General features: G+C 37.8%; 4 protein-coding genes, 2 long non-coding RNA genes and 1 pseudogene across 11 annotated transcripts in view; 4 read left to right on the plus strand and 3 right to left on the minus strand.

Annotated features, from left to right (window-relative positions):
• LOC132122100 (polycomb group RING finger protein 5-B-like) overlaps positions 1 to 14,619 on the minus strand; it is a 17,406-nt gene extending 2,787 nt beyond the window's left edge. Inside the window, exons 1-9 of one of the 3 annotated variants that reach the window (XM_059531991.1) lie at positions 14,478 to 14,619; positions 10,505 to 10,658; positions 10,382 to 10,426; positions 5,775 to 5,871; positions 5,203 to 5,258; positions 5,052 to 5,111; positions 2,442 to 2,587; positions 1,814 to 1,912; positions 1,206 to 1,473 (exon numbers count right to left, since the gene is read on the minus strand). In XM_059531991.1, the coding sequence (XP_059387974.1) occupies positions 1,267 to 1,473; positions 1,814 to 1,912; positions 2,442 to 2,587; positions 5,052 to 5,111; positions 5,203 to 5,258; positions 5,775 to 5,871; positions 10,382 to 10,426; positions 10,505 to 10,583 (789 nt within the window). In that variant the 5' untranslated portion in view covers positions 10,584 to 10,658; positions 14,478 to 14,619 and the 3' untranslated portion in view covers positions 1,206 to 1,266. Of the gene's footprint in view, positions 1 to 1,205; positions 1,474 to 1,813; positions 1,913 to 2,441; positions 2,588 to 5,051; positions 5,112 to 5,202; positions 5,259 to 5,774; positions 5,872 to 10,381; positions 10,659 to 14,477 lie in introns of those variants that run through there. The other 2 variants (XM_059531990.1, XM_059531989.1) reach the window with 2 other exon arrangements.
• A 24,053-nt stretch (positions 14,620 to 38,672) lies between these two features.
• Positions 38,673 to 43,811, plus strand: LOC132122621 (uncharacterized). 2 transcript variants are annotated; one of them, XR_009426413.1, is made up of 4 exons: positions 38,673 to 38,758; positions 43,126 to 43,219; positions 43,403 to 43,495; positions 43,583 to 43,811. It is a non-coding gene; the product is annotated as an uncharacterized LOC132122621 (long non-coding RNA). The 2 variants fall into 2 exon arrangements; XR_009426412.1 differs by lacking the exon at positions 38,673 to 38,758 and having other exon boundaries at positions 43,007 to 43,219; positions 43,583 to 43,810.
• Positions 43,812 to 48,888: 5,077 nt separating this feature from the next.
• Positions 48,889 to 52,126, plus strand: ankrd1b (ankyrin repeat domain 1b (cardiac muscle)). The gene is made up of 9 exons (XM_059531995.1): positions 48,889 to 48,966; positions 49,569 to 49,712; positions 49,809 to 49,907; positions 49,977 to 50,084; positions 50,474 to 50,572; positions 51,229 to 51,327; positions 51,421 to 51,519; positions 51,597 to 51,695; positions 51,986 to 52,126. The coding sequence occupies exons 1-9, from the start codon at positions 48,940 to 48,942 to the stop codon at positions 52,070 to 52,072; spliced, it is 861 nt and encodes a 286-aa protein (XP_059387978.1). The 5' UTR covers positions 48,889 to 48,939; the 3' UTR covers positions 52,073 to 52,126.
• A 517-nt stretch (positions 52,127 to 52,643) lies between these two features.
• On the minus strand, positions 52,644 to 55,716 carry LOC132121869 (ribonuclease P protein subunit p30-like). The gene is made up of 7 exons (XM_059531609.1): positions 55,701 to 55,716; positions 55,466 to 55,542; positions 54,963 to 55,079; positions 54,854 to 54,883; positions 54,729 to 54,766; positions 52,960 to 53,039; positions 52,644 to 52,753 (listed from the first exon to the last, which is right to left on the minus strand). Exons 1-7 carry the CDS (start codon positions 55,714 to 55,716, stop codon positions 52,644 to 52,646), a joined length of 468 nt encoding a protein of 155 aa, XP_059387592.1.
• A 6,758-nt stretch (positions 55,717 to 62,474) lies between these two features.
• On the plus strand, positions 62,475 to 89,592 carry kif20bb (kinesin family member 20Bb). Of its 3 annotated transcripts, none has more exons than XM_059531992.1 (30): positions 62,475 to 62,626; positions 62,875 to 62,981; positions 63,073 to 63,162; positions 63,400 to 63,519; positions 63,631 to 63,769; positions 63,958 to 64,142; positions 64,283 to 64,340; positions 69,539 to 69,736; positions 69,864 to 69,975; positions 70,061 to 70,132; positions 70,206 to 70,355; positions 70,473 to 70,635; positions 70,729 to 70,989; positions 71,089 to 71,225; positions 71,412 to 71,541; positions 72,564 to 72,768; positions 72,845 to 72,906; positions 73,022 to 73,141; positions 79,872 to 80,908; positions 83,771 to 83,909; positions 83,997 to 84,119; positions 84,208 to 84,268; positions 84,373 to 84,495; positions 85,301 to 85,404; positions 87,483 to 87,653; positions 87,783 to 87,977; positions 88,319 to 88,393; positions 88,502 to 88,640; positions 88,748 to 88,884; positions 89,461 to 89,592. In XM_059531992.1, exons 2-30 carry the CDS (start codon positions 62,880 to 62,882, stop codon positions 89,563 to 89,565), a joined length of 4,713 nt encoding a protein of 1,570 aa, XP_059387975.1. In that variant the 5' UTR covers positions 62,475 to 62,626; positions 62,875 to 62,879; the 3' UTR covers positions 89,566 to 89,592. The 3 variants fall into 3 exon arrangements, with proteins under 3 accessions (XP_059387975.1, XP_059387977.1, XP_059387976.1); XM_059531994.1 differs by having other exon boundaries at positions 87,786 to 87,977; positions 89,461 to 89,586; XM_059531993.1 differs by having other exon boundaries at positions 62,540 to 62,626; positions 62,859 to 62,981; positions 89,461 to 89,586.
• A 13,170-nt stretch (positions 89,593 to 102,762) lies between these two features.
• Positions 102,763 to 104,922, minus strand: LOC132122622 (5-hydroxytryptamine receptor 7-like; annotated as a pseudogene).
• A 14,597-nt stretch (positions 104,923 to 119,519) lies between these two features.
• Positions 119,520 to 121,088, plus strand: LOC132122624 (uncharacterized). Its single transcript, XR_009426414.1, has 3 exons — positions 119,520 to 119,726; positions 119,832 to 119,941; positions 120,866 to 121,088. It is a non-coding gene; the product is annotated as an uncharacterized LOC132122624 (long non-coding RNA).
• Positions 121,089 to 121,896: the final 808 nt, after the last annotated feature.

Consider the following 121,896-nt stretch of genomic DNA (forward strand, 5'->3'; position numbering starts at 1 on the left):
AATAATAATTATTAATATTATTATGTAATACATTAATAGGAGAATGAGCATAATATCATCTTGACTATCGACAGAGACATCTGCTTACGTCGATATCTCTGACTATCGCCGATACACGATACTATCGTCTATCGGCACAACCCTAGTATGTACGTGGGTACGTTGTTTACATTCAGATAAAAGCATGACAACGTAAGCATATCCACATATGGTGCTGCTGACACAGAACAGCATATGTTGTTTATGTATGTGATACTCTCTTATTTTTGTTTCTTTGAGCACAAAAAGTATTCTCGTAGTATCGTAAAATTATGGTTGAACCACTGATGACATATGGACTATTTTTCGATCTCCTTGCTACATTATTTTGAGCCTTGATCATGTAAGGATCCTTGCTTTCTACTGGAGGGTCAGAGAGATCTCAGAATGCTTCAAAAATATCTGAATATCTGATTATGGAAATCTATTGCAGCACTCTATTGTAATGGTTGTAATCTAATCATATTTTGAGTTATTCTTTTTAAGAAAGCCACAACTTTTGTGTTCCAAACAAATATAAAGACATTTTCTATTTGCACTCAGAATGCAAGAACACCTTCACAGCAGTACTCATGGGTTACATGAAAAACTCTAACACACACATCCTATTTCTCAAGTACACTCAAACAACACTCTCAGAAACCTGTTTATAGAAAGCAAGGGAAGGAGTTTTCTGTATTATTCCAGAGAAATAGGAGATGAGGTGCCAGCTCTTTGTGACCCACTTCAAATTACAAGGATTTCATTTTTTACCTCATGCAGCTTTTATATCCTTGGGCGCTTGTCAGAAAAAAAAAAATGTTGTGACTTTTTTTATGGCAGAATCCCAAAACTGATTATGTGTATCCTTTCTGAAATGTGATTTTATCAACAGGGTATACAGGACCCTTATTAAGATGGGCATTACCCTATGAAGTCCCCTGGTGAGTTGCTAGAGGATATGCTTGGGTATGAAAACAGTTTTCCCCTTCATCACAACAGCGATTCGTGACCTGACCCTGGACCTCATACTGTAGCTACATACTCCATGACAGGCTTGTGTAAAAGTGACAATCATAATGCTAGTATTAACTCTGATGTGCATGCCCAACTGAGGAGGGGCATGTGGGACTGACTCGACTTGTTTTGAAATTAATCTTTTTAATCTTTTAATCTTTTTAAAAGTTTTATGGTTGTCTTAAGTTTATTACTTTAAATTGTAAATACCATGCAAAGTCACACAACTTGCTATGAACCTGCTTTGAGTCTGCCACACTGCTCATCCCAGTGGAAAAGATGAGAGGATTTAGATTTCACCCATGAGAAGAGAGGAGAGAATGAGACACTGGTATTCTCATAGCTTACATTTTCTCCCCGAAGCCTCCAGCGGGTCATGTAGATAAACTCCATGGTGTGGTCTTTACCCATGATCTCACCATTGCATAGAACATCTAGCTGCAGAAAAAGTTAGTGACCATCAGAGAAATTTCATTGTATGGTATACCAAAACAGCCAAGCAAACATGAAACAAGAAAAACATAAACTGCAGAAATATGATAAACATGAGATTGTGGTTAATTGCTGAAACAGATGCAATGAAGTAAAAGATATAAAATATATAGGTTTTATCACACTATATACTTTAAGCTTAGTATAAATGTGTCTTCAAAATGCATAAAAACATAGATGTGAAATATAAACAAAATGGAAAGGCAATATGTAATATCCACCAAATCGTTGTCTTTTTTTTTTTTTTTTGCTTACAGAAAAAATGGTAAAGATATTCAGGTGTTACCTCATAAGAACTGGGAAGCTTTAACTTCAGACTTAAAAACTTCTTGATTGTTCCAACAGTCACTCTTGTTGAGCAGCGAATACATTTTTTCATTAAGCCCTGGAAAAAAAGGCAAAAAGACAACTTTGAACAGATTTCCAAAATGTGACAAAATATTAGACTGATTTCTGAAAGATTGTGTGACACTGAAGACTGCAATAGTGGGTGCTTAAAATTCAGCTTTGCCATCAAAGGAATAAATGACACTTTAAAATACATTTAAACCGACATTTTTTAATTGTAAGAACGTTTCATTATATTACGGAAAAGAATGAAAGTAAAAGATAATTATTTGCAAAAAGGGAGATACAGGCAATGTGGGAGCTGATAGAAAGGATTGAGCTTTGGACATGATTGACACTGATTGATACTAGGCTTTAGAAAAGAATAAGGATCAGCCTCGACTTTAATTTTAAAATGTCAAACACACTGATGTTGAGGGAAAACATCTGATCCTGGATCACCTTTCATTTAGAAGGAATAAGGGGGCAAGGCCAACACAGAAAGAAGACCAAAGAAGAAGAAGAAGAAGACATGGAATGGCACGCATAAAGTATAGGAGAAGGAAACATAATTCAAGATGGGTAACCTTAACAATGTTCTCTCCCATCTGTCCATTGTTACGCAAGCAGTCTAGACAGATGGCTATCTGCGGATCACTCCTGTGGTAGTCTCTATCACATTTAACATCATCATCTTCATCCAATCTGGCCTTCTTACATATAGGCCCATCCTCTGGAAAAAGACAAAACATAGCCCAAAATCATGCTCACGTTAAAGGATTGTCATATAAATTGAGCTCATCATTTTCTATAAAGCTTCTTTACAGCTGAAATACAATTTATAACATAACTGATAAATTATTCAGCATTAAGTGTTAATGTGTTATTTAATGTGTTAATTTCTTGTTTATTGCTGTGAAAACTGCTTTGACACAATTTGTATCATATAAAGCACTATATAAATAAATATTACTTGCCTTTTATTTATTTTTTATTATTATTATTATTATTTTTTTTTTTACATTTTTCTGACTCCCTAAAATGTTTAAAATGTGTATCAATCTACATGTGAAAATAATATTATTTGGATTTTATGTGAAAATTGCATACACTTCACTAAAAATAAAATAAAATAAATAAATATGTGCCACATTATGTGTTCCCCTGACAATGCAGGGGGACAAAAAGATAAGCATTTCAGACTCATAGATATGCTAATGCAAAACAGCATCTGCATCTTTTCTCAGGCTTTCTTTCATATGAAACAGATAACATTCAAAACGATGCTCTTGGGAAAATCATAAATGTGGTAATTATCTCATCGTAAAGAACTGCTTACAGCTGCAAACACTTACAAGTTGCCTTGGAAACTCCAAGTATTATGAAACTCATTCATTTTGGTTCATAAATTGAGCATAAGAGTCACATATTAAGAAGATTTATGTAGAGTACACAAACAAAAAAACTCATACATTCCAACAAATCACACAAAACATCATTTAACTAAATGGGGCATCCCAAACAAATAGGGCCATGTAATATTACTACTGATATGATGTAGAAAAACAAATGAACAGCATGTTCTTGTGTGTCTTCACCATAATTCAATATAATCTTAAGGCAGAAATTAAGTCATCCTGTAACATACATTTGGGGAAGTCGTGGCCTAGTGGTTAGAGAATCGGACTCACAACCAAAGGGTTGTGAGTTCGAGTCTTGGGCCGGCAGGAATCGTAGGTGGGGGGTGTGCATGTACAGTGCTCTCTCCACCCTCAGTACCATGACTTAGGTGCCCTTGAGCAAGGCATCAAACCCCCAACTGCTCACCGGGCGCTGCAGCATAAATGGCTGCCCACTGCTCCGGGTGTGTGTTCACAGTGTGTGTGTGTGTTCACTGCTCTGTGTGTGTGCACTTCGGCACTTCAGATGGGATAAATGCAGAGCACGAATTCTGAGTATGGGTCACCATACTTGGCTGAATGTCATGTCACTTTTTTTTTTTTTTTTACATCCTCATGACAGAAAATTATAACTAGCTGGCCAGTGCTACTTAATAAAATTAGTTTGATGTTACTCTGAAGAAAATGCAGTAATGCTTAGAATAGGTGTTTAAGGTGGACTGATGGTAAAAAAAAAAGGAAAAAGAAATACATTTATTCTACCATGGCAGATTTTAAATCTTTATAATAAAATAAAATAAAATACATATTTTAACTAGATAGTTGCCTTTATCTTACAATTATTTATATAGCACAATTGTTTACATTTTATTTACATTGTTTTATTGTAAATAAAAAGGTGTTTGTCTAAAACGTCACATGATGTCTAAATTTGGTCATACGAGTCAAGCTTTCTACAAAGCCATATAACCAGTCTATCAGTTTTAAAATTTCAGTGTTTATCTTTACAGTTGTAACTGTATAAAACAGTTGTACAGAGTGACTCTGCAATAGATCTCTTTGGAGTCAAGGGAGCAAAGTGACAGATACATCTGTACTGATGATTCACAACTTATACCCACCACCTCTGAGTCAAGGTCAGTGGAACAGAGTGTGGTAGATTCATTTAAGTTGTGAAGACATTATTTGATAAGGAACAAAAGTGATACCAAAAGATGATAAAAGAAGTTCAAATGCTGATAGAGCAGAGTAACCTGGCCCATAGGAGTCATAGCCAGGAGAGCCTAATGTGTGGGATTCAGCCAAAACCGAAACATCTCTCATTATTTACTGAGTCTTCTGCTATTCCAAACCCATATTTCTTTCTTCTGTAAACCGCAAAAGAAGATGTTAGACCAAATTTTCTTGCTGTTCTTTTTCTATACAAAGAATATTAATTTTGAACAGCTTTTAAGCAGCAAAAAGGACAGCATAAATGTACCATAACAATAGTTAATATAACCTGTGTGTTCTATCCCTAGCCTATTTGGAATATTTTTACCATGCTTTTTGTCATTTTCAGAACTTGTCATTTTCACAGTTCATGGTCTCTATTCACTTTCATATGGAAAACAGCAGAGTCAACATTCTTCTTCATTCTTCTCTCACTTTTCTTTCAGGTGTGAAGTGAACACAGTACATGATGACACAATTTCCATTTTCAGGTGAACTATTCCTTTAAAATGGTGAAGCTTTGAGTAAACATGTTTGCTGCTGGTGAGTGCAATTGTAGATCGTTTCACTGTTTGAGTCATTTACCATCAGGACTTTCTTTTGATTTGTTTCTTCTCCAGAATTCAATCTCTTGCAGCTGTTCCTCTGGAAGAAAATTTAAAAGTTAACTAAATGTCAGTTGATATATGATATCTATAAATGACACAAGAGTAACTTCAAATGGCAAAATGCATACTTTCTCTAAGACCAGGCACAAGTTTGAAAATGACTTCTTCTAGAGTGTTTTCCAGCCTTTGGAGAAAAGAAATACACAGAAATGTGAGCTACCAGAACACCAGCCATACTAATGTCGCTGTCACGTCTGTTAACAGGTTCAGGTTAATGCTGCCCTGTGCTCTTGTTATCATTTTATCATTCTGTCTGGTGTTGGGGTGGACATGTATCACTGGTGTGGAGAGGCAATACTGTGCAGGGTTAGTCTCACAGCTGACACTCTGGCTCCAGAACATAGTCTGGCTGTTGCTTGGAATGCCTCCCAACCAATATCAAATTCACTGCCACTTTATGACCCCACATCCAAAACCAGGCATCTATGGGTAACAAATATTTCAGACCTATTACAGGAAAGCTAGATTTTGTTCCAGATTTCTTCAAAATCAAATAGATTAATCTCATTAATCCTCATCATGGCTTGTATTGTTGTGTGCTCTACAATGCAACACTGAGTCTGATCCCAGACCACTTGAAGTGGATTTGCTTAAGGGGTTTTGAATTAGTAGTAGGATATTATGGACCAGTGTGGTTTACCTTAACATCTCCAAGGGATTTGTTTCATGAACCTGGATACCACATTTTGGGCAATCATTGCTGTCCTCAAAATGCTGGACTATACAGCTTTTACAAACTATATAAAAGCAGAAAAAAAGGAAATTATACTTAAATAACAGTAAAAATCTGTTAAATTTGCAGTAAAAAAAAAAAACCCAACTGTGGCAACTTCACTGTAAAAATACAGTAACAACATTTGTGTAAGATGACTTTGATTTCATCATCCTATAAGTCAGTTGTTTCCAACCCTGGTCCTGGAGGCACCCCAATACTGCACATTTTGCATGTCTCCTTTCTCTGGTTGTGTTGTGTATTAATATGCAATCACCATGATCTAATTAAGCAAATCGATCCATCAGTCAATCAGAACATGGCAAGTTTACACTTGGCAGCAACAGCTGACATCTCTATCTGGATATCCATTCAGATCTGTATTTCCCGCACAATATTTAAATAAGTATGCAGAGAATAGCCCAGTGCAAAGTCAACCAGAAGTGTTGGGCTTTCTGTTGAAAAGCATTTTCAGTCATACAACATTTTACAGATGGTCCTCACTGCAGAACACAAATCCAGGAGGCATGGTTGGATGCAGATCCAACTCCTCCCACTTGACATATACCTAAACCTACCTGTCTCCACCCCCTAATCTCTAAACCCACCCATCTCCACCCCTAAACCTACCAGTCTCCACCTGTAGATGTGGATCCAACCATGCCCCCTGGATCTTGTGTTCCGCAGTGAGGGGTTACTGACCGTTTGGGAGAGAGGGGGCGGGGTTTTGCATGATGTCGACCTGCGAATGCAGACACGATGGCTGGATTGCGTTTACATTATACTGAGACCCAATCACAATGCGTCCTCACCTCTGGACCAGGACACGCTGATCGGATAACATTCCAATCAGAAGCATGTGTACACTTGTCTTTTCAATGTGTATGTAAAAAACATCTGTGGATACAGGTCGCATGTTAATGCCAAGTGTAAACGCAGACTCTGACACACCAATTTCAGGTCTTGGAGTCTCTAATATTGAGCTGATGGCCTGAATCAGGTGTTCTGATTAAGGAGACAAGCAAAACATGCAGTGTTGGGGTGCCTCCAGGACCAGGGTTGGAACCTGCTATAAGTAATAAAATGTTCTTTTTTTACTTCTAAAAACTATATATTTTACATTGCTTTACCATATTTAATGTCCTATTATATCTATTACAGATTTTCACCATACAGTATATAGCCAAATAACTTCCCATTTACCAATTACATTTTACTTTAATTTTTTTACAGTTTCTTATTGTTAAAATTACAATATTTTTTTAATGTTACATTTCACAGTTGAAATTCCCTGCAAGAATGACCACAGACTACAATTAAAACCAAGTCTTACAAACTGGCATTTAGATAAAGCTTGCTTGGCCAGTAAAACACATATCATTTCCCACCAGTAAAATTGTAGCAACACTCATTACCTTATTGCTCTGTTATAACACACATACAAAGCTATCAACACACAAACTATATCAAACTGCTTTACCTCATGAGTGAGTGGGGGAAAAAATAGCCACTGCCCACGCATATTACACACTGACATTGATACACGAGTCACAATCAGGTCATCACTGTGTCTAATAATAGTGTAAGTTGGGCAGGTGGCTAAAATACAGTTTATTCTAAAACAAATGCCTAGTACATTCAAGATATGAAATTACTTTTATGGCATTAATTAACATTAAATATAAGCAAATAAATTATTAAAGTAAATACCAAATAATATAAACAATAATACATTTTACTCTCTAACTTTCTCATTGTTTACTTTACAATCAAACAATAAAGCACAAATTACAAACTAATTCCATCAAGAAAATATTTTGTGTGAAAATAGCTTATGCTTGTGGAGAATATATGCTGTCATTGTGACTGCTCTGCAGATGTTAAGGGTGTGACGAGATCTCGTGTTACGAGATATCGCGAGACTAAAACGCGACGAGATTTCTCGTTGAGGTGAAAAGTTGTCTCGTGAGTGTTGTTGCGATGTCAGCGTGATGGAGCATGAAATTAGTATTGAAGATGCCCCTGCCACTTTTAAATCGTTTGTGTGGCAACATTTTGGTTTTCCTGGGAAAATTATAAATGGCGAAAGAGTGACAGACAAGACGAACACAATATGTAAACATTGTAAGAAAACAATGCCGTACACCGCGGCTAACACGAGCACTATGCAAAAACATATACAGAACCACCACAGCTCTCTACTAAAGCTAGCTGCACCTGTGACGAAAACATTAAAAGGGCAAACAACTCTAAATGCCTTTGCATCTCTTCCACCGTCAAGTGCAAGAGCAACAGCAATAACGAGAGACATCGGCGTTTTCATTGCAGCAGATATGAGGCCATTTTCTGTGGTGGAAAATCTGGGATTTCGGCGATTTCAGCGAAGTGGAATAGCACTTTAGATATGCTGGTTCGTTACCTGGAGCAGCAAGCTGCCATATCAGCAGCTCTCACCAGCCCTGAGATGAGACAAAATGCCCGTAACATTGATACGCTGGACAGCAGCGATATCTTGAATGCCGAAGACCTTGTGAAGCTGCTGAATCCTCTGAAAACAGCCACCACAGTCTTATGTGAGGAGAAGAGCCCCACAGTGTCTCTCATTGTGCCACTGAAGAGCATGATTGAACAGAGCATGGTGCCAAATGAAGGCGATTCCCCCACCGTGGCAGACACAAAGAGAGCAATCCTCAGTAATATTTCAGGGAGATACAGCGGAGATGCATACAATGTTCTGTTAGAGAGCACTGCGCTGGACCCAAGATTCCTGACTCTACCGCAGCTAGACCATAACCAACGCGAGTCTGTCTTCCTGAGGATGCAGGAAAAGGCAGAACAATTGCAGCAAAATCAGGTATACATCAGTTTGAATTACTTTACTCCTTTTGTAAGTGTGAAAGTGTGTGTGCATTTTTTCCTTCTAGATTTATGTTCCCAGTACTACCAACTGAAAATGTTTAATGGATTAATGCAAAGTGTGTGTGTGTGTTAGAAATTAGAAAAATGTATTAGAAACATGACAGCATCAGAGTGGGTGTGTTTGTGTTTAGAGGGAGAGGGGGGACTGCTTTGCTGCTAAAGGTTAAAGCCAGTGTTTCTGCTGTTTAAAGACCACAGGTGAGAAGAGTACAGAGAGGAGAGAAGGGGCAGCAGCTCACTGTTCCACACATGGAGGAGAGGGGGCTCTGGGAGTCGAGTCAGAAGAGGGAGAACCTGCTTCCAAGAAGACAGCGCTTGAGGATCTACTAGGGGACTCTTTCTCTAAGACAGAAAAGTCCAGCAGAGGGACTGAGAAGGAAATTGATCTCTACAGAAGAGAGGCCTCTATCCCACTCAGTTGCTGCCCTCTGAAGTGGTGGAGAGAAAACAGGTTTAAATATCCTTTGCTGTCTCCACTTGCCAAAGCATACCTTTCCATCCCTGCTACCTCTGTTCCAAGTGAGCGTGTCTTTTCAACTGCAGGAGACATAGTTACTGCCCAAAGGTCTCAACTGCTGCCAGAAATGGTTGACATGCTTATATTCTTGAAAAAGAACATGACCATATCTTAGGCTGTTCTGTGTAGTTAATTTATCTCTTTTTCATGTTTGAAGAAAAATTTGTTTCTGTTTGCACTTGTAGTTTTGAGAGAGCAGTACTTTGATTTAAGTTGATGATACACTTACTGTTTGCATTTAAAGTGTTATTTCTGTTATATATTTATTTTATTTATACTGTTTTATATTTTTGTATGTCCTTTACTGCATGGAATTCATTAAAATAGAAGTAAAATAACATTCATTATTACAAGTTGATTTCAAAATGCACCTAAATTGTTTTGCATTTTGTGATTTTCAGTTGAATAAAAGTCTATTTTCCATTCATATTTCATCATTGAGGATTTCTTAAAAATTATGCAAAAATCTCGTCTTGTCTCGTTCTCGTGAACCCAATCTCGTGCATCGTCTCGTCTCGTGGAATAAGCGTCTCGTCACACCCCTAGCAGATGTCAAAGACTTTTTGTCAAAGAAAAATTAGGGAGATTTCACATCTGGTTTGCCGTACCAATATAATGCAAAAAGGAAGTCACTTACACGTGACGGTGAAATTAATTACATTAAAGCGCACAGAAAATTAATTAACATTAAATCCTGATGTTCACATACTCTCTGTGGAAAAACATAGGTGCCTAATCAAGCATTATAAAATTAATTGTCCCTAAAATCATTAACAACAGCAGGAAAGGGATTTATCAGCTTAAATACATGCAACAAACACTGGTCTAAATACTGTATTCAGTGAAACAGGTGGGTCTGCACTAAAGTACAATAGTTTGGTTGGACACATTGATTCATATATTAAACTTATAACAATTACAGATATGAAAAGTTATTTCCTTATTCTATCCTAACTTTGTATGGAAATGGTTTTCCTTGTGCTGTCCATGAAACTATTATAACAGATAATTTTTGTGTCAGAGCCCACCGGCTGAAAACCACTGCTAAATCATCATTTACATTTTTCATTAAATTCTCATAGAGACTGTAGATACTTACAGGTGTGCAGGCACTCTGTCACGGTGGTGGGCTTAATCAAGTACCCTTTACAGATATAACAGGTGATGAAAAGGTTGAAGTCCCTCACAAGGTGTTTCCTATGTGATGTCATTGTCCAGTTACCAAAGGATGGATGAAGGAAAACAGATGGTGTAAGGATGAAGTGGAATGCAGCTTCAGTCACTCTGTGGCTCAACTGCATTATTCTGCTGAAGGGCCCCAGGCCTTCTCTTCCTTTATGACATCATGGAAAATTAAACATGCCCTTAAGACAGACCTGTGGATGTGGATAAAACAATTATGCTTTTTAACAAAATTATAAAATCAATGAAAGTTGTTGGGGAAAAAAATGTTTTACTTTTATTGCTTTGTGAATATTATATCTTTCTGTGTAACATTAGCCTATAATCTTTGTTTGTTAAAGGTGCATTCAGTAAGACTGCATTTGAAATAGTACTATTTCAGTAGGAATTTTTTTATTTAGTCACCATAAAAAATCAGTGGTTCTCAATTCCAGTCCTAGCTGACACAAGGCGAATTCCAAATGCTATTGCATGCTTGAAGAACACTTTTGGAAGGAGATGCCATTTGTTAAAAAAGTGAACTCCTCTAACACTTTAATTTATGGTAATTTGACCAAGAGGTGGTATCTTCATGATTTTTAAGCTAGATATGGCGGGAGAGTTTGGGTTAACGTATGAACAGAATAATTCTAGGTGTTTTGTTATGATATATGACACAAAATTCATATTAAGTTTAAATAAGTTTCATAAGTAAGAAATATGTTTATTAGTAGTTAATAGTAGATGTGTTGGGTAAATGTGACCTGCAGGGTTCAAAGAAAAGATGGCAAATTTTATAGCAGAGAGGGAACACACATACACATAAAGCACATTTTAAAAACTTCATTATAAAATGTATATTTATTTGTAACATATTAACAGCAATATTAGTAATGCTGTAACATTCCAAGTGAAGATAATAAGCAAATTACATTGTCTTTCATTGCACCCTTCGCCAAGGGCATTCCAAATGGCTTTATTATGACATGGATGTTCCCTGCTCTCTCCAAAGTCCCCACTTCAATGGCTCTTCCCTTTGTAGTGAGAAAGGCAAATGGATGCTCACTTCCTATTTGGAACACTCATAGAAATGTCTAACAAGCTGATGATCTGTAGCAGGTGTGTTTTAGACAGTCATAAAAAAAGTGTTGGGTCACCAGACCGTAATGGGGAGTGTCCTATATGAATATTCACCATGTTGTCATTATCACAGTCATGTGACCTTCAGCAATAGTCAAGGGTTGTGGCTAGAAGGGATGCAGCAAAAACCAGAAGCTAACAAGAAGTTAAATTTTCTACCTATTAGATTGTTTTATTAACGTCTACACCTACACCTACAGCCAACTCTAAACCTACCCCTTACAAAAATGCAAAAACTGTAGTTACTGTATTGTTGTAGAGTGTGAAAAAATATATCACTGTATTGATGTGTGCAGGCCCAGTAGCTTTTGCTGTATCCGTTTTAGCCTTAACCATAGTCAAGGGTACTCTGGAGTAAGAAAAAGTCACATGTAACACGTAAATCGGATTGAATTGGACAGATCTGACAAAAATTTTGATCGGATTGAAAAGCGTGGTTTATTCCTTTTTGTAAAGTGAGAGGACATGTAAACACTTGATCGGATTGAAAACCGAAATTGGAAAGTACTTTGCATGCGCAGTGACGTAGAAATAGTGTAATGATGTATGAATTAAGAATGAATTAATTCCGATGGAAGCAAAAAGTGTCCATGTAAACGCACCTAGTGATTTTGGATTTTATACCGACATCTACAGGCCTAATGAATTTTTTTTTTTGTTTTTTTTTTTTGTTTTTTTTATAAAAGCACAGTGAAGCTGTTCATTTTCCTTTCAGGTATATTTTTCTACTACTACTACTACTACAACTACTTATATGACACATATAATGGTCATTACAGGATTTGGTGGTTTGTGCTAGTACACGGTAGGTGACTACTGTACATGTTATTCTTAAACTGTGGCATAACCTGTTTGTCAAATCAGATATGTATTTTGATTTTATTATAGAATTTATAGAATTTAGACATTATAGAAAATGCCGATCTATGTGTGAAATGATAATATAATATAATATAATATAATATAATATAATATAATATAATATAATATAATATAATATAATATAATATAATATAATATAATATAATATAATATAATATAATATAATATAATATAATATAAAACAAAAAGCAGGTTATGTGACATACCCGGGTATGTTTGAGGTTAAGCTAGCAGATAACCTCAACTTTTGGTTCCAAATTCAGAGATTACTTTCAGGGTATGCAAGTAACCATAGTACAGTCAAGTCAAGTCACCTTTATTTATATAGCACTTTAGACAAAATGCATTGCGTCAAAGCAACTAAACAACATTCATTAGGAAAACAGTGTGTCAATAATGCAGAATGATAGTTAAAGGCAGTTCATCATTGAATTCAGTGATGTCATCTCTGTTCAGTTAAATAGTGTGTGTGCATTTATTTGCAATCAAGTCAACGATGTTGACCAGTAACTTGCTCTCTGAAGATAACCTGCTCCAGAGCAGGTTATGTTCCACGGTTAATTCACTTCAGCGCTATCAGCACACATGTGATCTACTGAGGAGCCTTCAGTGGGTGTGACATATAGCGCACAACATTATATAATATTACAATATGTAATATACCTTATTATATCTTAATGATGAAGTGCTAATAAGGTAATATATTGTTCTAATATGGTTATTATATATATTTTATTGGAATATATAACAGTCATATAATCTGTATAAATTATAAAACACTACGACAAGGTTTATGTAAGTAAGCAAGGTTTGGGGTAAAACCAAAAGTTCAGGGTTTAGCTGATGGTAAGTTAACTGTGCTTACTAAAATACACCCCAGAAAGTTGATCTTGAGGGCCAGATTTGAGGATCCCTGTTGTACATATACTGATCCATGCTCTGGACAAAAGGTTCTCAAACTTGTCCTGGAGTACCCCCTGACCTGCATATTTTGTATGTCTCCCCCAATTATCACATCTGATTCAACTCATCAGCTCATGAAGCGGGTGTGTCAGATATAGGGAGACGAAATTTACATATTTTGTTGTATACTTATGGTTTTATGGTCCGGGGTCACATATCGTCTTGGCTGCTTTAGATGCTTTTATGCTTAATGTGAAAGTTAATATTTTACCATTAAATATATTTACTGAGTGTACCTTTAATGTTTCAGAAACTTGAATTTATCTACAGGTGCACCATGACACATAAGCGTTAAGCCCCGCCCACGATCTGTAAAACGAAACCATTGGGTTAAAGTACCGCGGCTTCGAAAATGACATATATAACTCATTCAATAAATGTGTAACTACTTTTATCCTTACAAAAAAAAAAAAAAGTAATGTATTTGTGTGGTGGGGGGAGACTTGTATTATTTGGTTTAATAAGTAGCTATCAACCGACATAAAATTTGGGCCTGTGAGCAGCATTTTGTCTTATTCTGTATTAGTTTTATAACGTCCCTTATCTTATGTTGCGATCAGACTTAAGTGAAAGGTGCTGTCAAACAGATCCAACGTGGCTTTGTTATATATGATCTATACTCAAATGTAGTTGGTCCTCATCAGCTACGTCACTTATCGTGAAATCCTCCATATAATATTTTTTTAAGTCAAAATTATTCGGTTTATCCCTACTTGGCCATCGTCTGTGTCATTCTGTGCGTAATCTTCCTGTAAAACCATGCGCTGTGTATACGAATAACGTGCGATCAGTGCCGCACTCGTTTTAACTTGCTGCCATTTGTACAAGTGTCACTTTCCGTAAACGAGAGGCGAGTGTTTTATCGCTCACCAGTGCACACTAAATAACCAGCTGTAACCTGACAACTACAGTAGTATCCTACAGAGACACAGACATGCTGACGAACTTGATATATGACACGAGACTGCATCCCACCCGAAACTTTACGATGAGGGGAGAGCGTGAAAACGACACACAGCTGCAGTCAGACAGTAGCGACCATCTCTTACCTTCTACACATCATGGGTCCATGTTGATGGTGCGCATTGATTTTTACAAACAGGCTTGAACGAATTTGGGCTATTGAAAGTGATGGTTGTAGTAGCGCCACAGAATAAGGAACTGCTTTCATTTGATATTAGCCTATATGGGGAAGGGGGCGGAGGACATTCCAGTTCTTGTTTACGCATTGCTGTTTTATTCATTCCAGACGAGAGTATTCAGATAGCGCAGATTATAGATAAATAGATTAATACATAGATATAGATAGATAGACAGACTACATATATAGATAGATAGACAGACAGACAGATAGATAGATATCGACCAACAGCGACCCAAACGCACTCACTTCCCCTACAGCACAAGCTTATCAGCGCAGTTTCACTGCGGTCAAGCCAGCCGCCAAGTAGAAAAGCACGGTCAATCTAGCCGCCACGTTATTTCTAGAGTCCCGTATAAACTGCGTATTACGTCAGAGAACTGATCTGAATGCAGTGCTCTTCCAGCGAACGCTACTTTTTTTCCCAACACACAGTCCGTTACTGTCTGATGCTGAATACCAAAATAAAAAACCTCTAATACTCATATTACAAAATAAGAACAATAATATATGCTTGCTGTATCTCTCCATTCGAAAAGCTATAAAAATAAAAGTTCTACAATGCACAGACTGGTTCCACCTCAGACAGAAAGTACAGTGTCAGCTGCATGCTGCTGCATCTCTACTTTCAAAAATCTATAAAAATAAAAGTTATAGATTGCACAGACCACCTCAGATTGCGAGTACACCTTACCACAATCTCAGCTGCATCGTTTCAGGACAGTCTGATGTGTAATTACAAAATAAGAGCCTCCCAAATCTCATAAATAAGCTGCTGCATCTCTACTTTCAAAAATCTATAAAAATAAAAGTTATAGATTGCACAGACCACTTTCACCTCAGATTGAGAGTACACCTTGCCACAATGTCAGCTGCATCGTTTCAGGACAGTCTGATGTGTAATTACAAAATAAGAGCCTCCCAAATCTCATAAACAAGCTGCTGCATCTCTACATTCAAAAATCTATAAAAATAAAAGTTATAGATTGCACAGACCACTTTCACCTCAGATTGAGAGTACACCTTACCACAATGTCAGCTGCATCGTTTCAGGACTGTCTGATGTGTAATTACAGAATAAGAGCCCCCCCAAATATCATAAATGAGATGCTGCATCTCTCCTTTTAAAAATCTATAAAAAATAAAAGTTATAGATTGCACAGACCACTTTCACCTCAGATTAAGAGTACACCTTACCACAATGTCAGCTGCATCGTTTCAGAACAGTCTAAAGCGGAATTACAAAATAGGAGCCTCCCAAATCTCAAAAATAAGATGCTGCATTTCTGCTTTCAAAAATCTATAAAAATAAAAGTTATTGATTGCACAGGCCACTTTCACCTCAGATTGAGAGTACACCTTGCCAAAATGTCAGCTGCATCGTTTCAGGAAAGTCTGATGCGGAATTACAAAATAGGAGCCTCCCAAATCTCAAAAATAAGATGCTGCATCTGCTTTCAAAAATGTATATTAAAAAAAGTTATAGATTGCACAGGCCACTTTCACTGCAGATTGAGAGTACACCTTGCCACAATGTCAGCTGCATCGTTTCAGGACAGTCTGATTTGGAATTACAAAATAAGAGCCTCCCCAATATCATAAATAAGCTGCTGCATCTCTACATTCAAAAATCTATAAAAATAAAAGTTATAGATTGCACAGACCACTTTCACCTCATATTGAGAGTACACCTTGCCACAATGTCAGCTGCATCGTTTCAGGACAGTCTGATATGGAATTACAAAATAAGAGCCTCCCAAATCTCATAAACAAGCTGCTGCATCTCTACTTTCAAAAATCTATAAAAATAAAAGTTATAGATTGCACAGACCACTTTCACCTCAGATTGAGAGTACACCTTACCACAATGTCAGCTGCATAGTTTCAGGACTGTCTGATGTGTAATTACAGAATAAGAGCCCCCCCAAATATCATAAATGAGATGCTGCATCTCTCCTTTTAAAAATCTATAAAAATAAAAGTTATTGATTGCACAGAGGACTTTCACCTCAGATTGAGAGTACACCTTGCCACAATGTCAGCTGCATCGTCTCAGAACAGTCTAAAGCGGAATTACAAAATAGGAACCTCCCAAATCTCAAAAATAAGATGCTGCATTTCTGCTTTCAAAAATGTATATTAAAAAAAGTTATAGATTGCACAGGCCACTTTCACCTCAGATTGACAGTACACCTTGCCACAATGTCAGCTGCATCGTTTCAGGACAGTCTGATGCGGAATTACAAAATAGGAGCCTCCCAAATCTCACAAATAAGATGCTGCATCTGCTTTCAAAAATGTATTTTAAAAAAACTTATAGATTGCACAGGCCACTTTCACTGCAGATTGAGAGTACACCTTGCCACAATGTCAGCTGCATCGTTTCAGGACAGTCTGATTTGGAATTACAAAATAAGAGCCTCCCCAATATCATAAATAAGCTGCTGCATCTCTACATTCAAAAATCTATAAAAATAAAAGTTATAGATTGCACAGACCACTTTCACCTCAGATTGAGAGTACACCTTGCCACAATGTCAGCTGCATAGTTTCAGGACTGTCTGATGTGTAATTACAAAATAAGAGCCCCCCCCCAAATATCATAAATGAGATGCTGCATCTCTCCTTTTAAAAATCTATAAAAATAAAAGTTATTGATTGCACAGAGGACTTTCACCTCAGATTGAGAGTACACCTTGCCACAATGTCAGCTGCATCGTTTCAGAACAGTCTAAAGTGGAATTGCAAAATAAGAGCCTCCCAAATCTCATAAACAAGCTGCTGCATCTCTACTTTCAAAAATCTATAAAAATAAAAGTTATAGATTGCACAGACCACTTTCACCTCAGATTGAGAGTACACCTTACCACAATGTCAGCTGCGTCGTTTCAGGACTATCTGATGTGTAATTACAGAATAAGAGCCCCCCAAATATCATAAATGAGATGCTGCATCTCTACATTCAAAAATCTATAAAAAAATAAAAGTTATAGATTGCACAGACCACTTTCACCTCAGATTAAGAGTACACCTTACCACAATGTCAGCTGCATCGTTTCAGAACTGTCTGATGTGTAATTACAAAATAAGAGCCTCCCAAATCTCATAAACAAGCTGCTGCATCTCTACTTTCAAAAATCTATAAAAATAAAAGTTATTGATTGCACAGACGACTTTCACCTCAGATTGAGAGTACACCTTGCCAAAATGTCAGCTGCATCGTTTCAGGACAGTCTGATGCGGAATTACAAAATAGGAGCCTCCCAAATCTCAAAAATAAGATGCTGCATCTGCTTTCAAAAATGTATATTAAAAAAAGTTATAGATTGCACAGGCCACTTTCACTGCAGATTGAGAGTACACCTTTCCACAATGTCAGCTGCATCGTTTCAGGACAGTCTGATTTGGAATTACAAAATAAGAGCCTCCCCAATATCATAAATAAGCTGCTGCATCTCTACATTCAAAAATCTATAAAAATAAAAGTTATAGATTGCACAGACCACTTTCACCTCAGATTGAGAGTACACCTTGCCACAATGTCAGCTGCATCGTTTCAGGACAGTCTGATTTGGAATTACAAAATAAGAGCCTCCCAAATTTCATAAACAAGCTGCTGCATCTCTACTTTCAAAAATCTATAAAAATAAAAGTTATAGATTGCACAGACCACTTTCACCTCAGATTGAGAGTACACCTTACCACAATGTCAGCTGCGTCCTTTCAGGACTATCTGATGTGTACTTACAGAATAAGAGCCCCCCAAATATCATAAATGAGATGCTGCATCTCTACATTCAAAAATCTATAAAAATAAAAGTTATAGATTGCACAGACCACTTTCACCTCAGATTAAGAGTACACCTTTCCACAATGTCAGCTACATCGTTTCAGAACTGTCTGATGTGTAATTACAAAATAAGAACCTCCCAAATCTCATAAACAAGCTGCTGCATCTCTACTTTCAAAAATCTATAAAAATAAAAGTTATTGATTGCACAGATGACTTCCACCTCAGATTGAGAGTACACCTTGTCACAATGTCAGCTGCATCGTTTCAGAACAGTCTGATGCGGAATTACAAAATAGGAGCCTCCCAAATCTCAAAAATAAGATGCTGCATCTGCATTCAAAAATGTATATTAAAAAAAGTTATAGATTGCACAGGCCACTTTCACCTCAGATTGACAGTACACCTTTCCACAATCGTTTCAGGACAGTCTGATGTGGAATTGCAAAATAAGAGCCTCCCAAATCTCATAAACAACTGCTGCATCTCTACTTTCAAAAATCTATAAAAATAAAAGTTATAGATTGCACAGACCACTTTTACCTCAGATTGAGAGTACACATTACCATAATGTCAGCTGCGTCGTTTCAGGACTATCTGATGTGTAATTACAGAATAAGAGCCCCCCCAAATATCATAAATGAGATGCTGCATCTCTACATTCAAAAATCTATAAAATAAAAGTTATAGGTTGCACAGACGACTTTCACCTCAGATTGAGAGTACACCTTGCCACAATGTCAGCTGCATCGTTTCATAACAGTCTGATGTGGAATTACAAAATAGGAGCCTCCCAAATCTCAAAAATAAGATGCTGTATCTGCTTTCAAAAATGTATACTAAAAAAAGTTATATATTGCACAGGCCACTTTCACCTCAGATTGAGAGTACACCTTGCCACAATCTCAATTGCATCGTTTCAGGACAGTCTGATGTGTAATTACAAAATAAGAGCCTCCCAAATCTCATAAATAAGCTGCTGAATCTACATTCAAAAATGTATATTTAAAAAAGTTATAGATTGCACAGGCCACTTTCACTGCAGATTGAGAGTACACCTTGCCACAATGTCAGCTGCATCGTTTCAGGACAGTCTGATTTGGAATTACAAAATAAGAGCCTCCCCAATATCATAAATAAGCTGCTGCATCTCTACATTCAAAAATCTATAAAAATAAAAGTTATAGATTGCACAGACCACTTTCACCTCAGATTGAGAGTACACCTTACCACAATGTCAGCTGCATCGTTTCAGGACTGTCTGATGTGCAATTACAAAATAAGAGCCTCCCAAATCTCATAAACAAGCTGCTGCATCTCTACTTTCAAAAATCTATAAAAATAAAAGTTATAGATTGCACAGACCACTTTCACCTCAAATTGAGAGTACACCTTGCCACAATGTCAGCTGCATCTTTTCAGGACAGTCTGATGTGGAATTGCAAAATAAGAGCCTCCCAAATCTCATAAACAAGCTGCTGCATCTCTACTTTCAAAAATCTATGAAAATAAAAGTTATAGATTGCACAGACCACTTTTACCTCAGATTGAGAGTACACCTTGCCACAATGTCAGCTGCATCGTTTCAGGACTGTCTGATGTGTACATAGAGAATAAGAGCCCCCCAAATATCATAAATGAGATGCTGCATCTCTACATTCAAAAAACTATAAAAATAAAAGTTATAGATTGCACAGACGACTTCCACCTCAGATTGAGAGTACACCTAGCCACAATGTCAGCTGCATCGTTTCAGGACAGTCTGATGTGTAATTACAAAATAAGAGCCTCCCAAATCTCATAAACAAGCTGCTGCATCTCGACTTTCAAAAATCTATAAAAATAAGTTATAGATTGCACAGAACGTTTTCACCACAGATTGAGAGTACACCTAGCCACAATGTCAGCTGCATCGTTTCAGGACAGTCTGATGTGGAATTACAAAATAAGAACCTCCGAAATCTCATGAACAAGCTGCTGCATCTCTACATTCAAAAATCTATAAAAATAAAAGTTATAGATTGCACAGACCACTTTCACCTCAGATTGAGAGTACACCTTGCCACAATGTCACCTGCATCGTTTCAGGACAGTCTGATTTGGAATTACAAAATAAGAGCCTTCCAAATCTCATAAACAAGCTGCTGCATCTTTACTTTCAAAAATTTATAAAATTAAAAGTTACAGATTGCACAGACCACTTTCACCTCAGATTGAGAGTACACCTTACCACAATGTCAGCTGCATCGTTTCAGGACAGTCTGATGTGTAATTACAGAATAAGAGCCCCCCAAATATCATAAATGAGATGCTGCATCCCTACATTCAAAAATCGATAAAAATAAAAGTTATAGATTGCACAGACCACTTTCACCTCAGATTGAGAGTACACCTTGCCACAATGTCAGCTGCATTGTTTCAGGACTATCTGATGTGGAATTACGAAATAAGAGCCTCCTAAATCTCATAAATATGCTGCTGCATCTCTACTTTCAAAAATCAATAAAAATAAACGTTCTAGATTGCACAGACTAGCTCAACCTCAGATTGAGAGTATACCTTCCCACATTGTCAGATGTGTCACATCAGGACTGTCTGATGTGGTATTACAAAATAAAAGCCAACCCCCCCCCCCCCCTAACTTTCATATAAAGGTGAATCTCAGTAAATTAGAATGTCATGGAAAAGTTCATTTATTTCAGTAATTCAACTCTAATTGTTAAACTTGTGTATTGTAATTAAATTCAATGCACACAGACTGAAGTAGTTTAAGTCTTTGGTCCTTTTAATTGTGATGAATCTCAACAAGTTATTATACTTAAGAACAATAAAAAGAAAAATTGTGAATGGTTGGTCTTCTTAATTTTCCTTTACTGTACATGTACTCAATAAATGGTAGGGGCTCCTTTTGCTTTAATTACTGCCTTAATTCGGCGTGGCATCGAGGTGATCAGTTTGTGGCACTGCTGAGGTGGAATGGAAGCCCAGGTTTCTTTGACAGTGGCCCTCAGCTTAGCAGCATTTTTTTTTGGGTTTCTCATTTTCCTCTTGGCAATATCCTATTGATTCTCTATGGGGTTCAGGTCTTGTGAGTTTGCTGGGAAGTCAAGCACACTGTGTTGACATTTCCCAACATGACAGCAGTAATGACTTTATGAACTACTTTACTTCTAAGATCGATTCTATTAGAGATAAAATTGTAACAATGCAGCCTTCAGCTACAGTATCACATCAGACAGTGCACTATAGATCCCCTGAGGAACAGTTCCAGTCATTCTCTACTATAGGATAGGAAGAATTGTATAAACTTGTTAAATCATCTAAACCAACAACATATATGTTAGACCCTATTCAATCTTAGCTACTAAAAGAGGTGCTTCCAGAAGTCATAGATCCTCTTGTGACTATTATTAATTCCTCATTGCCATAAGGGTATGTCTCCAAAACCTTTAGACTGGCTGTTATTAAGCCTCTCATCAAAAAACCACAACTTGATCCCAAAGTTGAGAACTACTTAATTATAGACCGATCTCTGTGGTTGTATCTCTCTATTTGTGCTATTGGATTTTAGTGCAAGACACTATTGACCACAACATTCTTTTGCATTGACTAGAAAACATTTTTGGCATTAATGGAAGTGCATTAGCATGGTTTAAATCGTACTTATATGACCGCCATCAATTCGTAGCATTGAATGAAGAGGTATCATATGAATAACAAGTGCAGTATGGAGTACATCAAGGCTCAGTACTAGGGCCATGACTCTAAACGCTTTACATGTTACCCTTAGAAGATATCATCAGAAAACACAGTGTTAGCTTTAACTGTTATGCTGATGATACTCAGCTCTATATTTCTTCACTGCCCGGCGAAACATACCAATTAAAAAAAAAAACGGAATGCATAGACGATTTAAAAAAGGTGGTGTTAATTATAGGACCTAAAAACTCTGCATGTAATAGCCTATAACGCTTAATAAGACTTGATTGCTGCTCTGTTAATTCTTCGTCATCCGTTAGGAACGTAGGTTTGCTATTTGATAGCAATTCTTTCTTTAAAAAAACCCATTTCTATCATTTGTAAATCTGCATTTTTCCATCTCAAAAATATATCTAAATTACAGCCTATCCTCTCAATATCAAATGCAGAAATGTTATTCCATGCGTTTATGACCTCAAGGTTAGATTATTGTAATGCTTTATAGGGTGGTTGTGCTGCATGCCTAATAAACAAACTTCAGCTAGTCCTAGATGCTAAATGCAGCAGCTAGAGTTCTTAATAGAACCAGGAACTATGACCATATTAGCACGGTTCTGTCAACACTGCACTGGCTCCCTATCAAACATTGTATACATTTTAAAATCTTGCTTATTACTTATAAAGCTCTGAATGGTTTAGCACCTAAGTATTTGAATGGCATCTACGCTAATATTAGTCTGTTTCTCCCTTATTCTGAGGTCACCGTAGCCACCAGATCCAGTCTTTATCCAGATCAGAGGGTCACCCGCATTCAGTCAGTATCCAGACAAATGGAGGATTAGCACCTAGAAAGGACCTCTACAGCCCTGCGAGACAGCGGAGACCAGATCAACTAGATGAGCCACAGAGACAGATCCCCTGTAAAGACCTTGTCTTCAACGACCACTGGGACAAGACCACAGGAAACCGATGATTCTTCTGCACAATCTGACTTGCTGCAGCCTGTAATTGAACTGCTGGCTTCCTCGGGTCAGAGGAGAACTGGCCCCCCCCGACTGAGCCTGGGTTCTCCCAAGGTTTCTTCTCCATTCGGTCACTGATGAAGTTTTGGTTCCTTGCCGGTGTCACCTCTGGTTTGCTTAGTTGGGGACACTTCATTTACTAAATTAACTGAACTGAGCTGAATGATGACATCACTGAATTCAATGATGAACTGCCTTTAACTGTCATTTTTACATTATTGACACACTGTTTTCCTAAGTAATGTTGTTCAGTTGCTTTGACAATCTTTTTTTGTTTAAAGCACTATATAAATAAAAGTGACTTGACCAACACTATTTAACCAACATTTGGTGCTTTTGGCAGTGTGGCCAGGTGCCAAATCCTGCTGGAAAATGAAATCAGCATCTTCAAAAAGCTGGTCAGCACAAGGAAGCATGAAATGCTCCAAAATTTCTTGGTAAATGGGTGCAGTGTCTTTGGTTTTAAAAAAACACAATGACTCAACACCAGCAGTTTTCAATCACCTTGGGGTATAAGCTTCTCCACCCTTACTTTAAACTCTAGGATCTTGGTTTCCAAATGAAATACAAAACTTGCTCTCATCTGAAAAGAGGACTTTTTAACCACTGGGCAACAGTCCACTTCATCTTCTCCTTAGCCCGGCTAAGACTTTGTCCGTGTTTCAGCAAATTCCTTGACACGTCTGTGTGTGGTGGCACTTGATGCCTTGACCCCAGCCTCAGTCCATTCCCTGTGAAGTTCACTCAAATTCTTGAATTCTTGTCATAGTCTGTCACTCGATGGTGCCGCACACGGCTGCTTCAGTGCTTGGCTCTCCAGTATTTATACTGTTTTTGTTCGTTTTTCCTGTTTTTTGTTTAACAAACACAATCAGTTTCATCAGGGATGAACTGATGAACATTCGGCAGAACACACCACAAGATCTGTTACCGGATTTAAATTATTCAGACTTTTTACTGAACATTGTTATCGGAGGAGCAGCGGTGCTGATCAAAGCGAGCAGGAGTGCTTGTCAAACTCAGGAAACGTGGATTTTGAACGCCGTTGCCTAGCATAAATCTGGCAAATCTCTGCTCTCTACCCAACAAAACGGACGAACTCCTTCTGCTCTCTCGGACAAATAAGGATTCCTCACACTCTGCTGTTCTGTGTTTCACGGAAACCTGGCTGAATGACGCCATACCGGACAGCGTGCTCCATCTGCCGGACTTTCAGCTGTTTAGAGCGGATCGCGACGCAGAATCAACGGGAAAATCGCGCGGCGGCGGGACATGCTTTTACATCAATGAACGCTGGTGTACAGATGTAACTGTATTAAAGAAGATGTGCTGTCCAGATCTAGAAATGCAGTTTTTCAACTGCAAGCCATTCTATTCGCCGCGGGAGTTTCACTCGTTCATTCTGGTGAATGTTTACATCCCTCCACAAGCGCACGTAGGTCTGGCTTTACAGAAACTCGCTGATAAGATCACAGAGACAGAACAACAACACCCAGACTCTGTTTTAATCATTCTTGGGGACTTTAATAAAGCCAATCTCTCCCATGAACTGCCAAAATACAGACAGCATGTTACATGTCCCACCAGAGACAGTAATATATTGGATCACTGGTGCCCCTCAGGGATGTGTTCTCTCCCCTCTGCTCTTCTCCCTGTTCACCAACTATTGCAACTCTAAAGACCCCTCTGTCAAGCTCCTGAAGTTTGCAGACGACACTACAGTCATCGGCCTCATCCAGGACGGTGACGAGTCTGCTTACAGAAAAGAGGTTGAGCAGCTGGCTGTCTGGTGCAGTCTTAACAACCAGGAGCTGAACACGTTTTAAACAGTGGAGATGATCGTGGACTTTTGGAGAAACCCCCCTGCACTTCCCCCAATCACCATCATGAACAGCACTGTGTCTGCAGTGGAGTCATTCAGATTCCTGGGAACCACCATCTCCCAGGACCTGAAGTGGGACAATCACATTGTGAAAAAGCCCCAACAAAGGTTGTACTTTCTTCGCCAGCTGAGGAAGTTTAACCTGCCACAGGAGCTGCTGAAACAGTTCTACTCAGACGTCATTGAGTCTGTCCTGTGTACTTCAATAACTGTCTGGTTTGGTTCAGCAACAAAATCAGACATCAGAAGACTAGAGAGAACAGTTCGGACTGCTGAAAGGATTATTGGTGCTCCCCTGCCCACCCTTCAAGAACTGTATACATCCAGAGTGAGGAAAAGGGCTCAGAAAATCACTCTGGATCCCTCACATCCAAGTTACCCCATCTTTAAACTTTTGCCATCTGGCCGGCGCCTCAGAGCCGCAAATACCAGAACAGTCAGGCACAAGAACAGTTTCTTCCCCCACGCAATCTACCTCATGAACAGTTAAATGTTCCCCACTTATGCTTATGCAATAGAAATGTGCAATATCCTTATATTTATTTGTTACCCCTCCACCCTAGTACATCCCTGCATCTTATTCTATCCTATTCCATTATCATTTATAGCACAATTGTTTATACACTTATTTATTTCCCGAATTTTATTTTTTATTTTTTTGTCTCTGTGTACTGGAAGCTTATGTCACTAAAACAAATTCCTTGTATGCGCAAGCAAGCTGATTCTGATTCTGAATCTATTTTGCTTAACAACGTCATAAGGCTGCGGTTCTCTCGGTTGGTTGTGCATTTTTTTCTTCCACACTTTTTTCCTTCCCCTCAGCTTTCTGTTTACATGCTTGGATACAGCACTATGTGAACAGCCATCTTCTTTGGCAATGTGTGTAATAATTTGTTGACAGAGTGAATTGATGGGTGTAAGAACATTCGTAAGTCGGGAAGGAGGAGGCGGAAACCGGTGAACATTCAAATAAAACTGAAATAATTAAATAAACAAAACAGAGCAACAGTAGTCCACAAGTGTACTCACGAGACTGATGTCCCCTAAACACCCCCCCCCCCACTGATTGGGAAGAACAGACAGATGAGGCGAGAGAAAAGGAGACGGAAGGATGAGGAGAGACAGAAATGAGAGAGGGGAGAGAGGAAAAAATAAATAAATTGTTCTGTTTCCCAAACACACCGCAGCTCGGCCCTTCACAAGCTGGGTGAACTCTTTCACCGTGCCTTGTGGCGGCACTGGATAGCCCAGTGGACGATGACGGCTCCTGGTAGCTGGCAGGACTCCCCCGTTCCCTGCTCCTCCCCAGTCATGGCGGATGGCAGCAGGCTCCTGCTACCAGGCCAATGATGGCGACTCCTCCGCTCCCTCAAGGACAGCAGCCTTCACTCCACATCCCAGGCGGCCAGCAGCAAGCTCGTCCATCCGCCCGGCAACTCACTCCAGCCCACCGCCCTCACGAACGACTGTCTCGCACAAACAAAACAAAAAATAAAACCCAGGCCTGGTCCTCTCTCGTCCTTCAATGTTGTACTCCTCCAATTATCCGTCCGGAGCTCTTCCGTGGGACTCGAGACCGGTACGTGGTGCAGGTGTTCTCATTCTCATTAACTTCACCGGCTTCGATCTCATGGCTTTGGCCCTGCCCCACTCGTCACAGTGTGTTTTTGTTCATCACAATTAAAATCATCACAATTAAAAGAAGACAAGATGTAAACTACATCATTCTGTGTGCATTTAATTCATTTAATACCTGAGTTTCACAATTTGAGTTGAATTACTAAAAAAGATAAACTTTCACACATCATTCTAATTGATTGAGATGCACCTGTATATAAATGTTAGGGGGCTCTTTTTTGTAATTCCACATTAAACAGTCCTGAAACGACACAGCTGACACTGTGGCAAGGTGTACTTTCAATCCGAAGTGAAAGTGGCCTGCGCAATCTATAACGCAGTTTATTTTTGAGATTTGGGAGGCTCTTATTTTGTAATTACATATCAGACAGTACTGAAACAATGCAGCTAAAAGTGTGTAAGGTGTACTGTCAATCTGAGGTGAAAGTGGTCTGTGCAATCTATAACTTTTATTTTTATATATTTTTGAAAGTAGAGATGCAGCAGCATATTAATGAGATTTGGGGGGCTCTTATTTTGTAATTACACATCAGACAGTCCTGAAACGATGCAGCTGACACTGTGGTAAGGTGTACTCTCAATCTGAGGAGAAAGTGGTCTGTGCAATCTATAACTTTTTTTTATATACATTTTTTGAATATAGAGATGCAGCAGCTTATTTTTGAGATTTGGGAGGCATTTATTTTGTAATTACACATCAGACTGTCCTGAAACAAAGCAGCTGACATTGTGGCAAGGTGTACTCTGAATCTGAAGTGAAAGTGGCCTGTGTAATCTATAACTTTTATTAATATACATTTTTTAAAGTAGAGATGCAGCAGCATGTTTATGGGATTTGGGAGGCTCTTATTTTGTAATTCCACATCAGACTGTCCTGAAACGATGCAGCTGACATTGTGGCAAGGTGTACTGTCAATATGAGGTGAAAGTGGCCTGTGCAATCAATAACTTTTTTTAATATACATTTTTGAAAGTAGAGATGCAGCAGCTTATTTTTTAGATTTGGATGGCTCCTATTTTGTAATTCCGCATCAGACTGTTCTGAAACGATGAAGCTGACATTGTGGCATGGTGTACTCTCAATCTGAGGTGAAAGTCGTCTGTGCAATCTATAACTTTTATTTTTATAGATTTTTGAATGTAGAGATGCAGCATCTCATTTATGATATTTGAGGGTCTCTTATTCTGTAATTACACATCAGACAGTCCTGAAACGATGCAGCTGACATTGTGGTAAAGTGTACTCTCAATCTGAGGTGAAAGTGGTCTGTGCAATCTATAACTTTTATTTTTATAGATTTTTGAATGTAGAGATGCAGCAGCTTGTTTATGAGATTTGGGAGGCTCTTATTTTGTAATTCCAAATCAGACTGTACTGAAACGATGCAGCTGACATTGTGGCAAGATGTACTGTCAATCTGAGGTGAAAGTGGCCTGTGCAATCTATAACTTTTTTTAATATACATTTTTGAAAGTAAGAGATGCAGCAGATTTTTCTTTAGATTTGGGAGGCTTTTATTTTGTAATTACACATCAGACTGTCCTAAAACGATGCAGTTGACATTGTGGCAAGGTGTACTCTCAATCTGAGGTGAAAGTGGTCTGTGCAATCTATAACTTTTATTTTTATACATTTTTGAAAGTAGTGATGCAGCAGATTATTTTTGAGATTTGGGAGGCTCTTATTTTGTAATTACACATCAGACTGTCCTGAAACGATGCAGTTGACATTGTGGCAAGGTGTACTGTCAATCTGAGGTGAAAGTGGTCTGTGCAATCTATAACTTTTATTTTTATACATTTTTGAAAGTAGAGATGCAGCATCTTGTTTATGAGATTTGGGAGGCTCTTATTTTGCAATTCCACATCAGACTGTCCTGAAACGATGCAGCTAACATTGTGACAAGGTGTACTCTAAATCTAAGGTGAAAGTGATCTGTGCAATCTTTAACTTTTATTTTTATAGATTTTTGAATGTAGAGATGCAGCATCTTGTTTATGAGATTTGGGAGGCTCTTATTTTGCAATTCCACATCAGACTGTCCTGAAACGATGCAGCTGACATTGTGGCAGGTGTACTGTCAATATGAGGTGAAAGTGGCCTGTGCAATCAATAACTTTTTTTAATATACATTTTTGAAAGTAGAGATGCAGCAGCTTATTTTTGAGATTTGGGTGGCTCCTATTTTGTAATTCCGCATCAGACTGTTCTGAAACGATGCAGCTGACATTGTGGCAAGGTGTACTCTCAATCTGAGTTGAAAGTCGTCTGTGCAATCTATAACTTTTATTTTTATAGATTTTTGAATGAAGAGATGCAGCATCTCATTTATGATATTTGGGGGGCTCTTATTCTGTAATTACACATCAGACAGTCCTGAAACGATGCAGCTGACATTGTGGTAAAGTGTACTCTCAATCTGAGGTGAAAGTGGCCTGTGCAATCTATAACGTTTTTAACCCTTTCACGCATAGTGGTCACTACAGTGGACAGCTATTAAAAAAGCATTTTCTTGAATTTGCACGGGTTTTTATGGAAAAGTTGCACATCAATCTCTTCATTGGACCGTGGTGCATCATCCTATAAATTGCAACCAAGTGGCAAGCTTTTGTGTTTTGATTTTTCCCCCTCCAAACCAAGATGGCCAAGGGTCAGTCAGACATGCCAAGTTGCTCCAGAATATCCACCCATTCCTTCTATCCTAGGAGACTCTTGTAGGTAAAAAAAATATTGCAGCATAAAGCAATATCTAATGAGTCATATCACAGTAAAATTTTCCAAGTTTTGATTTTAGATTGAGAGAAAACTCTGATTAATCACATGTCCACTGTAGTGGACGTCATGCATGCAATGGCTATATTTCAGCTACAATTCATAATTATAATGTGAATATTGTTTTTGAAATTTAAAACTTAAAAACTTTATATGCATTGACTTTTTCTACTGTAAATAAATGTATTTGTATTATTAGAATGTAATTTTCATTGACATCGAAAAAAGTCATGTGATTACATAATGTATGACACTTGTAATGCATTACTTTACTTGTTAGATCAAAAAGTAATCTGATTTTATAATGCATGTTATTGTAATGCGTTTTTTACTAATAACATCAAAAAGTAATCTGATTACATAATGCATGTTACTTTTAATGCGTTTCTTTACTCATAACATCAAAAAGTAATCTGATTACATAATGCATGTTACTTGTAATGCGTTTCCTTTCTCATAACATCAAAAAGTAATCTGATTATGTAATGTGCGTTATTGTAATGCGTTTTTTTACTCATAACATCAAAAAGTAATCTGATTACGTAATGCATGTTACTTGTAATGCGTTTCTTTACTCGTTACATCTAAAAGTAATCTGATAAGGCAATGCATGTTACTTGTAACACATTACTTTACTTGTAACATCAAAAAAGTAATCTGAATGGGTTATGCATGTTACTTGTTAGGCGTTACCCCCAACACTGATAATTTCAGATGAGATTGAAAAAACGTATCGCTAGGTTTTCTCAGAGGAGGGCTATGATATAAATGTGCATGTCCATCTTGAACATAGTCATAATTATCAGCTAATAAGGGTAAATCTCCATACTCTGGTGCACTGGAGGGAGCATCTGAGTGGTTTCCACAGTTGTACCTTGACAGGCTGTAGAAAATTCTGATGGAATCACGTCCTCATGTTCTGATATCATAGATACGCGAAGTGCAACTTGAATGAAGTTGTATGAAGCCATTGAAATATTTTGCATTTATATTTTTTGCATATATTTTATAGTTTTCACATTATTTGATATAATTGCATTGATTAGTTTGTTAAATTCACATACTTTATCTGTTTGATTATTGTCTTATATTTAATACAGTATATCTTCAGTTTAAACCATCCGCATGCTGTCCACTCAAGAGGACATCTGAAGATCTCTTTGAAAAATTTGTAAAAAAATAAAATAAAAATCAATTCTTGTTTTTCATGCCCTAAGAGCAATAAAAACACATAGGGAAAAAATCCTGACTGAGGTTATCATAATTCATGCATGAAAGGGTTAAATATACATTTTTAAAAGGAGAGATGCAGCAGCTTATTTATGAGATTGGGAGGCTCGTATTTTTATAATTCAACATCAGACTGTCCTGAAACGATGCAGCTGACGTTGTGGCAAGATGTACTGTCAATCTGAGGTGAAAGTGGCCTGTGCAATCTATAACTTTTTTTAATATACATTTTTGAAAGTAACAGATGCAGCAGATTTTTTTTTAGATTTGGGAGGCTTTTATTTTGTAATTACACATCAGACTGTCCTAAAACGATGCAGTTGACATTGTGGCAATGTGTACTCTCAATCTGAGGTGAAAGTGGTCTGTGCAATCTATAACTTTTATTTTTATACATTTTTGAAAGTAGTGATGCAGCAGATTATTTTTGAGATTTGGGAGGCTCTTATTTTGTAATTACACATCAGACTGTCCTGAAATGATGCAGTTGACATTGTGGCAAGGTGTACTGTCAATCTGAGGTGAAAGTGGTCTGTGCAATCTATAACTTTTATTTTTATAGATTTTTGAAAGTAGAGATGCAGCAGCTTGTTTATGAGATTTGGGAGGCTCTTATTTTGCAATTCCACATCAGACTGTCCTGAAACGATGCAGCTGACATTGTGGCAAGGTGTACTCTCAATCTGAGGTGATAGTGGCCTGTGCAATCTATAACTTTTATTTTTATAGATTTTTGAAAGTAGATGCAGCAGCATGCAGTTGACACTGTACTTCCTGTCTGATGTGGAACCAGTCTGTGCATTCTAGAACTTTTATTTTTATAGCTTTTCGAATGTACGCATAAATTATTGTTCTTATTTTGTAATATGAGTATTAGAGGGTTTTTATTTTGGTATTCAGCATCAGACAGTAACGGACTGTGTGTTGAGGGAAAAAAAGTAGCGTTCGCTGGAAGAGCACTGCATTCAGATCGGTATTACCGTAATACGCAGTTTATACGCAACCCTAGAAATAACGTGGCGGCTAGATTGACCGTGCTTTTCTACTTGGCGGCTGGCTTGACCGCAGTGCAGTTTCCATGGGACAGCACCCACACAAGCACCTGCCAAACACAGCGACACACACGCGGCTACGTTTGCAACAACATTTTCACCGAAGGAAGAGATAAACGCTTAGAAACGTCCATATAGCTAGCATGTTGCCTTCTATTTCTAGATGACAAAGACAACGTTTACCAGTTCTACGACACTATACAAAGGTTACCGGTACTTATCTGAACTAACGTCATGATCACTGCCACTAGATATAAAGAAAACGTTGATTTTTCACTCGGTGCTACTCAATGACAGTAAAAAAAATAAATAAAAAATAATAATAATATATATATATGTGTGTGTGTGTGTGTCGTTATTGTGCACTGCTGCTCGTAGACTTGCTCCAGTGCTCATTGCTGCGATGCTAAACGATAGCAACTCACCAGGGCACTTCACCAACTCTCTACTCATTCTCTTCGGACCATGCATTTAATAAGCTTTGACGGACATCAGTTCTTGGCAATTCCTCATTTGCCCTCTCACGTCTGGCAGGTTCGAAATTATACAGCTGCAGGTCATCATACATGTTGGCTCTTGCCACCTCTTCCTCATCCCAGTCAGTCGCTACAGTTCTGATGCTGCGTTCCAGGCAGGTTTTTGAGCTCGTAATCACTATTTCATACCACTACTAACGACTTTGTACCATTCCAGGCAAGTAATGCCAAACTTTCTGAGTGCAAGGAATTGTAACTAGATTATTTTTTTTTTATTGCAACAGTACATTGACCTAAAATCGTTTTTTCAATGTGTGCCACTTGCATAAACACTGCATCCGTAGGCAGTATTATTCGTAGGGGCTGTCATTGTTTTTTCGCGTGCTGTGTGACCTCGGAACTCGGAGTACATCGATCTCGTACGAGACACGAGTTCACGGGTGGGAAGTCACGAGTTTGATTGCCGTTCCTGTGCACTTTCACGGGTTTAAGGTTGGAAAAACACGGGTTACGGGTTGCCTGGAACGCGGCATCATACTAGACTGAGGCTACCTTTCCTCGACTTCTCCCCAACGTGACGTCATCGCCGAGTTGCATAAAAAAACCGTTAATACCAAAAACTAAAAAAATAGGTCTTTAAGACTATTTTTGAGACATTTTAAAAATGATATACATATCTTGAGTGATTTATGTACCCATTAATCGAAAGTGGTGGTTAACCTGCAACATGGCCTTTAAGAACCAGTTTACCAATGAAGATACAAATGTGGCAGTCAGCCCTGTTCGTTATTATGAATTTATTCAAGAAAGGTACCTGCCGTTAACATGTGACTTGCAGTTTATTTCAGACAAGGAGCGGCATGAATGATAATGTTATACTCTAAAATAATGTTATAATGATAATGTTATACTCTATATAAATAATAAAAAAAACTTATGCACAAACATCTTCCCTCAAATGACCAATCAGTAGCCTATGTTATAGGCTATGTTATGTAGAAAACCCAAGAAAAATAAGAATATGTTTAGAATAATGAGATTGATGTTTTACATTTATTTTAAAGTTTTTAAATAAACAATATTAATGCTAGTTAAATTTTAATATAAAAGAAATTCTAAAAAAAAAAAAAAAAAAAAAAAAATCATAGTTTTCTCTTTTCTTTCATAGTTTTACTTTCTCTTAATCATAGTTTGCACAAAATCCCATGTCAGCATTTTTGATGAATCGCTATGCTATTTTTAATTTTGTCATTTCATCTGAATATCAACATTTGTGAGATTTGGTCAAACCATCTAATTTAGTGTCTCTGGAAAATGGTGGCTTATAACATTTTATTATGTTCAATACCAAACATTTTGGTGTCTGGCACATCAGTGTTTTTAGACATGTGAAGTAAAAATTTGTGAAAAAAAAAGTTTTTATTTTGAAACAAAAATATAAAATTAGACCCTTGCGGTAAGATTAGCTCAATTGGCACAGAATGACCCAAGTGGCATGTTGTGACTAGAAACATTATTATAAAATGTAATACTAATTATAATACATGGGGTTAATATTTAATATTTTATCAAAATAAAATGTCACATAGAATAGTATACAAATATATACAGTGAAGATCAAATTTAGAGAACAACCTACAATTTTCCTAAATTTCGAGGTCACTGCTTATTACTATTTGAAGCTCTCATCACAGGAGTATAAAGTGCCATTTTTAAATATATTTTATGAGTTAAGTATATTCCGAAGCACAGGACAAAAAAATTTAGAGAGATTTGAAAAAAAAATCACTTATCAAAATTAGAGAGTACTTTCAGATACCTCCAGTTTTTGGTGATAATCTGGCACCCAGTGGTCATTTCCTTTATTATCTTACAAACCCTATTTAACAGGCAGTCTAACTTTCCAGTTTTCACCTATTTTGCAAGATGGTGATCCATTCTAAAGTGACAGAAACCCTCCAACAGCAGCCATAGCGAGAGAAGTTGGTCATTCCAAATCTGTGATTTCTAGAATATTGCATCTTTACAATGTCACTCATTCAAAAACTCATTCAAGTACCTCCAAATAGCAGGTTGTCCACGAAAGACAAATGCACGAGAGGAAATGATAATGCAGATAATAATCTCAATGGCCAATCGGTTCAACACTGCAGCTGGAATTGCTCTCAGTTCAGCATTGAACAAGGTAAGTTTAGTCTTGGCATGCAGTGTCTCAACGTTTAAGAGATTTTGGACTGAAAGCCCACTCTGATGTGATCAAACCTCTCATCAGCATAAAGAATCAAAAGGCTAGACTAACTTTTGCTGAGGAGTAGTGTGGACAGAGGAGAACTGGTCCAAAGTTCACTTCAGTGATGAAAGCAAGTTTAATTTATTTGAGTCCGATGGCAAACATGTTTGTTGTCAAACTAAAGAAAGACTGAACCTAGACTGTGTAATGTTCAGGGTTCAGACACACTCTCTCTGTTTAAATCTAGATTAAAAACGCATCTCTTTCGCCAAGCATTCAAATAATGTATCTTTTAAATTGTGACTGCAGTTGTATCTGATCAAATGCATGTTCTTATTCTTTAGCTTGAGTTAAACTAATACATTTTACTTTGTTGGAACAGCAGCTATGCTAATGATGTCTCTATTTGTTTCTATGTTTTGCCACGGGATTTACATCCCGCGGTAACTAGGATATACACAAGCTCAAGTCTGGATCCAGAACACCTGAGAAGAGATGAGCATGACCCTCAGAGGACCCCAGATGATGCTAACCCTGAATCAACAAACAGAACTAAAAATATTGCTACAAGTGTGACTGCATCATATAATAATTGCTGTTAATGATTTTCACCGTCTGGCTGACTACGTCTTGTATTCATTTTTCTGAAAAATCCTGCCATACGCGCAGAAACTGACAGTCACCACTTATAAGCTACTACTAAATATTGTAAAAATGTAATTTTCTGTGAAGTTGCTTTGTAACGATTTGTATTGTAAAAAGCGCTATACAAATAAACTTGAATTAAATTGAATTGAATTGAATTGAATAAATAATTCAGTGAAAGGTGAAGGAGGACATGTCGTGATTTGGGAGATGTTTTCTGCAGCAGGAGTTGGGCCTCTTATACAGCTTCATGGCAGTCTGAATGCAAATGTTTATGAGAACTTCCTGCAATTCCATCCCTGTGTTCATCGCCTAATCAGCCTGCAATTTTCATGCAGGACACTGCTTCCCCCCCCCCCTTCACACTGCAAAATGGGTAAAGCAGTCCCCTGAAGCTAAAAACATTGAAATATTAAAATGGCCAGCCAAAAGTCCTAATCTAAAGCCAAATGAAAATCCTTGGTGACAAAGTTATGACTGACAAACCCACTAAAGTCACCGAACTGTGGAAGAGACTGGAAGAAGAGTGGACCAAGATCACACCAGCACAGTGTGAGAGACTAGTGATGTCCTGTGGTCACAGATGTGCTGAAGTTATTCAAAGCAAGCGCCTGTACACTTCCTACAAATTTTTGACTGCTGTAACTTTCAGAAATTTTATTTGTAATCTTTCTTCATGCTATTGGTGTTCTCTAATTATGATCAATGTGTTTTCAATAAAATAAAGGGTTTTTGTTTAAAATTGTTCTCCAATGTGTGTGTGTGTGTGTGTGTGTGCTGTTGTTTTTGTGACATATCAGGACACAACTTTGTATAATGACATGGGTATGACACAGGTATTACAAGGAAAGGGTGACTTATGAAGACATAACCCATGTCCCCATTTTTCAAAACGCTTATAAATCATACAGAAGTTTTTTTGAGAAAGTTAAAATGCACAAAGTTTCCTGTGGGGGTTAGGGTTAGGTGTAGGGCCACAGAATATACAGTTGGTACAGTATAAAAACCATTATGCCTCCCCAATTTTCACAAAAACAAACGTGTGTGTGTGTGTGTGTGTGTGTGTGTGTGTGAATATATATAGTTGTGTTTATAAATTTACATAACCCTTACAGAATGTGCAAAATGTTAATAATTAAAAGAAAATAAGAGGGATCATGAAAATTGCATGTTATTTTTTATTTAGTACTGTCCTGAATAAGCTATTTCACATAACAGATGTTTACATACAGTATACTCCACAAGACAAAATAATAAGTGAATTTATAAAAATGACTCCATTAAAATGTTTACATACCCTTGAATCTTAATACTATGTGTCATTTCCTGGATGGTCCACGACTGGTTTTATATTTTGTGATAGTTGTTCATGAGTCCTTTGTTTGTCCTGAGCAGTTCAACTGCCTGCTGTTCTTCAGGAAATTCCTTAATCTCCTAAACATTTGGTTTTCCAGCATCTTCTGCATATTTGAACCCTTTCCAAAATCCATATTTTGACACTGAGGACAACTGAGGAACCCATGCATAACTATTACAAATAGTGAAAACATGTATACTGATGCTCAAGAAGGCCACACAATGTGACGGGGGTGTAAACCTGTCCCTCTTTTAATATTTAAATTTAAAAGTAAATCTGCATTGTTCTTAAGGGGGCTTCTACACCCATCTTACCATATAAATTTATGTTCATTGTGCTCATCATATTCTCAGATGTTACATTTGTAACAACATGTTGCATAGATACATAAATAGTTTATAAAAACTACAGTCAGTGCTTGAACTTAATGACTTGCCAGTTTTGTCCCCCTTCTAATGGACAACAGAAATGAATTCACAAGAATTAGACAAGAAGCAGCTTAATCTATATGAATGCATAAAACAAATACACTGTGCCCATAATGGAGATACAAATGTGAGAATGAATTCCTTCAAATAAATTAACACAGTTTTACAATTACATGTAAAATACACTGATAATTACTATTTACAACTATGATGAGCAATGTACAGTACTTAATAAAATAGCTGTTGTGATGAATTATCAATTTCATGCAAATGAATGTTAAATATTAACTATAATCAAAGCTCAGGATCTGAACAGATAGAAATGATGAACATTTTCAGGTAGATTAAAGAAAAATGAGCATATGTTCTACTCTTCTACCTAAATAACTACTTGTTGGCAATCTGTGGAGAAGGTTCAGATGTATTGGGTTCTCAGTGGCTCAGCTCATTAGGAGGCATTCCACAGATTCCAGTCCCACTGCTGTCTGCTCACTCAGCACCTCAAATCAGTCACACTAATCACACTGTGAAAACACAATTACATCCATTGGATAGCATGAATATATACATATGTGTTACATAAAAAATAAAAAAGCTGGTTTACATGAAAAATTTGAGACACATTATACAATATGGAAGCGTATGAGTAGCATTATTCAATTTGGGATGTAATATGCAAAATGACAATGCAATATGTAAAATGCCAATGCATTTCTGTATTTACATTTACATTTTCCAATACATTTGTGCACGAATTATGTGCCCAGCTACATCTGATTCAAATATTATGCTAATTAACAGTGAGTGTAGTTTCAGACATTACAGTGCTTCATTCGCACTGACTCTTATTCTGCCTGAAAGAATGAAAAGACCGAGCTGAAGGTGGAGCGATTCGACCAATCAGATGAAAGCAGCGTTTCAGCTCTGCCCACAAGTGCGAATGAAATATTGAAGCCAATAAATCGAAATGATCAAAACGTACATGGACCAACTGTCTTGTCCATGTTCTCTCACTTGAATCCTCTTCTTGAGATTTGAGTCTCCTGACCTTCTGCAAGCCCCGCCTTGTTCACGCAGTGATTGACGTGGCGCGAGGGGGCGGAGACGTGATCGGCTCTGAATGCATTTTCAATGTGCACATTGAATTTTGCTACATTCATTGCTGGACAATGAATGAAAATGCAATCGTAAGTGTCTTGACTGTGAGTGTTAATGCATTTAAGAAAAATAGCATTTAAATGATGATTTTGCCACAGTTTTTGCTTGAACATGTTAGACATATCTAATCATTTCTGTAATACATTTTCATTTTAATTTTGCAAATTATAAAGCATTAAAATTAGTATTCATTTTACATATTAAAACTGGTGTATGAAATGGCAAATGAAAATTATGTAATTTCATTTTCATTTTCATTTTGCACCAAACGTTGCACAAATGTATTGGAAAATGTAAATGTAAATACAGAAATGCATTGTCATTTTACATATTGCATTGTCATTTTGCATATTACATCCCAAATTGAATATTGCTACCCATATGCTTCCATAATACAATGCATACGGTGTACATTTTAGGACATCCTCAGACCTCAGTCATCAAATGAAAAGGCGTCATGCCTCAGACTAAAAGGCTTCAGTCATCGGACAAAACGGCATCGCGTCTCTGACTGAAAAGCTTCAGGTCACAGGAAAAACGACGTAAGGTGTCAGGTCTCATACAATTAACGTTAGGCATCAGACGAAACGGACTAGGACAAAAAGGTCATCAGACGAAACGGACTCAGACAAAAAGTCATCAGATGAAACGGACTCGGACAAAAAGTCATCAGACGAAACTAACTCAGACAAAAAGTCATCAGACGAAACGGACTCAGGTGGAGTATCGCGTTGCCCCGCCCCATGTAACATCACATGCACACCGTTCACAGGAAGTGGTATATAATGGTTGATTGATGGCAAAAGGAGGTAAGCAGCATCTGATATTTTATATTTTTACAGTTTTATTCAAATGTTACACTAAGTCATATAGGGAAGAGAACATGCTTTTCGAGAGTCTTGTGTGCACGTTTAAAAAGTTAGTTAGCTTGCAACTAGCTAGCAACTAGCTTTTATTTTGGCTAAGTAGTAAAATTACCCTTACGAAAAATAACTTCTCCGGTTACTCACATAACCTTAAAGGGTTAGTTCACCCAGATAGAAAAATTATGTAATTAATAACTTACCCTCATGTTGTTTCAAACCCGTAAGACCTCCGTTTATCTTTGGAACACAGTTTAAGATATTTTTGATTTAGTCCGAGAGCTCTCAGTCCCTCCATTGAAGCTGTGTGTACGGTATACTGTCCATGTCCAGAAAGGTAAGAAAAACATCATCAAAGTAGTCCATGTGACATCAGAGGGTCAGTTAGAATTTTTTGAAGCATCGAAAATACATTTTGGTCCAAAAATAGCAAAAACGACGACTTTATTCAGCATTGTCTTCTCTTCCGTGTCTGCTGTGTGAGAGAGTTCAAAACAAAGCAGTCTGGATATCCGGTTCGCAAACGAATCATTCAGTTCACCAAATCGAACTGAATTGTTTTAAACGGTTTGCATCTCTAATACGCAGTAATCCATTAATGACTTAAGCTGTTAACTTTGTTAATGTGGCTGACATTCCCTCTGAGTTCAAACAAACCAATATCCCTTAGTAATGCATGCACTCAAACAGTACACTGACTGAACTGCTGTGAAGAGAGAACTGAAGATGAACACCGAGCCGGAATCGCGAACGCAAACCTCCCTGGCGATTGATGTACGCCACCACTGCCGTGTTGTCCGTTCTGATGAGAACATGACAGTGTTTCACAAACGGAAGGAAACTCTGCAGCGCTAGATGAACCGCTTCCATCTCCAAGCAGTTTATATGCCAGCGCGTCTGGTCCCCTGTCCACGTACCGAATGCTGGTCGGCCATCGCACAGGGCTCCCCAGCCTGATAGTGATGCATCCGTAGTGACCACAACACGTCTGACCACTCTGCCCATAGCAGCACCCTGCTCGAATATGGTCGTGCCGAACCAAGACCAGTGTTGAAGCTGTCTCATGTGCAACAAGCCCAGTCTGCAGATGGAGGCTGCAGCCGCCATCAGACCGAGCAACCTCTGAAATGTTCTTAAGGGGATAGCTCTGCCTTGAACGAAGAGAGCTAGTGTATTGTGAATTGACTGGATTCTCGGCTCTGACAGCTTCGTGATCATAGTGCGCGAGTCCAGTATCATACCCAGGAATGTGATATATTGGCGCGGCTGCAGTGTGCCCTTCTGAATGTTCACAGACAGCCCCAAACCTGTCAGATGGGCGAGGAGTCTGTGTTTGTGTTCCTCGAGAGCAATTCTCGACCGTGCGATGACTAACCAGTCGTCGAGATAGTTCAGTATGCGCATTCCACTGAGCTTCAGGGGAGCGAGCGCTGTATTCATGCACATTGTAAATACACGGGGAGCCAAAGCGAGCCCAAACTGCAACACTTTGAACTGGTACGCCACACCCTCGAATGCAAAACGCAGGAAGCGCCTGTGATGTGGGGCTATCTGGATGTGGAAGTATGCATCCTTTAGATCCACTGCAATGAAGTAATCGTCGGTCTGAATGTGCGCAAGGATCTGCTTCACAGTTATCATCTTGAACGTGCGTTTCACGAGCGCTTTGTTCAGTAATCTCAGGTCAAAGATGGGGCGCACACCTCTGTCCTTTTTCGAAACTAGAAAATAACGGCTGTAAAACCCGGAATTTCTCCGTTCCTCTGGCACTATCTCTACTGCTTGTTTGGCCAGGAGAGAGGAGATTTCTGCCCGTAGCAGCAGGGCGCTCTGTTCTGATACTTCTGTCATAATCACACCGCCGAAGCAGGGTGGTCTGCGAGTGAACTGGAGCGTATAGCCGCGTTTTATCGTGTTGATCACCCAATAAGATGCCGCCGGGAGCGTTGCCCAAGCACTCAGATGACTCAATACAGGGGGTATTAATGCATGCTGCGGCGGGGGCTGTGCGCCAGCCACCGGGGAAGCATTGACCGCTATTTGAATGGCAGGTGACTCGTCCGCGGCTTCTTGCACGGGAACATACATAGTCACCTCCTCGGGTTTCCCCGACCTTCCGCTTTGCGAAACGTCTCTCAGGGGAGAGGCTTCGCTTATATAGCGGGTAATAGTAGAGGGAGGAAGAAAGCTCTTTTGCTGAGGCATGTAATGCATGTTTATTGAAACACGCCCTCTTCACCGCGGGTCCGATGAACACGTCCCGCGCTCTCTTCGCCCTGGCACGAGCATCAGGATCTTCTTGCCTGCCGGGCGCCCTTGGCTGCTAGAGGCCGATTTAGTACCAAAACGGGGCTTCCTGGGCTGCCTCTGGCGGAACGGTGGCTCTGGCTCATGACGCTCTACCACGCTCGGCAACGCGCGCCTGGTATATCCCGCCGGGCGCTGCACTGAAGAAGACCTGGACCTCGCTGCAGGGGGGGCTTGAGACCGTTTCGGCAGGAGATGAGGCATCATTTTAGACTGCTTGACGGTCTCGGCGTATTTCTCCGACAGAGATTCCACCGCGACACCGAAAAGAGCGGTGGGGCTCACCGGCGCATCCAGGAACTGCATCTTTTTGGCATCGCACATGCCGGACAGCGTTAGCCACGGATGGCGATGCAGGACCACAAGGCTGCTCATATTGTGGCCGATTCCCTGCGCGACCTTCTTCGACGCCGCGAGAGCGAGATCCGCCGCCGTGCGCAGCTTCCTGAGCGACTCTGGGTCCGGGCTTCCCTCGTCCAGGAGCCGAGTTTGGAAGTCCTGTAGGATTGCCATCGTGTGGAGGGCAGATGCTGCATGTCCAGCCGATATGTACACCTTCTCGGCGATGTGAGCAGTAGCTCGACATGGCCTAGAAGGCAAAGAGGTGGTTTTCCAACCGGGAGAAGATGCCAGGTGGGCCGCAATAGCATCCTTGACGGGAGGCGGTCGCGCGTATCCTAATTTCTCCACCCTTTCCACCATCGTCAGCAGCTGGGTCACCTGTGCATGGGCTCGGGCTGAGTAAGGGGAGCGCCATGACCGGGTGAGTTCCTCGTGGACCTTCAGCCTGACGGCCCGCGCCGAGGAAGGAACCGTCCATCCATCTCTTAGACGGCAGCTCCTTGGCAGGGCCGTCTTCAGATGGGGCCTCGGACCATCCGTCGACAGAGCTCTCTGCAGTCTCCCGGTTCGCGGCTCGACGGCGGCGGACGGGGGAGAGGCAGGAGATACAGGGCCACCATTACGGGTAATGGCTAGCCTTGCATGGAGGATCTTGATGGGAAGCTCCTCACAGGCAAGACATCCCTATCCTTCGAATGCCGCCTCTGCGTGAGTCCGACCCAGGCACAGCACACACTGCTTGTGTGCGTCCGGGAAAGCAATGGGCCCACCACACATGCGGCAAAGTGACATTTTAATAGTAAAAATCACCGGAACGCGAGAGGGGATAATTGAAGAAAAAAGATTCTGAGGTTTTTGGCGCCCGCCGTCACCTATATTGATGGCTGTCAGCCAATCAGGTGAGGGCGGGTGCGCCATTGGCTATTTGCAAGCAAAAAAACTTTGTTTCATCTCATAAATAATCATAACAATTATATGTATAAAACTTACTTATTTTTGGATGTAACTTTTATGAGTATGATTATGTATAACACACAATAAACACCATGCTAAATCCACATGATTTATAATGGTTTATAAGTCTTAAATCTTGACATTATTTATTTAAAATATATACAGCATCTTACTATCTTATTGATATTACAATAAATAGAGTTAAAATCAAAAGTGCCATATTACACATTCATCTGATCAGATATTTGATATGATGGCTTTTTAAGGAAAAATAATATTTTTATTTTCATTATTATTGTTGTAGTTATTTATAGTGGTATTTGCCTGCTTTGAGTAAAGTAACAAAACAACAATGCCAAGATATGAGACTTATATTATATCTAAGGGAAACATTCTATTGTAAGTTAAGTGGATGCATTATATTCATTGTGTATTATAAATCATAATATTAAATGCTATAACTACAAATAAGTAAACATTATAACATTAAAACTGTTGTTATGATTACTCATGAGATGATATGACATATTACAAAGTTGTTTTTTTTCTAATACATTATGCATTCATTATAATGCCATAAGAATACTCTTATAATTTGTTTTAAATACAGGCTTCATAGGAAGTGTTACCGTTAAGTTTAATCGATAATGTACTTCTTCACTGATGTTATACAATATCCTTATACAAATGAAAAAAAAAAATGTTTACAGCATCTAATGCTTTTATCTTGCAGTGAAACGCATCTAAGAAGATGAATAAAATCAAGTGAGCCACAGAGATGGCATCGTCCAAGAGCACAGGCATGTATTTTTCTTTTCTGCATTGGTAAGAACACTATTAACTGAAAGAAAGTATATGTAAATATTTAAACATCATAGACTAATAATGAACAAGAGTGCAGATTAAGTAACAAATATATAAATGAAAACCACCCAAGATCAGTAAACGATCTTTAACTATTACTGTATTCGTTTTATATTAAGGGAGTTCATCCAGAGGCAGTGAGTGAACTTTGTGTCCTGAAACCAGAATCAGTTGGGAAGAATGGAATCAAGTCTACCTCATAAAAGGCTTACACAGGTAATTCACAACTCTGTTTGTTTGTGTGTGTGCGCACAGCTATAGCTTAATGTCTTCACGACTCATAATTTGTGTTCATTTCTTTAGGTCCCCTTCCAGATGCTGATGTCTTGGCTTCTGGTGCAAAACTAAGTCAGCTTAATCCCAAGCCTTTGCTGCCACACATACTTGAGGGCATGTCAAAAGTAGAGTTGTACCTCTTGGCAGTCCACTTTCATACCAATGTCCCCCTATAGCTGCAGGTGTTCCTGCTGTTAATTTTCCCCCACTACCTGTGCTTGGTTTTGAGTTTGGCTGTAATTTTAAAATATTCCAGATGGACGAGTGCTTGATCCATCTGAAACATTCCAGTTTGGACTAGTGGAGGTAAAAAGCACCTCTGCTGAAAAAATTGCTCAGGTTCCATTTATGAAAATTCAAAGAGGACTAGCCAAACTTAAAGAGACCCATAAGTACTACTGGCAGGTACAAGGTCAGACTGCAGTGACTGGTCTACACTGGTGCCTGACACAAAATCAGATTTCATAATACAGATGATCTGGCGAGATGATGCCTTCATAGCATCATTGAAAGTACTATTATAATGTTTACCTGGATGTGTATCTTTCAGTGGTATGAATGGACAGATTCTGTTCATATTATAGTATGAACCTAAGATTTATTTTTACATTCATAGTAAATATATACTTTATGTAGTTGAGTAGTATGCAGCATATTTTGTAGTAGACCTTTTGTAACATATTAGATACATCACAAATTATAACAATAAATATATTATACTTGCTATTAATAAGAAATATGTACATACCAAGGTGAATACTTTTTGTATTAAATCTTCTGTAATGTATATGATATGCATATTCTTTTACTAGTTGTGTATATTTACATTTGATACATTGTATGATATAACAAAGAAGATTTTTTCATGAGTTATTATAAAAATACTTTTCATTGTCAACTATTTCATTGTGTCTGTCAAATTATTTTCAGGGACATTTTATTTAAATCATTTCATTATACAAAATATAAAATGTTACATTACAATAAAAAAAACAAGTAAAAACATTTAATGATGGTAGGTATTAAAGGTATGCACTGCAACTAACCGAAAAAAAAAAAACTACTATCAAATGTTAACACTGTAACACTACTATTGTAATAACCACAGTCATTCTTAAAAATCTAATATAATAATATACATTCACTGCTCAAGAAACATTGCTCCCTGATAATAAACCATAAAACAGCAAGTATGCCAGATCTGATTAATTCTTCCTGACAAGGTGAGTGGCACAACAGAATCCCAGATGTGTATTTCCTTGACCCTTCTAATCACCCTTTCCACCAGAAGTCTGAGGTGTGCAGTGGCCTGTGTTTTTTCACAGTCCTGTTTGCTGAACTGCTTGGCACATTTGAAAGGTGGAATGATCCGTCTAGCACCAACACTGGAGAGCATATCTTCAATAGTGAACCCCTTGTCTGCCATAACCAACATCTCCACTGCACCACACAGAGCTACCCCAACCAGACATTTGAATGTGGTAGTGCACTTATAACTTCAGAGTGGAGTTTCAGTGATGTAGGGCTTTCACAGCAGATTTCTGTACAGTCCAGGATTACATGCAGATTTGGATTGAACAAACGGTAATTCTCTGGCATGGAGGATCTTATTTGTTGCCTGGACATCTAAATGGGTACTGAATCCAGGTAATCGTCCTGCTCAGCATAGCCACGCTTACCCAGAAAATGTCAGCGATAACTTGATTGACTGAAACAAACAAATATATATTTAATTATAAGACAGAACCACAGTTTTACTACAAACACCATGGTTAATCTGTGGATACCATGATTTAACTATATCGACCATGTGGTTTTTTTTTTTTTTTTTTTGGTTTTTGATAGTAAAACCATGGTTATTTTTCGTGAGGGTAATTTTACTACTTGGCCAAAATAAAAGCTCGCTAGTTGCAATATGGCTAACTAACTTTTTAAACGTACACACAAGACTCTCGAAAAGCATGTTCACTTCCCTATATAACTTAATTAGTGTAACATTTGAATAAAACTGTTAAAATATAAAATATCAGACGCTGCTTACCTCCTTTTGCCATCAATCAACCATTATACCACTTCCTGTGAACGGCGTGCGTGTGACGTCACATGGGGCGGGGCAACGCGATACTCCACCTGAGTCCGTTTCGTCTGATGACTTTTTGTCCGAGTCCGTTTCGTCTGATGACTTTTTGTCCGAGTCCGTTTCGTCTGATGACTTTTTGTCCGAGTCCGTTTCGTCTGATGCCTAACGTTAATTGAGACCTGACACCTGACGTCGTTTTTCCTGAGACCTGAAGCTTTTCAGTCAGAGGCGCGATGCCGTTTTGTCCGATGACTGAAGCCTTTTAGTCTGAGGCATGACGCCTTTTCATTTCATGACTGAGGTCTGAGGATGTCCTAAAATGTACACCGTAAATGCAACATTTCTTGTACATATTATTATTAAAGAACTACAGGGCACTTTTCATAAATATGGTTCAAAAGAATAAATGAATGAATGAATGAATGACAGGAAACAAATAAATAAATGTTGTAAAATGGTTGCCTGAAAAATGTGGGACACAGCTAAATATGAATATATTCATATTTAAAATATGAATACCGTTGTGGTATGATTTTAATTGCTGGAAACAGTCGAGAAGGTCAAGGCCTCTATGGTGGGCCAGGCCAAAAACACAATTGTGACTCTGGACCACCGTAAGTAGCATGGGTATATTTGTAGCAATAGCCAACAATATGTATAAATATGAATATGAGTAAAAAATTATAGATTTTATTCTTTTATTTCAAAAGTCCTTAGGATATTAAAGTAAATTTCCTACTGTAAATATAACAAAACTTATATTTTATTATTAATATGTATTGCTAAATATTGTCATATCTTAACAATCAATATTTCAATGGAAAGCTTATTTATTCAGCTTTTAGACAGTGTAGAAATCTCAATATTGCAAATTTACTCTTATGATTGGATTTGTGGTCCAGGGTCGCAGTTTTATTTATTATTGTGTGAAAATGAATTTCATACTTGTTTACATATTCAAAAACCAAGCAAAATGAAAATACTGAAAATTATACAAAAAGAGTGAAATAATATTTATCTGTATTTATGTATTTAGGATGAAATGTTATAAAAAGTAGCCTTAGCCATAAAAATATTATCACTCTGTTAAGTGATCATAGTAAATATTAAGGTCACTGAATGCTTGCAGATGAATTGCACTGCCAGTTATTTCAATGCTTAATTATTGTTTTTCTGTAATATGACTGCTAAGCTTTCATGCATCAACACTGAGTAATATTTTCATATATTATCACTCAGTGTGATGAAAGGTTTGAAAACTTGCCTCGCACATCTTTGATGTGCCCTAGTGCATAAAAATGTGTCAGCACAAGGTTAGTATTTCATATTGCATATTAATATTGCTCGCGGTATGTTGTACCAGATGGTGACAAGTTCAACACACGTGCCAAATAGTAGATAAATCAGTCACAGTACCACCTGACTGAAACTCAAAGCATGAACATGTGATACATACCTTCAGATTAGAGGCACACTCAACACTGTTTAACATAAGGTTTTGTTTTAAAACATATTTTCATATTTCATGTTTAGATATTTTACAAACAAAAATACTGATTACATTTTTTAAGCCATAGATAAGTTCAAGATGTCTTTACTAAAAAAAAACAATAATGTGACTGCCAGACCTGAGGTTTAAAAAGAGCAGGTAGAGGCTGTTACAAGCTTCAGAAATGGTTGATAAATATTCAGGCAATGTGTTTAGTTACAGATCATCTTTAACAAGCATTTTTGTAACACTCTAACTAAGAGGACAGATAAAACACAACATGGAAGCTTCACATATCAGATTTCCTACTGACCTATGGTCTAAATACCAGTTACAAGATATTGCAATACAGAAAGTCTCATTATTATCTCACTGGAATAATTCCCATATCTGCAATGCACATATTATGATTAAACTGTTTAAAATGCAGTTTCCATGAATCATAAATGACAGAATTGAAAGTCTGTAGATGCTTGGATCCCAGACCATACTAATAATTCAGGTGGTTCAAAATTAATCAACTTTTGCTTAGGAAAATTGTATTTGATTCATTAATGAAATGATTTTGATTAATGTCTCCATTATGTATTCTTATAAATGTACTTACAAGATTACTTAATTATCAACCCTCTTTTTTTGACTAAACATCAGTTACATTTTGTATTGAGTGCAAAATCCAAAATTTCAGAGCAGTTTTACAGCCTTTGGCAGCAATATAATCGGCAGCAATTATAATGCTCATTATAATTTTATTTTATTTTTTCAATTTTTCTTAAGAACCCTACTGATGCCCCCAGATTGAAAGCCATCTCACAAACATTATAATTGTATATATCTCTCCAGTTTTTTTCTTTTTTTTATTAGAAATGTTAATGAGAGAATGTTTATTTTTGTAATCCATATGCAACACTTCTAACTTCTTCCAGTGTCTTGATTTCATGAAGTTCCAAATAATGCATTAACAAATACACCCTTATTTTGCATGTTATACCACTGGCAATATTTTTTCATCTTTGGTGCAAACAAATATTAGTTTTTATAGAAGGAAATATCTCTCTGTCTAACAGCATTGTAACATTCCGCTTGTTAAAATAAGAAAACCTTGAAAATGACGCTCAATTAGACATGATACAATGCTACCAATATTAATTTTAATAGATAAATTCTTCACATCTTTACTGCCTTATTTCATAGTTTTATAGGCCATGGACGTGGGAAACCAGTAAAATAGCTGCTGCCATGCAAGAAAACCACACATGTGACTCATTACTGTAAGTGATTCATGGGCTGCTCAATTAAAAATAGTCACAGGGTGCGAAAATGTTACCTGCTCTTGTAACAGAAGTAATGCAAGTGATGAAACCTAAGAGGAAAATAGCCTCATAAACCAAGACAACTACTTTAATATATGAGACAGTCAAAGCTGATTATGATGTTATAAGTCTTCATTTCACTTCATAACCAATTCCTGTATCTTTGTGTGTGATGTGGAGTGGTGTTCTGTGTCTTGGGCTTCGTGGACTGCTGTAAGTCATCCTTGGATAGACGAGGCTCTATGGCGGTGCATCAAGCTGTCCCAGGTTTAATTTCCATTCCTTAAAATGTTCCCAAAGCATCTGACTTCTGAAAATGTTTTTTTCACCCTCAGCCCCCTTCGAAATGCATCTGACATCACAGTGACGTGGAAACTTCTCAGGTGGGAGGAGTCATTTGAACAACAGTAGCATGATCTCCTCCAACTGTCGCCACCGCATATATAAGTGATGCTTGGCTTGGATGCTTTAATTTTGTCAGAAGAAATTTTCAAGGAAAGTCATGGGAATCCTACAGGACGATGAGCTGGTAAGGGCTTATATGTCTATTTCTAAATGTCTATTTTAAAAAGCAGTTTTAGTGATTTAGTGATTTCCATTATGCATTTTAAATAGTTTCATTTAATTCTTTTGTTTCAAGATTTCAGTTTATTTTGTGCATCTTGGATTTTTAGGTTCTGGGCTCCTTAACTTTAAAAACTGATAATAGCAGGCCTTACTTATAATATTTATAATAACTTATAATACTTATATTATTTGAAACATTTAAAACAAGATCCTCTTCAAACTACTTCAATTGCTAAATAAATGTGAATAGAGATAGACTGTATATACATAGATAACCTCTTTTGGCTATTTATACAAAACTTTTGCTGTTTAAGGGATAATTCGCCCAAAAATCTCATGTCATTTCAAACCTGCATACGCCTTTCTACGAAACTCAAGAATATATTTGAAAATAACTTTTTTATGATCATTCAATGAATTTGTTCTTTTGTGTACCATAAAAGAAAGTCAGTCATAAAGGTTTGGAATGGCATGAAGATGAATATGATTTTTAGGTGAACTATCCCTTCGAGTGGTTATTTCTTTGGTCTACAAAATATAAGTGCTCTAAATTTGTTATTTTAGGATACAGAAATCACAAGTGGAAACAAAGAGCAGGATGACACTCTGGCACAGCATCCTTCTGAAGAATGCAAAAGCTCTGTTGAACATCATCTGAAAGCCTGTAATCTTCAGTGTGACAGTGAAGTCATTTTAAATGGTTTTAATGTAAGATATAGGTTTCTTAAGCATTCCTTTGTATACCTCATGTAGCATATGTTATTAGAAGTGCATTTTATTTGCCATATTTGAATGATTTTGCAGACTGACAACAGTAATAATGACCTCCAGGAGATTAAAGAAAGTCAGAAGATAAAAACAAGTACACCGGTCTACAAAACACAGCCTAAACAAGAGATAGTGGTAAGCATACTTCAAAGCAAATATTATTGAGATTTCAGCTACTCAAGTAATCATCTCATTGTCTCACAGAATGATTTTGTTGATGAGGATGAATTTCTAAAGGCAGCACTGGATAACAAATTGCCAATGATCAAAAGTTACCTCGCCAGAGGTGCAGACCCAAACGCCTGTGATAATGTAAGTGTTTACCCAACACATTGAATAAAAGGCCCCTGACAGCACTTTAATCTAAATGATATATATATATAAATTAAACCCTGGGCAAGTTGATGTGCTGGCAAAGAGCCCCGTCTATCCAAGGATGACTTACAGCTGACTACGAAGCCCAACACACAGAACACCACTCCACATCACACACAAATATACAGGAATTGTTTATGAAGTGATATGAAGACGTATAACATCATAATCAGCTTTTACTGTCTCTATTAAGATATTAAGGGAGTTGTCTTGGTTTATTAGGCTATTTTCTTTCCTAGGTTTCATCACATGCATTACTTCTATTATGAGAGCAGGTAAAATTGTCGCACCCTGTGACTATTTTTAATATTTTTTTTTTTTACTAGTTCAACCGAACAGCTTTGCACAGAGCTTGCTTACAAGGAAATGTGGAGATTGTGCAAACACTGCTGGAGACCGGTGCTTCAATTGAAAATAAAGACAAGGTATTGAATAATTTACTTAATACTTAAGTATAATTGTGCATTTAGTTGACTATGAACTACTTATTTCTATGAATACAAACACACATTAATACTTGAGAGAGTGTACAAGATCAAGAATTAGAAAATATGTTAAACCTAAGCTTCAAATTCATGTGCAAATTTCTAATACAGTAATATACAATTTTATACAATTTTCAAGAAAAGTTACAATTTAATGACTAAAACTGCAACTGGTGTAACCATCAAGCAAAAAGTAGTACAAATTTTCTTAATCCTTGAGTACACGTGAATATATACATCTTTAATTAACATTATAATTTCATACTGTTTAAAAATACATTTAAAAATATTTCAACAAATATTATGAATTAATTCATAAATATATATTTTTGACCCTTTTGATCTTACTATCACATGTTGGTTGCACCTCAGTTTTGCTTTGTTTTTATATTTTAACAAAATGGATGATAAAAGATTACACTAAACTTATTAGTATTTATGGAAGAGGTGATATTTTAGGTGTTATTTTTACTTTGAATGTATATTTAAATAAGTTTTAAAAATGAGCAGTTCCGTGATTGATTCTGTACATCTATTCTATTAATCTAATTTGCATATGAATGGATCATCTTATTATTTTGGATGTACTTAATTAGCTTCAAGCAACTGAAGTTCACTGGGCTTGTCGTGGTGGCAGTTTGCCTGTGCTGGAAGCACTACTTAATCATGGGGCAAAACTGGATTCCAGCGACAAGGTAAAAGCAGTTATTTAACAGCAATTCTATTTTAATAATACAGCTGGTGTGGTCTGACATACTGTCTCTATCGGTTACACTTGACGTCCTCAGCTTCGCAGCACCCCCCTTCATGTAGCAGTCAGGACAGGACATCATGAGTGTGCTGAACATCTCATACTCTGTGGCGCAGATGTCAATGCAAAAGACATAGTAAGAAATTTGGCAACAGTCAGTAAATAAAGTTAATTAATACTTTAATGGTAACTTTAAATGTCATTCTGCATCAGGAGGGTGACACACCACTACATGATGCGGTCAGACTGAATCGCTTCAAGCTTATCCAGCTTCTTCTGTTGCACGGAGGTGACTTAAAACTCAAGAATCGTGTAAGTATTCTTAAATGTAATGCTTATCCTATATACTTTTATCTTGTTGATTATTAATTGGGACGCTATCAGATACTAATAAATGGTAACATGTAGGAAATCAATTCTCACTAAATATCACTAAGATGCTTATTTAAGCTGTGCACAGTTCAATCTTCTGGTACTTATGTAATGCTTATCACTTTTGCTAGTGTGGAAACAGCCCTCTAAAATTATTTTTAGCAGCCAAGATGTTTTTGTAAAGGCTTAGGATCAATATTGATTGGTTATCATTGCTTTGTCTTCACCAGGATGGAAAGGCACCAATGGACAGTGTTTGTGAGTGGCAGAATGGAGCTAAAAACATATTTGACAACTTTAAGGATGAAAAAAAGTAGATGCAATACTTGACCACCATAGGTGTGCTTTGGGCATAATGCATTCAAAAACCTGCATTTTTAAATTGCCTGCATATTACAATCTGATATCTAAGAAAAGTATATTATTGAGCACTGCAGATGATTATTGGGTTTTACAAAAGGAAAAGTTATGCGAACGTTTGACAAGAGTTTTGGAAATTTTAGCACAGTACTTTAACTTTTATTAAACCATGGAGAAGGCAGAAAGGAATGAGAAACTTGAATATTACATCCCAAATTGAATAATGCTACTCATATGCTTATGTGAGTACATAGAGCTTCCTCTTCACATGGAAATGCATTGCGTGAAATAGATCTACTGCTAAGATAAGATTTGAGCATGATTGATGGACTTTTGATATTAAAAATCAGATTTTATGACAGAATGCACTTAATGTGAAATTAGCAATTCTTTTAAAGCTCAATTAAAAGGTAATTTTTTAAATATATTTCAATTTAAAGTGTATTGCAATATTTTGAGAAAAAAGGATTCAAAGAATACTAATCTTCAATTTAAAAAAAAAAATTAATACACATGAATTCTGAAATACTATGATAATTCAGTTTTGGCCTTTTTAGATACTGGAGATTCTTCTTGTTTCTGGGGAGTTTTTGTTTTCTTCATGGTGTAAACAACACCAGATGCAGTGGCTCTCGTCTCTGTTATAAAGAATCATGAAAATGAACAATGAACATTCGCATAACACTTTACAACTCATATCAAAGAGACGGACTGAAATGCCCATCAGTATAAATGCATACTCAGCAAGTCAATTAGCAATCTTACAACCAACAAGACCACGTGGCATAGAATTAAGCCTGTACTGGAGAAATGGGAAATAGTTGAGCTCTTTCCAGTTTTTTACCTCCATGAAGCAAGACAGCTCGACAATTAGTAGAAATAGCAGCTTTGGCATCACCCTCAGACAGGCTGAACACAAACCCTCTGAAATCTCAATGAAGGAACATATCAACATAGATACAGTGCCTTTTAGAAGTAACATGACATATTAATATGATTTATTCATACAACCCGAATTCCGGAAAAGTTGGGACGTTTTTTAAATTTTAATAAAATGAAAACTAAAAGACTTTCAAATCACATGAGCCAATATTTTATTCACAATAGAACATAAATAACATAGCAAATGTTTAAACTGAGAAAGTTTACAATTTTATGCACAAAATGAGCTCATTTCAATTTCTGCTACAGGTCTCAAAATAGTTGGGACGGGGCATGTTTACCATGGTGTAGCATCTCCTTTTCTTTTCAAAACAGTTTGAAGACGTCTGGGCATTGAGGCTATGAGTTGCTGGAGTTTTGCTGTTGGAATTTGGTCCCATTCTTGCCTTATATAGATATTCCAGCTGCTGAAGAGTTTGTGGTCGTCTTTGACGTATTTTTCGTTTAATGATGCGCCAAATGTTCTCTATAGGTGAAAGATCTGGACTGCAGGCAGGCCAGGTTAGCACCCGGACTCTTCTACGACGAAGCCATGCTGTTGTTATAGCTGCAGTATGTGGTTTTGCATTGTCCTGCTGAAATAAACAAGGCCTTCCTTGAAATAGACGTTGTTTGGAGGGAAGCATATGTTGCTCTAAAACCTTTATATACCTTTCAGCATTCACAGAGCCTTCCAAAACATGCAAGCTGCCCATACCGTATGCACTTATGCACCCCCATACCATCAGAGATGCTGGCTTTTGAACTGAACGCTGATAACATGCTGGAAGGTCTCCCTCCTCTTTAGCCCGGAGGACACGGCGTCCGTGATTTCCAACAAGAATGTCAAATTTGGACTCGTCTGACCATAAAACACTATTCCACTTTGAAATAGTCCATTTTAAATGAGCCTTGGCCCACAGGACACGACGGCGCTTCTGGACCATGTTCACATATGGCTTCCTTTTTGCATGATAGAGCTTTAGTTGGCATCTGCTGATGGCACGGCGGATTGTGTTTACCGACAGTGGTTTCTGAAAGTATTCCTGGGCCCATTTAGTAATGTCATTGACACAATCATGCCGATGAGTGATGCAGTGTCGTCTGAGAGCCCGAAGACCATGGGCATCCAATAAAGGTCTCCGGCCTTGTCCCTTACGCACAGAGATTTATCCAGTTTCTCTGAATCTTTTGCTGATGTTATGCACTGTAGATGATGAGATTTGCAAAGCCTTTGCAATTTGACGTTGAGGAACATTGTTTTTAAAGTTTTCCACAATTTTTTTACGCAGTCTTTCACAGATTGGAGAGCCCATCTTTACTTCTGAGAGACTCTGCTTCTCTAAGACAAAGCTTTTATAGCTAATCATGTTACAGACCTGATATCAATTAACTTAATTAATCACTAGATGTTCTCCCAGCTGAATCTTTTTAAAACTGCTTGCTTTTTTAGCCATTTGTTGCCCCCGTGCCAACTTTTTTGAGACCTGTAGCAGGCATTAAATTTTAAATGAGCTAATTAAGTGGATAAAAGTGTAAAATTTCTCAGTTTAAACATTTGCTATGTTATCTATGTTCTATTGTGAATAAAATATTGGCTCATGTGATTTGAAATTCCTTTAGTTTTCATTTTATTACAATTTAAAAAACGTCCCAACTTTTCCGGAATTCGGGTTGTACACAAAAGGATACAAATTGTCAATGTCATATGGACCCCTCAATTCAAGAGTCTAAGGAAAAGAACAAAAGACAACAATGTCATACTGACTACACAGTAACACTAAAATTATATATCAATTTACAAAATACTTTTTTACCCTTTCTGCTCCACTGGACACTATGATATTCTGTGAGAAAAATTTTTTTTATTTCAGAACTAGCTTAACACATTTTAAAGGTGTTTATTTGTAAAAAGGGACAACACACTTTTCCTTTACAGACTTCCATAAGGCTGATGGCATTGGCAATGGTGTATCTCCTCATAGTGGTGTCTCTAATGGCTGCTGCATAACAGGTCTCAAAGAAAACCTCCCTGTCAATAGCCTGAAGTGACCAACAATATAACAGTGATTATACATAATTTAAAGGGATAATTCATCCCTAAATTACCATCATTTATCAACCATCATGTTGTTTCAAACCTGTATTAAAAAGTGACATTTTAAATATATAGTAAAAAGTGGAATACTTGTTCTGTCAAGATTAGGAAAGAATGTAAAACACCATGAAAGTATCATTAAATTGGTGCATGCGACTCAACATTTTGCAAGGACATTAATTTTAATTTTGATGCGGAATATTCCTTTAGGAACTTATATTCAAAACTTTGTAATTTTACTTATTTTATTACCAAGTTCTATAAATGCAGCAGTGCCGCTTAAATTCACCTTGTATGCTTTTAGGTATGAATATAAAATACCATTACTCACCCCATTAACTGGAGCCTTTTTAAAATGGAAGGGCTGTTTTTCAGCAACTGCAATGCAGATAATTTCATGCAGGCTGCCTGACACAGACAAAAAAATATATACAGAAACTTTATCATCACAGCAGTTGGTTTTCATCAGAAAATAAATAATACTAAATAGAATAAAATTAAGCTAATTCAGAATTTCAATTTCACATACATTAAATAGTTTTTCCTATAGGAATTTCCTATAATACAAGAAAAGAAGAGCATCATCAAATGAACTCGTAAAGTGTACAGGCTAGTCTAACTACTTTATATCATACCTGTTTCTTCTGTTGTGGTTCAACCACATAGTTTATTGCGACTGTTGAGTAGCCAACTAAAATATAAAGAGTGAAAGTTAACTAAATTAACTGTTTGTCAATAGTACATCAGATATATGCATTGGTTTACCCTGCTTCTAGTTGATCAAATTTGGGCCAAGCTGGTCATGAGGTAGCAGACCTGGTTTGACCAACTGGGGTGTATTCCAGAAAGCAGGGTTAATTTACGTTGAACTAAAACCTGAACTCTCGGTTGATTAACCCCAAACCTTGCTTACTCGAGGTATGTGGTTCCAAAAACGCGTCTGGGAGTAAGTTCATTCAACTCAGAGTATGTTCCTGGTAAAGACTCAAGACATTCTCAACAGAGCGACGACGGATCGACGAGTCACCATAGAAACGGGCGCTTAGAAAAAGTTTATTTTTTCTTCTTTTGTTCATTAGTTGTTTACATGCTTAGTGCATATTGCCACCTAACTGATGGCTGTACAATAATTTTTATTTTTTTCTATTTAATCTTTAATCCTTGAAAATGTGATTTATATTGTTTTATGCCAATTATATATTAAGTCATATCAGAAATGTATTTTGATTAAGAATTTAGACATTAGAGAAAATGCCGCTCCATATAACATTTAATAAATAAAATAAATAAATATAAGTTAAACATTACCTTGTCAGTGTTTTATAGTTAATACAGATAGCTCTTATATATGCCAATAAAATAAATAATCATATTAGAATAATATATTACCTTATTTATTACTTATTATAGCGCTCCCTCATAAACATATCAAATATATATATATATATATATATATATATATATATATATATATATATATAAAATAGGCTATATTACATATTGTAATATTATATAATGTTGTGTGCTATCTGGCACGCCCACTGAAGGCTCGCTGAAGTGAACTAACCCTGGAACATAACCTGCTCCAGAGCAGGTTAAGTTCAGAGTGTGAGTTGCTATGACAACTAACATAATCTGAAAGTTACCTCCGTTTTTGGAACCGAAAGTTGAGGTTATCCGCTTACTTACTCTTAAACATACCCGGGTATGTCACATAACCTGCTATCTGGAATACCCCCCTGGACTGGTAGTTGTTTTGTTGCTAGTGCAAGCTCACACAAACTAACAACCAGCTAATTACCATCTTAGACCCCAGCCAAAACAGAATTACAGAATTTCCAAAAACATTAACTAGTTTGGCAAGGTATGGGTTAAGCCTTCACAATCAAAATGCATTATTAAAGAACATCTTATTAATAATTACTAATGTAGATAGTTAACCTACTGGTTTTAACCATAATTTCAGCAAATATAACGTCTCCGGTTACTCACGTAACCTTAGTTCCCTGAGAGGAGGGAACGAGACATTACGTATGGGGAAATCCATTTCCTCAAAATTATGAAGTCTGATTGAATAACTCTTTTGCTTGCAAATAGCCAATGGCGCCCTCGCCCTCACCTGATTGGCTGACAGCCATCAATATAGGTGACGGCGGGCGCCAAAAACCTCAGAATCTTCGACTGAACGAGAGTTATGAGGCTGGAAGGTTTTCCACACGGCAGGTTACGTAATGTCTCATTCCCTCCTCTCAGGGAACTAAGGTTACGTGAGTAACCGGAGACATTCCCTTATCGAGTCGGTCTCTCGACATTACGTATGGGGAACAATAAAACCCCCGCCGTGTGGGAAATACTGTCCGGCACAGCTCACATCGAGCCACAGAAGAGCATACACTAGTTCTTACAGCGCATTAGCTCTAGGTCGGGTACCGGACCTGGTTGAAACACCTTTTGGCACAGAGCCAAATCAGCTCTTACACCATCGTAACCCAGTGCACCCAGATAAGCAACACTGGTGTGATATGGGGAAAATGCAGCAATATGTTGGTGCTTGGGAATACACTGCCGGCTTATAATGCGGGCATAATAAAGGGGCCACACTAGATGTGAATGAATACCTTAACCGCAGCTATTACTAAAATATATATGACCTGGTCGAAACCATGGCTAGTGCACACGCCAGGCAAGGCGTGCCATAGCCTAGTCCAATGACTGCTCAACTCCCTCCTCCTGCACTGACAGCACATGTGATGCGAACAAGGGAATGTCCAAATTATAGAATCTCGCTAACTTATTGCGAGACGACCAGCCCGCTGCGAAACAAATGTCCTGAATAGACATGCCTTTCGCCCAACCCCATGACGACGCCAAACTCCTTGTGGAGTGGGCGTGCACCCCGATTGGGCAGGCGGTTCCCCGGGAAGCATAAGCTAGTCGCACAGCCTCCACTATCCAGTGTGATAACCTCTGCTTCGACAGCGCGCTGCCCTTCTTGGCACCCGCGCAGCAGACGAAAAGCTGCTCTGAAGTTCGAAACTGGCTAGTTCTGTTCACATAAGCACGCAGGGCACGCACGGGGCACAAAGCGCACTTCTGAGACACTGAATTACTGTCCTCCTCGGGGCAAATGTTTGAATTGTAACTATCTGAGCTCTGAACGGCGTTGAGAGTACTTTAGGCGAATAGCCGCGTTTGGGTAAAAGTCTGACCATACAATTGTCCGGTCCAAACTGCATACACGCGCTGTTCACTGACAGGGCATGCAAGTCTCCCACTCGTTTCCCGCAAGCTAGCGCGAGCAGTAGCGGCGTCTTAAATGAGAGCACTTTAAGGTCGCTAAACTTGGCTGGTTCAAAAGGTGGGTCGGACAGTGCACTAAGCACTAACGACAGGTCCCAGACTGGCATCTGACGAAGGCGGGGTGGATTAAGCCGCCTAGCTCCCCGAAGAAAACTCTTCAGGGGGTGTTATCAGGGGGTGACTCCCCACTGAATGGCCGTCTAGCAAGTCACGAAAAACGGCGATAGCGGCCACGTAGACTTTCACTGTAGATGGGGTACTGCCAGCATCCAGACGTTCCTGTAGGAAGGTCAGAATAATGGAGATATCACAACTGCTGGGGTCCTCATTTTTGTCAACACACCAGTTAGCAAATACTTTCCACTTCAGAGTGTATAAACGCCTCGTCGAAGGGGCTCTATCCTCTGCTATTGTCTGCAGCACTCGCTGATATACTCCATGCTGATCTGCCACACATGCAGGTCCCAAAGCTCTGGGTTGGGGTGCCATATGGTGCCCCTCGCCTGGGATTCTCGGCGGGATCCGCCACGGGGGAAGCCGCGACATGTTCACCAGTTCCGGGAACCACGGCTGGTTGGGCCATTTGGGTGCTACCAGGATCAACGCACATCTCTCCTCCCTGATCTTTTGCAGCACCAGCGGCATTAACTTGACTGGGGGAAAACCATACTTCTGTCCCTTGGGCCAGCGGCTCGACAGCGCATCTCCCCCCAGGGGGGATGCTGTCAGCGAGAAGTACAGAGGGCAGTGGGCGTTCTCTTGTGACGCAAAGAGGTCGATCTCCGCTTTGCCAAACAGATTCCAGATCACATTTATCGTTTGCGGATGGAGCCTCCATTCTCCGTGTACAATGCCGTCCCTGGACAGCATGTCGACGCTGCAATTCAAACTGCCCGGTACGTGCACTGCTCGAATCAACAGAAGTACCCTGTCCGTCCATAACAGCAGCTGTCTCGCTAATCCCTGCAGGGATCGCGAACGTAAACCTCCCTGGCGATTGATGTACGCCACCACCGCCGTGTTGTCCGTTCTGATGAGAACATGACGGTGTTTCACAAACGGAAGGAAACTCTGCAGCGCTAGATGAACCGCTTCCATCTCCAAGCAGTTTATATGCCAGCGCGTCTGGTCCCCTGTCCACATACCGAATGCTGGTCTGCCATCGCATAGGGCTCCCCAGCCTGATAGTGAAGCATCCGTGGTGACCACTACACGTCTGACCACTCTGCCCATAGCAGCACCCTGCTCGAATATGGTCGTGCCGAACCAAGGCGCCAGAGTCTCGAGACATGAACGCGTTATGATAAGACGTTCCGTTCCTGCTCTCCACGCCCGCGGCTTCACTCAGCTCTGTAACCAGTGTTGAAGCGGTCTCATGTGCAACAAACCCAGTCTGCAGATGGAGGCTGCGGCCGCCATCAGACCGAGCAGCCTCTAAACGTTCTTAAGGGGATAGCTCTGCCTTGAACGAAGAGGGCTAGTGTATTGTGAATTGACTGGATTCTCGGTTCTGACAGCTTCGCGATCATAGTGCGCGAGTCCAGTATCATACCCAGGAATGTGATATATTGGCGCGGCTGCAGCGTGCTCTTCTGAATGTTCACAGACAGCCCCAAACCTGTCAGATGGGTGAGGAGTCTGTGTTTGTGTTCCTCGAGAGCGCCTCTCGACCGTGCGATGACTAACCAGTCGTCGAGATAGTTCAGTATGCGCATTCCACTGAGCTTCAGGGGAGCGAGCGCTGCATTCATGCACATTGTAAATACGCGGGGAGCCAAAGCGAGCCCAAACGGCAACACTTTGAACTGGTACGCCACACCCTCGAATGCAAAACGCAGGAAGCGCCTGTGATGTGGGGCTATCTGGATGTGGAAGTATGCATCCTTTAGATCCACTGCAATGAAGTAATCGTCGGGCTGAATGTGCGCGAGGATCTGCTTCACAGTTATCATCTTGAACGTGCGTTTCGCGAGCGCTTTGTTCAGTAATCTCAGGTCTAAGATGGGGCGCTTACCTCCGTCCTTTTTCGGAACTAGAAAATAACTGTAGAACCCTGAATTTGGCTGTAAAATGGCTGTAGAACCATGAATTTCTCCGTTCCTCGGGCACTATCTCTACTGCTTGTTTGGCCAGGAGAGAGGATATTTCTGCTCGTAGCAGCGGGGCGCTCTGTTCTGATACTTCTGTTATAATCACACCACCGAAGCGGGTTGGTCTGCGAGCGAACTGGAGCGTATAGCCGCGTTTTATCGTGTTGATCACCCAATAAGATGCAGCGGGGAGCGTCGCCCACGCGCTCAGATGACTCAATACAGATGGTATTAATGCATGTTGCGGCGGGGGCTGCGCGCCAGCCACCGGGGAAGCATTGACCGCTATATGAATGGCAGGTGACTCGTCCGCGGCTTCTTGCACGGGAGCATACAAAGCCACCTCCTCGGGTTTCCCCAAGCTTCCGCTTTGCGAAACGTCTCTCGGGGGAGAGGCTTCGCTTATGTAGCGGGTAATAGTAGAGGGAGGAAGAAAGCTCTTTTGCTGAGGCATGTAATGCATGTTTATTGAAACAGAACACAGCGGTTTCATTCTCACAACATTTACATCGTTGACGAACTCTGGGCGGGAACACGCCCTCTTCGCTGTGGGTCCGACGAACACGTCCCGCGCTCTCTTCCCCCTGGCACGAGCATCAGGAACGCTGCTCCTTCTTGCCCGCCGGGCGCCCTTGGCTGCTAGAGGCCGGTTTAGTACCAAAACAGGGCTTCCTGTGCTGCCTCTGGCGGAACGGTGGCTCTGGCTCACGACGCTCTACCGTGCTCGGGAACGCGCGCCAGGTATATCCCGCCGGGCGCTGCGCTGAAGAAGACCTGGACCTCGCTGCAGGGGGGGCTTGAGACCGTTTCGGCAGGAGATGAGGCATCATCTTAGACTGCTTGACGGTCTCAGTGTATTTCTCCGACAGAGAGACCGGGTGAGTTCCTCGTGGACCTCAGAGAAAAAAGGCGCGGGTCTCTGCGGGGCTTTAGCCTGGCGGCCCGCGCCGAGGAAGGAACCGTCCATCCATCTCTTAGACGGCAGCTCCTTGGGGGCTGTCCACTCCAATTCCATATCTGCCACCGCCTCCGTGAGGATCGCCATAAGCTCGGCATCCAGCGAGGCAGGGGCGGCTTCAGACAGGGCCTCGGACCACGCTCCCGGGTCTGAGGCATTAGTAGACATGGCGTCGTCCTCGTCATATCCAAACGAGACCATTTCCAGCGCTTCAAGTGGAGGGCGGTAACTGGCCTCAGAGTATGAGAGGGGATCTTCCACGTGAGGGTGGCGTGGGCGTTGGGCCGACGCCAGTACCTCGACAGAATCCGTCGACGGAGCTCTCTGCAATCTCCCGGTTCGCGGCTCGACGGCGGCGGACGGGGGAGAGGCAGGAGATACAGGGCCACCGTTGCGGGTAACGGCCAGCCTTGCACGAAGGATCTTGATGGGAAGCTCCTCACAGGCACAACATCCCGAAACCTTCAAATGCCGCCTCTGCGTGAGCCCGACCCAGGCACAGCACTATATTGATGGCTGTCAGCCAATCAGGTGAGGGCGAGGGCGCCATTGGCTATTTGCAAGCAAAAGAGACTTCATCAGACTTCATAATTTCGAGGAAATGGATTTCCCCATACGTAATGTCGAGAGACCGACTCGATAAGGGAACTACTATTACTGCTACTTACGGTGAGCTGCTGTCTCTATGATGCTTTTGAGTCTGTTTTTATCATTATTGCTGATGATGTTTAGATCCATAAACACAGTTATTTTTTCAACTGTTTTTACAAACGCAAATCCATATAGAATTTATTTTTTATCACATAAATCTAAACCAATTCAACGATTGTACTGAGACCCACATGCACAAACACATTCCACGTTAAAGTTTGAACTAGAAGCATGGACCACGTGAGTTAATTCTGTTTTATGGGTAATGTAGTTCGCATATGCCATTTCTGCGTTGGTTTCGCCTATCGTGTCAGTCAACTAGAACTACAGTACCATTTACTTCCGCTTTGAGGGCGAAGCTACGTCGTAGCGAACTCTCCGATTGGTCCGATTTGAACAGAGGGAACGGCGATTTGAACAGAAAGAACGGCTGGCAGGAAAGAAGCATGTTCTCGATGTAAACGGATACAGTTATATATCAATAGAGCGAAAAGTAAGTGAAATCGGCGAGAATGAAAACACACTGTTGATAATTTTTAAGTGTTAATTTTTACAAGTGTCCAAAGTTGCTTTATCGAATTGGAAACAATCTCAGGCAATAAACGTTAGCTCGTTCAATAGTCGATGCGTTATTGTTGTTTCACGTTTGTTTTTGTTTTGTTTTTTTGTTGTTGTTGTTTGTTCTTAGCCACATAAATTGCATTATCTCATGATAACATTTTTAGCTAAACGTATTGATAGGCTTGATGATGGAATCGTGTTTAAATCATAAGCCCGGGAGAGTTGGCTCTATAACCGCAGAGGACCTCAGGAAAGATCTTTTCGTCGAGTTTTCCAAATTATCAAGGGTAACGTTACTTATTTTTATCAATCATATTTCATGTTTTAAAGCCCTCGAATTTAGGCTGTAAAGTAGTATTTCATATTTGTTTTCAACAGGATTCAGTATTGCTGGAAAAAGAGCATCTGCAGGTCTTTCTCCGTGTCCGGCCATTCACTACTGCAGAGAGAACAGAAGGAGAATCACAGGTGCCAGCAAAATTCTGACAAATTTCATAGATTTTTATTAAAAAAAAAAAAAAAAACAATCTGTCATAACTCATATGTGTTAACTTTTATTGTGTGGATATGGGTTTGAAACAACATGAGGATGAAAAGTGAATGATGAATTTTCTATGAATGATGAATTTGTACTATACTTTTAATGTACTTAATGCAATAAAAAAAAAAAAAAAAAAGTGTTGTTATTGTATTCTCTACAAACAGGAGTGCATCTCAATTGAGCCTCCAGATTCCGTGATTCTGAAGGCACCTAGAGCATCTCTGACAGCCAGACACAGTGAGAGATTTGGGTCACAACTGGCACAACGATTTCAGTTCTCACAGGTATGAGGGCATCCACAGTCACCTTTGGCATTGTCATTTATTGCAAACAGGCTTCAGTGATGTTATCAAGCATGTTTCTGCTGTAATATGTTTGATGAATTCATGTTTTAGGTGTACGGTCCAGAAGCGACACAAAGAGATATATTCGATGGAACAACCAAAAGCCTTGTGAAAGATGTCTTGGATGGAGGGAATTCCTTGATCTTTACATATGGAGTTACTAATGCTGGGAAGACGTTTACTTTTTTTGGTAAGAATTTTGTATGAGCTGTTTGTTTGTGAGGCAGTCGTGGCCTAATGGTTAGAGGGTCAGACTTGTAACCCGAAAGTTGCGATTTCGAGTTTCAGGTCTGGCAGGGATTGTACGTTACTTTCCAGATGTCACTTTACTTTCAGCTGTCTATACATGCATACATTTAAGTCTATTTTATGTTGTAGGCCCTGATTCAGATGGTGGAATTCTGCCCAGGTCATTAAATGTGATCTTTAACAGCATAGAAGGCAGAAATTATTCTCAAAATAACATCAAGCCTCACAGATGTGTTGACTTTATAAGACTCACCAAAGAGCAGCAGGATGAGGAAGCTACAAATAAGAGAAACCTTCTTCGCCGATTTAAAGATGTGAATTATTTATATATATATATATATATATATATATATATTACATTTTATTTATTTATCATTTTTTTAATTGTATAGTTTTTTTAGCACAGAAAAGTAAATACTAATACTTGCATCTTGACTGTTTCTTTGTTTATCAGATTGACCCCCAGAAAACCCTGTCTAGCATGTCCAGCTCCAGCTGTTCATCATTTGAAAGTAAGTATTATTGAATGTTTTATGTCTTTTACTCTGCATTTGAAAAAAATAGTTTTGAGCATTCTGTCAGTGAATAGGAGCATAAACCAGGGCTTAAAGGTCTCCGGCACCATGCCAGATCTTCAGTGTAAAAAAATAAATACTTGTTGATACGCTGATCTATATATGACTGGATCGCTCATCGCGTTCTAAACTGCCAACAGTCAGTGAATCCACTGGAAGTGTTCAATCCGCCATCTTACTATTACCTACCGGCAGAGTGCACTATTGAGTCACATGCAAACTGCTGACCTAAAATCACCCGATTTGAACAGATCAGTCAAGCAGAATTATTTTTTATGTTATTTGTATGTAAATTCATTTTTACTTCAGATGTTATCTGCAAGGTTTATAGTCTTTTTGTGCTGGATAAGCGATATATTTAAACCGTTTAGGTGGGTGTGTCTGTTGCTCACTGCTGACACAGGTAACTGATCCAACACAGTTAATATATATATCTATATATTTTATGTACGTAACATAATTTTTCAGCAATTATTAAACATGAACCTATTCAGAAATGGATATGAATATATTACAATTAATAATACAATAGCCTAAGTTACTATATTGCTTTTATACTACAACGAAAAGCTTAACTTACTATCTTGGAAATAAAGCCTTTAAATGTCTTTAAATCCGTACTGTAAGTAGCCTAGTCAGTTATTTCTCTGAATACATTATGATGTGTATATTTTTAATGTCATGATTGAGCAACATCTATTTCATACTCTCCAAGATCGCACAAATATGTTTACTAGCATTAATGTTTCCATGTAAAATGTTGTAAGCTAAATTAATAATTAATTTGACCACTGTTTAAATCATTACCTGCTTCCATATGAATCCGGTTAATGAAATCATTGTTGAAACATTTGCACTTAGTACTGAATTACGAATAAAAACAATATAACAAAATTATATAAACAATGAATAACTGTACAAGGCAAATAAAGGTATACAAAGCATAAATCTTTCTTCAGATTTCAGGATGAGCACTTTTTCATTTGTTATATATGTTGAGGTCGTTTCCGTCTGATGTTTATCATGTTCATGATGTTCACAACTGTAATGAAACTAGCTTTTTAATAAGAAGGGGAAATTCCAGACATTAAACAAAATAACAGTTTACATGCCTAGGGTGTTTTCATTATAAGTACGTACATAGATACTTTAGATTTAGAAAAGGTTACTTTGTAATGTTATGTTTTCTCATTAAAATCATATCGTTTCCTATTAATTCAATAGAACATTTACACACACTAGGGATTACCGATATGGCGGTGTGGCGGCTTCACGTTCATGACATGAGCAATCCAGTTCTCTGTTATAGGTCTGTGTTTTGATATCCCTTTTGAGTGCATGAGTTTGCCTACCAATATGAGAGGTATGAGAGGAGCACAGCTTCCACTCTCAACCAAACCAAACTTACATTACTAGCCAATCAGAATTTTTTTCTCTTATAAACATGAGACGTGCAAGTGGTGCAGCCCTGATGAATGGAGAAGTGCGACTCGTTGAAAAAGCTGCAAGGTAAAATGGTTAAAGATGTACATCTAGTGCATATTTACATAGAAAAACTAATTAAAAAGCAGCATAGCTTTTTAAACAGCTCCGAGTAGTCATGTCAACCCTCATAAGAATGACACAATTGCCAGAACAAATTTACGGGGATTTTTGAAAAGGTCCTGTTCACACGTGATATCTTAATGGTAACTTACCGGTAATTTACCAGTAAATACTGTATGTGTGAAAGGGGCGTTTCTTAACATTTATCTTGGAAAACAGTGTGCATTATCTTACTAGATTTGCAACATAAATCATTTATAAAATATTTCCAACACAGGAGAATACAGCAACCTATTTTTAAATATGCCATTTATTGTATGTTGCGATTTCAAAATAAAAGTTTTAGTTTGCATGTGGCCAAATATTACAATTTAATGGATCATTTATTCACGCTGTAAAGTGTAACTTCTCCAGGCCGTTGGCGCCCTCTGCAGGTATTTATGTTCATATTATATAGAGGCATATTACATTATGTATTTTAAAAGTGTTATTCAATAAAACCATATAATTACTTAGTTTTGATATTGTATTTGAACCAATTATTATTGTCTCATCGTTGGTTTATATAAAAAATATTCATACTAAAGCCTGGTTTTCACTTGGGTCTATTTGTGTTACTAAAGAATATTATATTACTCGGTTGTCAAAATAATCAGTAGATTAATTGATTACCAAAATAATCATTAGATACAGCCCTAGGTTAGTTAATATTTCAAAATACAACTACATAGTTTACTTTTTGTAATTTAAAAACAAGTATGTTGTTATTGAAAATCTCTTAAATATTCTATTAAAATACTGTCTCATTCTAGTGAACTAAGTATCTGTTTTTTTGTCTCATCTTGTGAGCTAAGTGTATTGTCACAACGCTAGTTTCGAAGTGTTTGATATTGCTTTCATTCTTCAAGAGCAGTTCAAATGGGTTTTTGAAAAAAATATCTCTTTTGCAGTTTATAACGTAGCTGTCCTTAACAAAACAATATGCAAAGTTGTTAATCAAAAAAGTGCATGATAAATAAAGCTATTGTCTCTCAAAAGAGAGAGTCGTATCAGTCGCCTTAACGAGTCATTATATTTTTGAATCTTTTGCCTGTTACCAGTGTATCACACTGGGTAACACATTTGCATAATCCCCGCCTGCCCGCAAAATAGAATCTGACCTGCCCACCAACACTTTACACTATAAGTCTGTTTACATAATGTTGAGAAGACGCTGTGTTCAAAGATACCACAGAAATGCAATTCAAACCTTTTGTTGTGTGCATGTAATTTTATCAAGTGCTGCTTTTCTAATCTTGGCTTTTATCTTCGTTGGCTTTTAATCTTCTTAATTTGGACTAACAAACTCTCCGAACCGAAGTAGTACGATTGATATACGTTATGTGTACATTTTCATATGAGTGCTCAAAAGATCAGGTTTTTGTGCAAATATGTGATGTATACCTAGTGCACCTTTAGGTTTCCAGGTAAAGCATATAACTGTCTTACTGAAGTAGTTCTGATAATTCGCTGTGAATCCACTATTTCCTAAGAATATGTTGATTATTGTAGACTGATGTTGTTTTAATTACTTTGTTTAATAATAAAGAATGTAGTGTAGCACACAGACTTTATAATCATTGTGAAATTGCTGTTTATTTAGCTGCACCGGCAGTTATAGCGTTAATGCGGGAGAGATGAGCGAGTGTTAGGCTGGTGCTCCTGTAATGCAGCTGTTCTTCATTCTGATTCAACAGAGCGTCTTTTGTCTGTCGTGCTTCAAACATTACAGCAGACATATTTTGGCTTACAATTTGTATTGTTTCATCAGTTAGTCACGTTATCACTCGGCTAACGTACCCACCATTATTGATTCACTTGCATAAGAGTTTTTGTATTTTGTCATTATTATAAGAATGGATTGGCACACTGTATTATTGTTTTATGTAAAGGTGCTTTGTCAATGGTAGCGCTGGCAAACTGGCTCAAGGACTCCTCACAACATAACCACAACTGGCTTGGCAAGCTGACCAATGAGAGCAGAGTAGGCTTATGGAAGGGAGGGGTTTGCTCCGAACTTGCTGAGAATGAATCATTTTGGGATCATTGGCAAATGACTCTAATATTAAAGGTCCTGTGACATGAAAATTTCACTTTCTGAGGTTTTTTAACATTATAATGAGTTCCCCTAGCCTGTATATGGTCCCCAAGTTTCTAGAAATTCTAATCGGTGTAAATCAAGATTTTGCTATCTTTCTCTGCCTTTGAGAAAATGGAAGCTCAAACGGGCTGATCTTGAATCTCCTCCTGGTGACGTTATAAGGAGAAATGTTACCTCCCCTTTCTCTGCTTTGCCCGCCCAAATATTTACATATAATTCAGTCGCAATGTCAGGACAGGCGTTACAAACAGACTTTTATGATATGGATTTGACAGCACCGGCACAAACAGTGAGTAACCGTGTTCATTAATGCCTGATCTGTGATCAGTGATTTCTGATGTGTAGCTAATTATTCAAGTTCACACAGACTTTCTTTCTAAATCGTTTAATACTGTTTATGCATCAGTGAATCATGCCAGTGACTAAACGATCAACTTCACGTTGTTTCTCTTAGTAGCATGAAAGAAATCTGTTATTTAAATTGTGATTTAACTACAGAGAGCGATCAAAGAACGCTCCCTTTTTTTCGGAGCTGTCACACATCGCGAGTATATCTACACTCTTGCCTAAACTGCCGTTACAATGAATGACGCTGTTATGCTGCACAACAAAGCTCTTACTGTATTCATGTGGTGTATTCATGTGTTTGCTGTTAGTTGTGGTGAAAGCATTTTGTGAGAGAAAACGTGTTGCAATAATGAAGAGATCACTGCATTCATGCTCATCACTGCAGCCTTTCATGTGATGGGACAAGATCGAAAAAATAATTATATAATCAACACTTCCACGATTTGTTAATCTCGACAGCTGTAATAGTAATATATATATACATATATATATATATATATATATATATATATATATATATATATATATATATATATATATATATATATATATATATATATATATATATATATATATATATATATATATATATATATTTGAGAGGGGTTCCACATGTAATACGCATTTCGAATGAAAAGATGTCAGCCAATCACAACAGTTGTCGTTTACTCTGAGTCTCACAGCAGACACGCTCCTTCAAACAGAGCATTCAAGCCAGAGGGCTAATATCAGGATATAAAAATGCTTTTTATTTCTAAACTTTAAATGTAAAAAAATCATACTAACAATATAAGTACATCTAAGGAAACATTAAAAAGCATTTAAAGAAAAGGAAATAATCCATGTCATGGGACCTTTAAATGTATATTCTGGGAAAATTACAATGTTTTCTGACCTTAGATGCATTTAAACCTGTTGTAGGGAACTCCAACACAATATTAGGACACTTTAAAATATCATATGACCTGCTCTTTCGGGTCAAATATATATTCATTAGGAAAAAGTTCAGGCTGAGGAATTTTTTTTATTATTTTTTTTTTTTTTGCTTTAAACACTGACAAACTTTACATTGGATATGTTTCTTATTTTTTTTTATTTTCAGGCTCCACCTCTAGTGACACAAATGGGGACAGTGTCTGTTTGGATGAGACCTCTTATGTTAAATTCTCTGTGTGGGTCTCCTTTTGTGAAATCTACAATGAAAACATCCACGATCTGCTTGATGTTGTTCCAAATGGCTCTCACAGAAGGAATGTTTTGCGGCTAGCCCAAGATGTTAAAGGCAATGCTTTTGTCAAAGGTAACCAACAGTTTTCTGGCTTGAAAATAATTATAATTAAATGTTTACATTTAAATATTATATACATTTTATAAATACGTTTTTGATTATTTATACATTTCGTCTGAATAATTTGTTTTTCCTCCAGATCTAAAATGGGTTCAAGTTAATAGTGCAGAGGAAGCATTAAAAGTTGTGAAAATCGGAAGAAAAAATCAAAGTTTTTCATCCACCAAACTCAACAATGTCTCTAGCAGAAGGTGCTTCATTTTGAATTGCAATAGTGTTCATATTTAACTTGATCATTGTATTAAGTTTTGAAATGATATAACATTTTCTCCATAGCCACAGTATTTTTTCCATTCGGATCTTGCGTATTGAAGATGTTGGTGTTCCTCGGGTTCAGACAATTAGCGAGTAGGTGACCTCAATAGCAAAATGCTTTAACATGGAATCATTGATTTATTCATTAATTAACTTCTTTTTAAAGGCTGTCATTATGTGATTTGGCTGGATCTGAGCGATGTGCAAAGACTCAGAACAGAGGAGAACGTTTAAAAGAAGCTGGAAACATCAATACTTCCTTGCTAACGCTAGGGAAATGCATCAGTGCTCTGAGGCTCAACCAAACGCAAACCAAGTGAGAAAATGGCTACTTTTAAAACAGCTAATTTGCAGGCTGCATTAGATGCATTTGTATTCTGTTTCATTTTGAATTTCCTGGGCTTAGAAACTCAACTTATGTCTTTTTGCACAGGTTTCATCAGCATATCCCCTTCAGAGAGAGCAAACTCACACATTATTTGCAGGGTTTTTTCTGTGGCCGTGGAAAAGCCTGCATGATCATCAACATAAACCAGTGTGCCTCAGTATATGATGAAACCCTGAATGTCCTCAAGTTCTCAGCAGTGGCTCAGAAGGTTTGCAGGAACCTTAATTTGACATTGAATTATACAGCATTTTTACTCTCTTGCTATTTATTCATTTTGTTGTTTTACTTTTTGCCCTCATAGGTGGTGGTCCTCAACCCTAAACCAGCTCCTAGCTTTGCACTCAAGAGATCTGCCAGAGATGTGTCCATGATAATCAATAATGCTGACAAGAAGGATTGGACCAGGAGAAGCTCCCTCATGGGCTGGGAAATGAGCCTAGAGGATGTGCAGGAGGATGAGGATGATGAAGAAATGGTTGAGGATTACGATGAGGAGAGTGACAGTGAGAGCATGGAGGACAACACTGTCTTAGAGGCTACAGAAAGTCAAGAGTTGTGTGAGGTATTCAAGGTGTTTTTTTTTTCAGTTTCAATACTTGTGTTTCAGTTACTTGTGTTATTTTAGACTATATGATATGCTAATATGATACATTCGACACAGCTTCAGTTGAAAATTGAAGAGCTCCAAGAGAAGCTGTCCAAAGAAGAGTCTGAAAAATTAACTATGGAATCTCGTATTCGTGAGGAAGTCACTGCAGAGTTTATGGAGCTGTTTTCTAACATGGAAAAAGACTACAAGTAAGTCAAACATTACATTTATTCATTCAAACTGTGTTCAGCACAGATTTGTTTTGGGCAGTTTTTGTGACACTCTTTTAATTATTTTAGTGAATCTGACACTATAACAGTAGTCAGTGGGTGCAATTTATTTTTATGAATTTTTCTGAAGATGCATTAATATATGTTTTTTTTTCAATGTTTCAGTGAACGTCTTCAAAGAGAAAAAGAAATTGTTGAGGAAAGAGCAGAAAGGAGGCTTGAGATACTGAAGAATCTGGTCAACAGAACTGTTGGTGAAATTGCCGCTGTTAGCAGTGATGAGAATGCAGCAAAGGTAATTGCAGAGGGGTCGCTCTAATAAGAAAAGGGGGTGGAGGCATTTATGTCCACTGTTAAAACCTATGTGAATATAGCTGTTATTTCTGCTTTTTTGGTTCAGTGACAATTTTAGTTTCATTGTATTCATTGTGATTTTATGACTTTAGACTGATCTATATAAATATTGATGCATTTTGTAGGCACAAGGGAAAAATAGCTACCGTATTTTTCGGACTATAAGTTGCACCTAAGTATAAGTCGCATCAGTCCAAAAATACGTCATGACGATGAAAAAAAAAAAACATATGTAAGTCGCACTGGACTATTTACCGTATTTTTCGGACTATAAGTCGCACCTGAGTATAAGTCGCATCAGTTCAAAAATATGTCAAGATGAGGAAAAAAAATATATAAGTCGCACTGGACTATAAGTCACATTTATTAAGAACCAAGAGAAAACATTACCATCTATGGCCGCAAGGGAGCGCTCTATGCTGCTCCGTGTAGGCTACAGGAGCAAGGAGCAGTATAGAGCGCCCTCTCGCGGCTGTAGACGGTAATGTTTTCTCTTGGTTCATTTCTCTTAGTTCATTTCTCTTGGTTCATGTCAAATTAATTTTGATAAATAAGTCACACCTGACTATAAGTCGCAGGACCAGCCAAACTATGAAAAAAAAGTGTGACTTATAGTCCGGAAAATATGGTATTTAGAACCAGGAACCAAGAGAAAACATTACCGTCTACAGCCGTGAGAGGGCGCTCTATGCTGCTCAGTATAGGCTACAGGAGCACTGCGCAGCATAGAGCGCCCTCTCGCGGCTGTAGACGGTAATGTTTTCTCTTGGTTCATGTCAAATTAATTTTGATAAATAAGTCGCACCTGACTATAAGTCGCAGGACCAGCCAAACTATGAAAAAAAGTTTGAGTTATAGTCCGGAAAATATGGTAATTCTATAATATCTGTATCATGGCACACATTTGACATTGAAATGTCACTGGAAATGTTTTCTTTTTTTTTCTTCTCTGTATCATTCTAGGAGGCTAAGATTGAGCTTTTGGACAGTATGATCGAGGCAATGCGAGATGATTTAGCTAAGATAAAAGGAGATGCAGAGGCAGTACAAAATTGCTTGACAAATGTCCCTGAATCACCCAGAACAATTATTCATCTGAGGAAACAGCTGGAGGAGATGAGAGAGGAGCTGTTCAAAAGCCAACAACATCTCAGTCTTAAAACTAAAGGTTTGTTTCTGTTACCATGAAGGCGGGAAAGCTCTGTGTTTTATGACATAAGTCTAATTATATTTTCTAATTTCAGAGTTTGAAGCAATGTGTGTTCAAATGCAGGAATCAAATGACCAGCTTCACCAAGCAAATAGAGTAATTTGAACTAAAGTTTTCTTTTAAACGTCTAAGGTTATTGTTAATAGATTGTTTACATGGACTATCTGGATTCTGTTGTGTTGATGTTTGTTTGTTTGTTTGTCTTTTTTAGAATTATGAAAACCAGAAACTGAGATGTCAGGAACTTATGTCAATCTGCCAGGAGAAAGATGACATGGTCTCTAAATTACAGACTGCTTTGGATCAAAATGTAGAGGCAGCTACTAAAGATGTAAGTTTATAATACACTACTGTTCAAAAGTAGTTTCCTATGTAGTTTATTTTCATGATCAAGTAAAACAGTGATATTGTAAAATGTTATTAAAATTTTAAATAACAATTCTCCATTTAATTGTATTATCAAATGTATTTCACTCTTGTGATTGCTAAGCTGAATTTTCAGCAGCCATTATTCCAGATTTTTGTTTCACCTGATACTTCAGAAATAATTTTAATATGGTGATCTTTTGCTCAAAAACATTATTATTTACAACAGTTGTGCTACTTAATATTTTTGTGGAAATCATATTGATTTCCACATTGTTTAATAAATAGATCTCAATCATATCATTTATTTGAATTAATGTTTTGTGACACAAATGTCTTTACTGCCACTTTTGGTCAATTTAATGCATTCTTGATGAATACAAATATAAATTCAAATAAAAATTATTTCAAAAGTAACATTTCATATTAACCCCAGATATTTGAATGGTAGTGCATGTTGACAGATTCCAGTTCAGTTAGGGTTTGTTTTATGGAATAATCTGATTAAGAGTGGTGATCTACAAGTATGACAGACTGAAGATGAACATTGTGTCTTTTACTTAATTTAAAATGGTGAATTTAGGTATCTTGCAATAACTATTTACAACCAACTAGAGTTTAACACAATAAAAGTAGCTCATAGTAGGTTTATTTTAGTGTCTTAATTAGGGATATGCCTGTATAAAATTTTCCTGTTGCGATTAATTGCTCATGCTTTTATCATGGTAAACAGTATTATCATGGTATTGAAATTTAGTTTTAAAAAGTGCTCAAAATATAGTATAATATAATGTAATAGGTTAAATAACTTTTTTTTCTAATTACAAAAATACCTGAACGTTTAAATAAAATAAAACAATAAAGAAAAATATATAAAGTTAAAAGTTTTGCACAGATTAAAGTGCACAAGAACTATAAAGACCCATAGGTATCTCTTTACAATCTCATTAGTTAACCTTTAACATGCACAATAGCTACATTTGCTACAGAAGTTATTAATCTTTGTTAAAAAAAAAATACAAGTCATTGCTCATGTAAGCTCATTAAATAATACAGTCGCAACTTAACATTTTAACAATGTGTTATAGGGATAGTTCACCCAAAATCATAATTATGTTATTGATAACTCACCCTCATGTTGTTCCAAACCAGTAAGACCTCCATTTATCTTCGGAACACAGTTTAAGATATTTTAGATTTAGTCCGAGAGCTCTCAGTCCCTCCATTGAAACTGTGTGTATGGTATACTGTCCATGTCCAGAAAGGTAAGAAAACATCAAAGTAGTCCATGTGACATCAGAGGGTCAGTTAGAATTTTTGGAAGCATCGAAAATACATTTTGGTCCAAAAATAGCAAAAACTACGACTTTATTCAGCATTGTCTTCTCTTCCGTGTCTGTTGTGAGAGAGTTCAAAACAAAGCAGCTTGTCATATCCGGTTCGCGAACGAATCATTCGATGTAACCAGATCTTTTTGAACCACTTCTCCAAATCGAACTGAAATGTTTTTAACGGTTCGCGTCTCCAATACGCATTAATCCACAAATGACTTAAGCTGTTAACTTTTTTTATGTGGCTGACACTCCCTCTGAGTTCAAGCAAACCAATATCCCGGAGTAATTCATTTACTCAAACAGTACACTGACTGAACTGCTGTGAAGAGAGAACTGAAGATGAACTGTTTGTGTCAGACGTGTCCGATTCGAGAACTGAGGAGCTGATGATACTGCGCATGTTTGATTCAGCGTGAAGCAGACCGACACACAGCGTCTGAACCGAACTGATTCTTTTGATGATTGATTCTGAACTGATTCTGTGCTAATGTTATGAGCCCAGGTAAACCGAAGGCTTGAATCAAGGGCAATCATCGCCAATGACGGCATTACGTCGAGCGCAAAAGAACCGGTGAACCGTTTTCTTCAACCAGTTTATTGAATCGAACTGTCTGAACTATTGGTGATCCGAAAACCGATGCAACCAGTTCTTGACTTGTGATTGAGTCATTATCTGGCTCGGCGTTTCTTCACATCAGTTCAGTCAGTGTACTGTTTGAGTACATGAATTACTCCGGGATGTTGGTTTGTTTTAACTCAGAGGGAGTGTCAGCCAAATTTAAAAAGTTAACAGCTTAAGTCATTTGTAGATTAATGCGTATTGGAGATGCGAACCATTTAAAACGATACAGTTTGATTTGGTGAACTGGTTCAAAAAGATCTGGTTACATCGAATGATTCGTTCGCGAACCGGATATGACAAACTGCTTTGATTTGAACCCTCTCACAACAGACACGGAAGAGAAGATAGTGCTGAATAAAGTCATAGTTTTTGCTATTTTTGGACCAAAATATATTTTCGATGCTTCAAAATATTCTAACTGACCCTCTGATGTCAAATGGACTACTTTGATTATGTTTTTATCACCTTTCTGGACATGGACAGTAGACCGTACACACAGTTTAAATGGAGGGACTGAGAGCTCTCGGACTAAATCTAAAATATCTTAAACCGTGTTCCGAAGATAAATGGAGATCTTACTGGTTTGGAACGACATGAGGGTGAGTTATTAATGACATAATTATGATTTTTGGGTGAACTATTCCTTTAAATATTGGAATACCTAACATTAATGAATGTTCAGAAGAATTTGTCATTGGCAGTTTATGTTAATCAATGAATAAAAAAAAAAAATCAAAACATTTTCAAACTATATCTATTGTTGTAGTCCAGATAAAAATAACCTATTAAGTCTTAATACTTAAGTACTTGACTGAATTACTTTGTAGTTTTAACAAGAATTAATGCACAGCCAAACCAAAAGTTATTCAGACACCAGATATAATTTTATATATATATATATATATATATATATATATATATATATATATATATATATATATATTAGGGGTGTAACGGTTCACAAAATTCACGGTTCGGTTCGATACGATACACTGGTGTCACGGTTCGGTACATTTTATATACAGCGAAAAGAAAAAATTGGCAGATAAATTTCCTTGATTTTTAAAAAATGTTTCATTTATTAAAACTAACAAAGTATTTTTTTTTTTTTTTTTTTACATTGAACAATGATGGAGCTATTCTTTACCCATCTTCTATGGTGTTTTCTTAGCAGCATACTGTATAAAACAAAAACAGCTGCTTATAAAAAATACTGAAAATGTTATATTATTGTAGTAGTTATGAACAAATACAAAGATGTAACTTTTTATATGGAACTCTATAACTCTTTATATTGAGTGTGTTTATACTCAATTGGTTCTCTCTAGGGCTTATGTTTTTTGGAACAAAGCAGGAATTACGGTCTGTCTGAAATGGGCTCGTGAAGGGATATTGTAACGGGGCTCTATTACATTAAGCATGTTCTTAAAACCTACGTTTTCCACTACAGAGTAAAGTACTCCGTACGCGCTGAAGGCTCGTTGCAAAATGGCTAATGCGTTTAACAAACCAGAAATAGAAGATCCTCCAATAACCAACAGGTCTGGTGTTTGGGTACACTTTGGATTCCCTGTAAGCTATAATGGTGATGATAGAATTAATGGTAAATAGTAAGGTCTCATATCCGCGGCTATAACGTAAATGTAGCCTACCAATCGCCGTGGTGATGTCTTTTGCCCTGTTTGAATCCGTTGGAAATGTCTGTCTAAATGCTGCGGGGATAGTTTATTGTGTGTATGTGTCAGGGGCGTTGCCTGTTACGTCGTTTGGGTTATTGGGCTACCTTGTTGAACGCATATCTAGAGCTGAAACAACGAATCGATTTAATCGATTAAAATCGATTATTAAAATAGTTGTCAACTAATTTAGTCATCGATTCGTTGCTAAATAACTTATTTGCCGTAAGCGGTTCATTTAGTGCATATTTCAAATCTGCGGTGACCAAAGTGTGGCAGTAATGAGCCACCGGAGGTTTTACTCAGCCAGTACAACAGGAGAAGTAGCGAATAGCCAATAGCTGGCCTCGTTTTATGTCACGTGCTTCCCGAAACAGCGTCTCTGCAGCATTCAGCGGGATGTGGGAGTACTTTACTTTGAGCCTTCAAAAATGAAGAGTAACCTGTAAACTCTGTACTACTGAACTGTTTAAGGGGCCGTTCACATATCGCGTCTTTTGCGCGCTCATGTTCGTTATTTCCAATGTAGGCGGGCAGTATGCGCGCTCATAATGGAAGCGGCGCGGTCGTGACGCGCCCGTTTTTCCAGGCGCATCCGCACCGCATCGAGTTAAAAACATTTCAACTTTTCAGAATGCGGCAAGCGCACCGCGGGTCATGTGACAAGAACTAAATAATCAGCTTCATCCTTTCCTGTAACAATGTTTAAAGCTCAGCCAAGATGAAGGAACAGCTGATCATAGCTGTATATGGATTTCCATTTTGAAATAAATTTAGTAGCAAAGTGCAAGCGATTTTTAGAGCTGCAAATCCATTTATCCTTTGCTGATCTATCTATCTATCTATCTATCTATCTATCTATCTATCTATCTATCTATCTATCTATCTATCTATCTATCTATCTATCTATCTATATATATCTATATATATATATATATATATATATATATATATATATATATATATATATAAAATGTAAATATATAAATAAAATTGGGACCTAAAATTATTCAGCACCTTATAAAGCACCATGTATTGCTTAAGGTTTTTTTTTTTTTTTTTCCTGAATTGCTAATGCAACCTTTTCACGCCACAGTCTGTACAAAATGAAGCATTGCTTGGTAATTGGTCAACAACGTATTGATAGTTGTGTAAATATTGTCATAATAACAGCTGTCTGTAGTTTTGGTTGATTGTAATCGATTACATAAATTTTTATCAAAGTTCTTGTCATATTCTTGTCATATTTTAGAATCATTTTACAAGCGATAGCAAAAAAAAAATAATTCACAATGACAATACTTAATGATCACAATTAATCATTAGTGTAGGGCTGCACGATTCTGAATAAATTGAGAATCACGATTTTTTTGGTCTCATATAGAGATCACGATTCTCCTACAATTCTTTTTTTATTATAATTACTATTATCATTATCACAACTATTTAAATTCATACTTTTATTTTGCAAGGATTCTTTAAATTGATCAAGTGTGAAAAAGACATTTATAACAAAATATTTCTATTTCACATAAATTTTGTTCTTCTGAACCTTCTATCAAAGAAACCTGACAAAAAATCTACTCCTCTGTTTTCAACATAATAATAATAATAATAAATGTTTTTTGAACGGCAAATCAGAATATTAAAATAATTTCTGAAGATCATGTGACACTGAAGACTGGAGTAATGATGCTGAAAATACAGCTGTGCATCACAGAAATAAATTACATTTTAAAATACATTCAAGTAGAAAGCAGTTATTTTAAATTGTAAAAATATTTCAAACATTTACAGTTTTTGCTGTACTTTGGATCAAATAAATGCAGGTTTGGTGAGCAGAAGAGACTTTAAAAAACATTACACATGGTTCAAAAACTTTTGACTGGTATTGTATATATAACATATTTTAAACCCCCATTTTTTATATTAGAATGATAAAAAAGTTGTTTAAATCACTGATTCAACGACTCACTCATAAACCTACTTCACTTGTTTCATTACTGGATGAATCAGCGTTTTTGAACGATTGTCTAGAATGAAAAATTAATTTCTTGACGAATACATTGTCACTTGTCGCCACCTAGTGGTGAAATAATTCAATCGACACAAACATTATTTGAAGCGCAGTACTTTCAAAAGAGGATTTGTTATATTTTGATCGCTGCCATATAGACATCAATGTTTATATCTGAACTATAAACTTCATCCCAGTATTTCTGTGATAATACGAATGACTGTAAGACAGAAATAATACTGTGTAGTTGAAAAGACAGTTTGTGAAGATGTTTCTTAACCAAACATGGTAAGAGCTCTCTCTGTGTCAGCGGCAGTGCGAGCACGGATTTGAATGATCTGGTAAGACTTTGTCAGAGTTTCAACAGACTCTGAGAATCGTTGTCATTTAGAAATGAGATCGAGAGGGTGTCTGAATCGAGATCGCGATCTTTTAACGATTAATCTTGCAGCTCTACATTAGTGTACCTAATATGCATGATGGGTGTGACAGTGTCACACTCATACCTTATAGAAAGTAGTAAGTGGTGCTTTGCATACCCCCACCCCCCCAAAGGGCTGCTGCTTGATGTTGTGTTGGTAGTAAAAAATATTGTGTAGGTGGTAAAAAAGGTAGTAAAAGGTAGTAAATTCATCTCTATGATTCCTGCATATACCCTGTTAGCGGTATTTAGTAGTGCCCACGATAACAAAATCGTGCATATTCATTACCGTGATATACCGCATTACCGAATACCGGCACAATTCTAGTCTTAATACAATAGCTTGTCTGGAAAAGTCAAAAATCTGTTAATCATTGAAGATTCAGTAGATGTCCTGTGTACTTTTTATGGTGTTTTTGTCTTTTTTGGGGGAGGTTTGACAGACATGGTTGCTATAAACTATCACTATATTCAAAGGAGCTTTTGAAAATTCTTGAATTGTTCTTTTGTGTTCTAGGGAACATAAATAGTTTACTTTTATGAGGTGGTACACATTTATTTAGTTTTACATTTGGACTGTAATGACTGTAATGTAATTTTTTTTTCTTTCATTCCCGATGTACAGAGGGCCTTAATAAATAATATCAAAGAAGAAATCCTACATTTCAGAAACAACTGTAAGTGTATGCTGAAAGAAGATGGTGAACCTAGAGGGGAGGAAATGACAAGTCGGGAAACTCAGCAGCTTTTGCAAAAACTGAAAATGAAAGAGGAGCAGCTGAATGAACTTAAACTTGAGCGTTGTTCACTTGAGAAAAAAGTGTGTGATCTCTCTGATAGACTGGCAGAGCTGACTCATGCACATGAAGCCACTGTTGTGATGGAGAGAGCAGAGGTCAACAAAGTCACAAATGAGAACAAGACTCTTGCCAGTGAGCTAAATGAACTTCAGCAGGCAGTCAATGAGATGAGCTCAAAGCTCAAAACTCTGCAGACAGAATTGAACACTCAGACAAAGATTGCCAATGAGCTTTCAGAAGAACTTGATGCAGCCAAAGCAGAGTCTAGCAGTCAGTCCAAAACTGTTGAATCCTTAATGACAGAGGCAGATAATTTACATCAGGAAATCCGTGCCTGTCAGCTCTCGCATGACAAAAAGGAGGCTGAACGTGAGAAGCTGGTGGAGTTATCGCATGAGAAGAGCCGACAGATCAATGACCTGGAGCAGGAGGCCAGTGAGACCAGAGCAAACATGTGCCAGCTTGAGGAGCTCTGCAGTCAGCTTAAATATGAGCGTGATGCCCAGGCACAAGAGTACCAGAGACTACTGTGCCATTATGAAGCTCAAAAGTTTGTTGTGGCCCAGATAAAAAGCAGCTCTGAGCTCCTGGAAGAACTGACTGCTCTGAATCAGCAGCAGGGGAGGATAGAAGAACAAGAGCAAGACTCTAGAGATGATTGCTGGAAAACTTTGCAGGACAAACTCATTCAAATGCTGAGCAAACTGAACCAGCACGAGGAAGTTCTGAACATAGTGAGAACGATTGTAGAGAATGAGATCTCTAAGGCAAGAGATGAGGCCAAGAGGAGAATAACTGCGATGGAGGAAGCTCTGGCTCATAAAGATGCAAAACTAGAGACTAAGGCCCAAGAGATTTCAAAGTAAGTTCTTATTTCTCATCCAAACTTTTTGATAAGTTGAGGAGTACATCCTCTTTTCTGTTGAGTCAGTCTTTTTTTGGATGCACTAAATTGTACTGCTCAGGCCATCCTTTAAAATATTCTTGTTTGCCGTTACCCAACCGACCCTGTCAATTTAGGTCCGACTCAATTTATTAATTTTTTTTGCTTTTAGTCCGACCGACTTGCCGATTGTAAATTTGCGTTAGGACCGACCAATTTTTTTTTACTCTACAAACAACTTAATACAAAAGCAATAAAATACTATTAATTATATTTAAGTATTGTAAATATATAAATTGCCTAGGCCTACATACAAATGAAGGCTATCTTCTTTAATTTAAAAAAAAAAACGTGACGTCATATATGTTTACACTTGGTTAACGGATGTCACATTATGGCCATGTGCGTTCGCTTCGTCTCATTCACTGTCAGAGTCAATGGTTCGCGCTTGGTAATGATGGCTGCGGCTGCAGTAAACAAAATGTTCATGGTCACTGTTCAAAGTCATACGGGTTCGGGCAACATAATACATCTAAAAAAAGTTCATTAAAACAGCTCGACACCCGCTTTAACTTGGCACGAAGTTCTGGAAAAACTGTGCCAAGATCTTTTCCCATCCCTTCTCCCGTCTAGTCTAAAACCGTGACAGTGTCAACTGTCACTTTATGTTCGAAAATCTATTGCACGAATCAAGCACGAATCAACCAACACAAGTTTCGAAAACGAATATAGGAAATTGATTTTAACGACCTTCTCTCGGAGCACGTCCAGGTTTTCTTTTTTTTTTTTTGAACAGGCGTCACACAGCAACTGCAGCTTCGGACACACGCATAACAGCAAATAATACTTCTGCACAATGTTCTCTTTTTTACAAATTTCTCTTTTTTACAACAGAAATGTGAATTTTTCCGGTATTCAGTCTCATACAGTTTTGGGCTTGAATCGTCTAGGGCTGTCAAAATAGCTGAAAAACTAAATTCAAATTTTTTACTTAAATATCAAAATTCGAATTGTATTCGAATTTAAAATGCATAATTTCAGTTAGGGTGAAGAAAAGCTTTTTGCTTCTCTTCTGAGGCCTCAAGATGGCGCATCGAGCAAAATATTACTGCACGTTTATTCAAAGCATTAGAATACATGACTGAAAAAACAACATAATAATGATTTAAAATAATGTTTATGAACTAATTATTATTAAGTTGCTTAAAGAACTATAAACAAAACAGCGTCATGTATAATATATAATAAATATAATATAATAAAAAAGGCGGAAAACCAGTCACACACAATAAAGTTTTTCATTTAAAAACATGAGATGCAGTGGGATGGGGAACAAAAACCCAACATAAAGTCTCGAGATATTTGTAGAAAATTAAATTAAATATATAAATTTTACATGTCTTTCTAAACATGCGGCTCTCTTGTGCGAGATGCGAGTCCAACGGTGTCCCTCTAGAAAATGCGTGAAATATGTGTTCTGTGTGAACGGCTTGGTTTCAGTTTTAATGTAAACAAGATCTCCTCCACATTAATGTTCTCTCTCTTTTTTTTTTTCTTTTTTTTTTTTGAAGTGGCTTCAACTGGATAGGCTAATATAACCTTATAATGCAATGCCACATACATTGTCATCGCATCTCGTGCACCACTGATAAAGATCAAGTATACTTAGGCGGTCCGCACACTGTCTGCATTATGTCCTTTTCGTCATCCGCGTGTTTTGAGACCGCGTAGACGGTGCATGCACACGAGGTGAAAGATGAAACCACAGATACTGCGTGTCGAGCTCGCCCGCCTTTGAAAGTTGTGTAGACACAGCTGTGCGCGCGGCGAGAAGGAATGGAACACGGACTGTAAAGTACCGGGGCTCATCAGGCAGCTTCCTTAATGCACACCTAAAATTCGAATGCAACGTTTTTGCATTCGAATGTGGATTTTTATTTTAAATTCGACGAATATTCGAAAAATTATTTTTTTAACAGCCCTAGAAAATCGCCTATGCGATTTTTTTTTTTTTTGACATTTAATCGTAAACACAGCCATGTTGAAGCCTGCAGTAAATGTTTTGCATTATGGCAGTCCACTCTGCTTATTGTTTTTCGAAAATGTTGCACTCCTGTTTGTCATTGTGCACGTAACTTCACGCCAATAAATCATCAAAAATATTGGTCTTTACCAATATATTGAATCTTTACATTCCTCCTGCCTGTTGTCCATGGATTTACCTATATTTGGTGTTATTTGCCGTATAAAACTTTAGACATGCAAAATCGATTTTACAATCGATTCAATGAACACTTGTCACTCAAATCAAACAGGATTTTTTTCACAAAAGTGACAACCCAAGAAAGCAAAGTAAACGGTCTCTCATTTGTAGGTTGTATTTACACGTAGCGGTGGATGCAAGTAAAACAGTATAACAGTACCTCATTTTTTTTTTCTTCTCACCTGAAATTCATGCAATAAAAAAAGATTTAAATTTGTTTGTGGTCTATATAGCCTGCATCAAAATTAGGTTTGCAATGATGCACCCGAAGGCACGGGTTGAAGACCCAGTCAGTGACGTCACAATATGCTAATTTGTTTAAATTCATACCTACGTCATCACCATCACAAAAAATTACTTTTTTTTTTTTTTTTTCATTGAAACTTGAAAAAAAAAAAAATAGACCGACCTACTGACCCTTTTTTTTATTTTATTTTTTATTACTGTTACTGCAAACCAAAATATTTTTAAGGATGGCCTCATTCTCTTCAACTATTTATTTATAGTTGCTTAAGCATGGAACAGAGAAAAATGATTTGATGAACATCAGCTGGTCCGATCTTTTGGTCTCTTTATAGGTTGAGAGAACTTGTGAATGATGGACTTAATAAAATCAAGACCATGAGTTGTGATTTGCAGAAGGTGGAGAAAGAGCGATCTGATGTCAGAGATCAGTTATCGGAGGCTAACATGCAGAAAGAACAGTTAGAGAAACAGGTTGGAAAAATTACTGCCTTTATCTTTCGTAAGTGTTGTAAAAGTGATTTAAACGGGGGGTTTTTTTATGATGTTTTATTCCTTCAGATTTTGATCTTAATTGAAGAAAAGAAAATGTTTCAGCAGAAGCTATGTGAAGCAAATGAGATGAGGGATCAGGCTGGACATAGTTTAAGCTGTACAGAGCAAAATATTGAGCCACCGCAGACTGTGAGTGCTGTATTTCTCTCAGCTTTGTTCAGTTTGTGATGTTATCAGGTCTTAAATGCTGGATTATTCCACATCTTTTCACTCACAGGTGAAGTCTAACCATACCACAGAAGAAGAAAACATTCAGACTTTCCAAACTACCTGTCAGGGTAACCTATATGTCTTTTCATTTAAACCTTTTTTCTGCAGTACCAATTGGTGTTAACAAAATCGGCTTACGTTATGGGCTCAGTAAGATTGATTTGGTTTGCAGATCTTTTGGCAGAGCAGAAGCTGATTGAGAAGACGTGTGTGAACTTAAATAAAGACTTCATACAGACAGACAAGGAGGAATTGCTGGAGGCCAGACCGAATGAGATTGAATCTGGAACTGAAGGTGGCTGAGTCTATTCTAATTGTAATTTGTATAAATCTCTGCTAGACAACATACTGTGAGAAGTCAGCAAGATTCAGTTTAGGGAATTCAAAGCATGAAGTTACTTCAATACCACGTAGATACAAGAATGAAAATATGCTTTTTCCAATATTAGCAGTATTCATTTATTAGTCATTAATCTACTGTGTTAATATTAATTGAACAAAATTATTGACTTTTTAGTCTTCTATTTCAGTTCTTTTATTATGCATTATTATATGCATTATATGAACACATTCTATTTCTAAATTTAATGCTAATAGAACAGCAGTATTTACAAGCAAAATAAATAAACTGCTTTTAAATTATTTCTTTGTTCTTCACTTACTGTTTATTTAAAGTACCTGATATATATTTTTGAATATAGACACCACTATTTTCTGTTTATTTATTAATTTATTTGGATGAAAATAAGACTTCTTGTCCTCAAGGATGCATTAAATTGATAAAAAGTTACAGTAAATGCATTTATAATGGTACAAAAGATTTCATTTTCGGATAAATGCTGTTCTTTTCTTTTAAACTTTCTATTCATCTAAGAAAAAAAGTAACAAAATTGAATATACCCAAAATATTAATGTGTCAACACTGATAATAAGAAATGTTGCTTGAGCACCAAATCAGCATATAAGAATGATTTCTGAAGTGTTATGTGATACTGAAGACTAAAATTTGACTGGTATTGGTGTCATCTAACAAAATTTCTGTACCAGGTCACACTGTTCACCTGTAACTGAAGCTAACCTCAGACGTATGTTCTTCTCAGATCATACAAAACTCCAGGAGATGTATCAGAAACGAAGTGTTGGTGTCTCTGATGAACCTCAGCAGGAAGAACGGAGAGCTTGCAGACCTGCAGAGAACACAAAAGTAAGAACTTGGAACTCTTTGATCCTTCCGACTTTTCCATGAATGGGTTTTTCCAGGAGCAGGGTTTCCGTGGGATCTTAAAAAGTCTTACATTTAGTTGTATCAAATTTAAGGCCTTAAAAAGTCTTAAATTGTACAAGAAACTCTTAATTATGATTCCAAAAGGTCTTAAATTTAGGGACGGAAAGACCTGAACTGCAATATGGCTCAATGTGAAGATTAAACTTCAAAAGGCTAACGTTAAGATTTCATTGAATAAACAAGAGCGCTGCACATTTAAAATCCAGTGCTGCATGGCTTTGTGTTCTGCTGTTACCGGGGACACAGTTATATTTCTACCAAACTCCACCTGCTGGCAGAGAATGAATGAGCATTTTCGATACAACCGTTTTGTTCAGAGTTCAGAACAATGCGAAAATCAATCCATGGTTTGACCCTTGCACACAATGATGTGTGATTTGATATTATGAGTAGGCCTGTATCGTGGAAAGCAGAAACAAAATACACCTACAGAGTGCACGCATACATTAGGTGATGAAGTCTAGTAGTTTAGACTAGTGCACGTTCGCGCATTTAGAGTCCGTTCTTTCACTGCATGCATTAATCAGTCTATTAAAATGCATTTAGAATTATTTTATACAATAGTTCAATAAACAAGTAGTTAATATTAAGAGACTTACATTTTAGACACCATATTTCCTGTTTTTGCTCCATTTCTCCAACAAAGTAAAATCATTTCAAACACCGCCACAGTGCTGTTTTGCGTCTTTGAGCAACAGAATGTTTTGTTACCGAAGGAATCAACTGTTTTAAAATCATAATGACTCACTTATTAACAGTGACTTACTGCCGCCTACTGGCAGTTTTAATTTCACATTTAAGGTATCCTTTCACTTTTTTTTATAATATCAAACATCAGTTTTCAATATTTTATGTTTCAAATATCAAAATAATATTCATGCATTTGTAATTGTTGTTTTTTATCAATATCACACAAACCTAACCTATGTAATTTAATTGATATAATAATTTATTGATAATTGTTTAAATTAATATAATAATATTTTTGACTTTAAAGGCTGAAATGTAAAGTTAATTATTTTATAAATCTTTTTTGTGAAAACTTGTATCTGAACTGTAAATTATGCTTTTTACAGTAATTTTATGGTACTTTATATGGTCCTACAGACATTGCCCTATTTCGCTCTTATGGTATCAATTTTATGTGTTCATTAAATTCATGAACTTCATTCATTCATGTCTTTATTCATTCAGGTCTTAAAGTCTTAAATTTGAGCTTTAAAACCCTGCAGAAACCCTGAGCAGTAGAAAATGATTTATTTTGATGTTTCAGCAACCTAATGAGGAGCAAGTAGATATATCAGGAAAAGGGGCTGGGTGGAGCAGCCTTATGGAAAGTGGCTCAGGTAGCAAGGCGACTAGAGGATAACCAACAGGACAGGCTGCAGCTTGAGCTGTTAATAGGATCAGTCTTTCCATCTCTCTCTCCCTGCCTCATTATTTTCTTTTTCACTGGCTTGAGGGCAGGATTTAGCTCTTGAGTAGTAATTTATTTACTCTGCAGGTTTCCGAGTTAATATCATTTGTGTGGTCCAAGTGACCTGCCAACATGAGGAATGACATTAATATCACTGCAGAAATGTAGAATGTGCAAACATCTTAATTCTTTTTACAATCATTAATTCATTATACTTCTTATACAGTATTTGCTCAAAATCCACCAAAAGTTGTGAATTTGCACTACCCAGATTTTGTATTTTAGAACTGACACTAAATGGAATAAACATTTTTATTTAGCAAGTTGAGAAATGTTATTGGCCAAAACCTAATAATTTATAAATAACTAAATATAGCCTCATTGATCATCCTAATCAGTGTAACAGCCTATCAGTGGTTAAGATGTAGAATTATAAGGCCATTGCGAATGAGATGAAACTAAATGATTTTAAAATGTTTTACATTAGTAATATTATTTTATAGTAGTAATATAATGTTAAAACATTTTAATACAATTAAATTTTTTTTTTCTTTTTCACTTCCCTGCATACTGATTACAGGGAATATTAAAGCAGCAGCTGGCTGAGAAGCAGGATACCACTGTGAACTTGCAAAGGGGGAAAGATTTGGCTGCTTCTCATAAATCTGATACCCAGAAAGTTGGCCGTTCCAAACAGACATCAAATGTGAAGACCGAGAATAAAGGCGACTCTTTTAGTCCAACACAAGAGGTCAGTAGAGTGATGTTAATGTATAGAGCTAATAAGAAGCCTTAAAGCAATACAAAGATGGAAATAGCTCTGGTCTGTATGATAATTGGTTGCTGTAGATATATAATATGTGTTGGTTGTCACTCAAAGCAGGCGGCAGTACTCAACTCCTCCATCCTGTCCACAAAGAGTCTCCAAGAAGAGCGCTTCCCCAAACCTGAGGTAGAAATCAGCTTTACACCACTTAAACCTGACCGAGTGAATGTCAGGAAACCAGGAGAAGCAGAGTCTGTCACGATAAAACTCCGACGTACAGCCAGAAAGAGAAAGAGCCCAGAGATGGAGGTAAACAGACACTATATCTTAACACTTTGTTGTGGTTTCTAAACAATTTAAAATAATCCAGGTTCTAGGTCAGGAAATTTCAAAAGTGTGCATTTTTACATCTGGAAATGTCAGGGAAATTTCTATAGTCTATACACATTTTGAATTATTTAGATTTGCTGCTGCTGCTGGCGCTTGAACACACTTTCATTATTTTCTCCACAACAAATGGACAAACAAGGGCAGACACTGACAAGATACGCGATACAGAATGAGACCAAACGTGATATCAGCACGTCTCCACACAGTAAACGTACATGCATATAATGCTAACTTTTGTTATATGTGTTTGCTTATTCTAGAACTCTGTGGAGTCAGGAAATCGAAAAAAACTACGGCTGAAGGTGAACAATAAGGAAAACGTGCAATCTATTGAGGTGACTTTCTGTTTATTAATACTCCTGTGACACCTCACATCTTTCTCTGTAATGTTTATTCGACAGTACACTGAGCTAATTGTATTTTGTATTTTTGCACCTTACCAGACTCCCACAGTGCAGGGGAAAAAGGTGAGTCAATTAAAGCAGAAAGACTGTCCTGCCAGCCTGAAAGGTAAAAAAGACGGAGCCCTGCAGAAGATTGGTGACTTTATCCAGAGCTCTCCAACCCTCTTTGGGAGCAAAGGTCAGCCTCTTAATTTTACACACAGTCAATGGTATTGATTGGAGCTCTCTGCCAAAAGTCTTTCATACTGTATCTCAGCATGACCCAACTTTTAACTCCCTCCTCAGCCAAAAAGATCATGACCATGGTGAATGTTAAATCTCCCGAACCGCTGAATCCTTCTGAAAACAACAAACCCAAGAAATCCAAACGAAAACTCTTCAAGACTCAGGTTTCTTCCCCGCTGGACATACCCTCTCATCCTGTAAGTAGTGTTTCCTGTGTATTAGACACATGAGAGTGAATCAGAAGCATGAATGAAAAGCATATCATATATTAGAGATAATGTAACCATGACAACTATACAACATTTAAAGCCTCAAAAAGACAAGGTTAATAGTCAATCTGCTTTTAAGATTGTTTTAATTTCAGTGTTACTTTTAATACTTGTTTCCAATCCTAACATAATATGCAGAGTAAATTAAGCAGTAAGCTATTATATTTGATTGGTATCTGTTGTTTGAGTAACCTGAACACCTAGGCAATAGATGTTACAAATTTTTATTGAAACACTAACATTACCCTGGTATCGTCACACTTTGGAGAAAAAAAAGTCCATTAATATGTATGTATGAAATATAATCTAGAAATAATTGAAGTTCTAAAGCTTTGTTGAATGTGAGTAAAATAAATCAGTGATACGTTATTTATTTTGAGATGTGTGTGTTTGTTTTATTGTGGTATGGCAGTACAGTTTAAAATGTATTTTGTTCAGGACTAAAAATTGATGCAGCAATGCTGCCAGGTGAATGTGTATTAAATTCATTAAATCATTTTACAGATCATTGGAGGCAGTGATGATGATGATGATGATAAAGAGAGCGATCATCTAATAATCAAGAGAAAACTCAGAACAAGAACTGTCCAGAAATGGTCCAAACATTAATTTGATGGCCAAGTATAATTTTTTTTCACAATATAAATTGTTTAGCATATATTTTGTTTAATATCTGAATGTTGTTGAAGTGTTTGTATTTGTTTAATTAACACTGGAAATGTTTGTAAATATTTTGTGTAATTCAAAACCATTTTTAAAAAAAAATTTAAATTTGGCTTTTGATTTCCTGTGATTATATGAAAAAAGGTGTCAAAATGCTGTTCATTAAAAAAAAAAAAAAACTTAAAAGCATTATTCGGGTTGCATTTCTTATTAGTTGTGGGCATAGATAAAATTTTTGAATCTAGATTAATCTCACTGTGATCTTGAAATTAATCTAGATTAAAATGGCTCATTCGAATTCTGCCGAAGGCATTCAGAATATGTATGCTACCCAAATAAAATTGACAAACAGTAAGTCTTTGAGAAGGGGTTTATCAAGCTAGGTGGTGCATTAGAAAAGGGGCTCATCTCCTGTTTCCAAAATGCATCACAAAGTGCTTGAAAAAGCTGTAAACTAAATTCCACATTGCACAAGGTGCAAACAACCTTACACCTGTTTCACAAATACTCTGTCTGCAGTGCGTATGTGTTGCATATTTTTTTACGCACCCATGTTAACGGATTCCAGGAGCGTTGCGTCTGCAGCAGTGCAGCGATCGTTTATGTACCGGAGTAGCGGACTGCAAACGCGTCCTGTGTGAAAGCACATCGAGTCCGTGCTGCACCACATACGTAACGCACACGGACTGCAAACGCACTGCAAACGGAGTATGTGTGAAACAGGCGTGAGCAGGGCCGTAGCTTGGGTCAGCGGGGACCCGGTGAAGGTTGTACCAGTGGGCCCTGTTTGAAATTGTTTAATTTGTATGTTCGTTTATTTTTATTTATTTGTGCTATTTACACAATGTTTCAGTTTTTTTTTTTTTTTGAAGTTTGTATATGTCAAGGTACAGAAACCAAATAATTAAATGTAAAATAGCACTGAATAGTCTTCAATATAAAAATGAAATATACAATCAAACCTACATTTATTCAGACACCTTCAACATTTCTCACATTATTACAGTTTTGCTATATATATATATATATATATAAAATTATATCTGGTGTCTGAATAATTTTTGGTTTGACTGTTAAAACTACAAAGTAATTCAGTCAAGAGCAGTGAGTGATTTTCATTTTCTTGGATTAACATTACAGCAGCTAGTAGCTAAATTAGGCACGGTCACTTTAAGAGACGATGAACGCATCCAATAATAATAAACATCCCATTTTTTTCCTCAACTGTTTACTTTCACTTAAGAAATAACTGACAGTTTTTTTTCGAGCATAATTTCCAAGGTGGATATTTTGACATATTTTGTATGTATTTGTCGGCACAAGAGCAAAAATAAGCAAATTCGATGTTCAAGTGTTTTGAGACGCCTTTCTCTGAGCCCTGAACACCAGAACACCGTGAGTACTGAATTGGGCTCTTTCACATATTTTTGTTTGTTCAAACTGCGATTTGTATTTGTTCAATCAGGCGCAGGAGGGACTTCGAGGAGAACTTCGCAGAAGAGAGCTCGGTTCAGTGTCGCTGTCTGTGATATGCGACTCTCTCTCTCGTGCGCACCGAACACAGCGCTCGAGTAACCAGCTACTCTGTTCAGCTTTTCTGTGTCTTGTGTTTGGATGCTTTAATGTTTAAATCGACAAGCGGTAAGGCTTAAAAACGTGAAAAAGATAAGCTTTTGTGACGATGCGCAGCAGTGGCCCGTCAACTGTCCTGAGCATCTATTTAGGCTGACCTCAGCCAGTCGGTTATATAAAATATCAAGGTGAAAGTCATCATAGCTTGCTTAGTATAGACCCAGCTCCCAACCAAACTTTGAGAATAGATTAACGGCGATAACAGCCCACCACTATTTCTTATACTTAGAAATAGGCTCAAAGCACTACTGTCCATTGATGTTGAATTTCCCATTATTATATCCTTTAAAAAAAAGCCTCTGGTGAGAAAAGCATTTCCAAACAATCAAGGTGAATGGTATGAAGAGAATGTTCCAGATTAATGTTTGGGGTCAATTTATTGTATGATAGTCATTTATTTCCACTGTCAGTAAATGGAGGGTGGCTGTCATCAGAGAGTAATACAGTAATACATTTTACCTGCACCTCTTGATCTCTAGCATTGCATAGTCTACACAAACAAAGGTTACACCTGCACTAATACACTCCTCACTCTGCAAGGTGTAATGTGACATTGAAAACACCTTTTTTTACGCGAGTGTGTTTGCATGTCATCATCATAGTGGCTATGGTTGCTTGCATTTGAAAGTTCATTTGTGGAACTGGGTTGTAAAAGTATGGTGTCCTTAATGTACTCAATCACACATTCAGTAAATGTCCTCTGAGTTGTTCCCATTTTCCGCACGGCCGTGGTTTTTGGTGTCCCATCTCTTAAAAATGTCTCCATTTTATAGGATGACTACAATAACCTGCAAAAATCTGACAAAATAACCTTCATGGCAACTTTAATTCAGTTACATTGCAACATGAGTCTTAGTGTGTGTAAATGTCATTTCAATGCTCTATGGTGTATTAAGTTTAACACTGTCACACACAAGAAATGGATTTTAATTGGTCAGGCTTTGCTTTGGTCTCTGCCCCTGCTGCAGTGTGATGAATTGATTGACATCTTCACTGTGTCATCGCAGTTCATCAGCTTACTCTCTAGGCAGTGGTCCGTTAAGGGAATGTGCTTATGTTTTTGACCACTCTTTGTATTACTGAACCAAGAGGGGGCAACGCAGCATGGTGCCATGTGCTAATATGGTCGTTTGAAGGTTGAGGGATACATTTGGTGCCCGCTGGCTCATTTCAATCTAGTCTGACCTAATTTAATTTAATTTAAATGATATAATGTCAGTGTGCATCTCCTTGTAACTGCTGGGGATTTGAGTCAAAGACAGTAATTTTAGGCAACATTGGGTGTTGTGTTATATCTTTTTCTGTGGGTGATAAATATTAGGGAAAAACATTCATTCAGAGAAATTGCTTTGACTATTAGGACTAAAAGCTCATCTACATCTTTAAGTCTGACAGGAGTAAACAGTATTGTGGACTCAGTGCCTTCATGGACAAGGCACATTGGTGCCCTAATGTAAACACTGTCAGGGTGCTCGATTTTAGAGACAGCAGCAGGCAAAATGACTTATGAAATGTGGCATTAAATATTGAAATTGGTGCAAGCATGTCAGCTTTCATTTTCTGCTTCATTTGTTTCAGAGTGAAAATCCCATACTCCTTCCAGTAGCCTTCTGAGCCTTTTCAAGAGTGCCATATTGAGCTTCATTACCCTCTTATCAGAAGGGTGACTGCACCAGCCCAACAGCTCCACATATAAATTATTGCAAGATCCCTCAGCAAAACAAGTAGCTCATCATTCCTGTGGCAAACTGCTTTTTGGATGTCTAGTAGTATCTCTTCTTGCTCAAGCAACTGCAATACCAAACAAGCAAGTCTGTTAGTGACATTATTCTTAAGCAGGTAAATCAATTCACTTCAGAAGGCCTTTATTCACCCCCCAGAGCCATGTTGGGCACTTTTTATGGTGGATTTATGTTTCATTTTGCTTCAAAATCTTGACCACAATTCACTTCCATTATAAAGCTTGGAAAAGCCAGGACATATTTTAAATATAACTCAGATCGTCATATACACCTAGGATGACTTGATGGTGAGTAAATCATGGGGTACATTAAGTTTTTAGAGGGCCAATTCACACCAAGGAGGATAACTATAACCATTAAGTTTTAATGAATGTTCTAATTGAATGAGAACAGGGAGGTTTGCACCACAACAATAATGATAACAACATGGAATAACTATATTGTTGTAATCACTTTCAGAACAATTTCTGTAAAAATCCAGTAATATCAATAATCCATGCGTTTGATATAAAAGATATCCCCACACAGTTTTCACTGATTTGTGTCACATTGACCAATAAAAAGCTTTTTTACGAGTTGAGACAATAGAAATTCAGAATTTTACTAATGTGACTGCTCCTTAAAGTCAGAATGTCTATTTCAGCATTTAATTTCTAAATTCATGTTACAGATCTTGTTAATAATGAATCTGTGCATGTTTAAATTATAATTTTTTTTATTCCACCTTTTAATGTTTAATTAAAATGTCATTACTGGACATTCTGTTCATCTGCCTCCATTTTTTTTTTTTTTTTTTTTATCTGGGATACATGACAGTACGGTAGAAAATACTTCCATTTCATTGCGACAGCTTGTATTTGGCCACTGATATGACTAGTCTTCTAGTGTGTGAACTTTATTTAAAAAATAATAATTATATATATACACAGTAGCAATCAAAATTACTCAACCCCTCAGAGACTGCAGTACTTTACAAATACAAGCTTTTCTGAAGATCCAGGTAAAATAAAAATTGCATCTATAACAGTTCACTGGCATATTAAAAGTGATAGTCAATATATAATAATACTTTTGAGTTATAAGATTTTTTTTTTATAATGCTGCTATGCCATTTTTATACCATCCCTATTCAACATTGCTGTTTTTAAATCACTTATTTGCATGGGGGGGGGGGGGGGATAAAACAGTCTCAAGACAAAATTAAGCCTTTAGAAACTCTTATTAAAAATAGAATTAGCTTGAGTTGTTACACATACAGTTAGCCCATGCATGTGTTGAAGTTGAGTAGCAAAAATGTCATCAGAGATCTCACAAAAGCTAAAGAGAATAAATATTGTATTACTTTAGAAACGCTAAGGCTATATGAAGATTTCCAAGACATTGAAAGTTCCTAAAGACACAGCTCTCAGCCTTATTCCTTAGCTTAAAGTGTGTTTTACCAGAAAACCTTTGAGGGTGTTGAAGGAAAAACACAATATCATAAAATGTTTAATCAGAGCAACTGAGAAAAACCTGCAATGTACAGCCAAAGACTTGCAAGATGACCCGATGAAAGGAGGAAAAACATTTCAATGCAGCGTGTAAGAAGAACACTAGACAAGTATGGCCTACATGTTGAGACATCTTGATGAATACCACTCTTGATCAAGAAGAACAAAAGGCAGACTTGAACTTGACAAAATTCATTTGTGTGGACCTGTGGAGCTCTGGAGGAATGTTTTATGGAGTGATGTGACCAAACTGGAACTTTTTGAACCCATGGATCAGCGATACGTCTGCTGCAAAAAAGGCAAAGCTCATAAGCAGAAAAACACCATCTCCATCGTCAAACTTGGAGGTGGATCAGTCCTGTTATGGGATTTCTTTACTGTAGAAGTAAGTGGAAATCATGACTGTATGAAGGACATCATGGATTCTTTGAAGTATCAGGCCATTTTGACAAGAATTGTGATGCCTTTGGTGCAAAGACTGAATCTGATGATCAATTGACTTTCCTGCAGGACAGTCATCCCAAAGTACACATCCAAATCTACTTCTGCTTGGTTCAGGGATCAGTCATAGAATGTACTTGAGTGTCCTGTTCAGATTCCAGGCTTAATTCTCATTGCAAATATCTGGTTGAATTTGAAGAAAGCAGTAGCAATGTGAAAACCAAAGATTATTAGTGATCTGGAAGCTTTTTCAGGCGAGGAATAGGCCAAGACTGTAGTAGAGAGGTGACAGAAGCTTCTAAACACATACAGACAGTGTTTATTGGTGATTTTAAAGAATAAAAGATTCTGCACAAAGGGGGTTGAATAATTGTGAACATGAATGTTTAGGGCCAATTTTAATTTTTCAGAATCGCCCAAAAGTGTATTAACAAACATTATCTAATACTTTACTGATGCCTTTGTTGAGTTGATTTCATAAAATGTTTTCCGCAGCAAAATGTCTTGCAGCTCAAGGGGGTTGAATAATTTTGATTGCCTCTATATATATATATATATATAATCCTCTGTTTATTTAGAATGTTTTAAGTGAAGTGTTCCTTTTTCTTTATAGAATAGTGAGAAGTGACTTATTTTATGGCTGATGCAGAAAGGTTTTTAAGACTGCAGTTATTGTGAGGGTGACCTTACTGTTGTGATTTACAAGGGCATGGATGAGTGGGACTTAAACTAAGTCTCATAAGTCTATATTGGCTGCTCCAAATCTAATACCCTGCTGGAGACCTACGGAAGAAGTATCAACTCTGTGATTAATGTGGCAGGAGGGCTATTTTAGCACATCAATGCATTTCATCAATAATTATTATAAACATTCATTGGAATTTCAGAATTTTAAGAAGACTGTTAAACCACCATGGGCCTGTTTTGTAAACCATTTATTTATTATTAAAATTTTTGGCGCATACGTTTCTTTAGCTGTGTGCAATGTTTAGCAATGTTTTCAACGAATGGCACCAAACAGGTACTTTACAACTCAATAAGAAGACCTAATTGGTAATATGTTTTAATAGGGAATGCTGAAATTTAATTAGTCTGTGGCTGTATGCTACACTGTACTTGTGCATGGACATCATTAAAATTTGTTACTGAGAATTGGTTTTCATTTCGCAACCTCAAATGTCAGCATGTAATCTCTGTGAAACAGCTGAGCAGCAGGCACCAAAGCTTTTTTAAATTACGAAAAAAACATACATTTAACTAGTTTGTTTTTGGTTCAACCAGTGGCCATATGAAATGGGTCTCTCAGCACTTCAGGATAATGGATTTTTAAATAAACAGTTTCACATTAATTAATGCACAACCAGCGAACCACTATTAACCTATTTTCTTCTCTTAATTACTCATTTTAATTAATCAATTACAAATCTGCAATAAAGCCTCTTGTGAAGCAAATTTTGTTACATATCACAGCATACATAAATGAATGAAGTGATGTTAAAAAATTTATATCTGGCATTGCCTAATTTATTTCTTGGAGTGCCACAGTGCTGCATTAATGTGGCATTTGCCTTTGCTGAAGTTGAGAGATTGACTTACATAAGTATCTATGAATAATTTTTGGAGCATCGCAGTACATGACTGTGCTTCTTACAGTGAAGTCCATCCCATTTAGATATAAAAATACGGCGAGAATGAATTGGCTGACCCAAGCATTGGTGATAACAGTGGTAGGTATAAAATTGAAATGAAATATTGCTTGAAACTAAAATAAATTTTTTGCAGATTGCGACTAAGATCATCCTGAATTTGAATGTGCCATGTCATCAGGGGGCTTAATGTGAAAGAATTCCCAAATGAGATGTAACCTTGAAAAGAAAGGCAACTCTCTCTCCCTCTCTCTCTCTCTCTCTCTCTCTCTCTCTCTATATATATATATATATATATATATATACACAGTATATATATATATATATACACATATATATACCCTCCACTTTTATTGACACCCTTGGTAAATATGAGAAAAGACGGTTGTGAAAATAATTCTACATTGTTTATCATTTTGATCTTTCATTAAAAAAATTCACAAAATTATAACCTTTCATTAAAGTAAAACAGTTGAAAGTGGGGGAAAAATCTCATTGTGAAATAAATGTTTTTCTCCAATGCATGTTTGCCACAATCATTGGCCTTAATTTATGAGCACAGTGTGGTTTATGCAGTTTTCATCAATGACATCTTTTTATTTATTTAAATCAAAATCATGTCTGCCTTGCTATTTTTCAATTACATTTCTTTTTTAAGATATTATCAGCAGAAAGCATGGACAGAATATTGATGGTCTCTCTGTTTAAAGTCATTGTTAGAAGCAATTAAGCCTCACGTCTTTATTCCCTACTGCTCCTAGACAGTTTCTGTGACAATTGTATTCCTTCCAATTGGGAACATTTAAACACTGAAACATATAACAGTTGAACAAATCAATCAGCATTTACAGAGGTTGTCCCTCTCTCCTTTATACTTGTTCTTAATTGCTGTCATCCATTAATCCCTGACTCCTTGTTAGTAATCTGCTCTCTCTGAAATCTCAGAGGTGTTCTTCCTGACTGATTGTTTAGTTCTGTTAAGGATGAAGTCTGATTGTATCAAAGGCCGATATTTTAAACGTCAGGACAGCTGGCCAATTACAGACAGGAGGAAATAAAGCTTCAATCTCAGGTACCATAACTTTCAGGTTTTTTTATTTGCCAAAATAGGATGCAGGGTGCTTAATGAGAATTTCTTGTTAGCCTATTCTTCCCCATTTGTGTGTGCGTTTGGACTGTCCGTCAGGACTGTGATTTATTAGTCTTGAGACTTCTTTGTTTCAGAGCTAGCGGCGGAAATCATGTTCACATGGTGTGGCTTATTGTGTGGAATCTGATCGGGGCCCACAGTGTACTGAAGAACAGTAGATAGGGGTTTGAACACTGACAGGGTTATTCTTACTTTACTTTGTAAGTTTAGATTGCAATTATAGTGATGCTAGGTAGAATTAATGTCATTACACTTGTATTCAAAGACATAAAAACTGGTGGAGAGTGCTGATGTGATATGTCTATGATAAAACACACCAAAAAGAAGAAGAAGATAGAAGATGTATAGAAGATCTCTTTTTTTATCAGTAGAATGTAATGCATGAAGAATGTAGCTTCCAGAGCTTGATAGCCATATAGAAGATCAGTATCTTTAGTATCTTACCAAGCTGGAAAACATCACTCTTTCATCCTTTGTAAACAGTGTAGGTTGAAGGACGTGTCTCTCTGATTGAACTGATATGTGTGCCGGTGCTTCTTAAACTGGTGGCAATAGATTCACCTTGAAATCTTCCCTGCACTGATGTAGTGGAATAAATTATTGAAATATTTATTTATTTATTTGCAGATGGTCAAATTTAAAAGGGGGTGTAACAGATGATTGGATATATTAAAATGTATAAGGTCTGTGATAATACAGCCATTTAATTAAATGAAATCTTCATTGATTGCACTTATTACAAACATGTTTTAAGAGAATCAATGTATTTAGGCAGTAAAGGTTTAAGTAAGTTTTTAGGCTTAGTTTTTGTTAGACTGTTGCCAGGACACTCAGGACATTGTGCAAATCATTATATACTATAAATGGTTAAATGTATGCCAGGACATCAGATGAAAGAAAGAATACCGATTGTAATTAAGTATGTAAATACTACAAAGGTTCCAACACTGTCAATTACAATTTGAATTAACTGAACTTTTCTTAAACATAACATAAAAAAAAGAATGTTAGACTAATGTTAAGACAATGCTGCCTTGCAAACACTGTTATTGTTCAGATATTCAGATTATTTTTGCCAGACTGCATGGAGAACATAAAAAAACAATGTTATCAGTAGCAATAAACCATATCAAAGCTCATATAATAGTGGTCACTACCAATGTTAAAGTTAACATTTTAAAATGATGCTATACATGTCTAGAATTCAGCTACAAGACTATAGTCTCTAACCTCATAATTTACAATATTAAACTGACATATGTCCTCTGTGAAAAAAGTACACCGCTATTGCATATCACATTGAAGCCTTAAATCTGAATACATTTGCAGGTACATTGATTCCAAGAAGCCCCCTGGTAAATGGACAGGAACCAGTCCTCATGCTGTGCCACCATAGATGGAAAAACAAGACTGAAAGACTCAGCAGGGCAGCGTGTCACAGCATTCAGAAAGAGGTACAATTTATGGAACAGTCGTTCATGTTCAGTTCAGGTATATAACATGAGAACAAAACCTTGTGACCAGTATAGATTCTCTGAAACACTTGGAAAAGATTTCTTGTTTTTCTTTGATTTTGCAATGTGGCCTAGCTAATAACTCCTTAAATCCTTTGCTTTTTAGCCTTAGATGTTTGAAACATTCCACTGATGACATTAATTTCCTTTTCTTTTTTAGAACAAAGGACAATATGTGTCCTCACCATGGATGCATTCAAAGCATTACTTTCAAATCCTTATACAATGAGTATCAGGCCAACAATAAAAGCATAATGTGAATTCATGTTCCAAATGTCCAAATAATAAAGCACAAACAATTTTTTTTTTTTTATTTAATTCATTGACCTCAGCAGTTGTTTGTTGACCTCAGCATCTTAATGAGACACTTCCATCTTTTCTCCTTCAGGCTTTTTTTTTTTTTAAGGTAGGAATACATAGGGACAGTAATGAGTATTAGTCAATATTAAAGTTTTTTTTTTTTTTTTTTTTTTTTTTTTTTTTTTAATCTGTCAATGTTAACTATTTATTTGTCCAGGTTAATTTTTTTTATTTTAGATTTGCTGTCAACTCAGGCTCACTTAAAAGTGAATGTACTTTTTCACCTATTAAATTTTTATATCATTATATATTTGATATTATTATATTTATAATTGTTTATGTTTTGTAATAGTTTCTTTAAAATTTATTTGGAAAAGTATTTATACAATTAATTAATGTATTTCATAGGTTTCTTTTTTTATATATACAACCCGAATTCCGGTAAAGTTGGGACGTTTTTTAAATTTTAATAAAATGAAAACTAAAGGAATTTCAAATCACATGAGCCAATATTTTATTCACAATAGAACATAGATAATGTAGCAAATGTTTAAACTGAGAAATTTTACACTTTTATCCACTTATTTAGCTCATTTAAAATTTAATGCCTGCTACAGGTCTCAAAAAAGTTGGCACGGGGGCAACAAATGGCTAAAAAAGCAAGCAGTTTTGAAAAGATTCAGCTGGGAGAACATCTAGTGATTAATTAAGTTAATTAATATCAGGTCTGTAACATGATTAGCTATAAAAGCTTTGTCTTAGAGAAGCAGAGTCTCTCAGAAGTAAAGATGGGCAGAGGCTCTCCAATCTGTGAAAGACTGCGTAAAAAAATTGTGGAAAACTTTAAAAACAATGTTCCTCAACGTCAAATTGCAAAGGCTTTGCAAATCTCATCATCTACAGTGCATAACATCATCAAAAGATTCAGAGAAACTGGAGAAATCTCTGTGCGTAAGGGACAAGGCCGGAGACCTTTATTGGATGCCCGTGGTCTTCGGGCTCTCAGACGACACTGCATCACTCATCGGCATGATTGTGTCAATGACATTACTAAATGGGCCCAGGAATACTTTCAGAAACCACTGTCGGTAAACACAATCCGCCGTGCCATCAGCAGATGCCAACTAAAGCTCTATCATGCAAAAAGGAAGCCATATGTGAACATGGTCCAGAAGCGCCGTCGTGTCCTGTGGGCCAAGGCTCATTTAAAATGGACTATTTCAAAGTGGAATAGTGTTTTATGGTCAGACGAGTCCAAATTTGACATTCTTGTTGGAAATCACGGACGCCGTGTCCTCCGGGCTAAAGAGGAGGGAGACCTTCCAGCATGTTATCAGCGTTCAGTTCAAAAGCCAGCATCTCTGATGGTATGGGGGTGCATAAGTGCATACGGTATGGGCAGCTTGCATGTTTTGGAAGGCTCTTTGAATGCTGAAAGGTATATAAAGGTTTTAGAGCAACATATGCTTCCCTCCAAACAACGTCTATTTCAGGGAAGGCCTTGTTTATTTCAGCAGGACAATGCAAAACCACATACTGCAGCTATAACAACAGCATGGCTTCGTCGTAGAGGAGTCCGGGTGCTAACCTGGCCTGCCTGCAGTCCAGATCTTTCACCTATAGAGAACATTTGGCGCACATTAAACGAAAAATACGTCAAAGACGACCACGAACTCTTCAGCAGCTGGAAATCTATATAAGGCAAGAATGGGACCAAATTCCAACAGCAAAACTCCAGCAACTCATAGCCTCAATGCCCAGACGTCTTCAAACTGTTTTGAAAAGAAAAGGAGATGCTACACCATGGTAAACATGCCCCGTCCCAACTATTTTGAGACCTGTAGCAGAAATCAAAATAGAAATGAGCTCATTTTGTGCATAAAATTGTAAACTTTCTCAGTTTAAACATTTGCTATGTTATCTATGTTCTGTTGTGAATAAAATATTGGCTCATTATATTATTTCATTTTATTAAAATTTAAAAAACGTCCCAACTTTTCCGGAATTCAGGTTGTAATTTTTATTATATAGTAACTGACTTACAATTAGATCAGTCTGCTGTTTTCTCTGAGATGGCCTGAAACTAATATTTTTGTTACCACATCTTTTAACAACCTATTTAATCTCATCATTTTCTTACAATGTTAATTGTAACTTCATATGCATATAGACGTTTCATATTGAGCAATGTCGAATCTGCATGGCCATTAAGTACATGTTGATGTGTTGTTTACCATCTGTTGGCCAAGCTTGCTGACAGAAATTAAAGGCACCTGCCCACCCATCTTTCTCACAGCTAGAAGACAATAAATGCCTTGCTTCTAATAATACAACTATTGGTGTGACACGCTCAGCTTGCTGTCGCATTATTAGTGGTGATCACTGATGGTTATTTGGAGTGCAGAAGGGACGGGACTGCAATGAAGTGATGTGTTCTAGACATTTTTATGATTGATCATACACTGTGTACTTTATTCTAGTGTTCTATTAGGCTTTATAAATTGTGTACTTTATGATAGTTGTATGTATGTATGTATGTCCATATGATGTAAGTCAATGGGGTCCAATATGACTTATTGAGGAAAGACATACAGGTCTGGAATGACATGAAGGTGAGTAAATGGTGCCAGAATTTAAGTTTATTGGTAAACCATCCTTTTTAACTTAATCTGTGACCAAAGAAGGATATTATGTAAAGATCATGTTCCATGAAGATATTTAGTAAATTTCCAACCATAAATATAACATAACGTAATTTTTGATTAGTATTATGCATTGCTAAGGACTTCATTTGGACAACTTTAAAGGTGATTTTCTCAGTATTTAGATTTTTTATTTTTTTGCACCATCAGATTTCAGATTTTCAAATAGTTGTATCTCAGCCAAATATTGTCCTGTCCTAACAAACCATACATCTGTGGATTCAGCTCAGCTTTCAGATGATGCATAAACCTAAATATTAAAAACAAAATGACCCTTTATGATTGATTTTTTGGTGCAGGGTCACACATAATATAAGCACAGAAATAAACAACAAAGAATACTGTTTGAAATACGAACACGATACTGTGTATTCACCGCACTTTCATTTTGATTACTATTTTGGTCCTTCATCAAGCACATTTTACAGCAATAAGATTACATTTATTAAGCATTTTATAAAAAATTTCAAGAAGCTTTACAACTGTTCCAATTTCACTTAATTGAAGCTATTGCAATTTGCAAAAACATCTCTCGGCCTCCTTTTGACTGCATCAGTCCCTAGAGAGACATGAAGGGTACAGACAGTCTACAGCACCAGGTCAGGTCTCTCAGCTAGTTTCAAAGCCTCATGCATGCTGGCTGCCGATAGCTTGCGGTTGATGTTGCGATAGCGGCAGCGGATGAGGTTGTGGTAGGTGGTCCTGAGGTCTCTGTTGAAGAATGCATAAATGAAAGGGTTGATGAGCGAGTTGGCATAGCCCAGCCAAAGCAGTGTCCTCTCCACCCACAAAGGCACGCAGCTACACTGAACTCCACAGATGAACGGCCGCGCTGTAGAAAGCAGGAAGAAGGGCAGCCAGCATATGGCAAAAGCCCCCACAACAATCCCGAGGGTGGCCGCTGCCTTCTGCTCTCTTTTGAAGATGGAGATGTTTTTACGGTCATTTTTGAGAAGGCGAGAAAAGCTTACACACTCCTCCACCTCCCTTTGCAGCTTTAGGACCACAGTCACGCAGTTCACGCTTTCCTCATCTTCGGCTTTGGGAAAACCAGCGATTGTGTGTTTGGCAGCACTCACCTTTGCAACTCTGTATATCCAGTAGTACATAATGAGCATTACAGACATGGGTATGTAGAAGGCCACGGCAGTGGAGTAGATAGTATAGCCCAGGTCCTGGCTGATCAGACACACATTGTCATCGTTGATATTCTGAGCCCATCCAAACAGTGGGGGTAGGGTGATGGAGGCAGAGAGAAGCCATACAAACAGCACTATTTTGGCCATGCACTTTCCACTCTGTCTCACGGGATACGTCAATGGCTTAGTGATGCCCAGGTACCTGAGAAAATGAAAGAAGGAGAAAAAAAAGAACTGTTAAAGTGCATAACTGTCAAAGAATGCATTAATGTGGGCACTTTCGTGATGACTTTCTTTGTCCTTTTTTAGGAATAGTACGATCTAGGCTTGATATAACTCCTTGAAAAGAGACCAGGGCTAGTTGTCATAATGAATAAATAGCTATAAAATTAAATAGTTTATTGATGGTTTGACATTTGTTTTGCACATTTTTTTTTTCTTTTTACATTTTTGCTGGTTTTATAAATTGTTTTTTTGTTTCATAATTATTTTAGTGTTTACATTTTCCTGAAAATGTGTTTAAATTAGGCTGTTTAAAAGCCTGTTCTATTGTGAAACGTACAGGTATAGGAACCCACTAAAAGTAATTGTGCCTGTATTTTTCTAGTATATAATTGTGAAAATGTTTAGCAGCTTATTTGTAGTCAAGTTAAGATATGAGTCTATACAAAAACTAATTTTCTGAAATAAACCACCTTGAGAAATTTTAAATGAAATAAAAATTTCATTCAGACTAAATGAAACATTTATACTGTATAAAGTCTACCACTGATTAATTTAATCAAATTATGCTTCCATTAATTTTTTTTGCAGCACCTACATCTGGGAGACCTACCTGTCTATGCTTATGACACATAATGTCATTATTGAAGCGGTGCAGCACATCACGTCCATGAGGATAAAAACATTACAGAAAACACGACCAAAGATCCACTGTCCTCCTATGAGATCAGTGATGCTGACAAACGGCATTACTACCACCGCAACCGACAGGTCTGCAACGGCCAGAGAAACGATTAAGTAATTAGAAGGTTGCTTCAGTTTTTTCACAAAACACACTGATATGACCACCAACACATTCCCGCAAACTGTTAAAAAGGTAAGCAATGTCAGAACCCCTCCGATGAGCACTTTCTCAACATGTCCGTAACTCAAAGTCGGCTCACCGCGTCTGGTCTCGTTATCCATGAAACTTAGCGTCGGCAAAGTTGTAGTGGTGTCGTGCATCTTGTTAAGAAAGCGCACGTCCATCACTTCAGATGTCAAACTAGTCATGAGTAGCCTACCCGCACGCGATCCTGCGTCATCGTTGAGATCATATTGGCTGTTCAGAGCTATCCTTGGTTCTGAAAATATATTGCTCTCATTATCCATCAGAAATCCAAGTCCCAGTTAAATACACAATTTGTAATTATACGCATATGCTGTACCGATTTTCTGGCTCTATCTGTGATAAAAGAAAGAACATTTACCACTCCCATTTACACGAGAAGAGCCATTCAAGTTGTCAAGTTAAAGCTCACAGAACGAACTACGCGCTCTCCACGGCATTTATAGTATTTTATTGGCGTCTTGACGGTGCGTAATGACGTGAGATGTTTATGGGCATGATTTTTACAGACTGTAGTCATGGGATGTCAAACTGGACAGCATTATCTGTGTACTGTGTATCTAAGAGAAAAAGGGAGTATAGGCTAAGCATCACAAATTCACAATACATTCAACTTCAATCTACATAAGGATTTTGTGCAAGTTTATAATAATAATAAAAGCAATTTATATTCCCTGAAGGCTTTACTACCATCTCACGGCCTCACATAGAATTACACTTACTAAATATAGCTGCAAGCAGCGATGGCGGGCACAAGCCATCAGTGCGAACGCCACCCCGGTGGCATCAGGTAAACTGTGCCCAGCAGGCACATGCATTTACAGTAACCCTCTGGCAGTCAGGTTTTAAGGGATACGGCAGTTAAAAGGGTTAATCCGAATCATCTAGACTTTGAAATCACATTCACAGAACAATCTATATACTAGTAACACTTTGCAATAAGATTTCATTTATAAACATTATGTTAACATGAACAATATTTATATAGCATTCATTCATGTCAGTTAATATTCCAAACTTAAACATTAAAGCATTGTTTTATTGTGATTTTTTCCAAGCACATTTTACCAATTCCAAACCATATCAATCTTAATAACTACCATTATTTTTTATTTAATCATTTATGAGTGATATATAATTGTCCATGAAAGCTGGAAGAGAAAATGTGTTACATATTCCGGTGTGCAGAATTATTAGGCATGTTTTCTTTTACAAATGAAATGAGCCAAAAAAAGAGATCTATCTCAGACTCAAACTTAAACCCTAACCCTAACATAATACAAAAATTGCAAAGTTAAGACATGACCATTGAAAAAAAAAAATGCTGGGTCAGTGGGGTCAAAAAATAAAATAAAATAAAAACAGGTGGAGAAGAAATGACAAAAAGAATTGCAAAATAATTAAGAATTAATGTGAAGATAAATTCCTAGTCAATTCTGCAAGACAGACTTTTCAGGATAGGAGATGGAATAAAAATGAACTCCTAAATCTTAATGCCAGATTCTGGAAGATATATTCCTCAAAGCGTCGTACAAGAGGAGGTGGTGCTGGTCCTTCAAGAGTCACTTAAAACCCATCTGTTCATAATGCCTATATATAAAGTCTTAATATATAGTATTTCACAATACTTCATGCTATTCTAATTAATTAATTTTTGGGATTTTTTTTCCCAAGCAAAGTCTCTTAGAACCTGACAACTTGTAATTCTGGAGACTCCAGGAAAGTTGCAGTTCTGGAAAATGGTGGCGCTGTAGACTAAATGCTCCACGATAGTTTAACATCTAATTCTTCACTTTAATTCTTAATTCTTTTGCAGCTAACATTTCTGTTCTTCTCCACCTGTTTTTTTTTCTGACCCTTCTGACCCAGTAAGCATTTTGCTGTCCAGTGGTAATGTCTTAACTTTGCAATTAATGTACTGATCTAATTTTGAAGATTTCTCATGGAGATTTAATAATTTTGGATTTCTCAGTCTGAGTTAAAGGAAAAAAACTGCCTAATTATTCTGCACACCTGAATATAAGGAGTTTTTTTTTATATCTTCTAGCCTTCATGGTCAACTAGTATATATCACACTCGTTGCCTTCTCTAGTGCAACTCAACCAAAGTCTCATTCCATTTGTTGATATTTGTGATATCACAAATTCCAGGAAATTCATTGTAGTTTTTAAAATGTGATTTTTGTTAAATAAAATTCCTCTTTTTGAATTGGACTTTGAGCTTTGTAACTTTGAAGAACTTTTTTATGCTGAAACTAAAGTTGAAAAAGTGAAAAAGCATAATAGCACTCCTTTAATAGGCATTATTAAGCAGTTCATAAATACAGCTATCAATGTTTTGTTCTTGAGCATATCTATAAAGTTCAGTTATTGTATTTTCATACTTTTTTAAGGATCTATTTATTATGTATAAATTATTACGTTATTTACAAAAATGAAACATAAACCTATGCTATTGTGTATATATATATAAAATGTAATGGCTTTCCAGTGCCGTTGCCATTGATAATAGGAGTAAGCAAGTTTAGAACGCCTATAAACAAGAGTCCATGCAGACGGATGTAGATGCATAACAAATGTCTTTCTTCATTACTTGAGCTCCATTAAACATGATCTGAAACATGTTGTGGCCTCTCCTTGTTCACATGTACACACAAAGCCATACCTTATGGACCGCATACAACTAGAATCCACCTTGCGAAGTACTCTGCAGTGCTATCAGAAACTGTGTCCTTCCCAATTTCCAACACATACACTTGTTACTCAGGTGCTCTAATTAGACATACCCACAGCACCACCCAGTGGACAAAACCTTTATTATCCCTAAAATGCCTCCTACTATATATATATATATATATATATATATATATATATATATATATATGTGTGTATATATATAGAGAGAGAGATTAATCTAAATTAAAATGGCTCATTCAAATTCTGCCAAAGGCATTCAGAATATGTGTGTTACCCAAAGAAAATTGACAAACAGTAAGTCTTTGAGAAGGGACTTATCAAGCTAGGTGGTGCATTAGAAAAGGGGCTCATCTCCTGTTTCCAAAATGCATCACAAAGTGCTTGAAAAAGCAGTAAACTAATTCCACATTGCACAAGGTGCAAACAACCGTACGCCTGTTTCACACATACTCCGTCTGCAGTGCGTATGCGTTGCATATTTTTTTATGCACCCATGTTAACGGATTCCAGTTGCGTTCCAGGAGCGTTGCGTCTGCAGCAGTGCAGCGATTGTTTACGTACCAAGTAGCGGACTGCAAACGTGTCCTGTGTGAAAGCACATCGAGTCCTTGCTGCACCACATACGTAACGCACATGGACTGCATACGCACTGCAGACGGAGTATGTGTGAAACAGGCGTGAGCAGGGCCGTAGCTTGGGTCAGCGGGGACCCGGTGAAGGTTGTACCAGTGGGCCCTGTTTGAAATTGTTTAATTTGTATGTTCGTTTATTTTTATTTATTTGTGCTATTTACACAATGTTTAAGTTTTTTTCAAGTTTGTAGGTGTCAAGGTACAGAAACCAAATAATTAAATGTAAAATAGCACTGGATAGTCTTCAATGTAAAAATGAAATATACAACCAAACCTACATTTATTCAGACACCATCAACATTTCTCACATTATTAGAGTTTTGCTATATATATCAAAAATTATATCTGGTGTCATAGTTTAATTCAGTTAAGAGCAGTGAGTGATTTTCCTTTTCATTTTCATTTTCTTGGATTAACATTACAGCAGCCAGTAGCCAAATTAGGCTGCCCCGTTTTATACAGGAATTGTTCATTAAAAAAAAAAAATTACATATACTAATTATATTGTTAACACAAGTTCATGCACTGTGACATTTTACCCTTTTAACTTATAAACTCATTGAGATTTTAAAGTTAGATTAATAGTATTTAAATTAAAGTTAAAAAAGTTTTAATTGTTTAAATTATTTCTGTGAATTAATAATATGTTATCATGTTTATTCTTGTAGAAAATAAGTGTTTCTTCTTTAAGAAAATAAGGGAAAAAATAAGGGATGATCCAAATATTTATTTTGCTTCACCTATTTATGTAGGCTACAATTATTCAAAAAAAAAAAAATAATAATAATAATAAAATAACGACATTAAAAAATGCCATCGGCCTGAGTAAATTTGATCATTATAAAATTGTGACTTTAAAGTTTAGTGATTTAGGAGGTGAAAATGGTGAAATTACAAATGGCAACAACTGAAGGTTTATGCAACGTTAGCCAATAAAGCATTTTTTTTAAACAATGTTGTGAACAAAGTTGTGAATAAAATATTATTTCAACCATAGCCTGTGGATAAATAAAATGCATACTTTTCATAACGTTTCATTATTCATAAAATGCATAAAGTTCCTGGTGTTTGGATTTGTACTTCAGTATAATGAGCTCCAAGTTTAAGAATAGGTTTTCTCTCTCTCTCTCTCTCTCTCTCTCTCTCTCTCTCTGTTTAACAGTATTAGCTCAATGGAATACGTCTTCCTTCAGTTAGAATGAATGTTTTCCTGCCTTGCTAAATGTTGGGCTCATGATCAATAAGTTGTATTCGCCTCAATCTGATTTAGTAAAGTCAAACCACAGATGATGAAGCTGAGTGGAGTCCCGCGCGCTGTGAGGCGGGAGCAGCTGCAGTGAATTCCGCCTGGTCTTAAAGCTTTCCGCAAACACCCACGATCACAAATAACAATGAATTTCGTTAAATAATGATTAATTATATATTGATAATTTGTTATTATCATTATGGTCTTGTGAAATAATAATATGGGCTGCGAGAAAATAATGAATAGGGCTGCTGAGTGCAGGCATGTTTCAACTCAGTAACATTCCTCACAGCCAAAACTGGGGTTTGGGGGTAGTTCTGTATAGCTTGTGGGGGTGGAGGTAAAAGTGTGAAACTCTTGCTCTTTCATATGGACAGTGTCTTATGAGGGTTTCAAACTTGCTGAGCAGGTTTAGAACTCATTGTGGTCTGTCCCCACGTAAGATTTTTCTAGTTCTAGTCATTCATTTGTCATTATTCATCTAATCAGACGTTTATGTTAAATTTACATAATCAAGTCTTAATATATTTCACACTCAAGCACATGCATTAGGTTTACCACAAAGCACATGCAGAAGTAGCCTAATTGTGAAAAATGAAACATTTTAATTATTTATTAATAAACAAATGTTTTCTTGTCGGCTGCAAGATGAAATTCACAGTGCTGGCTCTCTCTGACGAGAGAAATGCAACATTCACAGATTACACAATGCTTTCGTTTTCGTTTAAAAGACATTTCAAGCTTTCTGTAGATATATTTTTAATGTATGTGAGACACCACAATTTTAAGTAAATTCATCATCAGGAAAAAAAATAAAGTGATGAGGGGCTGGGGTTTGGGAGTAGTTCTGTTTAGCTTGTAGGGGTGGAGGTAAAAGTGTGTATCTCTTGCTCTTTCATATGGACAGCATCTTATGAGGGTTTCTAACTTGCTGAGCAGGTTTAGAACTCATTGTGGTCTGCCCCCACATAAGATTTTTCTAGTTCTAGTCATTCATTTGTCATTATTCAACTAATCAGACGTTTATGTTAAATTTACATAATCAAGTCTTACTATATTCTGCACTCACGCATATGCATCAGGTTTACCACAAAGCACATGCAGAAGTAGCCTAATTGTGAAAAATTAGACATTTTAATTATTTATTAATAAACAAATGTTTTCTTGCCGGCTGCAAGATGAAATTCACAGTGCTGGCTCTCTCCAACGAGAGAAATGCAACATTCATAGATTACACAATGCTTACTTTTTAGTTTAAAAGACATTTCAAGCTTTCTGTAGATATATTTTTAATGTATGTGAGACACCACAATTTTAAGTAAATTCATTATCAGGAAAAAAAATTAAGTGATGAGACGGCGCCTCCCTGTCATTAATGCGCATTAATAATTTTTGCACAAACACTTGAATATGAATATTAATTCACATTTCGCATATGCATTACAACGTAAATTATTTTTCACATGGAATTATCCAAAATAAAACCAAGATTTGTAATGAAGATAAAATAATTAAGAATAAATGCTGCACGTCGCTCTCAGCATCACACGAGCTGCACAAATCTTAATTAAAGAAAAATCTTAATTATTAAATTATATGAAAGCAAGTAGGGCTGGGTTATCATTCGATTTTATCGATTTACTAGAATGTGTAATTTACATCAGTTTGTTTGAAGGAAAATTGGTTTTCTATTTAACATCCACCGATGCTCCACTCAGGGCTCCCGTAGTCCCGAGTGGGCTCAACCCTCCCCCGCAGTGCGAAAGAACTTACACTTTGGCACTGCCAAGCACTCTTCCGGACCCCCAAGATGTGTTGTGTCAAACCTCCACTCTATTAGTGCTGCGCTTTATACTAAGAAGTGTGATGGAGTGGAGGAATTAAAGCAACAGGAAGTTGAGCCTCCCATTTGGTCTTGTTGGAACTAAATGCACTGCAAGAGTGGTGATTGCTAATAAAGAGATAAATTGTCTTCTTGACACTGGGTCACAGGTGACAAACTTTCCTTTATCATTTTATAAGGATGTTTTTATAAATCAAGCCATACAACCCTTGCAACACTTTATTGAGATTGAAGGTGCAAATGGCTGTCAAGTTCCTAACTTGGTTTATATTGAAACATGAATAACCTTTACAAAGGAGTTTGTGGGATCAGATATAGATAGCAGACCTAATGCTCAAGTGCTCATAGGCACTTATACCATGAATTCCCTGTATTCGGAGTATACATCTTCCAAGCCTCTGAATCACCAGTCTATTCTCCAAGGTAACCGAGCAGTTATGCAGGTTCTCAAATTCGTGCACAGGCAGGGTGTGGAAGAAAATCTGAGGTGGGTGAGCTTGAACTGTCGAGTCCCTGAAAATATTCCTGCTGGAAAGACAATACGGTCAATTTGAATGGTCAGCCCACTGAATGACAGATGGGTTATTGTGGAAGCCCCACATGCATCATCCTTGCCTGGCGGGATATTGGTGTCAAGTTGTTTGATTTCTCTTCCTGCCGAAGGTAATTGCTTGCTCATTGTGCTGAAGAATGAGACCGAGCATGATGTGGTCCTTCCACCAAGAATTCGGCTTGATTAAATAAATTATATTCAGAGTGTCATGCCCAAGGATCACAATACTGTGTTGACATAATTTTCTGTTAACCAGACAAAGTCTCCAGAAGACTCCAACATTTATTTCAATTTTGATGATTCACCACTGACTCCTGAATGTAAAGAAAGAGTGACAACAAAGCAAAATTCAATGCATAAAGTATTTGCATGCCATGATTTTGACTTTGGTCACACCACCAAGACCAAACAATATATCAGATTACACAATGAGACACCGTTTAAACACAAAGACAGACCCATTCACCCTAAAGATATTCAAAAGTCTGATGGAACATTGCATGGGAGACATTAATCTGAAAGAGGTTTTAGTCTTTATAGTAGATCTCATAGTCATTAGAAGAGCACGAGGATAGGATCTTGCAAGTTCTTCAGTGTCTGAAAGACTATGGTCTCAAGTTGTCACCGGATAAAATGTTAATTTTTTCAGATATCGGTGAGGTATCTAGGGCACATTGTGTCTGCAAACAGTGTTGAGAAGTCCAGCAAACTTAAAGGAACTCAAGTTCTTCCTTAGTTTCATGGGGTATTGCAGGAGATTTATCCATAGTAAAGACTTTTCCATAATAATAAAACCCCTTAACAATCTCACCTCTGGATACCCTCTGCTTAGGAAATCGAGGAAGACCTCAAGAGATGAATGGTCAACACTTGAACATAAGAGAGCCATTCAAACAGCGTTGGACAGCTACTTGTCAGCAAGCTTTTGATGAAATCATTGACAAACTTACCTCTGCTCCTGTCTTAGGCTTTGCAAATCCTAAATTCCCATACTTTTTGCACACAGATGCAAGCACTACGGGTTTAGGAGCTGCATTATGCCAGGAACAGGAAGGAAAGATTAGGGAAATTGCTTTTACCAGTAGGGGTTTGTCATTCAGTGAGAGTCACTATCCACTGCACAAAATCTAATTTCTTGCTTTAAAGTGGGCTGTGATTGAAAAGTTCCATGATTACCTTTATGGAATTCAGTTTACAGTTGGAACAGACAGTAACCCACTCATTCTAACTATGGATGCACTGATACTACTTTTCTCAGTACTCGCCCGAAAACCGATACTTTTATTTTTGGTACTTGTCGATACCGAGTACCGATGCCGATATTTTTATTGTATTTGTAAATCTTTTAAAGGGGTCTTACGATGCGATTTTTCCTTTCTCCTTGGAGTGTTGAAAGCTCTTGGTTCATGAAGAAGATCTGTAAAGTTGCAAAGACTAAAGTCTCAAATCCTAAGAAATATTCTTTATCAAAGTTAACATATATATATATGTGTGTGTGTGTGTGTGTATATATATATATACATATTGTGACAGGTGTCCCGAGCTCTCGTCAGCATCGCCCTGGACACGGGCTGAGCGGCCACACCTACGCCCCATCAAGCTCTGGTTACTTAAACCCAGCAAGCGAACACAGAGGTGAGAGATGTGTCCGCAAGACTCGGCTAACCCTTTCTTTCATTGTGCCTACAGAGAGCAGCATGTGATCGCCAGCCCCACTGCACACGGGAGAGCACAAACCCACACTGCCCCAGCTCACCATTAACGAGGAAGCCTAGCACCAAGCCGCCTCACATCAATGCCATTTAACCGGCCTGCTTTTAATAAAATACACCCTTCTGGGAACTTTTACCTTTTTCACCGTACATATCTCTGTCTGCCATACTGAAACTCCGCCCCTGGAGGAGGGGGGATCCGCCAAAATGAGATGCCGTATCGGATTTCGGAGGTGCCAGATCTGGATCCGACTTGTTCCATCACAAATTAAGCCCTGGGTTTATTAGACCGCTTAATTTTCTTCTTCAACTGCGCACTTCCCTTACGTAATGTAATCTAACGGCTACCCTAGAGGGCGCCCCCAACATATTTGTCACCCTAGGCAACCGCCTAGTTCGCCTATAGCAATCGCCAGCCCTGTTTATATATATTGTGACGAGTCAGCTGCCTCCTCCCTGGTTATCATCGGCACCCCGTCCTAAATCGCCGCCCTTCACCAGGGTCCCGACAGGAGTGGCTGTGTGAGAGAGGAGGGGCGCTGGATGAGCCAGGGCTGGCTGTTTAAAAGCCCAAGGCGCCTCTCCTTGAAAGACCGGTCTCTTCCCCGTGCATGCACACTGGTGTCCTCATGGGTCCAGGAAGGGTGCGTTGAGGGATTCCCGTGCCACCAGAGACGTGAGCTGCTGGACCCATGGTCCGGACGAGAACCGCACCCGTTTACACGTCCGACGGGCCAGGATGCCGGGCCGTTCATCCGCTGCAAGCGCCGCGGCCAGCGAGCAGGACTCCGTGCCTTACCTTGACCCTTCCTCCATGAACACTGCTGACCCACACGAACCCCACAGCACGACGAGGACACCAGATCCCCTGTTTATTTTGGACACTCTCCCCCTTTGGCCACCTTTATTCTCTTTTTTTATATATATATTGTCACAGTTCATGAATGCACTGTTTCCTGCTCGTCTCATGTTACGTCATGTTGATTGTTTCATGTGGGTGTCATCTTGATCAGCGGCAGCTGCAGCTCATTACACAAGCCTATTTAATGCCCTGTCTTTCGTCTCTTGTTTGTCAGATCGTTGTTTGATGTCCTCCATGATCCTTGTCTGTGTCCCATCTGCTCAGCATTACTCCTTGTGTCTTGTTCCTGTTCGGTCATTGTGGATACTCCATCATCTCATGGATCCCTCATCATCACTCACCTGCGCACTCTATCACCTTCTCACCAGTCTGTGCTGCCATCGAGGTTCCTGCGCCACCCACCACCAACCCCGCCTGACCTTACATAACAAATAAAGACTGTTAACTTGCAACTTGCTTCCTGTCCTTTATACGATCGTGACAGAACGATCTGACCACCCATGGAAGCAGCAAGAGAGAGGTGGCTAGGAGGCTAGCCGAATTACGGCAAGGAGAGGGATCAGTATTGGATTTCTCTATCGAGTTCCGTACCCTGGCGGTGGAGTGTCAATGGAACGAGGAGGCGCAGTGGGACATGTTCCTGCATGGGCTGGCTGACCACGTCCAGAAGGAGATCTACACCCTGGACCTTCCGACCTCACTCAATGGACTCATTGAGCTGGCACTAAGGGTAGATGCACGACTGACACAAGTGGAACGACATAACCTACCCAATCTCACACCGAGAGCTCCTACGGGTACCCGGGTCAGCGGTGGGGACGCGGCCACCCCTCCTACGATCACGAGCCCATGCAGGTAGGGCGAGCTCGGCTTTCCCAGGAGGAGAAGGAGAGGCGGAGATCCCTGGGCCTTTGCCTCTACTGCGGTGGAACCGGTCATCACGCCTACATCTGTCCGGTAAAAGGCCAAGCCCGGAAGTAAGTATGAGGCTACTATCGGGTGGGATCTCCGCCGAGAAAACCTCATCATAATCTACACTACTCCCGGTAAGACTGAGATGGTCAGCATGATTTCACGACTGTCAAGCACTTCTGGACTCCGGGGCTGAAGGTAATTTCATGGACCATGCACTTGCACGTAAACTTCAAATTCCCTTCAGACCCCTCACTCACCAGATCACGGTGGACAAAGACTGCCGGTCATCTCACTCACCACTGGAAACATTACCCTCATCACATCAGGCAACCACTCAGAAATCATCGCATTCTATATACTAGACTCTCCCCTTGCAACCATAGTTCTTGGTCACCCCTGGCCCCTCAGTCACAACCCCAAAGTGGACTGGCAACTTCATTCCATCCTGGCCTGGAGTAATAAATGTCATGAGTCTTGTCTAGTGTCTGCTTGTCCGTCTGTTTCTATGTCTATGTTTCAGGAGGAAGCAGTGGATTTTTTCTAATGTGCCCGCGGAGTACCTCCACCTGAAGGAAGTGTTCAGTAAGTCTTGTGCTGCTTCTCTCCCTCCGCATCGTCCCTATGACCGTGCCATAGATTTACTGTCAGGTAAGTCTCCGCAAATTATATTCACTTTCTGTTCAAGAAAGGGAGGCTATGGAGAAATATATTTCTGATTCTCTAGCTTCAGGGTTCATCCGCCCTTCCTCTTCTCCAGCGGGGGCGGGGTTCTTTTTTGTGGGGAAGAAAGACGGGTCGCTGCGACCTTGTATTGATTACCGGGGACTGAACAACATCACGATAAAGAATACTTACCCTTTACCGTTGATGTCTTCAGCCTTCGAGAGATTGCAGGGAGCGTCAATCTTCACGAAATTGAAGATTGACCGTATTAGGGAGGGGGATGAATGGAAGACCGCTTTTAACACCCCCAGGGGGCACTTTGAATATTTGGTCATGCCCTTCGGGCTGTCCAACTCCCCAGCGGTCTTCCAGGCATTCGTCAACAACGTGCTGCGAGATATGATCGATCAATTCATATATGTCTACCTGGACGACATATTGATTTTTTCCTCTTCTCTCCAGGAACACGTGCAGCACGTTCGACGAGTGCTTCAGAGGTTTCTAGAGAATGGCCTTTTTGTCAAGGCGGAGAAATGCGCTTTTCATGCACAGTCTGTTCCGTTTCTTGGATATATCGTGTCGACTGAGGGAATACGCATGGATCCCGAGAAGGTTAAGGCTGTGGTAGAGTGGCCAAGTCCAGATTCCCGTAAGGCCCTACAGAGGTTTCTGGGGTTCGCCAACTTCTACTGGCATTTTATTCGCAACTTCAGTCAACTAGCCGCACCTCTGACAGCCTTGACCTCCCCCAGAACTACGTTCAGGTGGTCAGACACAGCCGAGGCTGTGTTTGCCAAACTGAAGGGCTGCTTCGTTTCGGCCTCTATCTTAATCACCCCTGATCCATCACGTCAGTTTGTGGTGGAGGTCGACGCGTCAGAGGTGGGGGTAGGTGCGGTGTAAACCCAACGTTCTCCCTCAGACGACAAGATGCACCCGTGTGTGTTTTTTTCATACCGATTATCCCCTGCCGAACGTAATTATGATATTGGTAACCGAGAATTGTTGGCAGTCAAGATGGCATTGGAAGAATGGCGCCACTGGTTAGAAGGCTCGGGGGTTGCTTTTATAGTATGGACCGACCACAAGAATTTTAGAATACATTAGAACTGCCAAAAGGTTGAACTCCAGGCAGGCTCGGTGGGCACTTTTTTTCGGACGTTTTGATTTTACTCTCTCGTACCGCCCGGGTTCCAAGAACATAAAAAAACGATTCATTGTTGCGCATTTTTGACCGTTCTGAACGCCCGTCTACTCCCGAGTGTATTTTACCTGAGACATTAGTGGTCTCCACACTCACATGGGAGGTCGAATCGAAGGTCAAGATGGCCTTAGAAGGGGTAACGCCTCCGCCCGGGTGCCCACCGAATCGATTATTTGTGCTGGAGGGATTATGGTCCAACGTTATTCAGTGGGGGCATTGTTCTAATGTGGCTTTTCATCCAGGAGTTAACCGTACTAAATTTTTGGTCAAGCAATGATTCTGGTGGCCATTTATGGCTTGCGACATTCACAGTTTTGTTTTGGCTCGCTCGGTTTGTGCCACTGGTAAGACTTCCAATCGACCCCCTGATGGGTTACTTCAACCGCTGCCGGTCCCTTCGAGACCCTGGTCCCATATCCCATATAGATTTTATTACCGCCCTCCCGCCCTCTCAGGGCAACACGGTAATTTTGACAGTGGTGGACCGGTTCTCGAAGGCGGCCCACTTTATTCCCTTGCCCAAATTACCCTCAGCCAAGGAGACAGCGTTGACCGTCGTAGATCACGTCTTTCGTTTACATGGCCTCCCGACAGACGTGGTTTCCGACAGGGGACCCCAGTTTGTGTGCAAATTTTGTAGATTACTGGGAGCGACTGTAAGTCTGTCCTGCCAACAACTGTCGATGATGGAGTACGCCCACAATACATTACCTATATCAGCTACGGGCCTATCTCCGTTTGAGTGTAGTGTAGGATACCAGCCACCCATTTTTCCCAGTCTGGAATTCGAAGTCGCGGTCCCCTCCGTTCACGCCTTTGTTCAGAGGTGTCACCGCACTTGGACTAGAGCCCGCGAGACTCTACTCCAAGTGAGGGCGCGCACCAAGGCTAAAGCCCACCGCCACCGGTCTAGAGCTCCCGTATACGTTGTGGGTCAAAAAGTGTGGCTTTCTACCAAGAACATTCCTCTCCGTTCCATCTCTAATAAGCTTGCTCCCAAATTTATTGGTCCGTTCACTGTCACCAAGATCATTAGTCCGGTGGCAGTCAGCCTTAAACTTCCTCCAGCGTACAGGAGAATACATCCCGCCTTTCATGTATCTAAAATAAAGCCTGTATTTCAGCCTTCGATTAATCCGCCTGCCCCGGTCAACACACCCCCCCCCACCCACCCACCCGCCGCGACTCATAGGTGGGGAACCTACTTATTCGGCCAATCGTATTCTGGACTCAAGACGGAGGGGACGCGGATTTCAGTACTTGGTGGACTGGGAAGGTTACAGTCCGGAGGAGAGAAGTTGGGTGCCTGCTAGAGACATCCTGGATCACTCTCTTATCGATGATTACAATCTGATACGTCACAAAAAAATGCCCACACACACACACTGTAAAAAATTGCTGTAGTTTCTACAGCAAAATTTTACAGAATTGTACTGTATAAACATTTTACAAGATGCAGCTGTTATTCGCAATGAATTATGGGTCAAATAAGGTTTTACAGTTGTTAACAGTATATTTCCAAGTCAACTGTAATTCATTTACAGGAAGCAGGTGTTGTCACTGTAGTTCCTGCTTTTTACACTAACTTACTGTAGTGTGGCATTATGGGATTGCGCGCGCATCATTCAAATCAGAAACCTAGCCGACTGGAGCAGCCCGAGAACAATTGAAGATAAGAGGATTTATTCATAATTCCTGGTAAGTTCACCTAATTATACTTAAGAAATATATCCTTTTATATTTATTTAAGTTAATGTATAAGCGATTTCATGTCACAATAGCCTCCTATCCTGACATTTAGTAGCCTTGGTAACTTCTGTGCAGTAAACTGGGAATTGCTGTCATAGCATAGTTACGCCAAATGTTCGATTTTTGGAAGTAACATTTTCTTACTGAGAGCATTTAAAAGTAGTGTTTACCTAACTTAAAATAAAGCCCAATGCGAACGACTGTCATATTAACTACTATCTATGAAATAACTGACCAACAGCAAAATTTGAAATTTCATTTGTTTATATGTGTTCAACTATCCCATATTGACTCGACGCCTTACTATAATAAGTGAAAGACATCTCTATATGCCCGACTGGACAAGTTTGCCTGCTTAAAAAAAGAAAAGAAAAAAAGACTGAGGAAGCATCGAAACGCGAGACTGATTCTGATTATATTAACCTTTCATTCAACATCAAAACAAGCTTAACCGCACACATGAACTCACGGAAAATACATGAGGTAAATGTTCAACTGTTGAGTTTATTCATAACATATGATATAAGAAGCATCACAAGTGAGCTGTTTTCGTGAGTATCATCACGATTGCAAATACAGTTCAATAATCAATTACTTAACAAGTTACTTACTTTTTTAGACACAATAATAACTGTTGTTGTATTTCACCAACGAATATAGTTCCAAACAAAGACCAAAGCAAAACTATTTTGCTCATTCTCAAATCAAAACTCTCCAAACTTTAGCTAAATGATTCATTTTTTTGAACAGATCGGTTCAATGAATGACTCAGTTGATTCCCTCATTAAGTTATTTACTGCCACCTAATGGCGGTTTAGTTTCAGGTTTAATAAGTAGCATTGCATTATTCCAACATTTATTAATTGTATTTTCAAATTTCATGTAATTACACAGTTGTAATTTTGCACTGTTAATTATTTAATTTGATTGGTGGTACAGTTCTACAATGTAATATTACAATTTATAATTATAAATTATATAATTTATAATATTTGTTTATTCTAAAATATATGCCTTTTTGGGTGTTATTTTTGGTCTCATTTACAGTACATAATGCTTTAAAGAAATCACAAGATTATTTTCTTTATGTCTTGTAGGTGCAAAGAATAGCAGCTGATGTGGAGAAATGTTCGATGCTTCAAGACTCTGAAGCTGATTTTATTAGGTAATGTATTAATTAAATAATTTGATAAACTTGTAATTTAGATTACATTTTATATTGAAATACTGCATTGTAGGTTACATTATTGCTTATATTTATTCATTTCAGGTCCACCCAGTGGCTTTTGACTATTTGAGGGTCAGATGGTTGTGAATTCATACCTCAACATTGTGCGTCCCGGGAGCAGGCATCTTTTGCACACTTTAATTTTTTCAAAGGTAACAAGTTTTACTTAAGTAATTTCATTTGCGAAAAAGGTTACTTATTTAAAGGGTTACTCCACCACATAATGAAAATGTAGTCATTCATCACTGTTAACTGTTAATGTCGTTCCAAACCCGTAAAAGCTATGTTCATCTTCGGAACACAATTTAAGATATTTCATATGAGAACCGGGAGGCTTGGATCTGTCCCACTGACTGCCAAACAATTAACAATGTCTAAGCCCAGAAAAGTATGAAAAGAATTGTCAGTGGTTCATCTGTAATTTTACGAAGCTACAAGAATACTTTTTGTATGCAAAGAAAACAAAAAGAACAACTTTATCCAACAAAGTGGTTATTTTTTATTATGTCAGCCGCACCACACGGATACGCTGTTTTTGTTCAAATCAAAGCATAAATGAACATAGAAAGCGTGTCCATGTGACACAGCTGACACAGAACAGGCTATGTAGTCTGTGTCCAACAGATACTCTCCAAAAATTGCACTACACTGACGCAGAGGAGACTAATTGTTGAATAAATCCTTATTTTAGTTTTCTTTGCATACAAAAAGTATTGTCGTCGCTTCATAACGTTACTGTTGAACCACTGATGGACTATTCTGATGATGTCTTTCATACTTTTCTGGGCCTTGACAGTGGTATTTACTGGAGAGTCTATGGGACAGTTACAATCTTCCCGGTTGCATTCAAAATATCTTAAATTGTGTTCCAAAGACGAACAAAGCTTTTACGGGTTTGGAACGACATGGAGGTAAGTGATTAATGGCAAGATTTTCATTTTGGGGTGGAGTAACCTTTTAAGTACTGGTAAATGCTGATTGTATTGTATAAGTGGCATTTTTACATTTATTTTATTGAGCTAGTTTCATTTGATACATAACTTTATCCTGATGCTTTTGCTTGTTTTTATGTGCAGATGTTTTCTTGGAATCACAACACTCACTGGATACAAGACAGACACATGGAGGCAAAACAAGTGGAAAAGTCTCAGAAGAGGGACAACCCTCATGTGTGTGCTCATCTCAGAAAGTTGATGGACTTTCAGTATGTATTTATTAAATTGTCTTTTGCAGGAATACTCTTAATTTAATAGAACATAAGCTCAAACAACATAATTTGTGATTTAATGTTGATTCCAGCATTTTATTTTAATCCTTTTCTTTAAAACATATTTTTTTACCAAAATTATACAAATTCTGTTGATTGACCTTCATTTGTATAGAAAGTTAATGCTCTACTCTGAATATGGCTTTTTTAACAGTTATTTGTGATGCTATGCTATTTTTATGATAAGATTTTAACTGTTGAAACACTGAAAATTTTATTTTACCAGTAAAAGCCTTGCAATGTCTTTCTGCCAGTTTTAATAAATACTTATTTGCAACATCATTGACTTGGTTTTTATTCATTTGTAAATGTAATAAGATAGAGCTCATGATAATACATTTATATCAGTATTTTATAGTTGACTGTTAAAATTATTCTTTAAAGCAGTTTCATTGTTAAATTATTACGACATCATACTGTATTTAGGAGTATTTACATGATTTTATTGGCAACTTTTGTTGCCAGTTAAATACTGTAATTTAATGAAATTTCAAAACAATGCTGTAAAATATATTTACAGGCTTTATTGGCAACTTTTTTGCCAGGTAAATACTGTACTTTAGTGAATTTACAAAATATTGATGTAAAATAAACTTCTGGTAAAATTCAATGTTACTGTAAAAAATACTACAAACTACTGTATTTCACATACAGCAATTAACTGTAATTTGCTTTGCAGTAATGTCCTGTAATCCATTTTACAGCAATTAAAATCAAGATTTTATTGGCAACTTTTTTGCCAGTAAAATCCTGTAAATTCTACAGTAAATTTTTTACAGTGCATATATATTAATTTCAACCTGTTCTCACCAATCTGCGTATAAATAACACAACTTAATT

The sequence above is a fragment of the Carassius carassius genome, chromosome 40 (genome assembly GCF_963082965.1).
Source record: "Carassius carassius chromosome 40, fCarCar2.1, whole genome shotgun sequence".
In the NCBI taxonomy this organism is placed as follows: Eukaryota; Metazoa; Chordata; class Actinopteri; order Cypriniformes; family Cyprinidae; genus Carassius; species Carassius carassius.

Bases quoted from the DNA above. Each gene is read 5' to 3' on its own strand.
- ankrd1b (XM_059531995.1), top strand. From the start codon at position 48,940: ATGGGAATCCTACAGGACGATGAGCTG. The intron at 50,573-51,228 runs GTATTGAATAAT...GTACTTAATTAG, and splicing joins CAATTGAAAATAAAGACAAG to CTTCAAGCAACTGAAGTTCA. The intron at 51,696-51,985 runs GTAAGTATTCTT...TGTCTTCACCAG, and splicing joins ACTTAAAACTCAAGAATCGT to GATGGAAAGGCACCAATGGA.
- LOC132121869 (XM_059531609.1), bottom strand. The intron at 54,767-54,853 runs GTAAAAAAGTAT...TCTTTTCCTTAG, and splicing joins TGTCCAGTGGAGCAGAAAGG to ACTCTTGAATTGAGGGGTCC. The intron at 52,754-52,959 runs GTAAAAAACTGG...TCTTTATAACAG, and splicing joins AGCTGTCTTGCTTCATGGAG to AGACGAGAGCCACTGCATCT.
- kif20bb (XM_059531992.1), top strand. From the start codon at position 62,880: ATGATGGAATCGTGTTTAAATCATAAGCCCGGGAGAGTTGGCTCTATA. The intron at 72,907-73,021 runs GTAATTTGAACT...TGTCTTTTTTAG, and splicing joins AGCTTCACCAAGCAAATAGA to AATTATGAAAACCAGAAACT. The intron at 88,885-89,460 runs GTAAGTAGTGTT...ATCATTTTACAG, and splicing joins TGGACATACCCTCTCATCCT to ATCATTGGAGGCAGTGATGA.